This window comes from Crinia signifera, chromosome 1 (genome assembly GCF_055691185.1).
Source record: "Crinia signifera chromosome 1, ASM5569118v1, whole genome shotgun sequence".
NCBI classification, from domain to species: Eukaryota; Metazoa; Chordata; class Amphibia; order Anura; family Myobatrachidae; genus Crinia; species Crinia signifera.
The window spans coordinates 311,647,060-311,791,238 of record NC_139217.1 but is presented as its reverse complement, the minus strand read 5'-3'; the positions used below and the strand labels follow the sequence as shown (position 1 = coordinate 311,791,238).

At 42.4% G+C, this 144,179-nt stretch overlaps 1 protein-coding gene across 9 annotated transcripts; it reads left to right on the top strand.

Moving 5' to 3' along the window:
• The first annotated feature begins 36,142 nt into the window (after positions 1-36,142).
• Positions 36,143-93,391, top strand: TLE1 (TLE family member 1, transcriptional corepressor). 9 transcript variants are annotated; one of them, XM_083186169.1, is made up of 20 exons: positions 36,143-37,033; positions 38,625-38,725; positions 42,869-42,932; positions 43,025-43,069; positions 54,773-54,835; positions 57,834-57,965; positions 65,442-65,646; positions 66,685-66,701; positions 71,471-71,587; positions 74,449-74,502; positions 75,712-75,864; positions 77,764-77,908; positions 79,610-79,803; positions 79,992-80,068; positions 83,108-83,357; positions 85,404-85,651; positions 88,926-89,073; positions 89,446-89,596; positions 92,088-92,164; positions 92,426-93,391. In XM_083186169.1, exons 1-20 carry the CDS (start codon positions 37,010-37,012, stop codon positions 92,531-92,533), a joined length of 2,373 nt encoding a protein of 790 aa, XP_083042295.1. In that variant the 5' UTR covers positions 36,143-37,009; the 3' UTR covers positions 92,534-93,391. The 9 variants fall into 9 exon arrangements, with proteins under 9 accessions (XP_083042295.1, XP_083042294.1, XP_083042298.1 ...); XM_083186168.1 differs by having other exon boundaries at positions 79,607-79,803; XM_083186172.1 differs by having other exon boundaries at positions 36,144-37,033; positions 57,861-57,965.
• Positions 93,392-144,179: the final 50,788 nt, after the last annotated feature.

The following is a 144,179-nucleotide window of genomic DNA, read 5'->3' as shown; positions in this document are numbered from 1 at the left end:
AAATCGGATCGATCGCATCGCATGCGATTTGGTCGCATACGATGCGACCGATCCGATCTGCCGATTTTTCTCCCGATTTTTTTTTTTTTTACACTAGATTTGTTTAAATTGCCCCCCCAAATGTTAATAAGTGTGCTAGACCCCACGATAGACGTGAACCCGAAGCGTGGCGAGCGCAGCGAGCCCGCGAGGGGCGGCGGTGCGCGTCCTCCGACCTTTTCATTCCCCTACTATCCACTAGGGCGTGGAGTGAGAATATAATAGTGTGGCGAGCGCAGCGAGCCACCGAGCCCGAAGCGTGGCGAGCGCAGCGAGCCCCGCGAGGGGACGCGTCTAACTTCACAGGTATACGCGTCCCCTCGCGGGGCTCGCTGCGCTCGCCACGCTTCGGGCTCGGTGGCTCGCTGCGCTCGCCACACTATTATATTCTCACTCCACGCCCTAGTGGATAGTAGGGGAATGAAAAGGTCGGAGGACGCGCACCGCGGCCCCTCGCGGGCTCGCTGCGCTCGCCACGCTTCGGGTTCACGTCTATCGTGGGGTCATGGCGGGCACATAAAAAATGTGAAATGGGTCATATTGGCCCATTTCACCTTTTTTATCATTTTTCCCTATGTGAGATGGACTTAATCAAGTCCATCTCATCTTGTGCCATTATAATGGCACAAGACCGACCGATTTCAATGTTAAAAGATTTTTTAACATTGAAGTCTATGGAAAAATCGGGTCAATCGGTCGGTCGCATCGCGGCCGATTTTAATTGGTCGCGACCGACCGATTGACCCGATTTCTGTCAATCAAATGGAAAAAATTGTAAAAAATCGGCCACATCGTGAGGATCGTGTCCCTTAATTAAGAGCCACGATCACTCACGATTGTGGCCGTTCTAGGAAACAAGTACCAAAGTTTTTATTCGCTTCTTAAAGAACACATATTTTGCACAAGTTTATGGCCTTTTTTTATTACAGCAATTTTACATTACTTGGTAGGAGAAAATTACCATTTGAAATATCTAATTTGCTATGTCTTTAAAGGCTAGAGACAGGAATAACAGTGAATTATTAATCACATTAACAATATTGTATAGTCCTATTGATCTTTAAACAAATACATTTCCATACTTAGGTGAACAGAATATAAGCCCAAACCAAGGGGTTTAGGTAGCCACTTAACAGGCTAATATTTATTCCAAAAACCACTCTGAAATTGTTGGGTTTTTAAATGACTGAATTAAGCTATGAACATTTATTTAGAATTTATCCAACACAATTTTATGTTTCAAAAAATCGTTATTTGTAAACTTTTTCAAATATCAGTTCTAAAGACAATTGATAACCATTATATCAAAGCATCTATAATCAGAGCGACAACTCAATTTTGCATTTCCCTGGTGGCTGCACCTCTGCAGCCACTGGGTATATACTGGGAGACTGGGGTCTACATCATTTATATTTCCCTAGTGGCTGCTCAATCAGCAGTGATCAGATGCTCAGCAGACACATAAGAGGGAATAAAATTGCAAAGGGGCTGGGCGGTCCCTTTGAGACTGGTGGTTGCTGTAAAATTATCTCTCAACAGCCACACAGTAGGAGCTTCTGACTGATCACATCAGAAGTGACTGTGTCAGAGAAAGCCCAACATGTCACGGTGACATTTGACGCAGCCATGACAAGTGGTTAATGAAGTGCAATTTGTCAAATAGTAGATTTTCTGCTAATTAAATTATGATTTTTCAAAGGCAACACCAGAAGCATTAGGATAGAAAATATATATATATATATATATATATATATATATATATATATATATATATATCTGGCAAATCTCACTTGAAACAAACTCCTAATTATTGCTACTCACTAATAATCTACAATCAGAAGGGTTCAGTATCATTAGATGTACATAACTGTAAGTAAATATGTGAATGCTGTTTATGTAAATGTTAACTGGGACAGAGAGAAAGAGAGTTCTGTGTTTCTAAATTGGTTGCACACCAGCTCTTAGGGATAACTGCTATAACCCCTTTAGGCAGAGCCAGATTAGAAACAAGAGACGCCTTTTTTTCCCAGGATCAGAAAAGAAAACGACTTCTCAAGCCCTACAATTTTTTTTTTTTTTGCATTTCCTTGGCCATGGTACAAAATGTTCTTGAACATGGAGCATTTCCAGAACACCTAGTTAGCGACTCATTGCAAACATTTCTTTGTAATGGTTAATGATCCGACTACATTTGTAAGCAAACAGCACCAACATATCTAATCAATGCTGCAAAACTAACAAAATGCTTATAACACATCTGGATGTCATTTTCTGGGTAGATTAAAATGAAAACATATGCGGTTCCTTTTGATCTGAGCTTACACAAAGAAATTGTTGATAAAAAGGCAAACCGGCCAGCCGATGTGTCATTGCTGTGTATTCTGATGACTACTTTTTGAAATTTTCCCAAATTAATTCACTTGGCTTCCAGCAATCTGTAATTTTGCCATATCGTGAGAAACCTCAAAAGATGGTTGTGGGTCTAACTTCACTTGAGGTTTTCACTGTTAAACAATGTGCTACTGATCCTTTTTTTTGTCAGTGTATCGTTAACATTTTCCCTTCCTATTTAAAAATATAACTGAGCTGCAGTGACACTCATTTATTTAATTATCCAGATGGAGATAGTTGCTTTAGAATGTTGAACGCATTCCTTGTAAATAAAAAGTGGCATTATCAAATCAATTAGATTAAAACACAGAAAAACATGTGAGTGCAAACTGCCAAAAACATCGTATTTGCTTCTTTTCTATTTTCTAAACTCGTTAGGTTGATGTTTGATTTTAGAACCAGCCAAAATATTTCCAATGTTTGTTTTAAAAATGGCATTAACAATGATACTATCTTTACTGCAGAATAAGATAATGCAATAAAAGGTCACAGCGTCCTGCATGTTTGTGTGTTTTCGGTTAGTAGAGCGCTGTTAATTAAAATGGTCTCAGGTTTTCAAGGTTTTATGCTCTTTTTTCTTTCTTGTGAAAACTCAGCGGAGCATGAATATATCCTAGTTCTTGGCAAACGTTTTATTTTAATTTCCAAGAATAATGGGAAACTCTGAATGTCATTCCTTCTTCTGGACTGATTTTGAAACTGGACTGGTTTCTAGCATATAAAATGTTTCAACAATAATAAAAATGCTATGTGGTCTGCAGTGGAATTCCCTTGCCCTTCCATTCCCAAAATAAATCCTTGTTGAAGGCTTCTCTAAACAATGATAAGTGCAAAGCACTACAAAAACTCTTCATTTATCACCTGTGAAATGTTTACTGAAACGTCATGTGTGCATTCTAGTAATAAACATTGCTTTTGTAAGGAGATAGCTTAAAATGTTTCCCACTGAAACCCATTTGCTTTAGAATTAGAAACACGTATGCAGTCTAATTTTTTATTTGCCTGAAGGCTGTAAAGTGTATGGGGGAGCAGGAAGGAACAATGGCCTTGCTATTACCTATTATTATCCAATTACAACTGAGTAACCAAATACATTGGGAGATGAAGCCTTTATTAGAGGCTGTTTTGCTGGCTCTGACTAAATAAGATCACAGCGTCCATGTGTGATGAAGCGGAAGTGGAGGTCTGACATTCATTCACTGGCGTGTTCCACGCTTTCATTGGTTTTTTTTCTGTTTTTTTTTTAACTAAGGCAGCCTGTAAATAAATATTGATGAATATGCTATAACATTTCCAGCTGTTGTGCTTTACAAATAATTCCAGATTTTAATATTGTATTTTGTAAAAAGCAAAACAAAAAATACCGCACAAAGCTAAAGGTAGAATATCAATTAAGTAACTAAGGCTTCTGGGTACAGAATACATCCTATGCATCACTTCTAATTATAGAATATATTGCATTTCCCTGCTATGGGCCCCACAGATGAAGCGCAAATCAAGCACTGCAAATAAAACACTTTTTGGTCCAAGGCATAATTTGTGGAATGAGATTATTGAAATAAGAAAGGACATTTTAATGGAGTTATGCTTAAAGGCACACAAACATGTTGCCTCAATTTCAAGCTTCAAGTTGGCTTATGTGGAACCTCAAGCCATACTTTTAAAAAGACACAATTTACACTGTTTTGTTCTACTTTAGCAGAAAAACAACTTGAAATTGCTTAAATCCCTGTGTGCACCTATGCATTTTGTAAATAAGGTTATTTTAGTAGGGTGTAAGTGCAATTTAATAAGTATATGTTCCTTTTTACACTTTTTATTTTTAGTAAACTGCTAAACACTAATAATTATTTGTCAGGAATCACAGTGTGTGGCCGCATCTGTGGCCGTGTCCCGTACCATTGCACTGGTGCGTCTGCGGCGCAGGCCCGCACTATATGTTTCCTTCAGCCACAATCCAGGGCGCGTTGTCTCCTTTGTCCCGTGCCGATTCCATGCTGGCCCATCGCTGTATGGGAGCTGCCATGACACCTGCGGTCAGCTGACAGGCTGAACCAATTGCACTGCTCGCTGACCTGAACTCTGACCTGTAAACCTGATCAAGGTGTACACAGCTACTTCCTGGTTCTGATTGTTGCTGTGGCTTGCAGCCAATCACATCTGAGCAAGGGGGATATAAGCAAGGCTCTCAGCATTCCAAATTGCCTTGAACAACTGTTCTGTTCCCTGTATGCTTGTGTCCAGTGTCAGAGTTCCTAGGCTCCAGGCAATCCTGTGTTCCAGCATTATAACACATGTGACCTGCTGCTGCTCCTCCAGTACTGTTGCTGGTTAACCACCCACCTGCCAGTTTGTGGTTGAGTTGCATACAGCCATCACCAGCAGAGGTCAGGCTCCTAGGCCAACTACCTCTTACTGGCTCCCAGGTGAGCCTTCCACCATTGGCTCCCAGGCCAACCTTTTTGCTACTGTGATAAGTCAGTGACTAACACCATCTGTGTCCTGACTGTTGAAAATCACCTCTGGCTCCCTGGCCATCAACAAGCATCTCTGGCTCCCAGGCCATCAACATCCCTCTCTGGCTCCCAGGCCGTTGACAAGCATCTCCGGCTCCCAGGCTGTCGACATCCTTCTCCAAGTCCCAGGTCATCGACAAACATCTCTGGCTCCCAGGCCATCGACATCCTTCTCCGAATCCCAAGCCGTTGACAAGCATCTCCGGCTCCCAGGTCGTGGACATCCTTCTCCAGCTCCCAGGCCATCCATATCCCTCTCCAACTCCCAAGCCGTTGACAAGCATCTCCGGCTCCCAGGTCATGGACATCCTTCTCCAGCTCGCTGGCCATCGACATCCCTCTCCGACTCCCAGGCTGTAGACAAGCATCTCCAGATCCCAGGCTGTAGACATCCTTTCCAGCTCCCAGGCCATTGACAAGCATCTCTGGCTCCCAGGCTGTCGACATCCCTCTCCAGCTCCCAAGCCTTCGAAAACTGTCACCCGCTCCCAGGCCATCAACACTCACCTCCAAGCCACTGATACTTACCTCCGACTCCCAGGCCATTAGCAACCATCCCCGGATTCCAGGCCAATACCTGCTGTCATCACTGGCTTCCACACCAATGACCGTTAACCCTTTCAGTTTCCAGACTGACAATCATTGAACTCTAAGACTTTCTTAAGACTTCCAGAGGGGCACAGGCCCGCAACATGCTTGTTGGGTGCAGAAAAGTCCAAAGCTCCATGCTGGGCTCCCTGGTGAAAACCATTGAGGAGTTAGACTCCCCTGTTCCTGGTCTACAGAAACCCTTCAGCTGTCCCCTGGTGTCCCAGTGAATGTCCTCACAATACATCGAACAACCTTGTTTCCTGTTTCCAGCACCCTCCACTGGCCCACCCAGGTCACACAGAAAACCCAGGTGCTGACAGTTTGGGTACTTCTTTACTTTCACGGCGCCAGCATGGCGCCGCGCTACTTCCGGGTTACACTCGCCACAAACTAAGTAAAATAAACGAAGTTAACGCCATGCCAACATGGATAGTTCATACCTCCACTATCCATGTTGGCATGGAGTTGATTTTAATTAGTGTGGCGAGCCTAGCGAGCCACCGAGCCCGCAGCGTGGGCGAGCGAAGCGAGCCCCGCAAGGGGACTCTGACGCGCGCCGCCATGCTGGCGCCGTGAAAGTAAAGAAGTACCACAGTTTGTTTAAGACTGATGGACTTGGCTCACGACCAAGTGTGGGGCCCTGCGGGACTCCAAGATGTCACCACTCATATGGAGAATCAAGAAGCAACTCAGCAGAAAGTTCTAGAATACCTCCAGGAGGTATCTACTTGGTTGGACACTATACAGCATCATTCAGGGCATCATTCAGGGCAGCATGTACAGTGTAATGGTTAGCATTACTGCCTCACAGAACTGATGTAATGGGTTCAATTCCCACCATGTCCATAACTGTGTGCAGTTTGTATATTCTCCCCGTGCTTGCATGGGTTTACTCTGGGTTTCCTCCTCCAATCCTAAAATATACTGGTAGGTACAGTAAATTGGCTTCCAACAAAATTAACCCTACAATGACTGTGTGTGCGTGTATCTGTGGTAGGGAATATAGATTGTAAGCTCCACTGGGGCAGGGACTTTAAATATTCTCTGTAAAGCGTTGCAGAATATATGTGTGCTATATAAGAAAATTCTATTGTCTTCTGAGCACCATGGCTTGGTTGGACAGCTTTGTGATGATATGTTGTCTGAGCGGTTATGGTATGCATCATAGATTGTCTCATCATAGACAGTCATATGGTCGACAGTCAAAAGGCCGACGTGGTTATATGGCTGACATGAAAAAGGTTGACATGGTCAAAAGGTCAGCATGGTCAAAATGTCGACATCCAAAGGGTCAACATGGAAAAAGGTCGACATGCGTTTTGAATGTTTTTAGGGTGTCTATGTTGACATAGGACACTGTCTAAGTGTACCACGTCCCCTCGTATGGCTCGCTACACTTGCCATGCTTCTGGCTCAGTGCCTCACTGCGCTCGGCACTATTTTATTCTCCCTAGTGGATGGTAGGGCATGAAATACCGCCTGTTGGCACATGTTGGCTGAAAATTTAGTGAAAAAATGCATGTCAACCTTTTGACCATGTTGACCTTTTGACCATGTCGACCTATTGCCTGTCGACCTTTAAACCCTATCGTCCTTTCCCATGTCGACATTTAGACCATGTCGACCTATTGTGTGTCGACCTTTAAACGTTGTCGACCTTTTGACTGTCAAACTTTTGACCCTGTCGACCTTTTGACTGTTGTCAATTAGTGATCGACCATATGACTGTCTTTCATGAGTCAGTCTATGATCAGTCTGGATACCTACTGTCTGAGCACGTTTTTCCATTAGCATTCTAACATCAGGTTATACGTGGTGCTGAAAGTTGCTCATATCCCACTCACACTAGAAAAATTACAGAAACTGACTCATTTGCTATGAGCTAGGGATGATCTTTTCTTGCACCCTAAAGTTTTTCTGAATGTTCCTCAATATCTGTAATGAAGATAATGGGCCTGATTCTGAATTGTACAAATTTGTTTGCCTCAAGATTTAGCAGTGAACATGCATACCTCTGACATGTGTAATGTGCTTTACTGGGTTTCATCTAGTGGGTACTAGTCTGAAGCTTTGACTAGGGTGAATGGAGACCATGCACCAACCCTGCCAAGAGGAGGCTCCAGGGTTTACCCCCATTGCAGGACCTATAGTATGTGTTGCCTGTGCAGAGAGAGGAGACACACAAGCAGTAGGCACAGCCAGTGGAATGGTGTTGACAATAATGAAAGGTCCCCCTATCTTTATGCTGACAATAGGGGATGGTCCCCCGTGTCTGAAGGCATTATCTAGCCTCAACAGAGAGAACAATTGCCATCTTCAGATGGCGTTTATACTTGAAGCCCCATGAGAATGAGGTCTGAGCGTATTCCTCCACTGTTTCCTCATTATGGGCCAGATGTATCCAGCTTCAAAAAGTGATAAAATGGAGAGTGATTATCAACCAATTAGCTTCTGCCTGCATTTTACAGTGTGGATTTGAAAAATGACAGGTAGGAGCTGATTGGCTGGATGTTTATTTCTCCATTTTATCACTTTGTGAAGCTTGATACCGCTGGCCCTAAGTGATGTTCTTTGGATACTTAATTACTGGAGAAATTCTGTTCCATTAATTAAGTACTGTAGCCGAAGAATGCTGTTCCGAAGAGTAGCTATCTGTGCGATCAAATGAAGTATTCATCACCGCAACTTGCAGAGCGTTGGATACATTATCATCAGGGCCATCCAGCCCAGAGTGATAAATAGACCCCTTAGTGTGTCAGAGGGGAATTAGTGAATTGATAGACTGCATTCATTCATGAAATCGATGCAATAAAGAATACAGTATCTATCCTTATGTATCAATGCCTATTTCCCTATAGATTGTAAGCTTGCGAGCAGGGCCCTCCTACATTTTGACTGTCTGTAAATACCCTGTTTTGTTGTATCACTGTCTGCTATTGTAAAGCGCAACGGAATATGCTGCGCTATATAAGAAACTGTTAATAAATAAATAAATAAATTCATTCATTCACATGGTTGCAGTGTGTAGGGTTCACTTTAAGCAGATTATATTGCAGTACAAAGTCTTTCTGAATATTTCCACTTATCTTCTTAGAAACAACAGAACATCATTATGTATTCTTGGTCTCACTGGTACAAAATGGATGGAGCAATAAACAATTAATGTTCTGAAAGTATATGTACACTTCACTGTTACTAGTGCAGGTCAAGTGTAATCATATTATTATTGTTCATATAATTTATTTATAATCTTGACACTTAAGCCAGAGATGTTCTCAAAACTTTAGTCATCATCATATTGTCTGTGTTATGAATATTATAAAATCTATAACTTTTAAATGAGAAATTGGATGAAGACCAAGGAACATTTTGCATTTTTAACTGTTTGTTCCTACAAAGCACTAGTATTGCTATTCCATTTCATTAACATTATACCCTATGTCTTATTTACAACAGGAAATAGAAAGGTAGATTTTATTATTTTATTGTTGTATATTTATATACTGTAGTATCACCGCATTACGCAGCTCAGGACAGAGCATACTGTATTAGTCATGCACACCAGTAATTATACCATTGGAAATAACAGTCTAATTAACCTGCAAAATTACACACACACACACACACACACACACACACACACACACACACGGGTCCATTTTAGTAAGCAGCCAATTATGTTTTTTGTTTTTCTCTTTAGAGTGGGGGAGGAGTCTATAGTACCCACAGCAAACCTATGTATACAGAGGGAGACTCTCTTCATACTCCAGTTTCTGATTCAAGTCAACAATGGCCGAGCACTGTGAGGCAGCAATGCTAACCATTGTGGTAAGGTGTGTACATATTATGGGGGTTATTCAGACCTGATAGCTGGGCTGATAATTTGCAGAGCCCTGCAATCAGGTAAATGCCATCCAGCTACAGGGAAATCCTGTGCTGTGCAAATTGCTGTGCAAGGCTTACAAAAAGCTTGTGAAAATATCACAGCCCTGCGATTAGCAGTAAATTCATACACAAACCGCTCCCATCTAATGATATTTCCAGTGTGGGCATAGCTCAGGACTTACTTGGCTGTTGTGATAGAAACAAGCTGATTTGGGCCGGAGCTGAGATCACACGACTTCCTTCCATATGCCTGGGCACAGCTGTGCTTTCCCTGTCCCATAACACAGCCGGTTACCATCCCCAAACACCAGCTTTCTGTCAATCAATTTGCTTACAGCCAACAATACAAAAGTAGCAGGATTTTATCGCAGGATGGCCTCGTGCATGCGTGCTACAAGCCATATGCATGTGCGCTGATTTGATAATCATTTGGCCTGCAAATTCGCAGCCATGCGATCAGGTCTGAATAACCCCTTATATTATAATGATAATGATGTTATCATACATATCGTCTAGTTTGTATACACTATATCGTCAAATTTTGCTTATATCTTCAATGACTGCATGTTCAGCAAGGCCGAAGACCTATATTGTTAATGACATTGTTCGGTTTGTATAAGGGGTAAGCAGGAGGGTCCTTGGGGACCAAATGACGTGATTCATTGCTATAATACCAGTATTGCGCAGTGGGGAGCATGGCCACAATGAAGCAATTGCGATGGTCATGCTCCCAACAGAGCCTCCATTCAGTGAGCCCTGTCCTCACCCCAACCAGTATCATAATCCCGCCCCCTGCATCCCCAAGCTGGCTGCCCGCACAGCACAATAAGCTTTCAGGGGATAGATTGTGCTAACAGACTAGTACACCTCATTTCACTCCATACTTTTAGCAGCTTGTGTTGTTTCCTCTTGCTGAAGAACCTGTCCTAGTAGATCATCTTGTTTCAGTGGAAGCATTATCTCAGAAGGTTCCATGACCTGCATATCTATTGTGAAATGAAGAATAATTTGAACCCATGCCTTTTGAAATAGAGAGACCATGAAAGGAAATATTAATTCAGATCCAAAAAATAAAACATATTAGAGGTTTCTAAGGCCTGTGGCCACCTCTTACTACTATGTCCAGCACTGCTTTCTTGAAACGTTTTATTGAAGTAAAACTGGTCTTCAAACTTGCCATTCCTCTAGAAAAATCATTATTGTGATCAATAAGATTTTGACTTTTGGTGTTTCTACTCATCAACCAACTTGAGCTCTCAGTAGTGAAATCTCACTTATTCTCTTCAAGAAAACATTTAATTATTATATAATTTCTACACCCTGTTAAGGAGTAATTCTCTGCTATCAGAGACAGAGTAATTTTTCTGGAATCAGAAGCATTGAACAAGAATTCCAGACAAACAACTCTCGTGCTGCAATTGTCATTTCTGGACTTGCCTGTCAAATTCTGTTATCATCTTAATGCAGTTATGTTCTGCAATTGGAAGGTAGAGACATCATATTACTTCCTCGTAGTTTCAAATGAGCTTGTACTCATAACTCATAACCTATTCCCCCCAGATGTAGCGTCTCTTTGTCGTCCATCCAAGAAATTAAAGCCATGGGATTTTATTAACAATTTCACAATAAATGTCAATGCAGACCTCTTCCGTTAACTACTTGTCTGGCATGGTCACATCAGAAATGCCCACTGGGTGGCTGCCAGAAGATAATTTTCCAGCAGTTGGCAATCACTGAGGGATCTTCTGACCCTCATACACTCACGGTTTTACCCCCAGTGGGTCCTAATCATTGCTGGCCATAGTGGGTAAATAGTTTGACAGCATCCCCCATCCAGAAGTCAATACCTTACTATATAAACATAGCAACTGTGGATCGGACCCCAAAGTGTCCTGATCACTGCTGGCCACAGTCATTTGGTAGTCAAGGGTCACACCCTACCAAATGTTTTCTCTACTGGGCAACGCCACAGCCATGGTAGGCAATCCTTATTTATTTATTATTTATTAACAGTTTCTTATATAGCGCATACATATTCTGCAGCGCTTTACAGATAATATGTGAACATTCACATCCCTGCCCCAGTGGAGCTTACAATCTATATTCCCTACCACACACACAGACATTCTAGGGTTACATTTTTAAGAGCCAATCAGCCTACCAGTTTTTTGGGGGATTGTGGGAGGAAACTGGAGTACCCGGAGTAAACCCACGCATGTACGGGGAGAATATACAAACTCCGCAAACTCTGCACAGTTAGGTCCATGGTGAGAATCAAACCCATGACCTCAGTGCTGTGAGGCAGTAATGCTAACCATTACACCATCCGTACTGTCCCGTACTTCATCCTCATGAACATCCACTCATTACTGGTATCTCTTGGACTGTGAAGTCCTACAAGAAGTAACTTTACAGGTAAGAAAAAGATATAAACTGGGTCTTGAGAGAGAGAGAAAGTCATATCCTGATCCCTGGAACACTGGGGACTGTTGTTGATGACAGAATGGAAGAGTGCAGGGAAGAGTGAAGCAGTAGATTATCCAGTCTGTATACATTCTGTATACTGGATTGGTAATATAGGTAATAATAAGACACCCACCTTACTTGGTGATGGTAATCCAGGATCTGGGTGCACACAGACAATGGCAGGAGCGGATTCAAACTGTATAACAAAATATCCAAATGTACTGTAAAAATGTGGTGATGGCAGAAGGAAAGTTTAGATATGAAACAATAGAGATGAATGCTGCCTCAGAGCTGAAAATGGACAGAGGACACTGGCAAACTTCCATAAATATAAACCACAGCATGGCAGGAGCAGTAAGTGGCCCAGCTACATGGTAAACAGGACTGGATTGTGACAACAAGGCTTGATTGAAGTGAATTCATTTTGAATTATTCCTTGAAGTAGGTAAATTATATTGTTGATATTTTGGCTCCTGCAGGACCTTTGTCAAGACCCCTGTAATGCTAGCTGAAAGATACCAGGTTACCAAAGTCTGCCCTCTGCACTATCTTGCCCCCGCCCCCTCTCACTGTGATTGTTGTCTGCTCATTCAATTCCTCCCCTTCCTGCTCCACCCCCATGGGTCTCTGTTCTGTCTACCAGATCTATTCACAAAGGTGGCGGCACTTGAAGACTTGTAGAAAATGTTTTTATAAAGCCTTTATTGCAATGACGTTTCGGGTGTTACCCTGTCATCAGACTAACTGTGCTAAAGATACATTACAAATATTTATATGGCTCTGTATGCACTTATGCGACCAGGTGCAGCATCGCCAGCTGCCTCCCGGTGTACTCCATCACCATCCAAACAGATAAATTAAAGAATGGTCAATAAACAACAGTACATCAGAGCGGGGATACACAGCATCATGTTATTATAATACATGTTATTGCTATTAATCTTACCTTGATGAGTTTTACTTAACTACCTCATGTTAGTATCCATTCATTATTAATTCATTAATTCTTAGGTATATTATGAACTTAGATGTGCAGGTGAGGCCATAGTTGATGGTGTACTTTTTCCCCGTACAGGGGTGTTTGAACGTATCATCAATAATTAAGGAACTGCATGTTATACATCCCAGGCAATTATAAAAGCCAATTTTTCTAGACAAAAGTGTTAAGCTGATTGTTTTTACGGCCTCATCATATTTATCCAATTGATTTTTCAAATTGGGACCTCAGGAATAACTGGGCATAAGTTTGGTGTTCATAAGTAGAGAAAGGTTGCTGTCTGTACTGATTATTGGCCAGTATTTATTGGCTTTGGTAATAATCTCCTTGCTTTTAACATTGTATTGATTAATGCACCGGATGACTTCAGTAGGCAAAGTGTCCTTTTTGATTGGATGTGTTTGTAGACAGCTCTCTTTAGTAACGTGTAGTACTTTGTTCTTCAAGACTATTAGTTCTCTTCTACTACATTCTCTCTCTGCAAACTTCTTTACCTGTAATTCTAAGTTCATAATTGTCCCTAGATAGTTGGCTCTGATAGTTATTAAAATGTCTAGTTCTTAACAGTTGTGAGTATAGAAATCTAGTACTGTTTCAGGGACTAACAAGGTTCTCTTCCCTTGTGTTCTTTTCCACTTCTCACTTATACAATCATCTCATTCCTTCTACCTGCAATAAAACCTCACCTTTGGGTCCTGCTGGGTACACAAAACGATTTTATGCAAATCATATGCAAATCATATGCAAATTGTGCAAAACGATTTGCATCCGATCCGATCCCAATCCGATCCCATCTGTATTCAGATGAATGGATCTTATACAGATCCTACCTGCAGCAGGTAGGATCAAAATCGGATCCAATTTGGATCCAACCAAACGATATCGACCCAATCTGCATCCAATCGGTCTGATTTGGATCCAGATTGATGGGATTGTGCCCAAATCGTTTTGGTGTGTACCCAGCATTACTCTGAGTCTCATTTACATAAATAAATAGATGGCCTCACCCACTGGGTATTGAATTCTGATTTATAATGTAAAAGGCACGAATATTTACAAATACAAATGAAGTATAGTCATTATTTTGCATGTTTATTGTTTTTGTAATTAAGGGGAAGCATATTTAGTTGCCATCCACAAAAGTTATACAGTAGCCTCTTGCCTTTTACAGATTGTTTTAAGAAATGTTGTAAAGATTATACTTCTGATAAAAGATGAAGATAAACATAAAGATAACATTTTGCTTCTTTCTCACATGAGTCATTATGAAACGTTAGCCAGACAAAACTTGATAATGTAAGTTTCACTTACAAACCACAAACCACTGCTGTTTTATTTCTGCAAAGCTCGATTTGTTTGCGTACAGATTGTGTGTCTTTGTGAAATTATGCATGGCAAAAATGGTAAAAGAGCAGTTAAATATCCAATCAAAGATCTCCCATATTCTTATTGCTGCCTTATAGTCAAGCTTGGAAACAGGTTGACCTTTCTTGAATTTCTTTTGTTAAGTCCTTTGTATGGTGCACTGCATGCATGGAAAAGCTAAGCCATAATTTATATGACATAGATGAAAAACCTTTAGATTTGGGTACCTTCACTGCATGTCGGACCAGCACCCCAACCTTACTGATGTTTTCATACTCTGCTCCCTGTAATTTTGTCTCCCCCATTTTTTTTTAACTATAACCAGGGTAGTGGAGAGCTTGACTGGGCAAAGGTAATTTTCAGGCGGCTTTGCCTTATCATGGGAGGCGTGGCTATGCACCTAAAATACATAAAAAACAGCATTTTTAGCACCTCCCTGGCCACTCTGCCGCCCAGCACACAGCAGCTGGGTTGAGAGGATCTGCTGCAGTTGCTGCTGCCAGGCAATGGAGGATCGGATCTGGGCCCTTCCATCAGACATGGGCCAGGGTAATAAGTACCCCCACCCCCTCTCTCTGTGCCACTGACTATAACTCATTTCCCTCTTGAAATTACTACCCTTGTCTACATTCCCTATTACATCTGCTCTTCCTGTCCCCACCATATCCTGTACCTGTGAAAACAAAGACACTACCACAACAGAAATCTATTATATTTGTTTTGCCTAGTTTCCGGCATCTTGTGATTGTTACATGATTGTTAAACCAGTACCTCAGTCTTAACTGAATCAAAAAAATAAGGGAACATTGGAACTGTCTATATTAACTACTTCACCACCACAATTTGTGTTGGTTGAAGAGCTTTGGATGTGGGAGTGCCTTTGCTTGAAGAATGTGTGTCTAACGAGACCGGCCTTCCAGAAATCTTCCCAGTAAAGTATATGGCCAATCCGCCCCTGGACCTGAATAATTGCCAGGAATTGTTCAGACAGGGCTGTGCAAGTTTTCTGTGGACCCAATTCTGCCTTGTGAAAAGAGAACCACATGTTGTACGTCTCCTTTTTCTAGTGACACAGGCCTGGTGGCTGCATCATTTTCGTGTTAATGTGCTCATTATGCATCTGCTGTAGTGTTACTAATGACAGAGGAAGTTAATGATGATCACTGCCATATCTTTACTCCTACTCTGGTCACATATTCATGTGTATATATATTTGCTCATACCTTAAGGTTCGGTACTTATTTGGCACTTTTATTTAGGCTGCAACATTGCAACCATAGATTTTCACATGAATCGGTTATTGCTGTTTTGATACTTTCTTATTCTGATGATGTCATTTCTGCAATGCACAGCATGCTTCCAGGTAGCTAGCACAGAGCTGTAATGAAATAAGTAAGGCCTTCTGAAAGTGAGACCTGCAATATCATTAGCACACTATGTAAGATCAAAGAGGACAAATGTAGGCAGTGAGATATGAAATCCAGACTTTTTGGTAGAGATTGGAATGGTAATCAGTGAATCCTCTGTAGATTACAGTTTGATTAATTTACAAAGTAAAAACTAATTGACAGTCAGACTAAATAATTATAGCGGTGTGCTGTTGTCCCAAACTGTGTGCCTGGAAAAGTCCAGCTGTTAGCAGTGATAACAAGATACAGTATAGCATGTTACCTATTGCCCTCTGCAGGGACCGTAAGGTCAGAAATGACTGCTTTTGTGTTTATCACTGACACAAGGTTCTGATTCTGGTACAAAAGGGCTGATATCTCTGCTATTTTTAAATATACTGATCACTCATGTGGATACATTATTTTTGCTCTAAAAAAGATAATACATGTTTATTTTTTAGTAAAGTTTAAATAGAAAAAAATTTTTTACAGAAAAGAAAATGAATAATTCCTAAATTTTATGTACTATTTATATACTATTTATTAACAATTATGTACATATTATCATTATATTCGATTGCACTTTACAATTACAAAACATTAATAAAACAAGAGGTACATTTTGGGGGTTATTCTGGTTGCATCGCTCCCCCGTACGTTCGCACGGGAGAACAATGAGCGTCTGGGCATGTGCAGACATTTGGTGCGACTGGGCGCAGCGAACTGCTTGTTTGCTGTCCTGTTTGCACTTAGCAGTGCAGACGGGGACGTGGGGCGGTGGCCATAGGAATGCCAGCATTTCAAGGTCATTCCCATGAAAACACTTGGCGTTCCTATGACGATGACGTGGGTGCGGGGGCAGGGGGGGCAGCTGATGTCAGCGGATTTTAGCTGCCTGTCCGCTTAACAGGGAGCTCACAGATGTGGCGACCATCTAATGATTTCCCGGCACGCAAGCTGCGAATGGATGTTTATGTAAAACATCCATTCGCATGTGTGCGGGGAAACTCGGGGGCGGCCGGTCATGCGGGCAGTGTCTGGTTGTCTTGCAAAGCTGCAAATATCACAAGTTTGCAAGTCAACCAGAATGAGGTCCCATGTTACTAGTTTTTGCATGGTCTCTGCTATTAGTGCACTATTGGAAATGCTCTGGTCCATACAACAGGAAAAAGGACGTTAATACAATATGATGGCAAAAAGCGTGTTGACATTTTTTACCCACATGTGAATAAATACGTACTTGACATTTTAATAATTTGGCCAAATGGAATTGAATGGAATGACATTCTGATGTTAGTGGTAATACTAAGGAGATTATTCTAGACCCCTTGCTTACCTAGATTATGTTTATTGTATAACGTTATTTACTTCGCTATAGCATCTTTTATATTCAGTTTTCTTTTTACTTAATAATGTAAACACTAGAGATGAGCGGGTCCGGATCCCCGAGATCCGACAGATCCGAATATCGGGGATCCGGGTCAGATCCGAGTCAGCTCGGGAGTTCCCGCCTGAATTCCGGACCAATAACGAGGCCGAACGTCATCATCGCACCGGATTCTCGCGGGAGCGGGATCTTATAAAAGACGCATGCGCGCCCGCCATCTTCACTCCAATCTTGGAGAGGGAATAGGGTGGTTGGGAAGCTCCGTGTGCCCTGTGCTGTGCTCTGTGCCATGTGCTCTGTGCTGTGCTCCGTGACCTGCCCTGTGCCCACACTGCCCTGTGCTGTGCTCCGTGCCATGTGCTCCGTGCTGTGCTGTGCTCCGTGACCTGCCCTGTGCCCTCACTGCCCTGTGCTGTGCTCCGTGACCTGCCCTGTGCCCTCACTGCCCTGTGTTGTAGACTTGTATTGAGAGTCAGTGACTGTTTATAGGCCTGAGCCCTGTAGTGTGATTTAACTAACTAGGTGCTGCAGTGCTCACACGCAGGGGCTGCAGTGTCCACTGTCCAGGGGCTGTCCTGTGGCCCGTGCCCTGTTGTGATTTATTTAGCCCTAAGCCCTGTGTTGTGATTTATTTAGCCCTGAACCCTGTGTTTTTTGTGATTTAACTAACTAACTCAGTGCTGCAGTGCTCACACGCAGGGGCTGCAGTGCTGCTGAGTAGTACACTGTGTACAGGGGCTGCAGTAATACAAGGGGCTGTGTCCAGTGTGACGGCCTATATCTTATCCATTGTCCAGTGCCATGAGTCACTCACGACATATATCCTGTGTCCTGTGTGACGACATATCCTGTGTCCAATGTGACGACATATATCCTGTGTCCAGTGTGACGACATATATCCAGTGTCCAGTGTGACGACAATATATCCTGTGTCCAGTGTCACAAGTCACAACATATATCCTGTGTCCAGTGTGACATGTAATGTGTGCCGGCATATACCCTGTGTCCAGCGTGACATATATCCATTGTCCAGTGTGACGACATATATCCAGTGTCCAGTGTGACGACATATATCCAGTGTCCAGTGTGACGACATATATCCATTGTCCAGTGTGACGACATATATCCTGTGTCCAGCGTGACATATATCCATTGTCCAGTGTGACGACATATATCCAGTGTCCAGTGTGACATATATCCATTGTCCAGTGTGACGACATATATCCTGTGTCCAGTGTGACTACATATATCCAGTGTCCAGTGTGACAACATATATCCAGTGTCCAGTGTGATATATATCCTGTGTCCAGTGTGACGACATATATCCTGTGTCCAGTGTGACTACATACATCCAGTGTCCAGTGTGACGACATATATCCAGTGTCCAGTGTGACGACATATATCCAGTGTCCAGTGTGACATATCCTGTGTCCAGTGTGACGACATATATCCAGTGTCCAGTGTGACATATATCCATTGTCCAGTGTGACTACATATATCCTGTGTCCAGTGTGATGACATATATCCAGTGTCCAGTGTGATATATATATCCTGTGTCCAGTGTGACGACATATATCCAGTGTCCAGTGTGACATATATCCATTGACCAGTGTGACTACATATATCCAGTGTCCAGTGTGACATGTAACTATTGTGTGACGGCATATATCCTGTGTCCAGCGAGATGGGTGATTTCTCTCTCCACATCATCCATTATGGATGAAAATATGTCCTCATGGACATCCATGGTGTTATCCATTCCTATCGTACTTCTTTTTTGGATGGGATGTCCCGGATGGATGGCTGGGTGGGAGGGCCCCAGCAAATCTTTTTCTTGCACCTCTTTCTGCATCATTTGTTGGCTGTTTGTAGCGTCCCAATTTTTTACCTCTTTGATGGATGAATGGTGGGGAGATGGGTGATTTCTCTCTCCACATCATCCATTAAGGATTAAAATATGTCCTCATGGACATCCATGGTTTCATCCATTCCTATCGTACTTCTTTTTTTGGATGGGATGTCCTGGATGGATGGCTGGGTGGGAGAGCCCCAGCAAATCTTTTTCTTGCTCTTTTTTCGTCTTTTTTTGGCTCTTTGGACCAATAAATATTTTTTTGGGATATGATGGATGAATGGTGGGGAGAGGAAGTCCAAACAGCTGGGGATGGTCATCCAATTAGACCGAGTGTGCGGCTTCGAGAGGGACACACGTGAAGTTGTGAAGTGGTGAGGGAGGTAAGGGAACACACGCCTAGCCAGTCATATCAAACTAATTAACCTTAGCGGTAAATTGGGTGACAGATGTTGCAGACTGATAGACCTCACAACCTAGATAGGGGTCTATAAGGGTAGACTAGATAGGGATCTCCAAACCAGGGGTCCTAGAGAGGTGGAGGAACTCGGTTATCTGCCACCAATTACCCCCCCCCCTCCACCCATTAGGTGATGGATAAGGAGGCAACTGGTAATGTTTCCAGAGTTCATCAACCTGATCACGACAGATAGGGGTCTTATTAGATTTTAAACTGATCAGAACAGATAAACACTTGCCGCAGATTAGAAGTCAGTCTCTGCACAGACCGGCGGCTGCGCAGGAAACTCATACAGGGGAAATTGGGCCAACTACAGTAAATGAAAACAATTTTGTGAGCTGTTGAAGTGATCAAAATTGACTAGAAATTAGTGGAAACTAATGTTATTGAGCTTAATAACACTTTAGGGGCAAAAACAGGCCCACATTCTGTTATTTTAGCAATTTTTAGCATTTTTCCAAAGAAATCCAGATCCAAAACCAAAACCAAAACCCGCAAGGGTGGTTTTGCCAAAACCAATCCAGATCCAAAACACAAAGGGAGATCCAGATCCAAAACCAAAACCCGAAAAAGTGCCCGCCGCTCATCTCTAGTAAACTTTGTCTGCTACTCACCTGAAATTATCAACAGCAATATCCATATCACTCCCTCTCTCCACTCATCTCCCTTGTTCTTCTTGCATGATCTGTTTACATTTATAAACATCCTCACACCACCAACTCACATCACAAATCATATAAACCACACACCATCTGTTTTCTCTCTTCCTTCTAATGCTTTTAGCAGTAGGGGACATTTCCCTTAAATCTGATCTTCTCTTTGGGGGTTATTCTAATCCACTCTTTCTGACAAAATCCTTCTTAGACGGACAAAACCATGTGCACTGCAGGGGGGGCAGATGTAACATGTGCAGAGAGAATTAGATTTGGGTGAGTTATTTTGTTTCTGTGCAGGGTAAATACTGACTGCTTTATTTTTACACTGCAATATCGATCTCACTTTGAAGTAAAACCCCACCCAAATCTAATTATCTCTGCACAAGTAACATCTGCCCCACCTGCAGTGCACATGGTTTTGCCCATCTAAGAAGGATTTTGTCAGAAAGAGTGGATTAGAATAAGGCCCTTTATCTCATATGTTCCTCATCTTATTTTTCTGCCAGACCAAGAAACCCCAATAACTTTATTAACATCTCCTGTCAGCCCTCATTGCTGCCCCTTTTAAGTGTGCACTCTGGAACTTACATTCAGTGTTAAATACTGTAAACTTTACACGTGCCATGATCTGTTCTTATCCAAACCTGTTGGCTCTCACGGAAACCTGATTCGCTGACACAGACACAGCCAACAGTCATACTCTGAAGTCAGGGAACAAGAGAAGTAGTTGGCATACTTCACTGCACTTTTCATTTTATTCTTCCAGACCCATTTTACCTTTCCATCCTTTGAAGTGTACATCCTTGAAGGAAGAGGCATATCAAGGTATGGTTTATTAAATGATTTTAAAACCGTCTTTAGTCTTTATAGTTTTCAAACACAAACCTCCGTTTTTATTATGCACTTTTATCACAACTGACATGCGGTTAAGAACAAATAGCATGTACTGTACTTTATGGCAAAGCAAAAGTCATGCATAAACTATTCACTTCTGATTAAAACCTAAGCATTGTGTCCTGTTTTATATGGAAGAGCTGGTATCAGAATTGGAGAGGCAAATTGATTGGCATTCCTTGGTAGTGTCTGGGTGGTGTCACTCTACATGGCCTGTGTTGTCAGACTTAGATCTGCTTCCACAGAGCCCATGTTCAGAGGGAGACACTGCACCTGCCATAACAATGACGCAAGTGTCGATAGTGGGTGCGATGGTGCACCGATGGCGACTGTCTGGAACTATCAATTGTGCTAATGAATACAGGGGCACACAGAATTCACATCCCGGCGCTTGCACATCTTTATAGTGCACAATGGAAAGGCTGAAACTAGAATTTGCATATTACCTCACCCACTACTCCAACACTGAGTGCTAGAGCAGACACAACAGCATTTATCTCTGAATCCACTGAAAAACTCATACAACTGTCTATAAGTTTCTCATGATCTGTCATCCTAAAGATTTTTCACACTAATAAATATTTTCAACCTATCTTCAGACAAATCCTTATTCAGAAAACCTTTAGCTCCTATGGTTATTGTTGAGTTTCCAATGTATATGTCAGACCCTGTACTAGCTCAGAAGAACAGTGCTGAGACTTAGGGAAGGTGGGCTGGCATTGGCAGATACCACTACATTCAAGGCCCTAAATCAGCTGCAAGGGTGGTTCTGCCACTGCCTCCTTTAGTAAACTGTCCCATGCTCTTTGCACTAGCCCCAATAACTCTCTCCTACTCAGTTTGTCCATTATGTTCTGCAGATGTATTCATACCCTCCAACTGTACCGAATTTGCCGGTACAGTACCGTTTTTGAACGGTCTGTTCCGGCAAATGAAGATTGTACCAAATGTACCGATTATTTCGGCTTGGCTCCCCCTGGCTCCTGTCAGTCACTGGTGCCCCAACTCCATCCTCCTCCTGACTCCGGCTCCTCCGCTCGGTGTGACACTGTGGTGTGTCGCTCTCCCTTGGCCCAGAGCACTTGTTCCCAAGAGTGCATTGTGGGTCCCATGCCAGCATCATGACATCACGCGCTGGCACCGCAGACCCGGCGCACTCAGGGGAAAGGACTGTCTCAGCCCTCTCTGCATACGCAGTGGTTCTGGGTGCAAAGCTTCTGCCTGAGTCTGAGCTGCTGTGCTCTGCGTGGGGTGTGGTGGCCAGCGCGTGACTCTGGGGAATCGGATCATCGGAGCCTGCCTGAAGAAGCTCGAAGCAGCACTGACTCACTACACTGCAGCAACTATCAAGTTGTAATGGTGAACATGATATTGCAGTCGTGTGTCACATGTAATTCCGATAGCTGGGTCACTTACTGGTTTGTCATATGCCATCTTTCCCAGTGGCCATGCCCCCTTTATGATTGTGTACTGATTTCTTCCCCTCAGATGTTGGAGGGTATGTGTGTTATGTCTAAAACCAAAATAAAAACACACACACACACACACACACACACACACAAACAAACACACTCTAGGACAGGGAAATATTAAAATTTGTGGGGGCTTCATGCCAAGCTTATTTGTGGTTTACATTATCATAAAGGAAGACATTTTTGATAATTTTTTAACTAACCTAATTTAGATCCTATTGACTGCATGGGCAACTACAGGCCAGTATCAAACTTTCCCTCTCTAGCAAAAAGTTTTTGAAAGTGGTTGTAACTTAACACGAAACTCATCTAAGAACCTACGAAATTCATATCCATTCCTGTCGGGATTCTGGAAAAGGACAGAAACAGCCCTGCTGTATGTGCTTTATGATCTACTGGTATCAAGAGGTGAGTATTTAATCTGAATCATTCTAGATCTATGCAGTTTTTGATACCATGAACCATTGGATTCTGATTGAAAATGTACATGGATAAGATTGAACAGTTCTTAGCTGGATAAATAATTTTTCCCTGACAGGTAACTCAAAGTTTTTTCTGGACTATATTTATGGCCAGTGCCACTGCCATGTAGTGTTCCGCTGGATTGTATACTGCAATGCACTCTAAGTCAGTCTCCCAGCAAAATAATTGCACACCCATTCTGTACTTTGCTGTCTGTCTGTAATATGGAAAATATTTTTCAATATTGGCTAAATAGACCTACAAGACCAGATCTGAAGGTACCTGGAGCAACATCCTATCCCTTACTGCAGTGCTCGATTATTGCAGTCGAGCACTGCAGGCCTCCACTCTAGAATCTTTTGAAAAGGCTCCAAACTTTCCTGTTTACTCCAGCATTTCATGACCCAAATACTCTGTTCTCTTTTCTCTTTTTGTGTTGTAAAATGCTAATGTAAAACACTTTAAGTCCTATTAGCAGAAAAATATATTAATAGCAATAATAATAATAATATATTACACATTATGCCAAACAGAAACCCCAGTGCACATATGCCACAGTGCAACCCCCCACACTTGTGAGGTAGTGTTACTTGCCTCACCTAGGCCTTGTTACATCCCATTCAGGGCACCTCACATGCCACTCTGCACATCTTACATGTTCATTATACTATTATTTGGCTCCTCCCATATGTCACAATTGCACTGTCCCTGACTGGAGCAGCTGCCGGGCTCTTTGATGCATAAGATATATCCCAAGGCTTGTGATATCTCGCACATTCCCAGTGAAGCGGGTTAGGAAGAGAGACATGGTGGATCAGTATTAGGCTGATGCACTGAGGAGACCGACAGTCATCGATGAAGGATGGTGTTTTCACTCCCCCACTTGGGAGGACAAAATGTTAATACATCTCGTGTCTAATGCTTCCTGCGTCACCATGAGAAAGAGGCAAAGCAGGAAGAGTTATAACGGAACGATCCATACCAATATATTATATCTGCCCCACTGTTTGCCATAAACAATTGCAAATTAACATTGTACTGTATGTGTGCCAACACATATAGGGGGTCTTTCGGACCTGATTGCTAGCCGATCAGTTATCAAACTGTAGTGTGATGGCACACAGCAAAAATAATAAGGGGGGTGGTAAGCTGCTGATTTCTGGGAGTGTCAGGAAAAATGCAGGCATGCCCAAGTATTTTTAGGGAGGGTGTATGACATCAGCTCCGACCTTGATCAGCCTGTATCTGTCACAGAGTCGTGTAAGGATCAGAGTTACACAAGCTTGCACAGACTGGGAAAAACATTCGATGGTGAGTGAGATGTGAACGGCGTTGCAGCTGGCTGGCAATCTGCGATATTTGTCACTCACAGACTTTCATGGATTTCACTCTGGGCGGTGATTAGATTGCGAACCTCTGCACACTTACAAAGCAGCAATCAGGTCTAAATAACCCCCATTGTACCCACTGTCAGATCAAGCTCACAATGATATTATATGGTGCTTTCATTAACCTATACTGTGGGGGAAATTTAATAGGATGAGAAATACAGAAAGTGAGAGATTTGGTAAGAAATCCCCAGTTTTTTTAAAGAGGCAATCCAGTTTGATTTTGAAGTGTAAATGATTGCCGCGGTACTTGTATACTATCACGGCTCCCATCCCATGCCATCGCATGCCATATGTAGTCGCATACGATGGCATGCGATGCGATGCGATTTTTTCGGGGTTTTTTTGCATTTGATGTAAAATTCGCATGCCATCACATCGCATGCCATGCGATGCCAAGCGATGCGATGGCATGCGATTTTGATCACAAATGCATCCAACTGCATTTAAAATATTAGCAAACATGTTAAATGCACCCCAAATGTCTTTTTTCACACTGTACCACCCCCACTATCAACGCCAACCTGAAGCGTGGCGAGCGCAGCGAGCCCACGAGGGGCGGCTGTACACGTCCTACGACCTTTTGATATCCACGTCGGCGTGGAGTTGAGAATAGAAAGTGTGGTGAGCGCAGCGAGCCACCGAGCCCAAAGCGTGGCGAGCGGACGCGGATACCTTCACAGGTATCTGTGTCCCCTCGCGGGATTCCCAGCTATCCGTCTATAAATCTCCAGTCTTTTTAAAGCGGCAATCATTTACACTTCAAAATCAAACTGGTTTTGCAGCGTAAATGATTGCCGCTTTAAAAATACTGGAGATTTCTTATCGAATCTCTCACTTTCTGATTCTCTCACCCTATTACATTTCCCCCTTTATTTGAAGGAAGGCTGTTGGACAGAAAAAAAGTACTAGCCAATCAGCTCCTAGGCTCCTACATATCATTTTTCAAACACAGCTATTAACAGTTAAGGCCCATACACCAAGTATGAGTGTGTATGGCCCATCGATGAGCGGTGATGCGCGCTTCCGCATCAATGCCGGGAAAGCCATTCATCTTCTTGTATTACCAGCAGATGAGCAGCTTTGTGGATGGCTTTGCATAGCAATATGCAATGCAAAGCCATCTGCCCCCGCTGACAGCACCGGGCAAGGGGAAAGCCACTCAGTGTGTATGCACTGAGCGGCTTTCCCTTCAGTGATGACAGCGGTCATCGCTGTCCAAACAAGCTGGGCATAATCGCCTAGTGTGTATGGACCTTTAGAAGCTGATAGGTTGGTACTTTATCTCTCTATACATTATCACTTTCCAGGGCTTAGTACAGTACTTCTTTTTTCTTGTGTTCATAAATATGTGTGCAAAAATTGGAGGAAATGGATTACATGGAAAAAAGGCAGCATATATGATTAGATCATCATCTGTGTTGATCTTTGTTTAGTTAGCAGGCAATGTGAATGGAAAGGATGTGACCTTGCAGGTCTTGCTAGTAAAAGACACAATGATTTGTGGTAGCTACCATGTTAGAAGTTCAGTCCTTCAATTTTCCAGAAGGATGTGCAGCTCTCAGAAGGCCTGAACCAAAAGGACATAAAAGATTCAGCTGTGTCTGTTTCATGGCCTCTGTTAGGGGGTGATTCAGTACCGCTCGCTAAGCAGTGGCTGTTTGCTACTTAGGCCCTTATTCTGATCGGTGCGGATATTCCCGCTTGCGTACGGCCCGCCGATGTTTATCGTCTGCGCATGTGCAGAGGTCACTCTGCGCATGTGCAGGCGATTTCGCCGCATGGATTCTTTATACGCCGCACAGGGGGCGTAGAGGGGCGTGAGGGGCTACTTATCCTCATTACCCTATGCATACGCCCCGCGTTTCATGGGCGTTCCCATGCAAACGCGGGGCGTATGCATGGTAATGAGGCCGTGACGCGTGGGTACGGGGCGGGCATCTGACATCGCCGGATGTCAGCTGCCCGCCCCCATACAAGATTTCACACGGACAAGTGTCCGTGTGGTCTTGTGTTGCGGGACCTGGTGGAGCGTGCGGCCCTGCATTCGATGTTCGGCGACCATCGAATGCAGGGGCTGCTCCCACCATGGAAGAGGCGTATCCCCGTCCACATTCATGCGGACCGCCACATATCCGCATACGGACGGAGGTGGCGATCCGTATGGAAGGCGGGGATTCGCCAAGACGGACATCACCGCATATTTCTGATCGGGCCGCACCGATCAGAATAAGGGCCTTAGTGAGCAGCTTAACGTCACCTGGGCTAATGCCCCCCCCCTTCCCCTCCCCCATCCCTGCCAACAAATCCCCTCGTCGACCATCAAATGATTTCTCTCCTCTTCGGAAATAAGTCTGAACTGACTTTTATTTCCATTGGTGTCCGACAAAGATGAGGCGGACGCTGATGTCATGTGACGTCAGCCGCCTGCCCCCTGCATTCCCTGGGGAACGTCCAGCATTTTCATGGGGAAGCCTATAAAACACTGGGAATTCCCCTGCTACGGCCCGTTGTCCACCCCGCCCACCCCTTGTGGAGCGAATGGCTTGGTGAGTGTGAAACTCGTTAAAGCAATTCACTCCTGGGGCTTGCACAGGCACAAATACGTGCGTGTGCATGCACAGACCCCCAACCATTGGAATGGTCTTATAGCCAGATCTACCCCATCCTCATAGGCAAACGCACGAGGTGGGGTGTTCTGGTTGGGTACTTGTTTCCTAGCACGGCGCCCAGATTTCCTATGTACAGCACCGTAGGGAAATCGCATTGCATTGCATGGGCCATTATAACGGCATGCGATGCAATGTGATGCAATTTTTTCTATGCTCATTGTACCCACATTAGGTATACAATAATATGATTGTATGTCCCCAAAATAGGTTTAACGCAACCCCCCCCTTATCCACGCCACCCTAAAGCGTGGCGAGCAGCAACGGAACGCGTCCTCCGACCTTTTCATTCCCCCACTATCCACGTCGGTGTGGAGTTGATTTTATAGAGTGTGGCGAGCGCAGCGAGTCACCGAGCCCGAAGCATGGCGAGCTCAGCGAGCGCAGTGAGGGGACGCGGAGTACTTTACATGTATTCCATGTCCCCTCCTGGGGCTCGCTGTGCTCACCACGCTTCGGGGTGGCGTGAGGTGCGTTTAACCTATTTTGGGGACATACAATCATATGTCATGGCATCGCACACCCTATAAAATCACATGCGATCGCATGCGATTTTGCGGCAGATGCGATGCGATGGCCCGGAGCAGAGAGAGCAGTGAATAAATTACATAGGAAAATCGCATTGCATCGCACATCGCATGGCCCTAAAATGGCCCATGCGATGCACTAAGCAAATTGCTTAGTGGGCGCCGTTCTAGGAAACAAGTTGGTTGCCCGGAAACCCCCCTCCTCTTGGCAAGTGCCTTAAATTATGACAACAATAGCACTTGTATATAATATGATCAATAGAACTGCCACCACATCATGTAGTCAGTGGGACAGAACCGAGCTGCTGCACATGCCCAATGGTAGCAGCTGCTTCTACCACATTTACTGTATGTGTGGATCAGTGACCTTAAACATCGCAATGGACAAGATAAATATTGCCAGGAGGAAAAGACAGGAGTTCATCATTAGGCCGATTTGTCCTAGGGACAAGTCAAACCCAATTCTCCTGTGAGCCGCCCGGCAGCTCCCCGGGAGGCTCACATACAATTTGGCACTTGATGTGCCATTTTTTACATGTGATAAATCGCATGCGATTTATCACATGTAAAAAAAACGGGGAGCTGCAGGGTGGTGAGGAGCAGTGTGTGGGGGGGGGGGCGGACAGCGGCGGAGTCGATGAGGAGCAGGCAGGGGGTAGTAGCGGTAATAGGGGCAGGCAGAAGCAGCTCTGAAATGAGTGCCCAGTGGGTGCAGCGGGGGGTGCCGGTGACACGGCAGTGTGGGCGGCAGTGATCACCAGTGTGTGCACTGCTGCGCCACAGCGGGCGGGCAGCGGCGGCTATTACAACTTTAAAATAACGTCAAATGACTGTCCGGCTTTTGATTGGATGAGATAGAGCACTCAGTGGCCTCCTTCCCAGCGGCCGCTGATTGGCTGAGAGTGCTCTATCTCAGCCATTCAGAAGCTGGACAGTCATTTGACATGTTATTTCAAAGTTGTAATAGTCGCCACTGCCTGGCCGCTGCTGCAGTGCACACACTGATGATCACCGCCGCCTGCCCCACTGTCACTGGCACCCCCCGCTGCACCCGCCGGGCACTCATTTCATGCTGCAAGTCCGACCTCCTGATCCGTTCTGATGCGCACGGGACCGCGCATCGGATCAGATCAAATGTCAAACGAATGCAATTTTGGGCCGATTTCACATGATTTATCGGCCCAAGTGCCGAAATTGCGTGGAATCGGCCTAAAATCGCACAGTGTCTGGGGGCTTATATAGTGCAGATTGCAGTGTGAGGGTAGTACATTAGTGTGAGAGAGAGTGCTAGCCTTGGGGTAAGGGAACACGTCAGTGGGAAATAATGCAGGCCACAGGTTGAGGTGAGTTCATCAATGTGATAGAGCACAGGTCGCAGGGTGAGGGAGTGTGTTAGTGTGGTAGAGAGCGTAAGTCTTGGGGTAAGGGAACACATTTATTGCGTTTGAGAGGGTGGGGGGCCCCAGAGATATCAGTGTATGGGGCTCCAAACATTCTGTTGCCGGTCCTGGTCTCTACTCTTGCAAGTCAACTCATGTGGAGGGTGCACCTCCACATGAGTGATTTAGTCTGTAATATATTTATTGATTAACATTATATGCATTTTGGATCTACTATTTGATACATTCATTGAAATTATACTACCTTACATTTACAAGGTGTAACTTGTGCGTGGGTTTTCCACCCATTCCCTTTCCCCATTCTCATAAGTCAAGTAGATGACCTGGAGAGGAAGCAGGATTAAATAATTAAATAATAAGCTTTCAACAAATGGCTGAACAATAATTGAATCGTGACTTTGCCCAATTGGCTGATGCAGGAATAATCTCAGGATCCGTAATATCCCAGAATCAGTTGAGGCTAACCTCCTAGAGGAGTATCTCCTACATCACTTTCATTCACTTGCCCCCTCTATTCCTGATGATATGTTTATATAGGATAGGGCTCATGGAGCTCTTAAACTTCGCCCACATCCTAGCGATGCTCCAAGAGACGTGATCCTCCGCTTTAATTATTTTAAGACAAAAGATAAGGTTTACTCCCAAGCTTGCTGCTCCCCGGATATATCAGATATTTCAAGATCTACAGTATCTCCCCTTACCCAGGCTAAACGCTGTGAAGTGAAGGACATCACTAAAACACTTCACGGTCATAAGATTCACTATTGATGGGGTTTTCCTTTTAGGTGAAGGTGGATGGCAAAATCCTCTTAGCACGTTCTCCAGATCAGGGCTGTCTTTTCAAATGGGCTTAATGGGCACTTGCTCAGGGGCCCCAGCTGTATAGGGGCCCAATTCTGATAGCTGAGGATTCCCTTTTTCCAGGGATACCAGAATTTTGAAAATCGGCCCTGGGGAACTGGAGATATCCAACTTCAAAGCATCAGTCCACATCTGAACTGTTAATTGCAATTCCCAGTAATATTTCTCAGGTTCTCTCTAACTTAATATTCCAGGAGAATATTCCAAAAGCTGGGACTCTCCCCTTTCTGTCGACACTAGCGGTTTGTCTCTATCATACCCACAACCAGAGAGATCAGCCTTCCAGCAGCCGGTCCCTGCTCCAGCTCCAAATGTCTGGTGTACAGTTTTATATTTTTGTCAATGGATTGCTCTGGCTCCTGATCTCTGATCCCCAAGTTCCCAGCACCTCCTGAAAGTTGGGACTCTAAGTTTTTATACTATTGAAGGCTAAGAAATCTATTTCCAGATAATGGCGATATCTGCAGTCAAACAAGCTGCCCTTCCACCGGAAAATGACGAATACTAAGCCCACTGCATTACCCAACCCACTCCTGCATATAAAACACCCCCTACCTCCCTGGAAGTCATTAACAAGGGACCCTTCATTCAGCTCAGTGCCCCCTTCCATACGTTAGTGTTCACCCTCCCACCACCTGTGCAGTAAAGGAGTAATTAGGAGAAGTTACTGCTCCAGGTCCTACATGTTGAATGGAAGATAAAGCACCCCCTGCCATCCGTGGGACATCAACGCTGCACCCCCACCCCTAGGAGGGGAGAATGGGTAAGGGCCCCAGTGCATTGCTTTGCCCAGGGGCCCACACTGCTGTTAAGACAGCCCTGCTCCAGATGAGGCTCTTCACCTACTCACACAGCTACATCTTCTGACACCCCAACCACGAATACAGCTGGATCCACTGACTGTCCAAACTGCCCTTCTTTCCCAAAGAGCCTCCAGGAAGGAATGGCAAACAGTCGGTTCCTGCGCCATCTCACATGCAGTGAAATCAGCCCATCCTAGGCTCTGTATGTCCTTATTTGCTCACTTGGTATGGACAAGAATGGTAAACAGGGGTAATATGACACTGCTTTATGCTTATTGTTATAGTATATTTTAATACCCTGAGCTTATCTAGTATATGCAATGCAACTACTTACTTTGACTTCACCACATACATCTCTACCTATCTTATTTCAGACACTAAACACCTATGGTACACTTTTGGGTTAAAAGATAAATCTCACCAAAACTGAGGCATTAGCTATCAATATCCCCCACCAACCCTAAATCTTCTGCAGCTTAATTTTAAATTTGCATGGTGCTCCTCTAGAATTAAATATTTAGCGGTGTATATAACAAATCATTACAATACACTCTATACAGCTAATTTTCTCCCACTGTTTAAGGTTATTAAACCACTCTCCTCTCGCTGGCAGCGTCTTATTATATCATGGTTAGGAAGAAGTCTCTTTAAAAATGAATGTTTTGCCCCAACTGTTATATCTCTTTCAAACCCACCCCATTCAGGTACCTAAACCTTCTCTACTACAACTACATAAATGGTTTGTCCAATTTGTCTGGAGACTTAAATTCCCTCTTGTTGGCTTTGCAACTCTTCGATGCCCAACCTCTAAAGGAGGAAACGGGTTCCCATACATCAATCTATATTATCAAGGTACCCACCTGAGTCAAGTGATTGCATGGTTTGCAACATCTCACACTCCTAGGTGGGTTTCTATAGAGGCTAACTCAGTGGTGTAAGTTCATCCCAGTTGCCCGGAGGCAAGATACATTTTGGTGCCCCCCTCTCTCCATACCTGATTTAACCAATTGTAAACCCAACAGGTAAATCCAAATATTTAATGTTGAAAAGATCCAGGAGAGCCGCCATTACATTGTTAGATATTATATACATATAGGATGGAGGGTTGGGGGGTTGGGGGCAGGGATTACCTCCATTGGGATGCCGATGTCAGTGTGTGTGTTTCTGTGTGTGTGTGTGTGTGTGTGTGTGGGGGATACAGAGGGATTAGTGAAAGGAGGGTGAGAGGGGCAGGGGTGCTGTGCTGAGGGGCAGTGTTAGTTACTGTACTGACAGTGGGATGAGGCAAGTTGGCCAATTTGGGTGGGAAGGGGTACTACGTAGCTAGCATGATGCGACACAGGGATGGAGGGGGTGACTGGGCTGAAAATGGGAAGAGATAGATGGTGATGGGGGAGGGGCACTGGGCTGGGTACAGGGGATGGTAACACTAACCTGGGGCTAGCCCCTCAGCACTGGATGAAATCACTGCTCTTCAGTCACTGTTTTGCTTTGTTGTCTCTCTGTAGTGGTATGCACTTGCTGTGCCAGCCCTGGCATAGGCTCATGCAGCCAGGGAGTTGGAACTTCCTTACTGCAGAGTTGATCAGCGCTGGGGTGTGGGGGAGTGGCGATCAGCGGCACTTTACAGGTGGAGGCTTATGGACGATTAATGCTGGGAGGGGGGCCCAGCCGAAGAACACTGTAGGGTGGAGTGGTTTATGGAGCCGTGGGAAGTTGAGCCGGACAGCGCTTCAGGGTAGGAGTGGCGGACTTGCAGCCGGACATTGCTGCAGGGTGGTTTGGCAGGCTTGGAGCCAGACAGCGCTGCAGGGTGGGGGTGGTGGACTTGCATTGCTTTGTGCTGCTGCTGTGTGCGTGACTCTGCCACTGCCGCTCGTGCATATCTAATGAGCGGGGACCCGGAGCAGTGCATATGTAATGAGCCGCTCATTAGATATGCATTGGTGGGAACCCGCTCATTATATATCCATAAGCGGTGACCGCAGCACACAATAAGAGGTTCCCATTTGTGTTGGGGCTCTGGCCGGGGTACTTAGTCTGAACCACAGGGGCTGGAAGTCTCCCGCCAGACTCCCTGTTCAGGAGGCAGATGACTCCATTGACTTCGGGAGTTCCGCCACTGGGCTAACTTAACTCACATATCCTCAATGTCCTCTATGTTAGGACTAGATCCCTTGGACAGACCAGGGGCTTCTCGGTTCCATCCCGTGATTGCTTTTATATGTTCAATATGGGACTTTTGCAAATCCCATTTTGATATTACTTCATATTCTTCACTTATTACTCCATTGTGGGACAATATAGCTTTGACTCCAGGTCTTGATACTAGATGTTTTGCTTCTTGGGTGGGCGGGAGTATCAGAGTGGCTTATGACCTCCTTGCTTCTGGTAGATGCACCTCTCTTGATGTCCTACAACTTAATATACAACTTGCAAGTATTTTTACATACATCCAATTACATCATTTGTTTTTTACTCGGTACTAGTTTCCTAGCACGGCGCCCACTATATTAAGTTGTATGACATCGCATCGCATTGCATGCCATATGCCCGCATGCGATGCAATTTTAATTGTATAAGCCCCTATACGATTTTTAATTGTATAAGCACCCTAATGGGTGCTTACAATGTTAAATGCACCCCCACGCCACCCCCACTATCAACGCCAACCCGAAGCGTGGCGAGTGCAGCGGTACGCGTCCTCCGACCTTTTCAGACCCCCACTATCCACATTGGCGTATTACTTTACATGTAATCCGCGTCTGCTCGCCACGCTTCGGGCTCGGTGGCTCACTGCGCTCGCCACACTATATCAAATCAACTCCTTGCCAATGTGGATGGTGGGGGTAAGAAAAGGTCAAAGGATGCATAACACCGCCCCTTGCGGGCTCGCTGCGCTTGCCACGCTTCGGGTTCGCGTTGATAGTGGGGGTGCTTTTAACATTGTGCTTATACAATTAATTATCTTATAGGGGGCACATTTAACATTGAAAACACCCATTAGGGTGCTTTTACAATTTTAAATCGTATACCATTGTATAGGGCATACAATGCCATACAATGCAATGGTATACAATTTTAAATTGTATAACATCGGCTGCCATCGGGTAACATCGCATTGCATCGCATACCATCGTATGCCTTATGGTATGCGATTCGATGGGCGCCGTGCTAGGAAACAAGTACCTTTTACTCTTTACCTATTGCCTTGAATACTAGACCCCTGACCCTGGTTGAATCCCTTAGTTTACACAATCCTTTATGTAATGGGATTATCTCGGACCTATACACCTATCTACTTCTTGCCAAACATCCAAGTACACCAAAACACGAACTCCAATGAACTAGGGACCTGGTAGACCCACCAACCGAGGATTCTTGGTCGATTATATATGAGAGGCTCTCCAAAGCCTCTATATCCTCAGCAATTAAAGACATTGCTTATAAAATCTATTATAGGCATAGGTGTAGGGAGGGCGGAGCACATGCTCCGGGTGCCAAAAGATTACAGGGCACTGGTTCCGTGCAACGTAAACTGTGCCGCGGCTCCCCCTGCCCTGCTCGCCTGCTCCCCTGCCGCTCGTTCCCCCGTCCATTCCCCGCTGTGCCCGGATGAGCTGTGGCGCTGCCCTGTCCGCCGCTATTTTCAACTAAGTCTCCCGCTGGACCGCTACGCTAGCCAATAGGTGTTTGCGGTCCAGCAGCCAATCAGAAGCTGGACAAATAATATATAAAAAAATGTTGCAGAGGTATGTACCCGCCTACTGGTGCATACACACGGATAGATTTGGCAAAAGATCTGTGCGTTCTGGATCAATTGAAACGACCAATCGCTCATATCATTCCGTGTGTATGAACGATATAGATGATGATGCGTGGTGCTACAGCCAGCCTATCAAGAGGCAGGAGGGGTGTGGACAAGTGGCAGCAGAGAGGGAAAGGAGAGTACATAACTCTGCAACATTTTTTTGTATATTATTTGTCAGATTTTGAATACTGTATCCTGATATATAGGTTTGTGTTTTTGTTTATTATGTATATGTTTAAAAAAATTATAAATAAAGATTTAAAAAATATATATTAAAAAATATATATATATATACACACACATACACACACACACTCCTCAAAGAAAGATTATGTTAGAAATGTGGAAACCTGTTATTCAGTAATGAAATAGGTCCCATGACTGCAAATCCCCCTAAAGTAAGCGTAATGCAAATCTTTAACCCATTAGATAAGCTGCCTGGCCTGGGAATCCAAAGGCTCTTTGTACTCTTTTGTTTACATGAGCTTTTACTACAGCACAGAACCTTGGTAATGTCACAAGTTATTGTGATGATAGGATGACAGAAGCGAGACAATCAGTAAATACAGGTCTCTCTCTCTCTCTCTCTCTCTCTCTCTCTCTCTCTCTCTCTCTCACTAATAAGGACAGCAAAAGTGGCCTTGTTTTTAATTTATTATTGCACATAAGGATTGCAGGTTCATGTGAGCAATTATTAATGCTCAAACTGTAGGCGATGAAGGCCCGAAGACTAACAGAAGGTCTATAAGCCAGCAGGAGCATTAATCACTATATTATCCCTAGTTCTGGAGGATTATTACAATTCTAAGCTAAATATGTTTTAATTAGTCTTTAAGTTTATAGTGTTATGTTTTTGCTCAAGTTGGATTTCCCAAGTAATTAATGCTCTCATTTAAACCAGGCAAAGAGCGTTGTATCCATATTTAAAAACACTTAGGTTTATAATTGATGGTAACAACCTCACTGGCGTTCTATATATGCTGATATTAAAAAAAAAAAATCCAAGAGCTAATCATGTTATGCTTATTATACATAAGTCTGCTCTGCGCAATGATCTTCCTATCATTTAAAAGCGCATAAACTATAGGCCACACACCACATTTCCTGTGAGCTTATGGTTAAGTGTAATAGATGTACTGTATGTGTCCTTCAGAGCACTACATCACCACTATTTGGCACAGCATTTAAAGAGTGTATATGCAATTACTTGAATGGACTATAAAAAGGGTACATGCACATTGGTGGGTAATTGCATCTCTTAAAATGTAAGAGCACACACATACTATATATGTATGTATGTATATATATATATATATATATATATATATATATAAATATATATATATATATATATATATATATACTTGTGTGTATATAGTGAATTGTTATTGTGTATACTGTATAGGTATTATACAGCATAACATCACATAGATAATCAATCCATTGAAATTACACTGGTGGGAGAGAAATAGAAAAACTGTATGTAGACGTCTCTCTTTTCATCTATTTATAAGCAGCTAGTAGCATGGATGCCAGCCGCACAGCTACTCCCATAGACACATGAGCATATATTTTAGCATTATAGACCCTCACGCTGCCTGACGCTCTTGGTCCCACGTTACTTTGAGTGACAGCAGCCAGGCAGCTATTGCTCTGTCTCCCGCCCTTCCCTCTCTGCTGCCACTTGTCCACACCCCTCCTGCCTCTTGATTGGCTGGCTGTAGCACCGAGCATCCCGGGTGGAAGGCTTCCACAAAAACGACAAGAGGAGGATGACGATTGGCTGCTGCGGCTAGCAACGTCACGACACCACGTTGGGTCAGCGGCATGGCGATTGGCTCTAACGCTCAGTGCCTAGAATGGCCGGGGCGGGGCCGGGCTCTGGTTAGCTGGAGGAGTGTGAAACCGCGTGTTAATGTAACCAGTTGTGGAGAGACAAGGGCGGCCCGAGACGTCTGTGTCCCGCAAGCGGAGGATCCCGCACAGCCGTTGCCAGCTGCCAGTCTTCGCCGGAGCCCGCGTCCCGTCACAGCCAGCGCCCGTACGGTGCCGGCTACGCCGCTGTGTGCTACGCCGAGTGTTCCGGGAGAAGTTTGCACCGCCCGGCTCCGGTGCTGTGTGTCCGGGGAGGCGGAGGAGGGGCCGCCGGAGCTCAGCGCTGTTATTGTGTCTCCTCTGCCTGTTTGGTTGCCGGCGCCGGCCGCGCAGGATCTGTGTCCCATCTGCCTCGTCTCCCTGGATGTTTAAGGATCGCTCCTGGGGCTGCAGTCACCCAACCCCCACCCGTGTGCGCCCTCCCTCCCTCCGTGCATGAGTCCCCGGGGCCGCCGCTGCTGATGCCCCGTCTGCTGGCTGGCGGAGATCCGCTCTTAGCACCGGGCACACCGCCCCTGTGACCTACCTGCGCCGCATCTCCTGCCCTCGGAACTTACCCGGGAAACTTTGCTGGGGACGTCAGCCCGTTTACAGACCAGCGGGTCCCCGGGGAGCGATCGGGGTGCTGTCTCCTTGTTCTCTGCAGACAAAGGACGCCCAAGAGAGAGGAGGCGGCGGCGGCGGCAGCAGCAGGATGCTGGGCGGCTCAGCATAGTGCCCCCGGCTCCCTGTGCCCCCAGCTGTAGGGGCCCTTCTTTGCACATTGGGGCCCTCACGCTATCGCTGTCACTTGGAGTTTATCAAAGTCGACGAGAATTGAGCTGCAAAGGGCCAAAGCGGCTGCCGGGAGAGCCATGTTTCCCCAGGGCAGACACCCGGTGAGTTGTTACCCGCTGGGGTGACCGATGGAGCCCTCTTGTCATGTTGCCCTTTTCTGTGTACCCTTACGTGTGTGTATGATCTGCCTCGGGGCCGCCGCCTGGCAGGGCCCGCACTGTGTGGCATGCTCACTCCCTGCTGTGGGCACCTCGCTCTCCGGCTGTGCTGATGTCTAGCCCTGGATTCTATTGTGCAGATCAGGCCTGTAGTTGGTGTGAACCGTTCTCTCTTCCAGTCTGTGGGTTAACCTAAATCTCATGCCCACATGTCTGCCATCTGTTCTGTTCTCCAAATTGCTGAGAGGTGGGAGGGGGGGGGGGGCACTAATGTATGCCACATACTACTAATGTATGCCACATACCACCCACCAATTTCCCTCCTTGTTCATATGTTTGGAATACGCTTGGTTTTTAACTTTGATGCCATTTGTTTAATTTGGTGGTTTCTGTGTTGCTGTTTTGTGGTTGCCAATTAGCCCTGAATTCCTGTTTAGCACAAATGCCCAGGGGTTTTGTTCTTTCAGAGGATGAGGAATAAAATGAATAGGCCCTGTCCCCACGTGGGTAGAACACAGCCCCATGTCTGTCTGCTGCCCCCTAGGTAGTTTGTTTAGACGTTATGGCTTCATTCATCTAAACCCTTCTAGGCCATTGTTAAATGAGATAATTGCACAATTTAAAGCACACACTGTTCTATGGTAACGTTACAATATTAATGTGTGCAGTTTTTCTTGCAAAGTGCTTGCAATGTGTGGTTTTTCAATCAATGTCTGAGGAAGTTATAATAGTGGTGAGATTATTATATATTTATTTTTTTATAATTGAAGGAAGATATTTGAATTCACTATTGGATGTTGTGGCTGCTAATTGTGTGTTCTGCTCAAATGTATTCCTCATGTATTCATGTGATGGGTTTCTATTTGACAAGTTTATAATAATGTTTTCCAAGTATTGACTTTTTTTTTTAAATATATATATATTACTTTTTATATATAAGCATTGAAGCTTTACAATGTTGATTTATCAGGATCAATCTTCATAATACATTTACAGTAGTTATACATTCCCAAGGGTACACAGGTTATACGGCTTGTCATATATACATATTTACTCTTTGCTCGTGTAGCCTGTTCCAGAAGTCAAACTTGTCACACAACATTAATCTAATAATCTGTTCCTCCTGAGAGTCATTAGGGGGTGTGTATGCACGGTTTTATGTCACGCAGGTAAGGCCTGGTCATCTCTGTTCTGGAACTTAGTTTATGTATTTTCTTTTCCTTTTTAAAATCTGTATCTGTGAGGTCTGCAGTGGAATTGGAAACAATGTGTGTCACACCTATTCACCCAGAGAACAATATTGGCTGTGTATGTTAGTAATTTATTCATTCTGGTGCTGGATGAGTTAATAGGCATTACTGCTTTGCTTGGCAAGTCAAATGGAAACATTTCTTGGTGGCTTCTATAAGACTGTTGTGGGAATAAGACTGCAGGGTATTATGTCTGCTTTGCCTTCAGTATCTTTCAAGTGGAAGCTGTATTGAAGTTTTTTGTTTTTAATATTTAATTTCAATGCTGTCTTTTGGTCCTCCAGACGCCGCATCAGGCCGCAGGCCAGCCGTTTAAATTCACCATCCCAGAATCCTTGGACCGGATTAAGGAAGAATTTCAGTTTCTGCAAGCTCAGTATCACAGGTGAGCATTTCCAAAAAGCTAGCTGGATTCCCTCCCCCCCCCCACTGTGGTGTACAGTATGTCATTTGTACAGTTCTCTAGTCAATCCACAGTGATATGCTATCAAAGCAAAACTAACTTTTAATGTAGTCTTGGCATTGTAGGCAGTATCTTTTGAAAGTTATTTTGTGCATATCCTGAAACTTCCTAGACAAAAAATGATTTTAGGATTCATCAGCAATACTGTCTGAATGAAGCAAATACCAATATAAGTAATTTGCAAGGTATCGCATGTATGGGTGACCTTATTTGGGTTTATTTTTTCATTCTGAATCTTTCTAGCAAATGTTTCAGTAGTATGATGGAACTCAAGACCTTCCTGTTGTATTGTAGAAATTTAGGCAAACTTCATATTTGCGTTCAAGGCTATTGTGAATTCTGTGCCTTGTATTTTGTTATTGAACAACTTCTACTTTACTTCTTGTAGGTGATAATTTCTTGTTTTATATAGGCCTAATAATGACTCAGAAAAATACAGTACATGACACAATTATCACTTTCAAACATTGATTAGTGTGTACTGCGTTTTTGGACATCTCCAGCAGGTGGTGTTGCTTATCATTTTTCTTCCACATAGTTGTTTCCAGAATGGTTTGTCCCATTCAAATAAACAACCCACCCCCACCCCCACCCTCTTCTGTATGTGTGTGTCTTTTTTTTTGTTTTGTTTTTTTATACCTGCCTGAGAACTGCCAATATTTGCTTTTCATTTTGTAACAAAATCTTGAATTGAAAACACCAGATGAGTCAAAGCTGTTTGCTACTGGAGCCTGCTTAGCAGTAAGAAGGCTTTGTTTAAATAGTAAATTAGTTACCCTCTGTGAAACTGTCAGTTACACACTCGCACTAAAAAGATGAAAGCTGTAGTATGTAGGGGCACCGTTTACAATACATTCAGAGACGTAATCTCTCCTACTCATCCACCCATTCAGATGTGTCTTCGTACACCTAGCACCCATATGCCATGCGGCACAATACAATGACTCATGTGAGCCACGTGGAATGGTGTAATCACTTTAGTGACTATAACTGCACAATAATTCATTTTTAAATATGCACAAAATCACACCACAATGGAACTTTGTGTGGGATGAAAGCTACGGCCACTGCATCTTCTTATACAGCAACGGACTCATTCCTGCACAGATATAGAAGTGTTGTGAAGTGGTTCTATCACATTGTGATTTAAATGCATATTTTAGAAAATAAATGCTCATTGCAAGGCGTGTTGCAAGGGAAAATCTTAGGACCAACGGACCCACTGCTGTTAAAATAGAACCCTTCTCCACTTCGGTCTTCAAAGTTGAATATTTGCTACTATGCCCGGGCCCTCACCCTGGGCTTCCTGCTCACTGTCGGCTCTGCTATTCAGAGATGGACACTAATGCAGGTGCTTTTTATTTTTCCTCACCCACCAGAGAAACTACTATTAATTCCTGATAGTGTGCACATTTGCAGTCCATACACAAGTACTGGAAACCGTGTCCTTTTTGAGTTGATATATGCTACATAGGCTGACTGCAGCAGTAGCAACCTAGTATCCATATTTTGTTGAAGATGGCCATGACACACCTCCATTTTAACAACCACTCCCCGCTAACACAATGTTAACACCTGCAGTCACTTCCTGTCTATCATTTTGCAGAAGCATCCTTATGTGTGCAGTGTGCCGATAATCAGCTATGCCTCCATCTCAGAATGTGGCTAGCAAGGAAGGGCAATATTCTATGCGGATACTTCCGTAGCATTCATTCTTTGCTTACTTCTTCTGTCTTTGGAGTTAGAATACAAAAAACACTCATTTTTATTAAGGTTAAGAATAATAAAAGGTAACAACTGTTTTAAAGAAGTTTTCAATACTAGACAAGTCGTCATGTTTCTAAGTGTGCAAATATGGCACTAAAGGTAGCCACGGACTTGCTGAGGTTTGTTTGCGGCCTTGTCTGTGGTGTGTTGATATCATGACGTCTGTGTTTACAGGCCATTACAACTCCGGGTGCCGCACGGCGTCCCGACAGTCGGAATCCCGACAGGCATTTACCCGACGTCAGGGATACCGACTGTCAAAACAGACAGCCAGGTTCCCGACGGCCGTCGGCTATTTTCCCTCGTGGGGGTCCACGACCCCCATAGAGGGAGAATAGAATAGGTGGGCATGCAGATCCTGCATTAAGGGCCACTCGCAAAGCACATTTTGGTTTGCTAATGGACAAAACCATGTGCACTTCAGGTGAGGCAGGTGTAACGTGTAGAGCAACCAAACACCACAAATTGATATTGAGCGCTGATTGCATATTCTGTACTGCTGCTGGACCTGAAGGGGGATTACCAAACCCCTTAAGTTCAAAAGAGCAAAAAGAAAAGATAGAAACAGCGCTGTACCGAATATATAAAATACATTAAACACATTATTATGGCTAATATAGACAAACAAGACACACAAACACAGAACACAAGAACTCTACCTCAATACTGGTGCTGGTTAGTTTTATGGTTAGGCATGCAATTGCGGACTTTTGCTCATAAACAGAGCCAGTTAGCAGGATTAGTATCTGAGTTCAAGTCCACACAAATATGTGCACATTTATTGTGGTATGCTTATTGTAATCCAGGGGTCATGTGAGCGGCTTGCAGACAGCGGGGAATTTCTCCGACCGTTAGCACTCGTCATATCCGAGAATGATTCGTCAGCTAGATGGTTTGGGCAGCCTTAGTGTCCCCTCAACGCGTTTCTCCGCCTTAGCGTCCCTCATCGGCTTCCTCAGGAGAAGTACTTATGACCGAGTGCTAATGGTTAGAGAAATTCGCCGCTGTCTGCAAGCCGCTCAAATGACCCCTGGATTACAATAAGTATACCACAATAAATGTGCACATATTTGTGGGGACTTGAACTCAGATACTAATCCTGCTAACTGGCTCTGTTTATGAGCAAAAGTCCGCAATTGCATGCCTAACCATAAAACTAACCAGCACTAGTATTGAGGGGGAGTTCTTGTGTTCTGTGTTTGTGTGTCTTGTTTGTCTATATTGGCCATAATAATGTGTTTAATGTATTTTATATAATTTTTATACAGCGCTGTTCCTATCTTTTCTTTTTGGTAACGTGTAGAGTTAGATTTGGGTGAGTTTTTTTGGTTCTGCGCAGGTTAAACACGAACTGCATTTATTTTTACACTGCAATATAGATGTTAGTTTGAAGTACAAACCCCACGACAATCGCACTTTCTCTGCACAGGTTACATCCGTCCCACCTGCAGTGCACATGATTTTGTCCATTAGCAAACCAAATGTGCTTTGCAAGTGACCCTGAATTGGTGCGTTGCATTGGAGTGGTTTAACCTGGGAGCTGCGTTTCCTGGCTAGACAGGATGCAGTTTCCGCACTGTAACAGTGACTAACCCTGATACTAGTTAACGCAGATTTCCGAGGATGGTGCAAGAAGAAATCCTCTAGTTGCAGGTTTTCCTTGCAAGCAATCCAGTAGTTCCAAGCCCTTGAAACTGAAAGGGCGCTAAATCCCTCTGATGAGAATTAAAACCCCACCCACCACAAGATTACTGCGTTCATTCACCTCAAGCTTGCATTAAACCTCATTTTCATAAAAAAAGAGAAATATTAGCCCCCATGTATATATTTCGCAAGACCTATTTCCCTAATTATAAATATGCAGAGCTGGCTTTATTCCCATTATTACACAATAATTCAAGGTCATCTGTGGTACTTTGAAAGCAACCCTTTCAGCTATAAAACTGTTCTGTTCATGTTACCGTAACTGTATCCTGTCACTTGTGGTCATTATGGAACACTGCATGTCACAAGACTGCACCTTAACAGGAGTGACTTCACTAGCCTCTTCAAGAGCCCTCCCACATGTTAACATTGCGATTGTGTACTTAAGCTGCCTTCCTAGTTTGCTCTCTTGTGTACCTTATCAGTAGTAATGGGCACATGAGAAATAATTTAAGAACCCTTGTTTGCTCTGTCTACATCTTTTAGATTTCAGGCTTCAGAAAAAAAAAACTTTTGTTTCCCTTCACAACTGTGTGGCTAAGGGCCATAAAAACAAGCAATACTTGTCTTAATTACAACACTTGTGTTTTTCAGCCTTAAGTTGGAATGTGAAAAACTGTCAAGTGAAAAAACAGAGATGCAGAGGCATTACGTTATGGTATGTACTACTTAATTCCCCCCCCCCCCTTTTTTTATACTGTATTGCTGCGTGTACTTTGTTTTCATAACACTCATTTATTTTCCTTGCAGTATTATGAGATGTCTTATGGACTGAACATTGAAATGCACAAACAGGTAGGTTTAAGGAGACTTTTTTTTTTTTTTACTTTTGTTATTTGGATACATTTAAGAAATGTGGTTGCAGAAGCAAGGGAGAGATGTACTTTAGACTTTGTAAGTGATATGGTGGAGAGGGATAAAGGACTTAATTCAGACTGGATATAAAATCACATTTTCTCAAATGGATAAAACCATAACAACTACAGATGGGTCAAATTTAACATGAGTTAGATCTGGATGAGGTGCGTTTTAAACTGAAATCTAAAGTGCAGTGTAATAATAAAGCAGCCAGTATTTGCCCTGCACAGACACAAAAGAACCCACCCACAAATCAAACTCTCTAACACAGTGGTGCTCAAACTGTGGGTCATGACTCCATGTTGCTGACCATCATGCTGATGACTTTTCTGATCTCAGTCAACAGAAAAATCTATTGAATTGTCTGTTATTTTAGACTCCTCCCATCATTTTGTGCCTCCACAATGCTGCCATGTACAGATGCAGCCCCTGTCATCTTGGCAGGGGCTGGCAATTTTATTGCCAGCTCTCGCCGGTGGACATCCTCTGCCCCAGGGTGCTGCTGACCAGCCGCCGAGAGACTGGGACTCAATTAAACTGGAATGCGCGTGCATCTCACACGCAAGCGCATCCCAGTTTAATTGAGTCCCTGTCTGACGGCGCTTGTCTGTATGTATAAGGCCAGCTCCATCTGTATGTGCTGTCTGCTGACCTGTGATGACCTCCTGCAGTCACTTGCTGGGGTCCTGTAATTATTTTTATTATTTGATGGGGTCCCAGAGCAATATAGTTTGAGAACCCCCACTCTAACAGATTGCATTTGCCCCACCTGCAGCACAACATGGTTTTATCAATTTGAGACCAAATGTGCTGGATTAGGCCCAACTTTCCAACCAGCTCCTAGCATTGATTTTTTTTTTTCTAACAGTCTGTAACATGGCACTTAAATGATGATTGGATGGTACTTTATTCCTCCCCTCTTTATCACTTTTCAAAGCTTAATACATTTTTTATCCTAACAGACAACTGCATATATCTCTTGAATGTGTGGAGAAAAAGGATTCAGTGAGGTTATTTGTAATATGCAGATTAAAATAACAAAAGAACATTAGTCCCTTTGTTTTATAGTGTACAAAACTTTTTTAATCTGTATGAAATCTCGTTCTACTGTAAGACAAACAGAATTTCTATTGGTCGCCTTACAGTCCTTTTGACAAAAGTGTGTTGCTTGCTACAAAAAGTGCGTTATTGTAACTGGTGTATAGCCAATATTTACAAAATTGATTACTTTTAGTTTGGGGGGGAACTATTTGTAAGTTGTAAGTTCTTGATGACTTATATTGTGGACTTTTTGAAAAGGAGATTGTAAACTGATTATCACACTTCTGGTATTTACTTGCAAGAGTTCTGGCTATTTCAGTTTGATGACTCAACTTATTGGTCTTCAGAAACTATCTGTGGTATCAAGTGCATCTTACTGTTAATTTGTGGAAAACTCTGCACACAAATGTTAAAAATAAGTAGTTGGTATTGAAAACTTAAGGTTGAGCCGTGGTCTGTGTGTTCCCATAAAATCTTCACTTATGACCATGTTAATGGTGAATAATAAGTGTATTGAACTGGAACAAGGCACGAAGGGCCTCCGTAAGAGAAGAGAAACTAAATGATTGCTCAACCCAAAGGACCCTCAATTGAGCTTTTATTGTCTGCCAAAGAAAGCCTTAATGGCAGGGTGTGCGTATTCAGCAAATATGCTGACGTGCTCTTTTTCATCAAGATGATGGTACAATAAGTCTTTAAGAAATCGATTGCCTCTTAAAAAAGATTATCATTAGATGAAGTTGCACAGTTGGACACATTTCAAAGTGTAACAATACACTTCTTGCTTGATGTATATGTGCTATTCCGTCTAAAATTCTTGTTTCATTAAATTAAAGAGCATGGCTGACCGATCAGGGCGCAGCAGAGGAATTGATTAGTTCAGGCTTCAGGCCTCGAATAATTTCAAAGACCTTTAGCAAGCAATTGTTAGGAGCTGAAATTCAGTGGGAATTTTCTTAGTACATGTGTGGCAGTAAAATAGACATTAGCATTCACATGCCTGCTGGAAGTGTTTCCAAGAAAGGACTTGTGTGTTGTCACCGATCACGTGGGTCATTGAAGAAATAATTGGTGGTCTTGTGCAGTCTTTCCTCCTGTACACATTGTGCAACACATGACTCTGTGTACTTCATACACTAATTTAAATATTCAACGCATTTGTATGCACAGCGAGATGTTTACATTGCACACCACATCTTTAAAAGTTATTCTTGCCACTAATGGCTGGGGTGTGTTTTTTTTTTTTTTTCTTACCTCTACCCTTCCAAAAATGAAAAAAGAAACAAACAAACGGAATGTTTTTTCTTGGGTTTTAGCCATTAATAATTCTAAGGAGACATTTGGTAGCTAGTAATCATAATTCTTATTAAAAACTGGTGACATGTAGACCCCAGGGTGCAGGCAGGCTCAAATTGATGCTTTTTGCTGACGGATCACCAGCATGGCCTAAGTGCTCATTATGTTGTAGAGAGGGCCTTTGGAGCGCTCATTACGTTTGACAGGAATTCTCTCTAGGGGGAAACTGGGCATTAGCTAGACTCCTGACAGGCTGAAATTATTCCTGCTTTATGGCTTATAACCAAATGGTAGCAAGGAATCATCTAGGGACACAAAAATGTCATTTCTGACAACATCTTTGTTACTGGGAGTTAGGAAGAGGGGGTGGGTGGAATTCCATAGAAGCAGCTTTAACGTTCTTGAGGCCTGTCTGATGTGTGGATGCCGCACATACACTTTGTGAAACACTTTGCAGCACTGTCTGCCTAATCTTGCATAATTCACAGCTAACGATATGTAGGATAAATGTGTGAATTTTTTTTTTTTTTTTTCTGTTTTTCTTACCGGTCTGGAATTTCATGTGTAATACAGGTGCATGATGTGGTATGACATGTACGTTTCTCTCCCCTCCCCACTCCCTCCTTCCCTGCAGCACTATAGAGTGATTGTAACTTCACCATCTGTAATTATCTTGAAACAGGAGCTTTATTGTAGATCTCTCTCCCCTCCCCCCTCCCCTGTGGCAAATAGCCTTAGGGAGATTAATCATCGCTGACCCCATTGAGAAGACCGTAAAATTGTCCATAGTAACAGTACTCCCCATTGTGACAGTTTGGGTGTTTGTTTCTATGGGTGAATTGAAATAATCTTTATGACCTGGCCTGCAGTGAAAGTCTTGCAATGTTAACCCTCCAGCCACCTGTTGATATTTTGTTTCCTGCTGTACAAAATGACTAGTGATAAGTAACTTAATACATTTATAATGTGCAGGATTTTAAGATCAAAGGAACCCACTTTAGTCTTAAGGTGCCCACACACTGTGCAATAGTTGGATGCTTTTGAACTGTTTAGTGCAAAAACGCATCACATGCAGTTCACATCGTGCCACGTCTTTTTGCTAGCGATGCACGCTCCTACATATCGCAAGTCAAAAAAGTATGTTCATGCAGTTCATTTTGTACTAGATCGCATCTAGTTCAAATCGCACGCTGTTTTTGAGTGTATCTCATGCGATTAATAGTAGATGCGAGCTTGTTCAAAATGCATTGAGCACACGTGTGATGGAATGCGGTCAATAGGTCGACCGCTATTGGTCAACAAACCATGAGGACGACCAGGTCAAAATGTCCAAAAAAACAGAGTTCTTTTACACACCTTACTATGCAATTAGACATAGAGTGAGATTATAATAGTGCGCTAGGCACGGTGCCCGAAGCATAGAGAGCAAATTGTTCATGTTGACATAGACGCCAAAAAACTAATACTAATGTCGACTTATCCATGTTGATGAATTGCTTGTCAACATTTTGAGCATGTCAACCTCATGCATGTCAGTCTTTTGCCAGTTGACCTATTGACTGTTGACCCTATGACCCATACCCTGTTTGACAACGAGCAAGGTAGAGACCCCAATAAAGTGCTCTTGTTGGGTAGGGGAAATGCATGTATAACTGGATCACTTTTAAATGTAGCGTAAAATGCACGAGTGTCCAGTCTGTTGCAAGCCTGATCGTTACAGTTTACTACAATTTTTGGGAGGCTTTTTATAGCTGTTCTCTATTTCAGAAATTAAAAAAGTGAGCTATGGGTTTATTGATAAATACAGGCACAATATGGAAGAAATGCATTAGATGGTAGGCCATTGGGATTTTCAGTTAATGGATTAAAGAAAACAAGCCAGTTGCCAATACTGCTTCTTTAGCAGTTTGCAAGGTCAGTGATAATATGGATTTTTAAATTAGAATGACCGACCCATTCATTATATTTGCTGGATCATTTACTTGATGGATATAAAGAAGTTAAATAATTATTATTATTTTTTTTTTTGTTTCTATATTTTTTTGTTACTTGGTCTGCTGCATTATAGAGCGCACTATTTCTGGGAGATTACTGTTTGTACTTGGCTTGGAATAATCATTCAGTATATGTACTTATTTAGTTACGGCACATGTTTCTGTGCATATATATTTTTTTCAATTCATAGACGATACAGAAAACCTGAAGAATTGGTCATTGCTGAGAGGCATTAGTGCTAACCACTTCTTAACCGTGTCTGTCTGTTTTAGAACAGCATTGATTCTTTTGGAATCTGCACTTTTTATTGAAAGTTAATGTTTCACTGCACTTTTGTTTTAAAAATGTTTTTACTGGCCTCTTATTGAGAAGTATTGTCTGGCCACTGTAAGTGAAACTCAGTAATTGTACTGAGTGCTTTTATTTTTTTATTTGGTTCAAATGCATATAGGCCAGGCCTGGTCAAACAGTGGTTCTCTCCATCCCAGCATACCCTACTCGATAGGTGTCCTTATTTGGCTGTAAATTAGTCTAAATGAAGTGAAGATGATGCTTGCAGGATGCCTTGCTTGTCTGTCTGTCATAGTTTTTTTTATTCTTCTATATATTTTAAAGAATTCATGTGACCTTTTTATAACAGTTTTTAAAGTATTAAGCAGATTATTTCTAGGAACAGTAATTCTGTAGATGTAATAGATACTGAACAATGTTTAATTGATAACTATAATGTATGCCGGGAGCTGGTCCAAAGCAAATTAGGATTCAGCGCTTTGTTCTGGTTGAAGGATCATTTGTCGCCTACTTCAGCTGAAACCTAGTGACAATAATGCCTTCTTTTAGTTCCTCTAATTCACTTTTGGGGTCTCATTGGTCAGCACTCGGTATTTGCTATGCTTAAGTCAAGCACTTGAACCACTGTTAGCATATTTTAGCCTATATTTGTGCTTGGTCTGAGTGAAAAAACTTCAGTAGCTGGTAGTAAAGCTGCATTAACATAAGTACAGGTGGCAAAAAATAAAGTTAAATCTAAATATAAATTAAGTGTGCACCCCCTGGTTTGTTGGTTTAGTTGTATTTTTTTGGGGCTAGCAATAGATTCTTACCCAGTAAGAACAGTGTAATGCCTCACAGATTTGTTAGACACTCCAGTTATCTTGTTTCAAACTACAGTTGAAAGTTCTGACATGCTGAAGATGTAAAAGAGCGAAGCTCTTGAGATTTTGACAAGGGTCTTATACTGCCAATTGGCTTTATGTCAGCATCACTTACAGCTGCAAGCGAGCTGGACAGCTATTACCATGTGTGCTCTGGGAGTGTTTTTTTTTTTTTTTTTCCTCTGTACACTATGGGGGTTATTCTGATTCACTCGGAAAGGCACAATCACTCTAATGGACAAAACCATATGCACTGCAGGTGGGGCTGATGTAACATGTGCAGAGTTCAATTTTGGGTGGGGGGCTCTACTTCAAACTGATATCTATATTGCGGTATAAAAATAAAGCAGCCAGTATTTACTCAGCACAGAAACAATAAAACATCCAAATCTAACTCTCTGCACATGTTACATCAGCCCCACCTGCAGTGCATATGGTTTTGTCCATTAGAGAGTGATTGTGCCTTTCTGAGTGAATCATAATGACCCTGTGGATGGATGGATGGATGGGGATAGGTGCAGCAGCACTTGCGGTCTTAAAGCAGTAAAACCACTCGGGGTATTTTGAATTTCAACATTTCTGTTTATTATAACTTTCATCTGGAATCGCACATATTTCTTAACAAAGGTTACAATAAACCAAAACATTGAAATTCAAAATACCCTGAGTGGTCTTACTGTTTTAAGACCGTGATTGCCGCCGCACCTATCATCCTCCTCATATTAAAAAATGTATACAATATACCCTAAACTTGAGGTTTCTGTCCTCCCTGAGCTGGAGACTTCTGTAATTCATTTTGAAAGTATATCCGCATGCCGGGTTGACCATGTTATGGTTTACCACCCTTAGTTAGACATGGAAAGATAGTTGCGGCTGTAATGCTGATCGGGACTTTATACGGATTTTTGAGGGCTGGTCCACTTGGATTATTCTTTAAGTGGACACTGAATTAGAATACAATAGTGTGCTGTGCATAGTGAGGCACAGTGCCTGTAGCATGACGAGCGGACACTGTACACCTATACAGTGTCCTCGGGCACCCCTGTGACATTCAGCACCAAAAAATCCTGAAAGTCCCGTCAACCATGTGTCCATGGTCCCGCCGATCAGCCGCCAGTGTCTAACTAGTGTTAGGGTTTTTTTGACCCGACAGTCGACTTGGACACAGTTTGCAGTGCACCGCATTCCCTCGCTATGCTTCGGGCACGGTGCCTCGCTACGCTCGGCACACTTTTATTCTCCCACCACGCCCTAGTGGATGATAGGTCATGACATACCGCCTATCGGCACATGTCCGCTAAAAAAACTGTGAAAAACCCCATGTCGACCTAGCGCATTTTGATCTAATGCTTGTGTCGACCTAGATCCGTATCCCCCGCTGACTGTCTTTATACGTCTAACTAAGCCGGGTCAACTAATGGTGGTTGAACATACCATGGTCGTTCTAAACACCAGTCAAACTCCCCAATACAGATGGAGCCACCCTCATCTAGACTTCTCTGGGTAGCCATGGCCTATTGTTCTCTGCTGCAATACAATGCGTAGAACAATACAGTAGGGGTTTAGCAGAGTAATCTTATTACTCACTTAATCCTAAACTCCATCTGTATATAGATTGCTTCAAATAATTGCAAAATGTGACACTTTGTTTTGGTTGCTAAAAGTCAAGTGTGGTTGAGTTTTATATAGGCCATACATCTACAGATCGATTGTCAGATTGGGCTGGTTGGAACAAAAATCTGGTAATGGATGAGAGCAAATGACAGTTGACCATTTGCTTTGAAATGCTGGAAAACTGCCCAAAACTGTCAAAATGTATTACCAGGTTTTTGTTCCAACCAGCCCAATCTGACAATCGATCTATAGATGTATGGCCAGTTTTAGATTATATATACTAATAATAATTTCAGACCTTCAGCATTGTAGTTGGGCTGACTTTTTTACCTAACTGAAAATCAGTACATAAAATGAAAGACACAAATCTATGTATAGAGGGCTCAATTTGGAAAGATAATCCTTCTCTGTCCCAAATGCTCTTTGAAAACCATCCTCTGCAGTTTATCATATCCCAGTTAATATGGCAGTAAAGAGGAGATGAATGTGGCTACTTTCCTAAGCCTTTTACTCAGGAGACCTGTAAATTTGATTGGCTGCTACAATTCTTGCAGAATCATTCGATTTTGTGAGCAATAGAGAGATAAGATATCCAATTACCCAAATGATTTGCAGGGTTAGCCAACGTTGTCATGGAGACGTGAGTTGGAACAAATTAAATTTTGAGCAATAAAATAATTTTAAAGCTCATTTGGGATCAGAGAAATTTGGCAGTGGCATATACCTGAATTGATTCTTAGCTTGACATGCTGTTTGACATTGATATACTATAGGGACTCTGGCTTCCAAATCAATCAGATTTTTTCTTTAATGCATTGTTCATGACAAATTTATTATTGCACTTTTATTTCATAGACTTTCATTTGGCTGTTTTCCTGACTTTTTTTTTTTTTTTTCTTTTTGGATTGTGAATAAAATGAATATAAAAAAGATATATATTTATAGAAGTACGTCTATATAGGGTTCCCACTTAAAAACTCTTAAAATGCTGTCTCATATTTCAGCAGGCTTGGTATTAACTGAATTACTTGAAATGGGGGAGAGTCTGCATTGCTGTGTTTTTGTGTGGTTTCTTCTTAACCAATCAATTAATGGATTCCTGGTTTACATAATGAGTGGCAAGCATTTAAGAGCGGCATGGATTTAAAAAGGAAAAATGCTCATCACTGAGAGCATACCCCCCTTTCCATATGTCTGCTGTTAGACAGATGGAGATGAAAATTGCTCTGAGGTCAATAAGCCATTTGCTGCCTTCGATTTTTCTCTCATCCGCCACACAGATTATCTCAAATGATTCAGTAATGACAAAAAGTGCAACATTGACCTTTATTCCTTTGTGGTTTACAATGTTGCATGGTATAAGTGGCAGGAAGTCCATTTTTCTGTCTAGAAGGACTTTTGAGTTATTGAGCTGGGCCTTTTAACCCTATTCCAGTAACACAATACATGTAGCGACTTATGATTTTGTGAAAACTATTAACATTTGTGTAAAATGATGTACAAGGTATTTGTGTTACACTAATATGGCTTGATATTACGTAGTGTTGCAACTTCCGCTGTATCAAATCACGAAAACTAACCTTTTTAAAGCTTTGTTTGGCGTTTTCATTTGTAAGCGCTAAAAGTTGTTTCTATAATGTTTTATTTTTTTTGTTGGGTTAGCGTGCTATTATCGGCTTTTAGTTTTACTTGCAGTATTTGCTGATAAAGGCCCATCTTCATATATTCTTACATTCTAAAATTATATGTAGACTTTATAGTCTGTCTGGGCCATGTAATAGGCGGCCCAGAGCTGCAAGTGGACCTTTGAGCAATTCAATTAGGCTCCTGTTATGTCATTTTTGCTATAGCTATTTTGTTTTGTCTTAAAAATGCATACCAGAGAATAATATATTTGCAGAACTTCTGACCCCTTAAATGTCATGTTGCCTATCCCTACCCTATATCCATGTCACTTATGTGAGTGTTGGAGATGCTATTTCCATGATTTAAGTGTACTGATAGGCATAAATATCCGGAAGATGAAGACCATTTCCTGAGTAATGCCCCATACCCATACGGGGCGAGTTGAGTGTCAGTGCTGAGCGATCGGTCATGCCCATGTTCTCTTCCCCCGAGAACATGGCATGATAGGTTGCTTGGCACACATCACTGGTGACTATATATTTCAATCCTGCTTGAAATATCTAGTTTGGTGATAGCGATGCTGGGGCCATGCAAGCAAATAGCTTAGTGGGTGCTCAACTAACATATAAGTACCAAAACTAAATAAATAAGTGATCATGCAGATCATGATAGATATATCATACAGTGGGCGGGATGTATTAACATACATCTTCGCCCCTCGCCACGCCTCTGCCACAATGCCAGTGCATATGTACTAACCTATTCAGCTGGCATCGCGGTGCAGTGACTGAGGCCCCCCGCGATACCTGTAATGTGTTTTGCGGGGTGGTCTCCATCACTCCTGGGCTCTGAGGCATCCCCGGCATCTCCTCCTCCCCCTTGCAGCTGGAAGGACATTCCCAGAGGTGACATGCTGCTGGGGGAGAAGGAGCTGCACGGAGGACAGGGGAAGGGGGTGCGTGCAGCTGGCGGCGATAGAAGCCCATAGGCTTCTATAGGGTATCGCCACCCAAAGATGGCGATACCCTGCCCGCCGAAGATTGTGCGGCTGGGTCTTAGTAAATTTTAAAAATGCGGTAAACCAGTGGTTTTACTGCATTTTCTTCATAGTACATCCCACCCAGTGACATGTTTAGTTCAACTTATATACTGGCAACATTATTTGTAGCTATAACAGCTGTTATTATACAGTTAGTGTTAATCTTGGTTACATTGTTTGCATTACTATCCTGTATTTATGATTTCAAAGTAACTCCATCTTTTATTGGGCATCCCTAGATTAAGCTTTTAAATTGTCTAATTTGTTTCCTACAATACACTTTCAATCATTAAATAAGTTTGAAGCCAGTGTAGACCCTGCCCATGGAACTAGACGTGAAATAGTTGCTCTCCCTTGCACATTGCTAATAAAACCAAAGTTTAAAGATCTCCTACATTAATTGAATGACAGAAGTTGAACATGATTTATCTTAAGTATCTGTAAATGACAGAAGCAAGCGATTGCATTGTTTTTTTGTCAGTGTACTAAATGTTCATACAGGAGTTAAATTAAAAGTTAAGCACACAAGCTAAGCAATAGGTAGATCATTTCATCCATTGTTTGCCAAGAGCTGCATCCAAAAATACCATATAGGCTTGCCTGAAGCTACCTGCTTCCATTTCAGAATACAGTAAAGGTTCTTCCTGTTTAAATGTTAATGATCCTTAAGATAGGAGGGCAGCTCTTGAACAGAGGACACTGCTTAAAGCTTGTCTTCTGAAAATAAACTCAAGCCATCCTTCAGTTAGCGGCGACCAATGACTGAAGTTGTGTTGCCGCTCTTTGATAGGCTGTACACTTGAGCTTGCTATTAAAAATGAACAGACTCGAGAGACTCGGCATTAAGAACATAAACAATTAAGAGCTCTTGAGATGTTCTAAGAGCTGCCATACAGATTCAAGAGCTTTGCCTGTCATTGTAGGATGTGGTTTATGGTGCCAAAGAAGTTGGACACTTATTACTGTTCTGTCTGCCAGAGCTGCTTTAAGCAGAAGGATTTGGTTTTATTTCTGCTTATCTTGATTTGCAGGGCTGTATATGCACATTTCTTTTGTGCGCTGACCACAAACCACTTTGAATGCAACAAGGAAATACATAATTATTGATGTCCTTGAACTACTTGGGGGATTTTTACATTGATCACATGAGGACATATTTCAAATAAATCTAAAAGCTTATGGGGAATATTTCTATTTCCCTCTGTCATGACTACTGTATACACCTTTTTGTATAGGCTTCTAGAACGTGTTCAGTCTGTTAACATGACCTGCTTGCAATTGGCTACATAACTTTGTCCAAGTATAAAATACTGATATGCTACTGCTCATCGGATATTAACATTGTAATGGTGCCCATACACTAGTAAGATTTCTCTTCAGATCTGGCTGGTTGGAACAAAAACATGGTTATGGATGAGTAACAGTTTGTCAGTTTTCCAGCATTTTCAAGCAAATGGTCAACTGTCATTTGCTCTCATCCATAACCATGTTTTTGTTCCAACCAGACAGATCTGCAGATAAATCTGCGTGTGTATGGCCACCTTAAGTCTTTGTTTATAAATCTTGAATGCTAAAGTGGAAGCGTAGCCTATAGCAAACAAAACGTTTTTGCATATAAATATATATATTTATTTCAGTGTATTTGTCCTATATTGTTCATCCTGAACGATATCACCTGTACCACTAATATCAATGTTACCCAGCTTCAGTTCATATGCCTCCTAAATGACTATTTGCACTGTGTTCAGTGGGCATGGATTAGCTAGTCCATCCATCAAAGTAATCTATGCATTGTGTGATCTTCTGTTTTTATGTAGCAATTTGTTTACATGACTTTTTTTGATTTCTTTTTTTTTTCTTCTCCTCCTGTTACAGACTGAAATTGCCAAGAGACTAAACACAATTTGTGCACAAGTCATCCCATTTCTTTCTCAGGAAGTAAGTAAAAAACTGGCTAGTAACGTGAAATTATGCTACTCCTGTTTGCAAATTTCCTGGCTTTACAATGTTAATTTTATTGCTGTGAAGAACATCTATTCGCGTTATCATGAAGCACACTGCTATTTTAGTTAATGTATTGCAGGGCAATTTCCAAGAATGTCAGTTACTTGCTTAATTTACAAGCTCAAATACTAAATATTAAATAAAAAAAACATTAATTTCCAAAAATACTGTGTACCTATCCCTAACTTCCTAAATGATGGTAGATATAAAACACAAATAGATATGAAAGGACCAATTGGGGTACTCACAAACATGTAAAAGTTCATACAACATTTTGACGTGATGTAACAGAGAGGGAGTCTGGTGTGCCTTTTGCAATGAGACCCTAATTTTAAATGTTCACTGATTTCGGAATTCAAAAATGTCAAGTGTAGTATTTTATTTGGAGCACCTTGCATGTCAGACTTAATAATAGTATATATATATATATATATATATATATATATATATATATATATATATATATATATATATATATATATATATATATATATATATATATATATATATATATATATATATATTTTAAACTAGTGAACCTTTAAATACAAACTGGTCCTAATTCAGCAAGAATTGTGGGTACTTATGTATTAGCTGGACTCCCATGTTAAATGCACCCCATTTTTTCATACCCTTACTATCCAACTACGCATGGTGTTGATTTTATATAGTGTGGCGAGCCACCGTGCCCGAAGCGTGGCGAGCGGACACGGTCTCATAAGAAAACCGGGAGTCCAGATATTACATAAGTACCAAATTGTGGTTTAGCTAATACTACAAAAATGTAAACTCCCAGTTTTACCATGTGGGGCTGGGGAGTTAAAGTGTGAGTGTTCACTGGATGGTAAAGTGCTCACATATTAACAGTAAGGTCCAGACTGTGCCCACAAAATGCTGATGTGAAGCCCCCTGCAACGGTCCATCACTAACCGCCCTTACACTTTCATTGCTCGCGCATACACAATCTAATGGGATTGGCAGTTTCCACACTTCATCATGTGAAGCTGAAACGGGCACCTGTATCCCATAAAACATCACAAGAAACTGACATTTTTGTGATTTAAAACTAAAATTATCTGCAGCAAATTTTGTTTTTGTCCTCTGATTTTGAATATTTTTTTTTTTTTATTTATTTTTAGATCATGTATTAAAAAAGAAATGTATTTCTTCCCAAGTCGTAATTTAATCTGGTATAGCTCAGACAATGTATAGGTCAACTGTCATTAGGTCGACATGCACAGTTTTTTTTTTAATTTTTTTTTGTCAATGTTGACACCTGAGCACATGGACCCCCAATTAGTGGACTGTGTCCCCTCTCATGCTTTGGGCCAGGTGCTTAGCATGCTAAACTGTTCCCAATTGCAGTCCACGGCATTGTAGAAATCTTTGAAAAAGTTGTATTTTTATCTTTGCTTGTTGTCCTTGTGTATGTCAACCTTTTGGTGTTGGCCTATTGTCTGTCAGCCATCTGGATACCATCCAAATGAGCTGAAATCTGGAGTGAGGGTTTTAGTAAAAATGTTTTTTTTTTTTTTTTTTTTGTGGGGTTGTTTAATTTCACACCTCACCTTACTGGTTGCTATTGGTGCCATAAAAGATGTTTTTGTATTTCTTGCTCTAGGATGGTCTAAACAGACATATGTGCTGTTAGACAATTATTCAGGATACATAATTGGTTAAATGTACAGAGCATTTTCTAAATACACTGTTCTTTAAATCTATGTTATTTCATATGTATTTTGGAGAACCATTTTACTCTAGCTGGGAGCAATAAGAATACCTTCTGAATAAAGACGTTTTTATCTCTGTTTTATGAAGGCCAGCTCCTAAAAGGATGGTTTAGCACCTTTTAGCCCACATTGCATAAACATTGTGGGCTGCTAAGTTGTGAAAATAAATAAAAATATATATATAATTTTTTTTTTTTTTGTTGCGCCTTCTTTAATTGTTCCTAAAGCTGGCCACACGCTAGTGCGATTTGGCCTCTTTCTCTGATCAGGTAGAAAATTTGGATGAAGAGGTCAGATCGTATGTGTTTGACATTAGATCTGATCCGATGTGCAGTTCCGTGCGAATCGGATCAGTCAAAAATCGGACCTGCTTGCAAGTCCGAATTCCAACACTAGCGGCCTCCCAGCAGCTGGGAATGGGATCGAATGTGATTTTGCTGCCCGGGAAGGTCCCAGGCAGCTGAAAAGGGATCTGCTGTGACTTCTCTCCTTGAAAAGGTTGCAGTAATGTATGGTGGCCATTTTGCGTTCTACCAGTATGACTCCTTAATTAAAACAGCTGCTTGCTAGCTTTTTTTGTCTATCCTCTTATTTTTATGGTCTGACAGGAAAGCTACAAATTTCCTGAAAAGTCATATTTTATAAACTAGTTTCTGAAAGTATCGTTGGACAACCCCTTCTAAGAAAAAAAAACTGCCCATCCCCCATATACCAGGACACCTTGTTGATGCTGGAAGTAGGCTAGAATGTTTGTTGTGGTGTAGGTTAGATTACATTTTATTCTTTGAATGTCAAGTGTGGTTTAATCAGTGACATAAAATAGACTGTAGTTACTGAAATTTTAAAATACTCTATCTAGTTGGGGGTAGTAGTTACTAATATAGTAAAGTAGTGGACACTAGCAGACATCGGAATGCTTTACATCCAGTAATAGTAGGGAGGATGGGATGGCATGTTTTATTGAGTGGGCTTGTTCAGTGGTGAACAGCTCCCTTTATAAGAACTAAAATACAAACTCCTGCCTCTAAAATTGTTAGTGTTGACATTCATAAATATACATGAAAGGTATTTGAAATACATATAATTCAGCCTGTAAAGCTTCTTTTATATTTCTGAATGTTATTAGCTGCTCTTTTATATAAGGCAATTTGTATTTTTACGCTTTTTCTTTCTTTTTTTTTTTTTTTTTTAAACCTCCGCAGTATTTGAATGTTTCTTTTCACCTACAGCATCAACAACAGGTAGCTCAAGCCGTAGAGCGAGCCAAACAAGTGACAATGGCAGAGCTGAATGCCGTCATCGGGGTACGTGGCCTTCCAGGTCTACCTCATACAGTGTGTATATCCAGATTTATTTACTTGTTTTATCAGTCATGTTATGCATAAGCGTTTTGTGTTGCTGCAAATGTACAGCCAACATAATGTGCTCTCTCATAACGTTGTTGGATTAGTGGAATAGCCTGGCCGGGGGGGGGGGGGGGGGGGGTTTCACTTTAGAAAGTTATACATATAATGTATATTCTTTTTATGATCTTTGGAGGAAAACAGCCGCAAGGCTAGTTTCTCTAGTGTAGATTGGGAATCATATTTACCTTTACCATCTTTGAAGTCTGTGAAGCTCATTATTCTGAAGCACAAGGTATAAATGATGGCCTTGTCATAATACCGCCAGCCTATTCCACTGAAAATGGGAGTTCCATCTATTGCGACTTGATTTGGGAACGATTACCTTGGTCTAAATCCCTTACTTTTAAGTAATCTTGCTGACTAAAGATGTGTATACATTAGCTGACATTTGTAACGATGTTGACAATAATGGCAGGTTCTGAGCATTGGCTTTCTCACTGGACAATTTAAACAATCTATGTCCCGATTTGTGTTCCTTCTGGCTGTCTACTGCCTACTACTGAACAGATTTGTATGTATTATTAACAGCAGTTTACTTGTGGATGTAGCCACTGACCATCTCTTTTGCAAGATTACAGTGTGTAAACACTACATGGTTTGTCTGGGACTTCAAGGTAAATTGTTGATATCACATCGTTCACAAAGTACTCTAATGTGTATGCAGCTTAAGACATTTTGTCGTCTGTAGCTCTATGCAGCCACACCTGATGTTGCTCTATGCAGCCACACCTGATGTTGCCAGTGCATTTGCTTATATTTACCTTGTGGTTAGTTTATATGCTATTGAGTACAGTTGCCATTTTAGTATTTTTGATTATGGCTTGTAGCGCTGCTATATTGTGTTTAATTCATTGCCACATGTTTTCATATTGGGCTAGAATGTAAACTGAAGTATGCACTGTTGCAGGTGTTCAGCGAACAGGTTACTGTGACAACATCATCTGGTCTTGGCTGATTAGTTCAAATGGGGGGGGGGGGCATATAGTTGCTCATGACATTTCTAAATAAAAAAAGCCACATAAAGGGTCTTCTGAGCGATATCTTTTATAATATTGTCAAGTGTGTTCACTCATTAACTCCGGTACTCTTTACCTAGCACGGCGCCCACGATTTTGATCGTGGGCATCGCAGGTAAAAAAATCGCGGGCATTGAATGCACTAAAAATCGCGTGCGACGCGACCGACGCGATGCCCGCGATTTCCCATAGGGAACAACGTTAAATGTCTCAATTGACCCGATTTTCATGTTCAATGCCTCAATTGACCCGATTTTTCCATAGGAAACAATGTTAAATCGCCCACAGAGGCCAAATAGCCACCCTGAAGTGTGAAATGGCCCCCACAATTGTTAACGTCACCCCACGATCAACGTCAACCCGAAGCGTGGCGAGCGCAGCGGTACGCGTCCTACGACCTTTTCATACCCCCACTATCCACGTCGGCGTGGAGTTGAGAATAGAATAGTGTGGCGAGCCACCGAGCCCGAAGCGTGGCGAGCGCACGCGGATACCTTCACAGGTAAACGCGTCCCTTCGCGGGCTTCACAGGTATCCGCGTCCCCGCGCGGGGCTCGCTGCCCTCGCCACTCTTCGGGCTTGCTGCGCTCGCCACACTATTCTATTCTCAACTCCATGCCGACGTGGATAGTGGGGGTATGAAAAGGTCGTAGGACGCGTACCGCCGCCCCTCGCGGGCTCGCTTCGCTCGCCACGCTTCGGGTTGACGTTGATCGTGGGGTGGCGTTAACAATTGTGGGGGCCATTTCACACTTCAGGGTGGCTATTTGGCCTCTGTTGGCCATTTAACATTGTTTCCTATGGAAAAATCGGGTCAATTGAGGCATTGAACAGGAAAATCGGGTCAATTGAGACATTTAACATTGTTCCCTATGGGAAATCGCGGGCATCGCGTTGGTCGCGTCGCACCCGATTTTTTTAGTGCATTCAATGGGCGCCGTGCTAAGTAAAGAGTACCTTAACTCTTGTCTACTGAACTTGCATGTCGGCTATGTAGGCAATGACAGTGGTGATGTCATTGCCTACAAAAGATAATCTTTTGCCTATAGTGTATACATTAAATTTGACCACCCAGGGCTGATATCGTTAACTATATCGGCTGCTGCGAAGATAGTCTTTTGTGTATGGGGGAAAAAGTTTACTTGTTAGATGTAAGACCCCCCCCTCCCCCCTACGATCTTAGTACATGCAGTCAAGATATAGATCACCGATTTTGTAGGTCAGATGGTTTTTGACCTGTCGACACATCTGCACAGTTTTTGAATAGGGCGAATCCTATTTGCTCTAAAAATGGATGGAAACTGATTTTTGGACTGATCAAAAAAAGGCAATAATTGAACAACCCACTTAGGAGCTGATGTGACTGTTCTAAGTTTTATCTCTCCCTGGGGCTTAGTAAATAGGTCCTTAATCATAAAACTTCCATTTAACATTCTGAAAGCGGCAATCCTAGTGGGTATACAATCCCCGCCAGTACTTCCGAGAGGTGAAATAGCAGCGGGCACCTATCCAATGCTGTCTTTTGCGACCCACATTGAAGAGGCAGCTCGAAAGAACGGACCCAACTGAAACCAGTACGGTCCATTTTGCCGAAAACGTCCTGGATTGTCGCGTTCACTGCCGGATTTCGACAATCAACAGGAGTTTTTGCCAACACACCCCCTTTTCGCTGCTCGACAGGCAGAACATTTAATTTCACCTGCCGATAAACTGGCAAGCGGACCGAAAACGAGACAGGGTTCAGACTGTCGGGACGTTCCGACAGTCAGAACCCGGGATTGAATACCCCCAATTGTGGTAAACGTATAAAATAAGAATATAGTATTTCTTCCTAAACGTGAGAAATGTATCTACTTTTATTAACCAGAACAGTTAGTATACTATGGAATTCATGTAAAAGTATTTAGATTTATTTAAATATAAAATCCCTCTCTCAGTAAAATAGTGTAGTTACCAGTCAGTGGTGATGGACATTAATGAATTGGTCCCTTAAGGCGTGCACCACCATTTCTGTTTGTTAAATTCAGTATTGAGTTGATGTTCTCTGAGAGCAGCTTGTCAGTGCTTTCAACAACGTATTTAATTGCCTGACATAATGTGCAGATTTTAGTAGATTTCTATTTTTTTTTTTATTCCATCCATGCCTCCTCCCTTAATCTGTTTATGGGTTAATACTACCTCCCTATGACTGTCAATCACAGGTTTTGTTGCGCAATAATGAATTCATTGAACCATGCATTCCTCCCTCTGTGTGAATTCAATTATTCCCGCCACATCAAGTCTAGAGTGTTTCTATCAGTTTTTGGCCTCCCAGAGCAAGCAGAAAGTAGCCGAAACAAGAAGCTGTCGCTTTTGATTTTATTCATGCGAGCGGCTTGAGCTGATTCAAATTACTCATTTATCAATTTATGTTAATTGCTTGTGAGAAGATGCCCTGCTGGTCTTTATGGTTCCTTCAGACACTTTGTAATGATAATTAGACATGCTGCTGTATGGATTAACAGTGCCATAGTCCAGTGACGTCTGCAGACAATGGGACCAGTTAATCCATCTGTGCTTAAAATTACATCCCAACTGGAGATAGAGGGGGGGGAAAAAAAGACATAAAAACGCGGGAGGATTAGTGCTGATAAAAGAATGAGTCTCAGCTTGAAAACTCTCCTTTCATCAGTTTCTCAATTGCAGATCTGCAGTTGGTTTGTCTGTGGTAAGCCATTGGCAGTCAATTAGGTGAAATAAACTGGGAGGGTGACCTTCATTTCCTTTTAATAGCTTTTTCCTCCCTGAAATGGGAAGCTTCAGTGGATTTTCAGCTTACGTTTTATTCAAGCCGCTTTATTATACTTGACAGCTTAGCCTTGCATAAACATTCCCTCCCCTAACCTTCTTCACTCTACATCCCTCCCCCTAAATGCTGCTTCATTTACATCACCCCCTCCTCGTTCAAATGGCAGGGATGTTTCACATTTGAACTGCTACTGAACCAGATTAAATTAATGTGTATCACACATGCATACTCTGGTTTAATTCTCTTTGCCTGTTAGCATGTATACATTTTTTGAAGTTGGCGGGTTTTACAATTCCGTCTAGTGTGCTTGGTTTGCATGTATATACATTTTTTTTTTCCTTGTGTGATCGATAACTCGCTGCAGCAATACTATAAGTCTTGTCTTCTGTCCTGTTTCAAAGACTCCTGCAAAATCAATGGAGCATAACATTTGGTTGACTAATCGAAGAACCTTTGCTTCCCTTCATTGAAAATGCAGTGTCAACCTGTCTCCCCAAATGGGAGGAGGCATGAGGAGCTTCTGTCTGTCGCTACAAGCAGCAGCTGCATTGAAAGTATGCACTGCCCAAGTTGATAGCAGCTGTCAGTATTGTTGAGCAGGCCGACTTAGTAGGGAGAACAATAGGGAGTAGGGGGGCATGCTCCAAGGGAGCAGCGTCTTTCACACCAAGTAAAGAAATAGTAATTTAACGGTTTAGACACCTATTATGAGAATGAGAGATCACAACTTTTATCATGCAAATGAACCAGACGTAATTCTCCTTCCTCCTGTCATTCATTTTCCCAGCAGCAACCAACTTGTGGCATATATAGATATATGTATAGTATGTATGTGCAAATAGATATATTGAATTACTCTTTGAAGCCTGGAATGTGATTTTTTTTTTTTTTAAGATTGTTGACGTGTGTGTTTCTCACTGCGTGTACATAATGTGATCTGGCAGAGTGCACAGTAAATGGTGTTTATAGGTTTTCTGGCACGGTTTGCTACATATGCTGTGATCTTTTCTTACATAATGTTTTATGATGGTTGAGCATTCTGTCAAAAGTCGGACTGCGAGCTCTGAGCCAGCACTGTCATATTGAGTTGTCTGCCTCCTAACAGGCTCACTTTGCATGAGGTGATTGGCTAAAGGATTAGCAAGATGCTGGTTTATTTCTCTCCTTGGCTGTGGTTGCTAGTCATATCTAGGATTGTAGTGTGTGAAGCTTAAGAGGATAAGGTTAACCTCTTGAGGGCTTACTTGTGTGAGTATCTACTTAATCCTTGTAAAGCCTATAAATAACTAGGTTGCATATATTGTCGTACAGGAAATTTCAATACAACACATGGTGTTATATATGTGTTTGTGGACTGTTTCAGTGCTTTCTGTATTTCTCGGTTTCTTTATCTGAAAGCTTTCATTAGTGTTGCAACTCTTTAATTCGACTGTCATTTCTAGAATTAATCCTAGGCCTATTTTGTGTTCTAGAGTTTGTAATCTGATGGCTGTAGGCTCCAAATCCCAGATTTAGTATGAAATATTCATTGCTGACTGCAGTGACTCTTTGCCACAAATTGGTACAAAATAATTGTACAGTTTATAAAACCTATATTTTGCATCTTCCCGATATCCTGTTGTGCACTGATGCTTTTATCTACTGTGTGAATACTATAATTTATATCTGATCACACCCCCTCCCTCCATCCGTCCTTCCTAGCAGACCCTGTGTGCATTGTGATTGTGGCCTGAAATAGACTGCTTTGTGCAGCTGTGTAGTCAGGGTTGTTTCTTAAGTTTTCCAGCAGCTGCTGTTCTTGCTGTGGTGGGAGGTATGTTCCAAGAGGAGTATTCATTCTAAGGCAGTTATAACAGGTTGTTTGTATTTGCCATAGTACAACGTTTGCTTGTATAAACTTTGCTTTCATTTTGGAACACTTTATTAAGCATATTTTTTTTTCTTTTGACAGCAGTTTTGTTTGTTTATTTGTAAACACTTGTGTATGCAGCAGTAGATGGTTTTGTTGTATAAATTGAACGGTTTCATTATTTTGTATGGCACCATTAGGAAGTGCTTTTGCAGTAGGATATGGTCACTAGATTGAGTTTAAAGAAGGTCGTCCACTGAAAGTCAACAGTTTAGGTAGACACCTGGAATAGGTCGGAAGGTCGACACAATCATTAGGTCGACAATGGGAACAGTCAAAAGATAAACATGAGTTTATTTATTTTTTATTTTTTTAATGGAGCTAACCTGTGCCTACAGATGGTATTTCACACCCTACCATCCACTATGGCGTGGTGGGATAATAGGGTGCCTAGTGTAGCGAGGCATTGTGCCTGAAGCCTGGTGTGTGCAGCGGTACACTTAGACAGTGTCACATTTGTGACAAAAATGTGAAAAACTTGTTGACCTAATGCTTGGGTCGCTCTTCCAACCCTGTCTACCTTAGCCATGTGGCCTAATTCAGGTGTCAACGTTCAGTGGTCAACCCTATGACCCAAACCCGATGCAGTGGTGTGTAATGGTTATATTTCCAGAATAGCCACTGAAATGATAGTTTGAGTACAGCTTGGTAGGATGATTGATATTCTTGTCACTAGTTACAACTCTTAAATGGTTTAAAAACAAAAGCTGATTGGCTGGATCACCATTTCACCTTTTGTATTAAGCGGTTACAAGAATATAATTTGTTAAAGCTCCCCCTTAGTGTGTAGCCACATTTTTCCATGTTTTCGTTTTATTCATAACCAGAATTACACCAGAGCATGCCTCGCCAACTGGTGGTTTTCCAGCTGTTCTGAAACTACACATCCCAGCATACCCTGCAATCGTTATAGTATTCCCTTGTAGCAATACTGTTGCGGGGTCTGCTGGAATGAGTAATTTCACAACAGCTGGATAGCCACGAGTTATCCAGTCTGTAATAGACCAACTTTCATCCATCTAGTTGATTGGATGGAATAAAAATCTGGATTGGAGCAAATTTCATTTGTTCAGTAATTTGCTCCCGAAATCTGGCAACGATCAAAAACTGTCACTCTGATGTTGAACCTGTTGTATTTAAACCATTTGACTGACAATCTGATATGGGAGCATATGACAATCGGCAATTTGCTCACAAGCCCAGGAAAATGGACAAAAACATTCAGTAAAATTGTTTAAAAAAAAAAAAGTGTGTGTATACACACTTACACTTGCTCCCGCTCCCATCCAGATCTAGGTTTTTATTCGATCCTGTTTAGTGCAGGCCTGGGCAAACTGTAGCTCTGCACATACCAGCATGCCTTGACACAGTTTTAGCTTTCCCTATTAGCCATACAATGGTAATGCATGCTGGGGCTTGTAGTTTCACAACAGCAGGAGAGCCACAGGTTGTCCAGGACACGCATGATCTTATGGGGTACTTGGTTGACTGGCACTAAGGTGCTGAAACAAACTCGAAGCTAATCAAATGTCCCCTCTAACTTCTAATCGGTTTCTCAGCTGACTCTGAAATTTATAAAATCTTTAATTTACTTGTGTAGATATATTTCTTTTCATTCTCGTTCCTAATTCAATATTTTTCTTTTTCTTGGATTACCATCTTTACCACACATCTACTACCAACTACTACAGCAGCAGCAGTTACAAGCTCAACATTTGTCCCACAGTCATGGACCACCAGTGCCTCTAACTCCACATCCATCAGGACTTCAACCACCTGGTATGCCACCCCTGGGAAGCAGCGCAGGTCTTCTTGCCCTTTCAAATGCTCTTGGTGGGCAGTCTCACCTCACCTTAAAAGATGACAAGAAACATCATGACACAGACCACCACAGAGGTGAGAGGCATGGCAAGCCGATCTAGGATGTCAGATTTTTTTTTTTTTTTTAAATCCTCCCCAAATATCCAAACTTTTTGTGGCGTATGCGAAGAGTTAAGTGGTTTTGTGAGCTTAAGTATCCTGTGCTCCCAGGCATTTCCTAAAAAACAGTGGCCTGTTTTGGGGCAAATTTAAATACTTTGTCACAAAATTCCTAAAGTGAATTGAATTTATCTAATGTGTAAAAAGGTAGTTTTCTGGATTTGACGTCACTTAATGTCCTCAGGTTGTACATAGTATTGCTATGGATGATCTAAAACTGAAATGTTGCATGCAGTAAGAGCCTTCTCAAAACCACCTTGGAGTTGAATGAAATGATTCCATAGGTCTTACTTTTTAATATTACATTGTATAGAAAAATAAATTTGTCTTTCACAATAAAATCAACCTGCTGGCTAATTTTGTCAAGTATCTGCTGTAAACTCAAATCTGTACAGCATAATTCTAAATTTGTGTCCATTAATGTACTGGCTGCAGATGCACTAAACTTTCATTTTCATTTAAGTCATCTGTTACTACTAGATTAATATATATCAGAATATCCATTAATAAGAGAAAAGGCTAACTGCAGGGTGATCTGCAGCCAGAAGTCCGAAATGGGCCGTTCTACTTAATTCTGGCTGTGAAATTATGTTAATTCATTGTTAAAGGTAATGCAAAGATATATGCTCAAACTAGGTTGCAGCAAAAACTACCACACTATTTGTATGCAATGAAACAAATGGGCACGTTTGCACTTCTTTAACTTATTTTGGTTGGGGCTTTATGCAAATTGTATTTTCTTGTTTTTAAAAGTTGCTGTAACTTGATAATTATTTGTATTAAAAATGTGCAATTTTTTTTATTATGAATGAAAAATAAAATACATTTTAAACCTTTTGAGACTTGTCTTCTAATTTGTCCTCCCTTTTTTTTTTTTTCTTAATTTTTTTTTCTTTGTTCTTGCTCATGTGTCTGAACGGACATGTCTGCATTTCTGGATTTCTTCGTGAGCAGAAAGAGAGCCAGGAACAGTAAGTAACTTCATGCTAACCTTTACAATACGTCCAACCAGCCATATTTTCTTAAATGCTTAACCATGTTGAAATATTATATTGGTGTGACATTCATACAATTTTAATACATAGTTTCTGGTGATACAGTTGATCACTACTTCTAATGTCCCATCCCTCTGAATTATTACACACCTACATATAGGGTGAATATTCAAATTAAAGGCAGTACGACCCATGTGTCAATCATTGGGCAGCATTACAACAATGCTAACCTTTGTGCAACCATGCTTTCCTGTGATTTTAAAATTAAGTTGTGTTTTTTTTTTTTATTGAGTTTTAAAACATCTGCCTTATTTTAAATTTTTTTACTTTTAGAACAAAAAAAATGAAACCGGGTCTGACAATTTATACAAAGTTTGTAGTAACTTATATAACATAACAAAAGGACAAAACAAAGTTTATACATCTCTAGTTTTGTCCCACAAAAGTACCAGCCTTTTATTGAAGTTTTATGTTCCATCAGGGGGCTGCAGCAACGTCTGCCCAGTGCCATTTAGGTATCCTATGTCACTTTCAACTACCTCTGCAGGCTTTCGTTGTAGTGCAGTAGCATAGAAATGCAAATGTTCTGGTTTTATTATACTGGAAGTATTTTTGGATCAATACCCTGTTCTACTAGCTGTTAAAACCATTCACTGCTTCTGTATACTGGATTGTTCAAGTCACATTTTTAGTCCTGTGCAGTGAGCATAAAAAGCTGTGTGCAGAAAGGAATACTAATCTATACTAAAACTATACTTTATTCTTTGGTCAAGGAACGGTATGTTCAGATTTGGTTTTATATAGCCATTTGTGTAAAATAATTGTTTTTGTTAAATTGTACCTCCCTTTAATGTGCTATAAATATATATATTTTTTTAATGCAATTTATAACCATGGAAAACAATTGGCCATAAAGTATAACCACCAGTGGTAGGATTACCAGCGACGATCCACATTTAGTTCACAAAAGTAGGAATGAGGGCACAAACGTTTGTTCTTATTGTAAAGAATAGGTTCAAAGATGGTTTCTCTCCTTGCGTTGAGATAATATTCAATCGGCGTTGAAGCTGCTTTCCCATCCAGTTGAATAAATTGGTGCCACATAAAGGTTGACTAGTACTTCATTGAAAGAACATTGTCTAGCTGGCCCCTTCTCTACTCAATTTTTTTCAATAGGTTTTTGAACTGCTTGCCAAGTGTATTGCTGCTATCTCCTATATGTTTGATCCTTCACAGGTTTCAATCATTGGTACTCTGCGATCAGTGACAGGCGACTTATTCAGTGAAGGGGTATATGATGATGCTAAATGATGAAGTCTTCTGTTAGTGTAGTAAATGTAGGGGCATGCCTGTCTGTTCAATGACCACACCAGCAACTCCTTGTTTGGCGTTGATCTTAATAATTGTACATGAGATTGTCCAAAATGTGATCACCGCTGCCATTAAAACTATTGAATATTGTGTTACATGAATTTAGCAGACCATTGAAATGAGCAGTTTTGATTTCAGCTGCCCCATCAATGTATGAAGTCAACTGAGAGTGTTCAGATAAAAATATGTAGAAGATACATTCAGTTAATAAAAAAAAAATACAAAACCTACATATAAAAAATAAAAGGTCACTAATATTTTCCACATAGTCTTGGTGCTAGCCCCTATTTGTCATCGTTCTTCTAAGCTTAGAAATGAGGCTCCTGGGTGTACGTGAATGCAGCCTATCCATCTGCCCATCTATCTATAGGGATCTAATGATATCTGAAGATCCTACTGTTCGGTATTGCTGCTTTTGAGAAAAATGTAACTGATATGCCTGTAATTTTGGAAAGTTATGTGTTGAGTGTTAGCTATAGAAGGTCCATAAAGTAGTATTCTAATATGCCATAAAAAGCACTAGCACTTGTGTTACATTAAGTAGGGGTAACTCCTGGAGGAGTGAGTTTATTATGCAAATCTCACCATGGTAAACTCATGACTGCCGCACATTAACCCAAACACTCAGGGTTAAATGCCCCAAATCTTTGGGTTACCCTGTGCGTGAAGGCCGAGGGTGTAATTTTTCCCTCAACTTCTTGGGCTGAGCGGAAAAATCTGTAAGTGCACCCTTAAGGCCTTATCGTGTCTGTTTTTTTCTTTTGTTTTTTTTAAACCTTTATAGCAGATTCATTCTGTGCCTAAGGATAAAAAATTAATCCAGATGCAACTGATATGTACCAAATATAGAGTATTATTCTAATGGCGCCTATACATGTAGCGTGTTTTTTTGGTACTTATGAGTTATCCGGGCGCCCGATTTTTTTGATTGTATGCCTTAAGTTAAGGCATACAATCAGATGCGATGCGATACGATATCGCATCGCATGCGACCATCGGATGCGATGACCCGATTTTTCCATAGGAATCAATGTTAAAATGGACAGAGTCCATTTTAACATGGAATTCAATGGGAAAAAGGGGTCCTCTTCATACCCCTACTATCCAAGTGGGCATGGAGTTGGATATAAACCTGTGGCGAGCGTAGCGAGCCACCGAGCCCGAAGCGTGGCGAGGGGACGGTATTCTGTGTCCCCTCGCGGGGCTCGCTACGCTCGCCACGCTTCGGGCTCGGTGGCTCGCTACGCTCGCCACAGGTTTATATCCAACTCCATGCCCACTTGGATAGTAGGGGTATGAAGAGGACCCCTTTTTCCCATTGAATTCCATGTTAAAATGGACTCTGTCCATTTTAACATTGATTCCTATGGAAAAATCGGGTCATCGCATCGCATCCGATGGTCGCATGCGATGCGATGCGATGTGCCCGATCCGACCCGATTTAGAAATCGGGCGCCCGGATAACTCATAAGTACCGTTTTTTTTTTTTTTTTTACTAGATCACTTTGAAAATGCTCATGCATTGCTCCCTATGCAGGGACACAACAATAGTGATGCACGACCCTGCGCTTCGCTATCCCCCGGCGATTAATATCCAGCATGATAAATCTAGTTAATCGCCGTGGTCAGGGCCAGTGTTCTTACAGAGAACACTGACTCGGATAGATCGCTCAGCGGCATATAGCTGTGCAGCGCTGTGTGCTGAGCGATCTGGCATCACTCAGAGTGCTCATTTCCCCACATCGCTATGTGTGTAGGCCCCTTTTAAAAGACACAACTGCTGTATAGGAAGGAGGTAATGTCATTAGCCAGTATTTGGAGAAGGTGGGTACACACCAAAAGATTTCTTTCCAATTTATCTTGTGGGAATACATTTGTTAATATATGGGAGCAAATAACAAACTTATGTTTCAAAATTCTGGAAAATGGACAAAAACTATTGTTCAGATACATTTCTTGAATCAAATTTAGTTAACTAATTTGTCTGAACGACTATGTCTGTTTTCTGTGTTTGTAAGCACATGGTTAATAGTCATTGGTTCCCATATATTGAGACGTCTGTTCCCACCAGACAGATTGGACAGTTAAATCTTTAGGTGTGTATCAATCTTATGACAAATAATCAAGCTCTCTAATAGTTACATTTGTGATGGATTTTAATTTCTTTCCCTAAACTGTACTTGCTTGACGTTACTGGAAATTACCTTGGCGTAAAAAATGCTTTGAAAGCATCTTCTATCATCAAGACTAATAACCTTGATCTCTACTTTGACGAAATAGCGCATATTATAATTTTTAGTTATTTTCAGGATCTATTAAGGCATACTGGGGCAGATGTATTAAGCTTTAACAAGAGATAAATCCAAGGGTGATAAGGAGAGATAAACGTCCAGCCAATCACCCGCTAACTGCCATGTTACAGCCTGTGTTTGAAAAAAGTCAGTAAAGAGCTGATTGGCTGGACGTTTATCTCTCCTTATCACCCTTGCATTTATCTCTTGTTAAGGCTTAATACATCTGCCCCAAAGTATCAATACCGAAGAATGTTAGGAAGATTTCATAAAAAAAAAAAATTTGCATTTCATACTTTGAGCTGAAATTCGCTGGATTAAAATTAAATGCATTTAACAGTGTTTTAAAACTGTAATTTTAATGAGTGTTATTCCTAAAAGATCAAATGCAGATAAAGAGCTCCTTATTGCTTTATGCATGCATAGATGTACAACACAATCTGTAGAAGTATAGTCTATCTTGCGTAGGTACATGCGACGGCTACATGTTATATCACAAAAGTGTTTGTAGTTTTAATTGTATACTAGTGTGTAATATATAGTGGGTTTTCATCCAAGCTTTTTGGACAAGGAATGTCCTTTAATCATTGAGCTTCTGCCCAACCCCCAAGTACCATACAATTTTCAATTAAGATAATTCAGAAAACCCACTTAACCAAGAAGACATGTTTGATGATCTCCTATTAGTTTTCTGACCATTTTATAGGGCTCTAGATTTAAATATTTAAATTCTGGCATGTGTACAGTAAAGGTACATTGGATAGTTCAAAAGACCACCACAAACCATAAAGCACATAGACATTTAAACAATTTAAAATACTTGAGGCATGTATTGGTATTAATCCGCCCAAATTAGTTGTACTTAAATGTATGTGGTTAAAGGTAATTTTGTATAAGCTTTTTTTTTTTTATGGGCAAGGAGAAAGCAGAAAAAGTTGAGGAATCATGAAATAAAGAGATTTGTAGGTGTATTGCTGTTAACTTGTCACCACTTTCTAAGCTTCTGGTGGAGTGCAGAGGTGCGATTTGGAAACTCTACGTATACATTTGTATTAATAAGCGGCTTTTCTGTGTTTATTACAGAGTAATTCTCTGTTGGTTTCTGACAGTCTACGAGCAACAGATAAACGGAGGAATGGACCAGATTATTGTAATGATCTCAAAAAGAGGAAAGTGGATGATAAAGATTCAAGCCACTATGTAAGTTAACAGCTTTGTAACAGCAGTAACTTTGTATATAGATCAAAGGTGGGCAGCATGGTAAGAGCAGAAGAGAGTAGGTTTTGAATGCAAAAGTAATAAGCATCCAGTTTTGTAGAGCGTCTGCCCAAGTGTGGTCTTTTGAAACTTTTAATGCTTTTGCTGTCAGAAAACTCGGCAATCATGAATGGACAAATAAACTTTCATGATTAACATTTCTATTTACTGGAATGCAGTACATTTATGGGTACTTATGTAGTATCTGGGCGCCTGATTTTTTGATTGTATGCCTTAAGTTAAGGCATACAATCAGATGCGATATCGCATCGCATACGACGACCCGATTTTTCCATAGGATTCAATGTTAAAATGGACTGAGTCCATTTTAACATGGAATTCAATGGGAAAAAGGGGTCCTTTTCATATCCCTACTATCCAAGTGGGCATGGAGTTGGATATAAACCTGTGGCGAGCGTAGCGAGCCCCGCGAGGGGACACAGAATACCGTCCCCTTGCGGGGCTCGCCACGCTTCGGGCTCGGTGGCTCGCTACGCTCGCCACAGGTTTATATGCAACTCCTTGCCCACTTGGATAGTAGGGGTATGAAAAGGACCCCTTTTTCCCATTGAATTCTATGTTAAAATGGACTCAGACCATTTTAACATTGAATCCTATGAAAAAATCGGGTCCATCGCATCGCATACGATTTGGTCGCATGCGATGCGATGTGCCCGATCCGACAAGATTTCTAAATCGGGCGCCCAGATACTACATAAGTACCCATTTATGTACTAAACTGTGGGGAAAAAATATACAGTAGTCAGTCATGTGCTTTAGCAGACCTTTAAGACTGGACTCCCTGCTAAGAGGTGGGTTTTAACAGTGAAGGACTGTTTTCTCCAATTAAAAGGAGTAGGAGCCAGCAATAAAATTCAGAAACAGGGAAATTAACCCTTTTTGAGTGCCAAGGGAATTTGTCAAATTAGGTGTGAAAATTGGCAAGCAAACCATTTTATTAATCATAATGACTTGTAATGTTTACCTTTTGTATAGGCAATATAATCTTTTTTTTATTTTATTTTTTTACACTCCTTTTTAGCATATATTTTGCACATTTCCCACAGATGTATGCAAAGGGTTAAACTACTTTATTTATTTGTTTAAAGTTGACCATACATATAGCCTATATTACCTAAGTGGAATAATTGTCATTATGTAATCACATCTGGTTTCTTCATTCTGCTCCGCTATCAACATATCCCAAATATCAATTTGTTATTTTGCTTGTACAATGTACGCCATCATTACATCATTAATCAATAACTGCTTATTTTGTGCATTACTTTTTCCTTCCTATCTACACCCCTCTGAGTACCAACATGGGCAGGGCCTAGCCAGCGTTATTATAGTGGAAAGGATTACTCTGAGAATTTTTACATTTAAAGCCTCATCATGCAATTCAGTCAGCACTTCATTATGGGGCATTACAGAGCATTTGAGTGCTGTAAACAGTGGGCATTTTAATTGGAGAGCAGTGTTCAAGCCCCCATCAATTATTGTGAGATACCACATGTGATGCCTACCAACTAACCCAACAGCTCCCAGGTGACTAGGCCACATACAGTACATAGTCTGCAGTCCTATGTACTGTAGGAGTGCGCCTCACATGTTCTTTTTTTTTTCCCTGCGATTGCATTGCAACCTTTTCCATGCGATCTGTTGCAACAATTTGTCAGAATTGCATGAAACATGCCCATATTGCATTAGAGATCTTTCATTCATGCCCATTTTTTAGGCATCTCTATCTTAATCACAAATTAATATCTAGGTCAGTGGTTCTTAACCTCGGTCCTCGGGACCCCCAGCTGTGCACATTTTCCAGGTCACCTGGCAGGTGCACTCATTCACTGACAAATTTTAAATGATCACAGGTGGAGCGAATTATGTCACGTGAGTCTGTGGAGACCTGTGAAATGTGCACTGTTGGGGGTCCTGAGGACCAAGGTTGAGATCCACTGATCTAGGTACTATAATTTGTCTACATCGCCAGTTGTGATAAGCTTCTGAAAAGTTTGTTCATCTGTTACTAAAATTGAATTACAATTTCCAACAGTGTGCAAGATATATATTTTTTTTTTTTTGTTTTTATGTATATGCAATTCAACATATTTGGCAGTACACTTAAAAGATGTATTCTAGCCCTTTGATAACCCTGTCTCACAAAGCATAGTTATTTCCTGTTTGTCTTTCAGAAAGCCAGACAGTTAACAGTCTTGGTTTTCCGGTTTGAAAAGCATTTCCAGTAGTTTCAAAAACTATTATGCAAGCAACAATAAATACAGTAACAGCAGGGGTCAGATTTCTAGAACCTTTGAAATAATATCTTCAGGATTCATTATTGTCCTATGTGGATTCCAGGGGGGGTCTGCAATGTTTTTGGTGTCGGCTTTCTTCTAGAAAAGGCATGTCCAAACTGTGGCCCTCCCAGCTGTTGTGAAACTACACATCCCAGCATACCTCGCCATAGTTTTAGCATTCCCTAATATCAAAACTGTGGCAAGGCATTATGGGACTTGTAGTTTCACAACAGCTGGAGGGCCATAGTTTAAACATGCCTGTTCTAAAACATCCATATTTCCGTTCAAATTATTCAGATGGTATATTTGAAGTAATGTGGGTAAATTAAAGCTTGATCCTAAAATGTTTCTTTTTAAATTGCAACTTTGAAGTTTTGAAAGTTGTCAACCTTTTATTCCTTTTTGGTTTCATGTCAAATAACTTCCATGATGTAATATTTTATCACATGTATATTATATTCCTATATAGCTACTGGGGTTTTATATTGTGGTGTGTCATTACAGGATAGTGATGGGGACAAAAGCGATGACAACTTGGTTGTAGATGTTTCCAACGAGGTGAGACTTCTTACCAAAATACTTGCTAAGATAGAAGTTCAATTGAAGATGTGATGCTGCCCATAGCCTCCAACAAAAAGGAATGAGTTAATCATTAGCACTGGATATGTTACTGGCATTTAACATAATTCAACAGTCAGAAGTTGTTTAATAATCGCAAATACATTAGGATTAATGAATGTGGGGGAGAAGCTTGAGGCTAGGCAGACTTGGCACCTCTCATCCGAATTACCTTGATATATCTGTGTGTGAGATTTACTGCATTGGTTTAGCTTACTTAAATATTTTATTTATTACATTTCTTATATAGCGCACACATATTCCGCAGCACTTTACAGAGAATATTTGAACATTCACATCAGTCCCTGCCCCAGTGGAGTTTACAGTCTATATTCCCTACCACATGCACACAGACATTCTAGGGTTCATTTTGTTTGGAGCCAATTAGCCTACAAGTCTATTTTTGAATTGTGGGAGGAAACCCACGCAAGTATGGGGAGAATATACTGTACTTATGTATTATCTGGGCTCCCATGTTAAATGCACCCCATTTTTTCATACCCCTACTATCCAACTACGCATGGAGTTGATATTATATAGTGTGGCGAGCGCAGCGAGCCACCGTGCCCGAAGCGTGGTGAGCGCAGCGAGCCCCGCGAGGGGACGCGGTCTCATAAGAAAAACGGGAGCCCAGATATTACATAAGTACCTCATATACAAACTCCACACAGTTAGGGCCTTGGTGGGAATCAAACCCATGACTCGGCACTGTTAGGCAATAATGCTAACCATTACACCATCCATACAGACCACAAGCAACAGGAATGTGGAAGAACACCAGGGATTCCCTTACAATAGGCTTTATTTTTTTTAATAAGATGTCAGTGTTTTGCCTGTAGTCACAACATTTTTTTTTTCTTTGGCTTTAACCATGGTTTAAACCAGCCAACCCTACATTTTTAGTACCTATGTAGCCTTAGTACAACTTGCAGCGTGAAATGCCTGCAAGTGTATGGGCATTCGGAGGAATACTCTCGTCCACAACAATGTATCGGGCAGTAGCTGTGCTGCATAGCCAATGCACTAACTCTGTACATACCTACTGTATATGAGCCTGCTTATTGATTAAATGGTCGATGTAGCACCAAGTGTGTACCCAGCTTAATGCTTATAACCTGTAATAACATAATCTATGTGTATGTCCTAAAGGATCCATCATCACCAAGAGCCAGTCCAGCTCACTCACCTCGTGAAAATGGTATTGATAAGAGCCGGTTAATGAAAAAGGATGCTTCTAGCAGTCCAGCATCTACAGCATCTTCAGGAAGTTCAACATCACTGAAATCAAAAGAAATGAGTTTGGTAAGAAGACTGACGTGTGCATTTTATAATTATGAAAATCTTAAAAATGGGTAAATATACTCTGAAAGTGATACATTTTGTGTAACATTCTGGAAGTACTAATTTTTTTTTTTATTAAGCTTCACTTTTAAAGCCTCATGTAATAGTATAAGAGGCTCCCAAAACCCCAACCAGTCCAGGTTTTATGCCTATCCATGGCCGAGCACAGATGGTTAACTGAAATTGATGTACTAATTGACAAACTCGGCCCAAGTTTTTGTTATCCTAAAAGCCTGGACTGATAGGGTGCCTTGAGGCCTGAGTTTGTGAACCTCTGGTATCGCTAAAAAAGGCGGAATCCTTCTCACCTTTTTGAGGTGAAGTACTGCCAGTGACCACTAGAGACCACTCGACGGACCAAATGACTCCTTAAAGTGAAACCAAAATGATAGGTTTTAAACTTCCTGGATATGGACAAAGGAAGCTGTGAAGACAGAATGGAGGTAGGAGCAGATAGGGACTAAAGGGGTATTCAATCTCCCGCCGCTATTCCCGACGGTGGAAATAGCGACAGAGCCCTATTCAATGCTGTGTTCCCCCAAAAGCATTTAACAGGGATCTCTGCAGAACGTGCCCCACTTCACAAGCAGTCGTGCACGTTATGCCGGGAATTGACTAGCTCCCGGCCGCAGCTCAACTATTCCCGGCCATGCCCCTTTTTTGGCATCGGGCAAATGGGACATTGAATCCCGCCTGCCGATTCAGTGTCGAGCCGGCCAAGAACAGGACAGGGTCATGACTGTCGGGTCAGCCCGACAATTGTGACCCTGCATTGAAAACCCCCTAAGTCATTATTTTGGGCTTTTCACTGGTAAGTTAATGACTGACAACGCTGGCAGATATTGATAGAAAGAAGACCAGCATGTAATTTAAAAAAAGAAAAATGGCACAAGCAATATCGGCTTGGCTTTATAATTAACTGGCACAATGCTAATTGAATGATGTTTTGGAAAATGCTTCAATGTTCTCAAATACACTATATCATAGGTTCTCAAACTCTATCCTTATGCCCTCAAATAGCGCATGGTTTCTAGTTCTCGTCCTATACTTTCAATTGAAATAATGAACTCTGTCTATTGGTCTTTTAAATTGTGTCCATGATAAAATTAATACACCTGTGCACCTGCTAGGTGACCTGGCAAACCTGATCTCTTTGGGGTCCTGAGGACCAAGTTTGAGAACCACTGCACTATATATTTCTTGGTATGTCTGGGATATAAAATGTAGTGCTAGTCTTCTACTTTGTTGTACTTTTCTGTTTGTAAATAGTCTACTTAACATTTTGCACTAAGAATGCTAAAAAGCCAACTCTGTTGGTTTTTCTGTGTATGTGTTGTGTGTGATTTGTATTCGTGTGAGCTCAGCCTGTAAGGCATTTCACTGGAAAAACGACCTACATTGAACATTGAGTTTGGCGCTCATCCTTGAATTAAGTGATGGCAAATTCATGAGACCTTCATTTTCCACAGAGCTTAGTAGGCCAATTGTAAGTGTACTGGATGTAGAGAGATTTTTGTTTTTTGTTGCCAAATAAACCTTAATTTGTCAAGCTCTGTGAAAAGCCCACATTGAGGAAATTATCTGTGGGTTTAGACATTAGTTTGAAACCATCTTTTCTATGCTGCTGTAGCTATAAAAATGTGTAAGTCTTTCTACAGATCTGAGTTTTCAATTTGGCAGATGAATTAAAGGTCAACATTTCTTTCTCACAAGTTAATGCTGTCAACATTGTGTGGATTTATGAAAATTGGCTGAAGCAGTTGGTAGTTGATGCCCAGTATCCCAGCTGCTGTTGTGATAAATTGTGTAATATGGCCTGGATTAAAAATAATACTCATTTAATTTGTTTAATGATACTAGCATGAAAAAGCCAGCACGCCTGTTCTGAAATCAAGCACGCCAACTCCTCGCAGTGATGTTCCGACTCCCGGCACAAGTGCTACGTCAGGTCTGCGCACAGGACTTGGCAAGCCTCCCTCCATGGACCCACTGGTCAACCAAGCTGGTAAGAATGCTTTATTCTTTTGCTGCTCTGTTTACGTTGCATATGTTGTGTACGTTCTACCCTATGAATTTTAAATGTTTTGTGCGTCTCCCATGGAAGAAGCCTGATGAATAACAGATGTTTGCACTCAATTTCTGCAGCTGCACCACTTTCAGTCACTGTTTACACTTGGCTTTATTTTAATTCCAAATACTCCAGTTTTCAGAAAGGCAGACAGAAGATATCCATCTACTTATTCTCAATGTAATGCTGTTCTCAAACCCATAATTCCCAGTTCCAGTTGGTTAATATTTGCTATATGCATACACCAAGTGAACGCAGTGATATTTACTTTCACAGGCAAGTCCTTTCATGTAAATCCTGGAAGAAATCTATTTTCCTTTTGTGAAGGAGCTATTAAAATTCGGGAGTCTGGCCTAGATTTCGATTACTTCCAAATATCTCGGCCTTTTTTATCTTTTTTTTTTGTCTTGTAAACATAGATCAGACTAATGTCACTGTTAGAGGGTGGAGTTCCATTACTATAAAAAATACCGTTCCGTGGAAATCTAGAGTGTCTAGCAACAGATGTTATGCACTCTGCCATAGCAAATTGGTTCTGCAACACAATTTTAGCCCTTTTTAATAATACACTGGTTCATACATTTTAGAATATGCATAAAAGGAAGTGGCTTATCCTAAAGCGTTAATTACCTTTTGGGTATGCAGCTTCAGAGATGTCACTGAGGTCCAATGTACACTTTAATAAAACTAGATGTTTGTATTTTCTTATGTTTAGCAGTGAACATTTAGAGATGTTATATAGTACTGACTATTATCACCCTCTAAGTGTCATTGCTTATAAGTGGAAGTGGGGAACCTCTGTGATCTGGTCAGGTCATGTGGCTAAGCAGTATCCACCTTGGAACTAAAATCTTGATCTGCAAAGCGTTGCTGTGTCAGAGGCATGGTGATAATATTCAGAATTTCATTTTATTCACAAAGCAAAGCAGGCGCTCATCTAAAGATCACTTAGCTGCGACTCTCAAGGCCCGGTGGCTCCTCATGTAGTCCTATGAAGGCTCATCACACCATGTGGTACAAATCTAGCCAATGAACTATCGAGGAGTGGAGCAAAGAAATACGGTCCGATGCGTTAGTCTTCACCATATTATCAATCAGTGCAAGTGTGTAGACCACCTAAAGCACGCCTGGCCAGCCTTTTGGCTCAACAGCTGTTGTGAAACTACATGTCCCAGCATGCATTGTCTCTAGCACTCTCTCTTAAAGCAAAACTGGGGCAAGGCATGCTGGTATTTGTAGTTTGCAACAGCTGGGAGCCACAGGTTGGCTAGGCCTGACCTAAAGCTTTCTGCGGCTTTCGGTAACATTTTTAGATTTTTTTTTTTTTAAGTACATTTAATGGAATGGAAAGAGTTAAATTATTGCTGCTCTGTGCTACTGATGTGAATGATGAACCCTGTATTGTCGTGTCTTTATGCGAGAAGTGTATTACAGGAGTCGGCATTTCACACCATCACCCAGGCATCAGTTTAATGAGAATATTGTAGACGCATAGTGCTGCACGTACAGGCCACAAGTGAGGCTGCATTGCCCTGTTGAGTGACTATTGTTGTTTGTTTGTTTTTCTACTGGTACTTGTAGTTGTGTAATACAAATATGCTTAAATATCCTTTTTATTTCTTTCTTTCATATAAGTAGCTGCTGCTGGATTGAGGACACCACTAGCAGTTCCTGGCCCCTATGCTACTCCCTTTGGAATGGTACCTCATGCTGGTATGAATGGTGAACTAACCAGTCCTGGAGCTGCATATGCAAGTTTACATAATATGTCCCCACAGATGAGCGCCGCTGCTGCAGCGGCTGCTGTTGTGGCATACGGACGATCCCCGATGGTAAGAGCAAAGCTCCATTTAGATTTCCTTTTATTGTAGTACTGATCTTTTTATTGTTTGTACTGCTAATCTAAGATGCTTACTACAGTATGTATTAGTTTTGTAGCTTCTTTCAAGCATATCCCCGTTTTCAGGTTTGGTAGTCCTTTTTGAAAGAACTTTTTCAGTTTTCCTTTCAATTTTTTTAGGTTGGGTTTGATCCTCCACCTCATATGAGAGTGCCTGGAATGCCTCCAAACCTAGCTGGAATCCCTGGGGGAAAGCCGTAAGTACCACTTATTCATGTCTTGTAGCCTAAAGTTTGTTTTATGTAGTTATGCATCAGATTGGCACTGATACCTGCTTTTATCAGGTATCCAACATAGTCCCCGATAAGAACACATGGGATCAGCAAGCAGCAGCGATGTGCAGAGTGATCTGTCACGGTCAGTGTTTTCAATTGAGAGAACACTGGCTGGGGCTAGGTTTATACTGCATTTTGGCATCGAGCAGCCATACACTCAGAGCGACAGTTGCTTCATTTCTAAGCGATCTAGAGCAGGTGTAGCCAACTCCAGTCCTCGAGAGCTACCAACAGTGCATGTTTTTCAGCTCACCTCGCAGGTGCACAGCTGTACTCATTGACCCATTTTAAAAGATCCACAGGTGGAGCTAAATACTTTACTTGTGATTCTGTGTGGAGGACTGGAGTTGGCTTCCACTGATCTAGAGAGTGTGGCCAATAAGACACAGTAACAATGCCATGAAATATCACTATAGTTAAAAACAAAAACCATTAATGTTTAGAATGTAAGCTCTCTTGCTCAGGGCTTTCTAGTCTATTGGTTAGATTTACTAAACAAAGACTTTGACCTCCAAATATAAAAAAATCATTAGTAAATTCAAAACCTTTTTCAATGTGCCCATACAATGAATGAATCGGTGTAAAATATCTGCCAAGATTAGATTTTGAAATAGGTAAAGTGCCCATTTTAATAATAAAATACTGGTAATGGTCTGCAAATCTGCTGAATATTACCATACCGTAACAATCTGCAGCCTCCTTTGGTCAATGAAATCCAACATGTTTGGCAACCCGATTTTACAGATTACAATCCCTTTATGTAAATGCCAGTAACCAGGCCCTGTGACTGTGTGGTGCTATTCTAATTGATAAACCGTTATGCAGCAGAAATTGACTCCTACTTCTGTTTGTATCACACGTCTGGTGTTATGCATTGTGTTAAATTGATTGTTGTACTGACTTATTTTTATGTTTAATTGTATGGTGATTATGACTGTTCTCTACAATGCACTTTCACATAGAATATAATTACATCTCAGTTGTGTGTGGGTGTCATTGACCCTAACATGAATGTAATAAAGCTTTGTCAGGACACAGCCATGCTCTGGTAAAGGCACTGCAGTGATAATTGCTAGCACTGAAGAGGACTTAAATGTCAGTTACATGTTTGTTTGTTTTTTCCCTCCTGTGAAATTTCAAGTGTTATTTGCCTCAGTTTATGTATTGCACTAATTGTTGGGCAATGGTTATTTAACATCTACTCTATGAATAAACTTGTGAGATTATTCAAGAGCAGAGAGTGCCCCAAAACAATCACTAGTCCATGCTTGCTAAAATGCAAAGAATATGTAGACTGAGACACTGATAGTGGTTCTGTTATTGAAATAGTTAAGGTCCATACACACTGAGATTTTGCCCAGTGTGTATGGACAGGATGTGTATGGACAGCTCAGTGTGTATGCATACACACTGAGCTGCTTTCCCCCTCCGACCTTTTCATACCCCCACTATCCACGTCAGCGTGGAGTTGATTTTATATAGTGTGGCGAGCGGAAGCGTAATACGTCTGAAGTAATGCGCGGGGCTCGACACGCTTCGGGCTTGGTGGCTCGCTGCGCTCGCCACACTATAAAACATCAACTCCACGCTGATGTGGATAGTGGGGGTATGAAAAAGACGGAGGACACGTACAGCCGCCCCTCGCGGGCTCGCTGCGCTCGACACGCTACGGGTTCACATTGATCGTGGCGTTAACAATGGGGAGGCATACAATGAAAAATGGGGTCTGGGGGGCATTTTAACGTTGGGGCCAATGTAAAATCGAGTCTCAGGGACCATTTAACATTGGTTCCAATGTAAAAAATCGTGTCGGTCGGGTCAATCGCATCGCATGCAATTGACCCCGATTTTCTGCAACTCGGTTGCATAAAATTAAAATCGGTGGCGCCGTGCTAGGAAACAAGTACCAGTTTTTTCCCCCAGGTCGGACCCGGGTTGCTGGGTAGTGTGATCGCATAACTTGGGTTGAGCAACCTGGGTCCCGTTCACTTCTTTGGAGGAGGCAGCAGCATCATTTTAGTGCTTCCTCCTCCCCCACCTGAAGTGCCGCCCTTCCCCCGCATGACGCCAGCCATCACCTTTCAAGCTTAGTACATCTTGCCCTTTATTTAAATTCGATGAAGGTCAATAAGTGCTAAAATGCTACTTGATTGCAGATATCTTCTAGGATGGTTCTTTAGCTCAAATATAAAAAGAGAAGTAGATATTACTATAAGTGCCACTGGGGTGACTGAATAACCATTGTGTTAAAGTCCTGATCAAATTACATGGCTGTTCACAACTCTTATTACATGCTAAATCTTCTATACCACCACACTACGCTGCCAACTGGACAATATCGCATGCAGCGCAATCTGTATTAATGAAGGCCGGATCAGTGTTGCCTCATTAATTAAATCTTCCTGGTGTGTACCGATTATCTGGCATGGGCCGGGGCAAAGGGAAGGTCTGCTGTGCTGATGTGTAGCCTTGTTCTATTTAATCATAAATTAAAGTTCTTTTTATATACTTTACAAACCATGTCTAAATATATAGGAAGTGCCCCGCAGCTGGGAATAGTGTTTTGGCACTGCTAATTCATAAAGTATAATTAGTATAAACACTTACACCGTAGAGAGGGGGCATCCTTTGCAGGCACTTTAGTTAAAGCTGGATATTCAGAGTCACAAGTTGAAGTATTTCTTACAATAAGTGGATGTGCAGATGTTCTGACTTAGATTGTTTAGCCGTTAGAGGGGGTGTATGACAGGAGAGAAAATACTCCTATATATTAATAGGTTTCTAGTTGTTTTACACGTTTCACGCAAAATCCTAATGAAATGTAATCAATGTTAAGTATTTCTGTTCTGTAAAAACATAGTGAGAAGTTCTGCTGGTTCTTTGAAGGAAGGAAATTTTTGCAATTAATGAGATACTTCAGCTAGAAATTAGGCATTAAATGCATGACTCTTTGTCTTCCAGGGCTTATTCTTTTCATGTTACTGCTGACGGTCAGATGCAGCCTGTCCCTTTCCCTCCTGACGCGCTGATTGGCCCAGGAATCCCTCGGCACGCACGGCAGATAAACACTCTAAATCACGGAGAAGTCGTTTGTGCGGTTACCATCAGCAACCCCACAAGACATGTGTACACCGGTGGGAAGGGTTGTGTCAAAGTCTGGGACATTAGCCAACCTGGCAACAAAAGCCCCGTCTCCCAGCTGGACTGCCTGGTAAGAGAACAGGAACTTGTGTTCGAGGGTCATTTTTTTTTTACTGGGATCTTGAGCCTTAATAGTGATTTTCTTTTATTTATTAAATTAGATTTATTTTTGGTCCGTGTTTGCAACTAATCAGTGACCTAGACTTATGGAAAATAATCTGGTTATTTTTTTGAATAGGGTATGTTTAGTTAATTTATCATTTTATTTACCAGTTCGGGTATTGTATGCATGCTGCTTATGGTCATTTGCCTTGCGTGAAGCTTCACCTGAGTAGTGCTTTGTGTTCCTGTGTAGTAAAAAGCATTCTGTTTCAGTGCATTCATAGTCCTGGTGATCTCCAGAGTGTGTGCATGTTTGCTCTTCTTGTTTGCCAAGTAGGTGGTTGAAAATTGTTAGATGACGGTTGTGAAAAATAATCTTAGAACTTGGCGTTGCTACAGTGTTTGTTTACCCTGGCTTCTACTGCCATACAAAGTCTGCTTTTGTCGTTCATTTCATGGAATGTACCTGTGCAAATACTTATGTTTTTAATAATAGAGCATATTTTTTTTTTTCTGTTTTTAAATATTACTTGAATCCAGTAGAAACTGAAGCCCTTAAAATGTGCTGTGCTCTTTCTGCAATTTATTTGTTTAGAGGCTTTTTGTGTTTCTTCTTGTGTGTTAATACATGTCACTTACACGCTTGTGAACGCATCCATTTTGTGAGCTGCAATAAAACGCAGCTAGTATGCGGAGAACCAGTGGTGTCATTGATGCACTGTCTGACTAAGAATTTAGGTGGCTGAACAGATACCAAATTAATATTAAAGTGCCCAAACATGGTACAATTGTATGCAATTTGGACTAGATCGCATACGTTTTGCAATGCACTGAGATGCAATCTAGTACAAAAAGTCTGTGCAGCACATACTTTTTGAGCTATGAGATGAGATACGCTGTCCTGCACACATCGCACCGAGCAATTGTATAGTGTATGGGCACCTTTATGCCCCCATACCACCCATTTTTACAGGTGATATGATATGTCAACTTTTAAAGCTTCCTTCCATCTGCTTGTGGTGGGTTTTTATTTCCCCCCTCAAAACTTAACATAAAAGGGGAAAAATAAGAATCTTCAGGCCCACTTAGTCTGAGCTTCTTAAGCATACTTATTAGACATTACAGTTGAGGGGTTTTTGTATTCAAGAAATAAAAAATATATCCACGTTTTTTAATTATCCAAGTTTAGTAATTGATTTGGGTGCAATTTAGAATGTATTTAAGGGATCGCTCCTCCTTGCTTTCTCCATGTCAACACATTTTAGTATTACATATGCAAGCAATTTAACAGACAAAACAAACGTGTAAATATTAAAATGCCTAATACATGCTATTGGTTTAAACAAAGTAATTGGTCTCCTGTTTTAAACACAAGATCCAGTCAATTTATAATCCAGCACAATCATTTATATAGCTCTCATTCCCTGCTAGCTTCTAATGTAGTGCTGATGGCTTGTCATGTATGGTTGTCCTATGTGATCTGAAAGGTGGGAGTGGAGTTAAGTTCCCCAGTAGATGTTACATTTGTAGTTTGTGTCTAAGAAGTCCCATACACATGGGGCGATGTGCCGGCGTGTTCGAAGTGATGTAGTAGCACAGATCGCTTAGCACATCTCTCCCTATACACACTATATACTGTAGATCGATGTGTGCAGAATGATCTGTGCAAACTTCAGTGTCTTGTAGATCTTGCTGCGTATGCTCAAGATATGAGCGGGTGCCGTGCGAGACTGTGCACCGCTTTCGCTTGGGGACATACATGGAGTGAACCGTGCTTATTTTCTAAGCGTTCTAGACAGATTGATTAGTGATCTTTATACTTGGAGATTGCATGGAAAATGGGTCTATGCTACTTTAAGTTTCCTCTTTTTTTTTTTTTTTTTCGTTATGAGAAGCACATTGAAATCAATTTGTTGCTATACAGTATTTTGAAGTAATGTTTGTTCTAAGATAGATATTTGTATATATGGCTTCACATCTATCGCTTCTCTGCACCCCTCCCTTATTTTTACAGAACAGAGATAACTATATCCGATCATGCAAATTACTACCTGATGGCTGCACCTTGATTGTCGGAGGGGAAGCCAGCACGTTATCCATATGGGACCTGGCAGCTCCTACCCCACGTATAAAAGCCGAGCTGACATCATCTGCTCCTGCCTGCTATGCTCTGGCTATTAGCCCTGATTCCAAGGTCTGCTTCTCCTGCTGTAGTGATGGCAACATTGCAGTGTGGGACTTACACAATCAGACGCTTGTAAGGTAAACCTTAGCAAATGTATGATCTCATATTGGAAGTAACTTATTTGAGATGTTGTGTGTCAACATAAAAAGGAACGTTACCTAATAAAACAAAGCCACTTACTCTAAAGTACAAGCTGGCCTAATTGAAAGGGCATATTGTATAGCCTTATGAGTTCCCATGAAAATATTTGAACTTTGCGTAATTGATGTACATGTTCTTTCCTCTTCTAGTCTCATGACAGTTGTAATGTGTTTCAGTAGGTTCACTTTCAGGATTTCTGATATGCACAGAAACACCCTCGCACATTTTGTTCTAAAATTTTCTGCTCGGCTGCATGGTTTTTCTTTTTTTATTAGCTTTTCTTTATTCATAAAATGTTACTTTTTATCATTGATTTCACACAGAACAAAGAAAAGAAAATGGCTTCTGTTGCGTTACAATCGCTACCTTTTCACATTTTCTGCCAGCATATTTTGATGATGCTGGCTTAACCATGAATTGTTCTTTAGGTCAAGGTTGTACATATTTCTTCAGATGGCTTTTAACCCTTTGAGTGCTATCTGTGTGGAATGTGCAAAAATACTGCTAAAGATGCCAGTGTTGCACATTTGTTATATAAATAAAAATGTGAAGTTACCCCCCCCCCTATTTAAGTTAAACATTACAGGTTATTATGATGAATAAAAATGTTTGTCACTTTTCACACCTATTTTGACAAATTCTCTTGCCACTCAAAGGGTTAAATAGGCATTTGAAAATATTGGGCCGAACTACTAGGTTGCAGGACAATTACAGTACCCCAAGAAGAGTTTTTCCTTTGGAGAGCTTTTAGCTGTGTTGACTGGATCAGCAGTGGTGGATGCTTGGTGTTTACACGATACAGCAATGTTTTATTTTTCATACTTTGGAATTTCTCGCAGTTCTCTACAACCTATTTCCATGTCTGTTTGAGAAAAAAAAATACTATTCGTACCTATTCACACAGGAGCCAGATTTATCTTAATGCATAGATCTGGATTTGATTGAGGGTAATATTCTATAGCATAGGAATGCTGACACAGTTCTTGGGAACTGACCTTTTGTGTTTTATGTTCCATGACCCTGCCAGTTGGAATATCTTAATACCAGCAGTGAATGCCAAAAGGGTTAAACAAGGCTTAGCATAGATTTTTATTTAATTGCTCTTAGAGCTAGGTTGTATGTAGCTCACATTTTTTGAATCCTATTAGGTTGGCAACCCTACTTGTATAGAAGGCCAGCAAACTATTCTGTCTGGAATAAATCCATGAGGCTTTACAGGCTGTTTGGCAGGCACATGACAGATTTGGGACTCTGATAATTTTCCTCTCAACCTTCAGATGTAATTTTAAATAGGCACAGTCAGTGTCCTTTTGGCATAACCTCCTCTGATTGTTTTATTCCTTCAAAGTGCTATGATCCTGCTAAATGCATTTGCTATTTTTAGTGGGTTTTTATTGTTTGTACAAACCTTTATATACAAAGCTTTTATAGTAGAGTGAAAAAATGTACCCCTGGTTCAGTATGTTTTTATACGAATAGTTGAATGGTTGCATATTTAGGATGATTTCCTTTGCTATGGAGATTGGGAGATTAATGTTAGTTTTAGTTCACATTCTCTTCATCTGCTTCCTTCTTACAAGTGTGGCTGTATTAATGATTTTGCTATTGCCTATGGAAATGGGTTTAGCATGTTATGGCCAACTGGGATAAAGAATTGTCCACTTTCTGTATTGTATTTTTCACACTGCTGTTCTTGATATTAGGTAAAACCTGAATTACATTATACAGCTTTCCCACTGCCTTTTTTTTTTTTTTTTTTTAACATGAATGCACATTAACCCGGTATTTAGGACAGTGGAAAATGAAAAGTCCCGGGATCAAGTTCCGTGTTCTCGACACTGTTTACTAACTGGTTGACACGGCTTACTAACACTTAACGCAATGATTGGATACCAGTTCTTGACTGCCATGAAGTAGCTTCTATATAATCCTATCCATCTTTCCTATTGGTTAAAGAAGAATCCTCACAGATTTAATTGAGCAACCTTGGTTGCTGTTCAAGCTCTAACTGCTTTTCACATTCTGGAACAACTTCTGTGTGTTCTGGAACATTGTTCATGGGTCCTGAAATTATGGCGTTGTCTAGGTCTTAAAAAATGAAAGCATTTTCATGCCATCACACTGCAGCCACCTTGTGTGACTGCTGACATGATTATTTGGTTGTGGAAATTGGTTTGTTATAACAGACAAAATAGGATCCCTGTCACCCAAAAACCTGTTTGTGTTTTGTTTTTTTTACATATTATATGTCCATCGAACATTCTCCTGTAAAGCGTGTGGAAGGGTTTCTTGGTGAATGAGAGCTATTAATGTGAGTTAGCATTAGTTTGTCAGGATTACCATCTATGCTTAGTCTACTCACTCTGGAGTACTTGAACATATTCGCTGAAGCTTGAGAAGCCTTCAGTGACTTTTTTTCTTTTATAAAATACTTTGAAAATGCTTGGGTGATTTTTACGTTCCGTACCTGTGGAAATTTTGGCAGCCTTGCACTCCTAGACTAGTATTGAATCTCCGTTTATAGTACGTTATGGTTCAGAGAATTCCCATTGCCTTATAAATGGCTTTGTTTTGCACTACTTTTTGTACCTTTCCCTAGCAAAATTGACCATTAAATCAGGGTTTCAGGTTTGTTTTAATAGCATGGGATTCACCTATCTTGAAAGGATAAATTAGGCAATTGAGCTTGCTCCCCTTTTACAACACATACTGTGAGTCCATCTGTCAAACTACCAACAGTTAGCCATAATCGGCCAATTGTTTAAACGTACCAGCAAATCTATGATTGCATGGCTTTTAAAAGAACCAGAGTTTTATCAAAATAAATGCAGAAATACAATTCAGTTGCATTATTCTGGGACATCAGGAGAGCTGTGTACACTGAAAAACCATAAAACCTTAATGAACAAGAATAGTGATGTGATTGGGCCAATGTTCTTTAATTATTTTCTGTTGAAGTTCAGGATTTTACAACATATTTACTCTGTTATTTTTGGTATAGGTGGCTCCACAAAATCCTAAGGCATTGGTATACTTTTTCACACTTGACTTATATTTTTATTTTATTTTTGCTAAATAATGACAATGTTAAATCTGTTTGTTACATTTACAAAATACATCACATGCAGGGAAAAGTCCAAAGCTAACAGCAGCGATGTTTACTTAACTTACTGGCAGGAAATCATTATTCAATTTTGTTTGTCTTATCAGGCAATTCCAGGGCCACACAGATGGAGCCAGCTGTATTGATATTTCTAACGATGGTACCAAGCTCTGGACAGGAGGTTTGGACAACACTGTGCGATCTTGGGACCTGCGCGAAGGGCGACAGCTCCAACAACATGACTTTACGTCACAGGTAACTGTTTTGATCACTTAGCACATTTTGTTTGTGAGCTCATGTATTATTTCTCTACCTAGATAAGGTAGAATCATGCTGAGGTTTTTTTTTCTCTTCCCTGGTATGGATTGTAAGCTCCACTGGGGCAGGGACTGATGTTTAAATATTCTCCGTAAAGCGCTGTGGGATGTGTGCCCTATATAAATAACTGGTAAATAAATACCAATTGGAGTTGAGCTTTTCCAAAAATACATTAGGTCAGGCACATTTTTAGGGACAATATTGCATATGGCCAGTTGCAAAGCATTTAGTAGTGTTGCAGCTTGTCCTATTTTAAGTGAAGGTTTATCACTTGTGAACATGCTTTATATTCCATTTTTATGATTCTAGATCTTCTCTCTTGGATACTGCCCAACTGGTGAATGGCTTGCAGTAGGAATGGAGAGCAGTAATGTGGAAGTACTACATGTAAATAAACCAGATAAATATCAGTTGCATCTGCATGAGAGCTGTGTGCTGTCTCTGAAGTTTGCCTACTGTGGTAAGTAAAAGCATCAGAATTCTCATTTGCTACGATGTTCTGACTGTCCCTGTAATTACCGGTAGATTACATATAGTGTTCCTTCTAGGAACGAAATGGGGCAGCATAAGAGGGGCAGACCGCCCACGCTTACGTCACTAAAGGGGGCATGCCTGGGCGTGCATCACAAATGGGGGCGTGCCCGGGCTGACGCGTCACTAAAGGGTGCATTCCTGGGCGTGCATCACAAATGGGGGCATGCCCGGGCCGCTGCATCACTGAAGGGGGCTTGCCCGGCTGTGACTATGTCCCTGAGCTGCCGGGAAAGCGCCGGGCACCGCCATCTTCGGCGGTGCTGGGCTTCACCAGTGCACTCGGGCGGGACAGACAGCAGGCTGTTTTCGCGGGGTGCTGATAGGGGCAGGGCGCATTTTTTCCTTTAAAAATCGGGCAGGGCGCAGCGCCCCACTAAAACAGCCTAGAGGGAACACTAACATAGTTATAAACCACTCTATTCAGTCATATTATTCATTTTTGCACACCTAATAATATATACATTGTTTAATTTTGCCCAGGTAAGTTTTGGTTATGGACTAGGTATTTTCTAGTCAACGTCAGTTACCATTGCTGACACCTCACAGCGCGGCAACGTGTTAATGCCCATTATTTGCATTAGTCTCCTGTAAATGCTCTTCTTACCTTCCTCAGACTGTGGTGGAAAGTTATTTGGTTTCTGGCCTTATGAGCACTTGTATGTGTGACAGGAAGTTAGTTGTATGCTCCAATGGATTAGTGGCTGCTGCTGTGCATAATTAAATTCTCTGTATAGTGCTGCATGTGATTGGCACTCAACAGATATGATTATCTCCTGCTTATTAGCAAGTCATTTGATTTTTGGTATTCTGAAAGCAATATATGTCTACCGATAATGTGAGTAGCAGTGAACTTTCCATTAGGATGGTTTAAATTAACAGGCCGAACCCCAGGTTTAAAACGGAAAACATGATGTGAATTTGAACACTTTTCTAGCTTAGAAACAACATTTTGAAAAAACACTGCGATATCGCATTGACAGGAATGTAGAACTTTCCTTCTGTCACATGGGAGTAAGATCTGAAGATGGAACATGCCATATTTTATTAGCGGAATTGCTTCCTTGTGACAGGAGATTAATATTCCCCCTTTGACATTAGTGTCAGCACATAGGATTTTCAGCACTGGTACTCTTAGTACTTTGATAACAGCCTTGTACACATCAGAAGGATGGCCGAACTAGAACGCTGTGCATACACACTGCATGATGCAGTGGTATTGATGGCACAATGTACTGTACCATTCTGTAAACAGCAGCATGGCATTGTCAACTGTTGCTTGGCAGTGCATTTTTTATTTATAGGCTAACTCTTTGGGATCCTTTCAGAAGTAGATGTCTTACTTCTTGATAGTTTCAATCTTTCTATGGTGCCTCTTATACCCATTAATGAATTCCCATTGATACTATTTTATTTCCTTGTGTTTTTAATAGTCCTTCCTTGTCTATTTTGTTGACTTATTTAGTTTTTGTAAGTTTATTTAAATCCTATACCTTTTTTTCAGTTTCTTCTAATTTTTCTCAATCATTATCTACACTGCAGTTATGGCTTAATGGTGTATTGGGAGCAATCCTCCGATCCCCTGATTGTCGTACTTGAGGACCAGTGATATTAAATGTGTAAAACAAATCCCAATCCCAGCAGGGGTTGCAGAATTGGGACTTAAAACGCTTCCCCAATTCACCGATGAATTAGCGACCATCGCTGGCCGTTGACTGGCGCATCTGGTCTCCAGGGCAGGTGATTGGAGGATCGCCCCTGCAGATGTATGGGCTTGACATAGTATTTGACATACTATTAAGCCAATTGTCATGTTTACTTCTTATGGCGATATTATTGACATATATGGGGTGTTGCTAGAACATATTTGTTTTCTACTACATAGATATTCAGATCCAAAAAAGAACTGTTGTAAATGTTGTTCAAATTCCAACAGACTGTATCTATCTAGTTTCTCCCCCTTACAGAACAACAAAATGTCTATATTACAGTATCTGTGCTGTGCCGCCAAGTTCCTGGCACCAAGCTGTGTTCCAAATCTGTGTTTTTCCAATTGGGCCATAAACTGATTGACATAGCGATCTGCTAACTTGGTTCCCATGGCTGTATATGTCCTGTGCACCAGCACTATACTACTTGTTCTCTATAGGATAGCACCTTCATCTTCTCTAAACTTTTGGTAAAACTATAAACGTATCCATTGAGCAAATACAATCTTCCATGCTTCCTGTTCAGAAGCTGCGCATGAAAGTCCATGACATTTTATAGCCAGTGGACCTATTTCTGACTTCTCCCATGGCTTCTACATCAGAAATGTACACCTCCTATATAGATGTTTTCATAGAAATGATTTAATATCTGACATGACAAAGCCAGTGTTGTATGTTGTTTTTTTACTAATATATTTTTTTGTATAACAGGTAAATGGTTTGTAAGTACAGGGAAAGATAATCTTCTGAATGCGTGGAGAACGCCATATGGAGCCAGTATATTCCAGGTAAGAGCAAAGATGACTTGAAAATTAGAAATATTGGGGCAGATGTATTAAGCCTGGAGAAGAGAGAAAGTGGAGATAACTTGGAAGAGTTAACGCACCAGCCAATCAGCTGTGTTTGAAATATGACAGTTGGGATCTGATTGGCTGGTGCATTATCTCCTTCCACTTTATCTCCAGTTTATCTCTTCACCAGGCTTAATACATCTGCCCCATTGTTTAGTGAGTTCGAGTTCTACATTAATCTCCTCTGTTTTCCCACAGTCCAAAGAATCGTCATCGGTGCTGAGCTGTGACATCTCAGTGGATGATAAATACATTGTTACTGGATCAGGGGACAAGAAGGCTACAGTCTATGAAGTGATTTACTAAAAATGACTGGGATATTACCTTTTTTTAAAGATCATCTGGGCCAAAATCTGCTTGCTTGTGTAGGAGTAGAAAGACTGTTCTATCATAAAGGATGGTCTTTTTTGCCATGGATATTAAACTTTTTTACCTCTGTATAGAGAGTGCAAAAAGACGTTCTGAACCTCCTATACATATGGTACATATGGATATAACTGCCTGGAACAAACTAAAATCAAGAATGGACATCTAATGTCTTAATGTGTCTGCTGAAGAATGTTTGTTTTTTTGTTTTGTCTTATTTTTAATATCTCATACAGAGATCACAAATGTCCTGAACATGGGTAATTTACCAGATTCTTGAAATTCAAACTCCTGTACTTCGTAGAGAAATGCTGTCAATTTTTTTATTTTTGTTGAAGGTCAAGTATTTGTATAAAATGTAAATATATTTGGTTTCCTACAGTAAAGGCTTTAGTACCAACAACCTTTTTTTTTTTGTAATTGTGTCAATATGTAAAATGATGCTCATGGTGTATATATAGGATTTGTAATTACCTAGTTTCTAAGATTGTAGAAAGCTCATCTTCTTTTACTACACTGTGATAGGTATAGTCTAATTGTGTGTGTGTTTTTAAATGGCATCTTCATTGATTTTCAGATCTACTTAGCAGGCTGCATATTGACGACTGTTCCTGTTTCTTAAGCAGTGTTCTGTCTTAATCTGTTACTATAACTTGATCAACTTTACTTGCAGTAGGGTCTTCCTTGTTGAATCCAATATTTGCAGGATACTTGCTTACTGAACCCTGAGAATTTGTGCCGATCCTGAACTTGAACTATCGCTCCTTATGTATATACAATTAAATGTGTTTAAGATTATTACATATGTACCTATTCATATTATTTTCAGATTCATTCTAGATGGGTGTGTTGATTTTAGTGGCACCTCAATTGGGTACTTTTAGGTTGTACAGGTCATGGATTTGGATTTGTGTGGTCTGCTCATTAATCCTCAATATAAGATGTTCTATGATATGTTACCTTTATATAAATTATATGGGTTTTATGTAAATACGGATGTTTGCAGCATACACCCTCTGTTACTATAGTTAAATGTTAATATGCAAATACACATATTAAATTATGCTACTCAATTTAGATTCGTGTAGAAGTGTGCACATAGAAAACTTGGAACCCTAAGCATTATAATAATGGTAACATTGTGGTTTATTTATTTTTTCAGTCTATTTTTTTTTATTATCATTTTATGAGACTGCATTTTATTTTTAGGGTACAGTCACACAACTGATCTATTTATTGAAAGAATCAACTTAAGTAAACTGATTTATTCTTTATTATGTAAGATTTATACATTGAGTTGGGGCAGCCTATGTACCATTGCAGTGTGCTTTATAATTAAAATAAGCTTGTGACTTATTGTAAGCACTAATGATGAATATCACTAATGAATATTTAGTCTGTACAATATAAATCATCTCCTTGGTTTAAACCGCAATTAGCTATTTGAAGTCCATATATAATTATTATTTTTTTTATTATTAATAATATGCAAGAGCTCCCTTTGGGGGGTTCCTGTAGAAAAGCAATAGGTGGCAATCAAGTCTTTTTTCAGTAAATGATCAATTTTCTTCTACAAAATATAAAGGCATATTATGCTGATAGGTGCGACAAGGTTTCAATACCTATTTAGGTCTTTTCATCAGGTCCAAAACATAAAGGTACTTATGAGTTATCCGGGCGCCCGATTTCTAAATCGGGTCGGATCGGGTACATCGCATCGCATGCGACCATCGGATGCGATGCGATGACCCGATTTTTCCATAGGAATCAATGTTAAAATGGACTAAGTCCATTTTAACATGGAATTCAATGGGAAAAAGGGGTCCTTTTCATACCCCTACTATCCAAGTGGGCATGGAGTTGGATATAAACCTGTGGCGAGCGTAGCGAGCCACCGAGCCCGAAGCGTGGCGAGCGGACATAGAATACCGTCCCCTCGCGGGGCTCGCCAAGCTTCGGGCTCGGTGGCTCGCTACGCTCGCCACAGGTTTATATCCAACTCCATGCCCACTTGGATAGTAGGGGTATGAAGAGGACCCCTTTTTCCCATTGAATTCCATGTTAAAATGGACTCCGTCCATTTTAACATTGATTCCTATGGAAAAATCGGGTCATCGCATCCGATGGTCGCATGCGATATCGCATCGCATCTGATTGTATGCCTTAACTTAAGGCATACAATCAAAAAATCGGGCGCCCAGATAACTCATAAGTACCAACATAAATATAATTACATAGTGCATGCACTATTGTTTTGTCTGCACTATGTAATGTATATTTATGTTCTGGACCTGATGAAAAGACCTAAATGGGTATTGAAACATTGTCACACACCTATCTACATAATATGCCTTAAATTTTCTTCTACAAAATATAATCATTTACTGAAAAAAGACTGTAGTGCCGCCTATTGCTTTTCTACAGGGACCCTGCCAGATACCCAAGGGAGCTCTTGCTTATATAGTATACCTACTGGAAGGCACTGCGGCTGTGTTATTTCATCCGGAGTGCCAAACAGACGATAGATAGATAGATACACACTGCTCAAAAAAATAAAGGAAACACTAACATAACAAATCCTAGATCGGAATGAATGAAATATTCTTATTAAATACATTGTTCTTTACATAATTGAATGTACTGACAATAACCCATGGAGGTCTGGATTTGGAGTCCCACTCAAAATTAAAGTGGAAAAACACACTACAGGCTGATCAAACTTTGATGTAATGTCCTTAAAACAAGTCAAAATGAGGCTCAGTAGTGTGTGTGGCCTCCACGTGCCTGTATGACCTCCCTACAATGCCTGGCATCATGACATGATGTGCTCCATTGGATTCAGCTGGGAAACGGGCGGGCCAGTCCATAGCATCGATGCATTTTTCTTGCAGGAACTGCTGACACACTTCAGCCACATGAGGTCTAGCATTGTCTTGCATTAGGAGGATCCCAGTGCTAACTGCACCAGCATATGATCTCCTCTCAGTACCTAATGGCAGTCAGGCTACCTCTGGTGGGCACATGGAGGGCTGTGCAGCACCCCAAAGAAATGCCACCCCACACAATTACTGACCCACTGCCAAACCGGTCATGCTGGAGGATGTTGCAGGCAGCAGAACGTTCTCCTTGTCCTCTCCAGACTCTGTCACATCTGTCGTGCTCAGTGTGAACCTGCAACTTGTTTTTTTGCCCTCCTACGGCCTTCTCCACGTCTCCTGATGTACTGGCCTGTCTCCTGGTAGTGCCTCCATGCTCTGGACACTACGCTGACAGACACAGCAAACGTTCTTGCCACAGCTCGCATTGATGTGCCATCCTGGATGAGCTGCACTAACTGAGCCACTTGTGTGGGTTGCAGACTCCATCTCATGCTACCATTAGAGTGAAAGCACAGCCAGCATTCAAAAGTGACCAAAAAATCAGCCAGAAAGCATAGGAGCTGAGAAGTGGTCTGTGGTCACCACCTGCAGAACAACTCCTTTATTGGAGGTGTCTTGCTAATTGCCTATAATTTCTACCTGTCGTCTATTCCATTTGCACAACAGCATGCAAAATTGATTGTCAATCAGTGTTGCTTTCTAAGCGGACAGTTTGATTTCACCGAAGTGTGATTGACTTAAGGTACCCATAGACGGTCCGTTCCCGGACCGTCCGTTTTGTACTATGCGATGCGCGCTCCCGCGCATCACATAGTACGGTACAAAAAGTATGTGCTGCACATACTTTTTGTACTAGCTAAACATCGTATCGGATCGCATTGCATGCACTAGGCATCCGATCCGATACGATGCATGCTAATTAAGACCCAAACGGATCCGTTTAACGGACCGTGTATGGGCACCATTAGAGTTACATTGTTGTTTAAGTGTTCCCTCTTATTTTTTTGAACTGTGTGTTGTGGTGTAGCACTCACGGCATAATAAGGATGCAATGCAGTCCAATATAATACCAAATCATTGGTATTATATTGGACTACATTGCATCTTTATTATGATGTGAGTGCTACACTTGTGGCGAATATACAGGGCAAGGCTTGGACTTTGTTTTTTGGGGGATATATAAAATATATATAATTTTTATTATATAATGTGTGTGTCTTGGTACTAATCCCTTCCTCACAGCATACATATTATATGCAGGTGCAATTAGAGCTTGCAAAAGTCCATACAGAACCTTTTTGCAGGTGCTGCCCTTAACCACTTCACTGGATAATGTATTTCTTTAATAAAAAATCATGTGATCCGAAATTGCTTATAGATATTTAGTTACGGTTATATTGAATAGTGTATCGCCACTCACTTCCCACCTGGATTGTATCGCCTTGGTGCCTTCCCTAGTATGGACATACTAGTAGAACAGGGCTTTGTATCCGTAAATAAATGACCAGTCTTTCATCTGATTTAACTTTTAAATGTATTAAGAGTTTCATCAGAATCAAAGATACAAACACATAATAACACCTAAATACCGTCCGCCTAAATGCACAGCACCGGTTACTGTGCACTCTGGTGTCGGGTGACATTCCTTTGTACCGACATTTTAACGTCTACCCATGACCAATTTGAATATAAATTACACCTACACAGGATAGGCCGCAAGTGACAATTTTTCCAGCACCAAACTATTACCTTTGCAAATTACCTTATCACACATTTCTGTAGAACTCAGAGTACATATAAAGCTGGAGGCTGATCCCGTGATTTTGGCTTAAAATCAACAGGATTTGAATCCCGGGATTAGTACCCCCGTGCCAATTTTTTACTAAAGTCGGGCAGCGCTGAGTATATACAGTACCTAAGTACTGCCGCTGTTTGGCACAGTGTACTACTCATTACTGTGTTCTGCTGACAGGCATGGCGTCGCCCAGGCTGTGCATTGTGACCCCTGACATCACACTGCGCAGTCAGGTCACTGCCATGCCTGTCAGCAGAGCACAATCTGCCACAAACCTAAACGCCTGGCCTCATGCACGCACGCTGTGCTGCTCCGCTCCCAGACGCCTGACCACTTGTGATGGTCGGGCGTCCTGCTGGCTGTCCGCTCCACTGGCCGTAAGTAACAGGAAAGGGCAGGGAGGATAGAGGGCCTTTATAGTGACATTTGGGGGAGTGGCTCTTTTTTTTTTTTTTAATTAGGGAGGCCGATCCTGGGAGTCCCGGAATTGAGCATTTTTGAGTTCCGAATCCCGGGATTGAAAAAAAATGCCCCGGGATTGGCATCCCTAGGCCATACATCAGAATGATTTGTTTTTGGTACACATCGTGAGGTATTTTGATACGAAGACAATGCGATGCACGGTTCTGCTGGTAGTGAGGTGGCTCTTATGTGCTGCATATCAGTCAGGATGGGCTTTGGTTGTAAGCAGATCACATGTGTTTATCATCTATATAAAATCTGCATTGAATGCAAGTCGTTATATAGGCAATGCTTTTATAGGGCCTATAAATGTAGCGATGGGAGCTTTGTGGTAAGCGATCTAGCATTGCTCAATCTCTCAGCCCACAGCACTGCACATGTGATGTGTGCTAAGCAATCAGTCACTGCCTGTGTTCGCGATAGAGAGAATATGGGTGATGACTAGATAGTTCAAGAATGACTCAGAGGTGGGCACAAAAGCATAAGCATCTGCATTTTTTTTTAATGCAGCTCTTAACCCCTGTGGTGCACACCATTTAACAGATATCAGCATCTGTACCATCATACTTCTGAGAAAATCTGTTTTCTCAAACAAGTTATTGCCAACATGTGGTTTGATGTGGATACTGGGGGGTTACTATGGGGTGATGTGGATAATAGGGGGGTACCTACAATTGTCACCATCGCATCGTGAGGTACAATGTGATGCGATAAGGCCGCAAAAATAGCAGGGAATCAATTATTTAGTAATATTGCATCGCAATACAAGTTTTTGTGTCATAAAATGAATGATGTACAATGCGATAACAGTGGGAAAAATAAGACCTTGGAAAAATAGCAGTGAAGACATTAATTAGTAATATTGCATCGCACGCATAGTATGACACTAAAAGTGGACATGTAATGCGATTTTCTTATGCAGAATAGCCCACTAAGCAAATAGCTTAGTGGGTGCCCAACTAACATATAAGTACCAAATATTTATATATCATTTTTAGATGCAGTGGCCAGATCAATTGACAGGGAGCCATCTGTAACTTTATGCAGATGCTACTCCAAAGAACCTCCCTTCTGTGTATCTTAAGGTGAAAGGTTTTAGATACCCACTAAAAGCTGTAGATGCTAAAATACTATTGGCACATTCTTAGACACCCTCACCAGTGCAGTTAGGTTCTCTGTCAATGTATGACTTCCTATGTGAGAAGTTAAGCATCTGTGTTTGCAAGCCCTTTCACCAACACACCTGTGATGTGCCTATAAGACAGACCATCTCTGTGTGTTCGCTAAGACATTTCCCTGTCTCTGGCCAGGAATACCAACTACAGAGGGGACAATTCAGGTTCACACGCAAAGGCAAATTCACTCTAATGGACAAAATCATGTGCTCTGCAGGTGCAAAATGTGCAGAGAGAGGTAGATTTGGGTGTTATTTTGTTTCTGTGCAGGGTAAAATACTGGATGCTTTATTTTAACACTGCAATATAGATATCAGTTTGAAGTATACCCCACCCAGATGGAACTCTGCACGTTACATCAGCCCCACCTGTCCATTAGAGAGTGAATTTGCCTTTACAAAACCAGAATAACCCCCCAGTGACCACTGTGATGTATGCCTGGCCAGATGACCAAAGCCATAAAGTATCTTCGGACACATAAAGTCTTGAAGTATTGTATTACATGGTGTAATAAAGCAAAAGTTTCATATTCATCCTTAAACTTTGTGAGGTTTGTTTTCTTCATGTGGGAAGATTACCTGATCACAAAAATGAAGACCTTGATATACAGTATATTGGCTGAAATATAAACACATCGACATTTGGTAGTATTTCCGTTTGGTAGTATTTCCGTGCATGCCACTGTAAAGAAAGGGTGCACCAGTGATACCTCCAGCGGTGAACCACTGGCGCACCACCATCTCCCCTGTCGCTGCCCCCCCCCCCCCCAGTTGCCAATCCTCGCCGCTCGGGGAGGTTTAGCTGTGCCCGCTCGTTTGTGTGTTTGAGCATCGGAAAACAGGAATGCTGAGCACTCCCAAGCCCCAGAGGAGCAGGGGCTGCTGAAGGCAGTGACTGCCCCTTCTGTGGTGAGTATTTCTGGGGCAGGACAGTATTGGATGTTAACAATATTGAATTTGGCAATGTTCATGGTGATACTAAGGCACAGAGCTCAGAGGAAAGTTAATGACTTGGATGCGAGGAAGATGATTACTATTTTTGATTGGTTGAGCCATAGAAAATTTATCTATTTCCTTTTCTTAATCATAATTAAATGTATGCCTTCCATGTTGCACATTACTAATAGCCCATACGTTGAGTTCTATTTGATGCACCTCCCTAGCCAGAGGCAACTTCAATTTTTTGACAATTGTGGAACTCTCATATTCCCCGGGAATTTTACCCGGGTTGAATCCAGGTTGCTGGCAGTTCCCACTATAGACAGGAGGCAGCATCAACTCCAGGTGCTGACTCCTTCCCCACCCCCTGATGATGCCCTTCCACTCTGCCTCACCCCTTGATGACATCAGCACCTGGCTTATTGCCGGGTTGCTATGGGGAGCTTCACTTCGCAAATGCTGTGTCTCGCCCTGGATGGCCCCTAGTCCAAATCCTACATGTGACGCAGAATTTGCAATCTGAAAGGGTCAAAATGGCTTGTGGCAACTCCTGGGGGATTTCACATCAATTTAGCCTCACCTGGATATGTCAGGTTTACAATACTCTCTTGAAAGCTGGTAGCAAGTAGCAAGTAGCAAGTAACGTATGTTTGAGTTTCACACAGTTAAAAAAAAAAGATCAGGTTAAGGCTAAAATGCATGCTATGTCAAAGAAGCTTTCTTAAGGAATGGAAAACTTTATTAAAATGCTGACCAAATCTTTCAGATTTGTAAAACGGGCCCGTTTATTTCAGGTTTTTCTTAAAAAAAAAAAATTATATACATAATATATATCATTATTTATATCCCCACTATGTGGTAACAGGCTAAGGCCTTATTAGCACTGCAGACCATAATCCCCATTGATTTGTTAATTTCATTATATAGAGCTTCAGGAATGGCTGAGCACAAATATCTCTTCTGGAGAGATTTTGTCATTTTTAATTTACGCACATTGGCCCTTATTCTGGATGACTCAAAAGGCTGCAAATTCACAGGCTTGCAAGTCCACCAAACCCCGCCCGGCAAATATCCGGCCGTCCACCCTCCCCCCCACGCACATGATGTGAATGGATGTTTAACATAAACATCCATTTGCATGCTGCGGGGAACACCCACATCTTTCGATGGTCGCCGACTATGGAAAGATGTGGAAGGTGCACGCATATATATATAAAGGTGACTTTTAAGACACTTACATATGCATGCACGCTCGGATGAAAATGGGCGGGCAGCTGACATCTGGTGATATCAGCTGCCCAACCCCCGCACCCACGTCACGGCCTCATTACCATATGGGAATGCCCATAAAATGCTGGGCGTTCCCATATGGTATATGGGCTACACGACACCCCTTGCCCTTCTCTTCCCCACGCTTGCCGTGTAGGGTGCGTCTGCACATGTGCAGACACACAACATCAGTTCTCCGTGCGAATAAACCAGAATAACTCCCATTGATTCAATGAATCTATGGGTAATTCCAAGTTGTACATATCTTAGAAAGGTGTAGCAGGGTAGTAAAGGGGCATTTGCATGTAGGCTCAATTTACTGAGGATAAAGTACATAACCAGTGGAATCGATCCACAAGAGACTCAATACCATTTGTGTTACTAGGACTAACTGGCACTAATGGTGAGGTAATTTTTACAGCAGGGAAGACTTTTGCTACTGAACCAGCTGGCCACTGGAGTTGGGATCTTTTCATCTAAACAGCATCTCCCACTAGTGCTAACTAGGGATGCCAATCCCAGGGCCTTTTTTTTTTTAATCCTGAGATTCGGGAATGAAAAATGCTCAATCGCATCCCTAATTAAAAAAAAAAAACGCCCTCGCCCCCAACCAACCGATTGGTAGTTCTGGTGGGTGGTGCGGCCGGGGAGTGGTCCAGAGGTGCCACGCTGAGTGGACAGGCAGGCGGCAGCGCAGAGCTGCATGGCAGTCTAATCCCGAATTCCCGGGATTGGAAACTCCAATCCCAGGATTGAAATCCTCGTGATTTTGGGGCCAAATCCTGGGATCCCACCATTCCCGGGATTGGTCACCCTAGTGCTAACACCTTTTGCATTAAGACTCAGAAACTGGTCTTCTGAATAGTATTCTTTCTTCTACAGCTCAAATCTAAAGCCCCTGACACACTAGCAGACTCCCCGTTGACCACAATATTGGTGTCATACACACTTTCCGATGTTGACTGTGAAGCAAGCCGCTGTCATCACAAAGACCTTCCTTGTCTGAACATGTAGGACGAGGGAGAGCAATATTGTTTACAATATCGCCTATTGTGCATGGGGCTTTAATATTTTTGGTGTCTAATATATAAAGTTATATGCAGTGATAGATTTAACCTAGGGGCTAAGGGCTGCAGCACCCTTATTAAAATCCAACACCTAATGACTGCCTTGAAGTTGTTTACCATTGGAAGCGCTAATCACATGATGAATAGGCTGTCCCAGGAGGAGGTGCCTCTACACCTCTACATGACTCCCTGGTATACCTTTCCATTTCTGCCAATCATCACTGAGCAATTAAACTCCTCTTTTCCCTCTAGATTGCAAGATCTAAAATGTAGGCCTTTACTAGGCTTTGATTTCCCATCTGCATGTTTTATGTCTGTGTAGCATGTTTTATGTATGATGTTTACCCAATGTTTGGCGCAGTGGTGTCTTACAAAGCAATGACCATAATAAGTGCCATTATGGCTACATGGTGTTTAGTAATTTATTTATTGCTTAAGCTAAATACACACCTAAAAATATCTGTTTAGTCTTGTAGGTTGGAATGAAAATCTTGTATTGTATGGGAGTAAATAACAATTGTTTTTTTTTTTCTAAAAAAAGACAGAAAACAGCAAAAAATGGTCATTTGGATAAATTGGTTAAATCAAATGGATTTATCAAATTTTTCTGAAGAACCATGTTTGCCTTTTTTTCCAAGGAGTAAATGCTTCATTGTTATTTGCTTCTATACAACCAGCCAGGTTGGACAGATATATTTAGGTGTATACCCATCTAAATAGGTAATAGGTTATTGTCGCTTCTTCAAAAAATATAAAATAAAAAACAAATACATTTTCTGTAAGAATGACACAAATGTAATATCAAAAGTCTATTATAGTTTTTTTTTAAATGCTAATGTAAAGAAATAGACTAATACTCTGCTCTACACAGTTATTTTGTCATCAGAGGGTTAAGAATTACTAACACGATTCATGCCAAACCAAGGATAGCTTGAGAGATCATTTTAGCAGTCGAAATTCATCAAAAATTAAATCCATCTGCTCATTTCACACTCTTTGTTACACTTCCCTGAAGAAATTCACTGTGGGCTGCTCCATTACTTTAGAAACTGGATGTAATTATGATAAGCTAATAACTCATATTTTCTGGTTAACTGCATTGTGCTCTTTTGGAGAACTACCAAGGTGTTTTTTTCCTTCTAACATCTCAGTAGCTTCATATTTAGGACTACTAATCATTCTTTCCAATGAGGTTGAAGACAAACATATGCCACAGAGAACATCACTTTGCAAAAACAAACTATATTGAGAATACATTTTTATAAAAAAAAGAAGTAATTCATATATATAACCACAGGAAACTCGGCACACCAACTTCAATGTTTAATTCACCTGGTGCCAACAATTTCCAAAAATCACGGCCATATAAATCCTCGACATGTGGCACCATACTATGGGCCTTATTCTGATCGGAGCGGCCAAACGTGCGTACGTTCGCTAATAACGTACGCTATCCGCACGCGGCCGTTGGGGTTAAGTCCACCCACAACTCAGCCGCATACGTACGGCCAGAAACAACGTCGAAGGGGAGTGGCGTACAAATGTGCGTACGCCAACGTACACGGACGGGCCAGCCCTTACACTCCGACAACTGGCGTACAATTGAGCGTACACCACCGTTTACGGACGTCTCTCGTCCGTCTTCCCACCGACTTCTTGCGGCTATCTGAGCGTACGCCAGCTTGCACGGACGGGTCCCTATAGTTTTTAATAGAAAAGTCAGCTTATGTCACCGCTCGTGAGAGTGAGCGTACGTCCGTGTACGCTGACATACCCTTCACATATATGGACCTGCAAATCTTGCCTTTCAACTATAATTATGAAAATTAATTAATTGATTGAATTAATTAATGTGCAAAATAGTGGGCATGGGCTTAAAACATTGCTGAAACATCCTTTGTAGGTGTTAGATGTGGTTTATGTTATTGTATCATAAATACAAAACCTATGTTTGTATTAGAGTGAACACGTTGACACATGTCGACTTGTGTCGATTGAGTGTGCTACTGTGTAAAGTCTATGAAAGCACGTAGTGAATGTGTCTAACTGTTTAACAAATACCTACCTTAGCATATATAAGCAGGTCTTAAAAAGATTCTTACCTTAAATTAAACAAACCTTTAAATGTAGAGAAGTATGGAAAGATAAGCTTCCAATGTGTTTGAGTGCTGTGTGTGGCTTGCAGGTAGTGAAATCATGGTTTGGACTTAATAGACTGCAGCATTGGTTATTACATTCAGGTGTATGTGTTTGGTAGTAAGCAGCGTAAATTAGCAAACCCAGGCCCACGCTGGCATGCGGTATCTGTAGGGGTGGTTTGAGATGGCGGTTGGCGGCCGCCTGTTTTGTGTCCGAAATGAACGGTGCTGTAGGCGATCGTGCGGTAGTAGCACCGCTCATTTTTGGTGCACACCCCCGTGTACGCCCATATTTACGCCCATTTTCCCTCATTATTTCGGCCGCTCCCCTCATCACGCCCCTATGCCGCCCCCAATGCCCGTACACTCGCGTATAGGTTTTTTCGCACGTAGAGACCCGTCCGTAAGCGTTGTGGAGTGGTCGCGCCTGCGCATTAGCGAATGTACGCATGCGCAGATCATAAAAAACACCGGGACGTCCGCGTACGGCCCGGCCGCTCCAACCAGAATAAGGCCCTATATACCGTATAACAAATGATGCTGTATACTGAAGTATACGGTAGGTCAATGTTTCAATGTTATTCACATTTTCATAAGGAATACATACAATTAGCTAACACATACCTTACATAATCACCAACAGTGTCAATTATGCTTCCGTTCGCGGAATCTCTTGCCCTGCCCGAAAATCACATACTGCAACGGCCTCAACATGTGCACACATCAACGGGACCAGGTGATCTGTCAGTGTAACAAACTGAACATCACCTAGCAAACATAGCGGGTTATTCTGATTCACTTGGAAAGGCACAATCACTCTCTAATGAACAAACCATGTGCACTGCAGGTGGGGCTGATGTAACATGTGCAGAGAGAGTTAGATTTGGGTGTTTTATTGTTTCTGTGCAGGGTCAATGCTGGCTGCTTTATTTTTACACTGCAATATAGATATCAGTGTGAAGTACAGCCCCACCCAAATCTAACTCTCTTTGCACATGTTACATCAGCCCCACCTGCAGTGCATATTGTTTTGTCCATTAGAGAGTGATTGTGCCTTTCCGAGTGAATCAGAATAACCCCCACAGTAAGGGATATGGGGGCAGATGTATGATCCGTCGTTATGGGGGAGAAGGGGTATCAGCGCACGTTATGTGCACTGATACCGCTTCTCCCCCATGTATGACGGCGCCAGGATGCGGTAATGGACAGGGGCGCTATGCGCCCCTGTCCATATCGGCGCTGCTATCAAAATGATAGCAGGCCGAATGTATGAACGGTCAGCATCGCTGACCGTTCCGCACGAAGCCGGGTTTGGCTTCGCCAGCATCAGGCTGGCGAAGCCCTATCTAAACAGCAGGGACAGCGCTGTCCCTGCTGTCAGCTGTGGGCTGCGCTGGGGATCTCGCGTGAACAGCGAGATCCCGCGCATGCCCAGTGCTGCCGGCCGGGGGACAGGAGATAGCGCATCAGTATTAACTGATGCGCTATCTTCAGAAAGGGACATCGCCGAAGGGGGGAGTTAACGCTCCCCCGCTTCGGCAGACAAGATGTTAATACATCTTGTCGATGTCCCTTCCTGCTTCGCCTCACTATTGAGGCGAAGCAGGAAGTATCATAGCGGCGCGATAAGCGCTGCTATGATACATCTGCCCCATGGTCACTAGGTCTACAGCGGGAAACGGTCATCTTTCAGACCAGACTTAGGTTGACAGTCATTAGGTCGACTGTCCCCAAGGTCGACAGGGTTAAAGGTTGACATGGCTCAAGGTCGACATGACTTAAGGTCGACGTGGGCCAATGTCGACATGGTTTTAGGTCGACAGTCATTAGGTCGACATGAGTTTTTCACTGTTTTTTGAGCCGACATGTGCCGACAGGCGGTATTTCATGCCCTACCATCCAATAGGGCATGGTGGGAGAATAAAATAGTGTGCCGAGCGCAGCGAGGCACCGTGCCCGAAGCATTGCGAGCGATGCGAGGGGCTGCAGTTCAACTCCAACTGTGTCCATGTTGACTGTGTCGACATTCGGGTGAAAAACTCATGTCGACCTAATGACTGTCCTATCATCCACTAGGGCAGTGGTAGCCAACCCTAGCCCTCGAGAGCTACCAACAGTTCACATTTTCCAGACAACCTAGCTGCTGCACAGCTGCACTCATTAATCACTGACACATTTTAAAAGATACACAGATGGAGCTAATTAGCTCACTTGTGATTCTGTGAGGAGACCTGCAAAACATGCACTGTTGGTAGCTCTCGAGGACTAGGGCTGGCTACCCCAGCACTAGGGTTTGGTGGGAGAAAAAATAGTGTGCCGAGCTTAGCGAGGCACCATGACCGAAGCATGGCGAGCACACCCGGTGCTACGTTTCAGTGTCCATGTCGACTGTGTCGAAATACGGGACAAAAAATTTGAAAAACACCATGTCGACCTATTGACTGTTGACCTTCCCCATGTCGACCTAATTCCCATGTCAACCTAATTACCATGTCAACCTACAGTCATGTCAACCTTAATGCATGTCGACCTAATGGTGTCCACCATCTTGCTATCTACCCAATGATCCCAACCCCAAAGTAAACAAAAGTACGCACATACACCGACACTGCATATAGAGGCAATAGAAATAATATATCATATACAAAAATGATAATGCTAATTAGATCTTATAATGCATCTTCCTGGTTATCTATAACCATAATATAAGTCAATAAAAAGTAATACAGAAGCAATAATTAACAGCAATATTGACAGAGCACATATAGAACAATTTAAAAACAACTTAGACCTAAGTGATCATTCAGACTATGGGATGCTAAGGTGTTAAAATGTAATATCCAACCAGACTGGCACTGCAATAACTTTCTTCCATGTTCCCCTCACCATCGAATCGTAGAGACAACATGGGCAAATTCAAGGAAATGCCTGGCTACAGGATGATCACTGAAGCCAGTGTTGATGGCAGATCTAATCGCAGAGCGATGTGCTGACATTCTTACTTTAAACATCAGCTCCATTTTTGTTAATATATGACGTGCTGCAAGGGCATACAGTCTGTTAGACTGATCTGATATCATGTGATTTGCCAGTATGTGGATGTTGAAATATTGCCCTTTAGAAGGTACCCACAAGTGGTACATCCACATCCAAAACATCCCAAGTTTGGTTTAAAAAAAAATAGTGTAGGTTTTTTAATTACTTATTCGCTGACATCGGTTTTTACCAATAGTAATTTTTGCCTTACTTGTAACACAATAACAGAATGGTCTTGAGATCTTTGAGAACTAAATCTTTGTCTGTAGTAATCAAGGGCCAGTGTTTTTTGGGAACTTTCTTGATGTTGCTACTATGTGTATTATAGGAGTGACCCATGGGAGTATCGGAGATGATCTTTATTCTTATTGGTGGCAAGCAATGCTTTTCTCTCAAGTGGCAATGCTTTCTTTTTGGCTTGGTCAAGCACCCAAGGCTGCACCTGAATTATTATGCAAATCATCCATTCGCTGCCCTGCAGGAGATCACGGCATGTTAGGGGGCTGCGGGCGGGCGTGTGGATGGCATCTGGGGGACTCACAAGGCTGTGAAATTTGCAGAGTAAGGTCCCATATGCAAAAATTGTGACAAGGTTCATACACACGGAGACTCTGATGAAGACTCTGTTCTTTATTTTTCAGATGCAGGTCACAGTTTATCAGAATTCCAAAGGCCAGCGTGGTTACAAGCAGTATTATATAGGCAATCCCAGCATAGCAGACTCTTGCAAGGGCTCCAATGGTCCCTACCAAAGTCCACACCCCGGCCTATCGCTTGGACGGCTAATCCACCATCAAGAGCAAGCTGTCTCTGCCCTGGAAACCCAAGTGATGCTACTGCAACAAACCCTGGTCTGGATCCTCCACATTACTTTAATTTGGAGAGATGCTATATATATATATATATATATATATATATATATATATATATATATATATAATACTCTTGCTCCAGCAGGAATTTAAACAGCAATGTTTCGATATTTATTCGTCATCAGGCTTAAACATACAATGAATATGCTCACTTTATATCCTCAAACCAAAGTGTGCCAGCTGTGCTATGGTGTCGAAGGCGGGAGATTGACATAGAATATGCACGCCACCAGCACGCACAGCACCCTTGCGACATGCATTAACAATGCGATGCAGTGTCACCTAAACCAGTGCCAGGCGATGACGTAACGGACCCGTCCAGATCAATGCCGCCAGCACCAAAGAGACAGACATGTGACATATATATATACATAAAAATAAAAATGGTACTTGTGTATTAGCAGGTAGCCCAATTAGCATACATTTGCAGGACTAGGGTAAGCTACGCTGTCTGCGTAGCCCAACGGCTGCCTAGCGTAATTAGCTTAGTGACTCCGCGGCAGCCCAATGGCTGCCTAGTGCAGTTAGCGTAGTGACACCGCGGCAGCCTGACTCTGTCCCCGGCGTCCATGGCTCTTTCCCTGGAGTCCATGGCTCTATCCCTGGAGTCCATGCCAAGCACCTCTCACACAGTGCCGGTAACCGTCAGATCCCCAGCGCTGGTGGACGCCGGTGGAGAGGTGCTTCAGCTGTCTGAGACGCAGGTGCGTCTCAAACGCTCCTGTGTCTCAGTAATTATTAGCACGTGTGCCTCATGCATAAAGGGGGTTTGCTGGCGCAAGTGCATCCTATGCACAATAAAGGAGGCATTTTCAAACCGCCACTATCCACACCAGACCGAAGTGTAGTGAGCCCCGCTAGGGGACGCATTACGCGTCCTTCTGACCTGTTCATACCCCCACTATCCACGTCAGCGTGGAGTTGTTTTTATAAAGTGTGGTGAGCACAGCGAGCCACTGAGCCTGAAGTGTGGTGAGTGCAGCGAGACCCGCGAGGGGATGCAAAACATATGTGAAGTAATCCGTGTCCACTCGCAGGACTCGCTGCGCTCGCCACACTTCAGGCTTTATATAATCAACTCCATGCTGACGTGGATAGTGGGGGTATGGCCAGGTCGGAAGGACGCATAAAGCATCCTGCCACGCTTCGGGCTGGCGTGGATAGAGGGGGTGTTTCAGGAACACATTCATACCTGCCATATCATACATCTGAGACAGTAATGACGACATGTGTTAACTTGTAACTGGATTTTAGTTAATAATAAAGGAGAAAAGATCACATGAATAAATAAAGCATACCAGTGTCAGAAATGCTAAACAGCAAACCGGGAACCATTGTGCCGCATGCAGGCTCACCTTCTTATGGCACATTTTGATATGGCAGCGCCACCTTGACTCCTTCATGCTGAGGCGCATTGAGTGTCCATTTATGCAACTTTTAGTCTGTGGCAGCAAATGGTGCTGTTGGAAGAATAACACTGCACCCTCTGTCTTTGGCAAGCTGAACATTGTCACAGGTTCTGCAGCTATTAAACTGTCACTTCACCTTCAGCTATGACAGGGACACTGACTAACTGACTACGCTGATTCTGACAGATGCTGGCGGGAACACTGTGCTAGTTCTGACTAACTGCGATGGCTCTGACTGACTACGCTAACTACGCTGGCCGCGGGAACACTACGCTGATTCTGACAGCTACGCTAACTACGTACCGGGCGCCCGGCTAATACACAAGTACCATAAAAATGTTGGATGAAGGAAAGTAAATGACAGAAAACACTCAACAATTCATCAGTATACTATGATGCGTATAATAACAAAAAATAAAAAGTTCACAAAGAATAACCACTGGCAAAATACAGTTATAATAGGTATTAATCAATATAATAGAAAAGCATGAAGACCTAGGTGATCATTTAGACCAGGGGTCCTCAAACTATTTGCTCTGGGTCCCCATCAGACAATAAAAATAATTACAGGACCCCAGCAAGTTACTGCAGAAGGTCATTACATCACATGTGTAGTCAGCAGACAGCACATACATGGCAGCATTGTGGAGGCACAAAATTATGTGAGGAGTGTAAGATAACAGACAATCCAAACGATTTTTCAGACTCCTTAAATCACTGACTGAGATTAGAAAAGTCATCAGCCTTATGGTCAGCAACAAGGAGTCGCGACCCTATGCTGAGAAGGCCGGGACCCATTTTGGGGTCAGGACCCACAGTTTGAGAACCGCTGATTTAAACCATGTGGAACCATTGTTTTTAACTGGTGAATCCAACACGATTAACATTGTAAAAGGGCTAATATTTTATTGCCACCCTGAAGTTTGAGCGGTACATGATCAATGATCACATAGCGAAAATTAGCCATATTATGACCAGCCTGGGCAAAATGTCGAGCAACAGGCTGGTCAATGGTGCCAGACAGTAGGACAGCACGTATAGCGTACGATAACCAGCCATTCATTCCCTAAGAGTATGGTCAGACTTGCCAACGTAATGCAAGCCACGGGGACATGAAATCAGATATACGATAAAGCGGGTAGTGCATGTAACCCGATGGTGACAAAAACTGTCACCCACTGCAAGGCTCTTGCAGGTGGTACAGTTTGGACCACCCAATTAAAGAGATTTTTTACCACGCATATAGCAAGGAATAATGGTGGTATTAGCCATGCCAAGATCCTTATCAGTTCTCAAGAATGGCCAATGTCACCTAGCTATGTATCTGATAGGGCCATTAGCAGTATTAAAGTGGTTAACCCATGGCATCTTCTTACATACCCGTGTAGCGGTCTTAGTATTGAGTGTTAGCAAGGTGGCCATAGGGATGGCAAGTGCTTTATTCTTAGCTTTAATCAGTACATTTATATCATAGCCACGAATCAGAAAGTTCCTAATCATAATGTCAATTTGACTCGAGGCATCATTCTGACTACTACAGATACGACATTCTCGGATAAATTGGGAAAAAGGGAGTCCAAACTTCAAGGGTTTGGGGTGAAAACTAGCAGCATGCAATATAGTGTTATGGTCAGTGACCTTCCTGTATAATGAAGTAGAAATACAGCCAGCATCAAGGCTGACAGCAACATCCAAAAAGTTAACCCTATTATGGTCAATAACAAAACACAGCTTAAGTGGGGATGCCGGCACGTTATGTTTATCAATGAAGACAGTGCTCGTCCAAATCCAAAATATATCGTCTATGTATCTGGCATACAAATAAATCATGCCAGATACATAGAGATAAGTGAAAAAGATGTCACACTCAGCAATGAACATAAAGGCATTAGCATATGATGGGGCCATATTGGACCCCATCGCACAACCTGATCACTGTATGAAAAACCGCCCATCATGTATGAAATAATTTTGGGTGAGAAGGATTTCCAAAAGATCACAAAATAAATCCACCAAAGGACCAGTTTACAGTGTATTAGCACTGATCAATTGACGTACAGCTTGAATTCCAGCCTTATTTGGAATTACCGTATAAAGGCTGAAAACATCAATACTGCAGAGATAACTATCAACAGGAATATCATGTATGGCCTGTAGTTTATTAATGAATGATGTGATATCCAAAAAATACTTAGGGTGTTGTACTATACAAGGCTGCAGCAGGGCATCCATAAAGACAGAACAGTTTTGAAAAAGAGAATTATAAGCAGCTATAAATGATCTGCCAGGAGGGAGGTGGCGCGCTTGTGTATTTTAGGTAAGGTCTACATGCATGACCGGTGTGACCGGCCATGCAGGGACCAATGCATCACTTAATTCCTTACAGATTAGAAACTCCTGTACAGCCTGTTTTAACTTGTGGCTAAGAACAGCAGAAATAGCGGCAGTTTGATCATGCTGAAGCTGTTGATGAACATCAGCGTCAACCAACTGGCGCTCAATTTCAAGTTTGTAAGATGACAAATCCTGAATCACCACAGCTCCAATTTTGTCAGCGGGGTGGATGATGATATCAGGATATATATATATATATATATAGCCCTCTGACGAAGTCTTCGTGACGAAACGCGTAGGGGCGTGGCCTGGCACCGATCGTGAGTAAGAGTGTAACCACTCCAACAAAGACCGCTGTGTCTGATACATGCTAACTTAGCCGCGGTTGTCTTAAACCGCTGCAAATGGTACGTGATTTATGACCTGTACCTGCACGTGGCTTTTAAAGAATAAAATAATTTTATATCTTTGATACACGCACTATGGAGCGCTTCCTTTTTTCCTCCTAGATTCTCCAAAGCTTTAGTCACCAATCCAAGTGACTGTGGGGAGCTGCCGATCACAGAACTGTGGTCTGAGTGCATTTGATTGTTATCACCTGGGGCCAGAAGAAGTTCCTTATAGAAAAAGAGCTAAGGACTTGCGCACTATTGTTCTTTCTTTTTTTGTTATTTATTTATATATATATATATATATATATATATATATATATATATATATATATATATATATACACACACACACACACAGACAATTCCCCTAGGGGAAAAACACCACTCACCATGCTTGAAGATAATGTCATCCGTATTCAAGATCCAGCTGTTTAGGTAAATGAGAGCCTGACGATGTTTTGGTCCCTGAGGACCTTACTCAAGGCAGCAAAAATTTCAGCAAATAAATCCAAGTGTTAAAGTAACAAGGTAAATAAGTGGGGGAACTGGGGAGTTCCCCACTTATTTACCTTGTTACATTGAAACAGCCATTTTTCTTATATGTGCAGCAAGCCATGACCTGGTTTCATTCATAGTTGGGTGCATGTCTACCGGATGTAAAAAGCCCTTCAAATTCCATCCCCCATTGATGCTAAGTGCGTGCATGCACACAGCACTGATGATATCCAGGCCTGGTGCACAGTGACAGTCTGGAGAGACACTTTAGAGGTGAGAATAAGTGGTTAGTTACCTGGATCGTGACTTATTTTCTCTTCACCAAGCTCTCTTTACTAGGCTGCATGCAGAGGATGTGGGTACAGGGGACTGCCTGAAAAATAGTCTCACACACACCTTACAAGAGTAGGCAAGTATGTAATGGGGACTGTGGTCTTTAGCACTAATTAGTCTTCTACAGGAGATTTATGTGAAATCTATTACATTTGGCTGCTAACAACAATTCATAAAATCATGTGTAAACTACTTACTACACTATTTTATGAAATAAAATGCTACAAATAGGCCCCTTAATCGGAATGAAACCCTTTACTTATGTCCCTCATGTATGGAAGTTAAACCACAGGACTACAATCAATGGGAGCTTTGTATACATTTATTTACCTTTGCTAACATCATGTAATCACAAATAAAATATCTATCTATTCATCCAAAGCAATACAAAAAATATAGCAGTTAGAATGGATAAGTGTAGAAATCCATAACTAAAGAAATGCATAAACAAAATGACAACTACAGCCTCCATCTGCACTTGCCTTCTTCTAGGTCTTCTTTAGCTGCACATACTCTACTCTCCTGGGCTCTCCAAGAAGTTGGTGTTCAAGCCTTCTTCTTTCCTACAACTAAGGGGAGCACCCAGGCCACCCTTCTGCTGCTGCTGCTGAGTCCTGCCTTCATGGCTCACTTAGGGAAGGAGGGGAGTATTGGCATTTTGTTCACCACACCACTATTAAGGCTTGGCTCTGTCTCTCTGTGCTGTGGAAGAATGGATAAAGTAGCATTGCAGAGGAGGAGAGTAAAAGGGGTGGAGCCAGAGATGCTCTAACTGAATCTGGCCATACATCTGGAAGATTTAATTTCAATTAGTTAACCAGTTGGCTGGTTGGAAGGATAATATACCAGTGTGTGGGAGCAAACAATAATCAGAGGTTTGGTCCCACATGGTTGAAAAGTATCCAAAAATGTTCTGTACAACTAGTTGGGGAAAAAATAATTGTTCAGGAGAACTTTTCCAAAAATGAATCATAAGAAGAAGACAATGACCAACAGTGTCTGCCTATTTTTGTCACTATCCTTCCGCCCATCTTTGCTGGTCTGTCCATGTCAGTGCAAGATCCCCGTGATCAGTGATGGTCATTCAGGATCACTGTCAGCAATGCCAGTGGTGTGGGAGCTAGGAGGAGGATCAGAAGCAGCTGAGACAGTCCATGACTGCTTGGCTGACTCTGTCACCCTGGTATCAATAACAGAGGCAGATATGATGCTGGCAGCAGAGCTGGGGTCCTTTCACAGTCTGGCCCACATGACAGAACTTACTACTGAAGCAGAACTACAGAACTTACTACTGAAGCAGCATGGACACAGCAGTCAGGAAGTCTTTCCCTCAGGTGACGCAGGCACAGAGAAAGGAGCATAGTACATTGCGGCAGGCCACAAAAACCTCCTCTCCTTATAATACATCTCCAGGTTACTCAAAGGAGTGGAACCAGCATGGCGGGCAGCTACCAATAATGGCAGCATCTGCTACTCTCGCACTGACAGTCTGAGCTCTGCTTAGGTACAGACACTGTACACTCTGGGTTATCCTGTGCCCAGCTGGTTGGCCTTATTTGGTTGCCAGTAAACTCAGCAGCCAAATAACAATGACTTTACCATTGGAAAATATGAGTCCTCAGAACTGGTCAGCTATGTAAAGTTGCCAAGTTCTTAGGCCTAAAAAGGTGTGAGGCTTGATTCACTATCAGTCCAATAGCCGTGGGTCATCAATAATGAATCGTAGGAACAACAATTAATATTATTTTTTAAACAAATTGGGATACTTTAAACAATAGCACATGTATAGGACTGAAAATGTAACTGTATGTTCTAAGTTTGAATAAAACCGTTGATTAACCTTTCATTGCATATATACATACCTTTAAGGGAATATGTACAAATGACCTGCAGTTGGGATTTCTGGCAGTCAGATTCTGGTATCCCAATAGACGGAATACCAAAAGACAACAGTATTTCAGTAAGTATGCTTACCTTCCCAGCACCCCCTCCCAGCAGCCTAACCTTCCCTTTCAGAAGTCTAGCCCTCCGGCACTTGCAGGCTATCCCTAACACCTCCTTCTAAGTGCCTAACTCTAACCCTTCCTCCCTGCAACCTAACCCTACTCTCCCTCCCCCCATGCAGCCTAACCCTAAGTCCCCCCCTAATGCTTAAATCTAAACCCCCCCCCCCCACACACACACACACACACACACACTGCAGCCTAACCCTAAGTCCCCCTTATTGCTTAAACCTACCTCCCTGGCCTAACACTAACCTGTCCTGCATACTTACAATCAGGATGCAACCAGTCAGAATACAGCATCCTTATCATTGTCAGGATTCCGGTTCCGGCCTTCTGGACATAAGACATGATGCTGGCATCAGTATCCTAAAAGAAAGTAATGGATTGACCTTTGCGCGTGTTGCTGCCTATGGACTTTGTACAGTTGTATGAATCACCTTTCATACACAAACAAATATAGAAAACAAAAAGATACTGACAATTCCTTGGCACTGACAACTATTTCTCTTTTGTTCTCACAAGGTTGTACCCAAAAACAAAAAAAGAAAACAATAGTGCAATACAGTCTATGTAATTGGACATATAATATTCAGGAGCTGTTCAGAAATGATAGGACTCATACCCCTTAAGTTGGTCTACTTTTCAAGGTAGACATAAATTGCTTATTGGGGAGCGGTAACGTCACCACCAGGTCTTAAGTGTCTCCGATTCAAGATGTAATATGTAAATTAAGGAGTTGGTTAGTGAAATACCGCTTTTTATTTAGACAAACATTTACATTTAAAACAAAGGTATGTATCAGCTGACTCAGTATCCTGACTAGCAGCACCCTGACAGCCAGGATGTTAACCTCATCCCCCTTTATGTGTGTGTTTGTGTATCTGTATTTAAATCTTTATTAAAATATAGAACTGGCTAAAGTAGAGTACATTACCTGCTTAACTGACATGCAGTTTTTATAGTGCTCCTGCTCCCTTGCTAGTTGTATATTCTATTATAGCTTATTACCTCACTTAGAAAATTGTTGTTAATTGGCGTGCAGATTTTAGGAAATTGCATCTCGTGGTTTTGAAAATCTGCACAATAGCTTTATACTGACTAACCCATTGCAAATAAAACAGAAGGAAATACAAATCATTGGTTCAAAGTCTATAATTTTCATATAAAATGACATGCAGTTTAAAGAGTTTTATAGACATTGTTAAAAATCCTTACATTTTTGGATTACATTTATGCTGTGTACACATGGTAAAATATGACATTCGATTTTGACTCGAATTGGGTATCGCATACACATCTAATTGAGATAGAACGTGTTTTTAAGCTTTCTATCCTGATGTGATGCCGATGCGCGTTCAGCTGAAATCGAAAAGCCAAATAGACAGGGCAGCAATTACTAAATAGTGCAGATTGAATGTAGATAGTATGAATTGTATGTAAATAGCACATGAGTTAGCAAAGATTGCATAGCAATCAAATCTTTTAAAGGAATCTCACCGTGTGTACACAGCGTTAGGGGTAAGTTTACTAAGATGGGAGTTCTATTTCAGATGGGATGTTGCTATAGGCAACCAAACAGATTCTTTCTATTATATTCAAGAAGGTGCTAAATAAATAAGAAGTAAATTCTGATTGGTTGCCCATAGCAACATCCCGTTTTAAATAAATGTATCCCTTAATGTATATTTAAATACGTATTATTTATATACTCTCATGTTTTTAATGTTTGTCTCCAGACCAGGGTTTGTTCTTAGTGTCAGAACAAAGGGAGGTTCTGTTAGACATTGATTTTATTGACATTTACAGTATGCCAACTCTACAGTGATGGCTCCTATTTACATGGGTGCCACAACATTTTTAGGTGGGCAACATATAATTTCATTTTGGCACCCCCCAAATTTCTGAATGACAGCTCTGAACCTATTGGTCACATCAACTTCCTGACACACACACACACACACACACACACACACACACACACAAGGGGTTGCTGCTAGGTGGGTGGGGCGACAAAGGATGAATAGAGAGCTGAGGGGGAAGAGCAAAGGAACACATGAAGTGGGAGGTGAAAAGGATGCAGGACTGGTTCCAGAGGAGGCACCAGCCCACAGTAACTAGCCACATCCTTTAGGGCAGGGGTGGGGAACCTCAGGCCCGGGGGCCGTATGCGGCCCCTGTAGCCGGTCTGAGTGGCCCACCAACCCGCCCGGTGGCTTTGCCATAAGTCAAGTACAGGGGAATTCTCGTGAGAGGATGGTAGTTCTTGTGAGATCCCTCTTAATCAACAGCATCCGGAGACTGTCCTATTCAGTAGCAGCCGCCGGAGTGTAGGATGGCTGCATCAGGACAATTTGTAAGAGAAATTTTTACATATGGCCCCCAAAGGATTTTTTCCCCATACAAACGGCCCTTGGCACAAAAAAGGTTCCCCACCCCTGCTTTAGGGGTTGGAGATAGGTGCATGGGGGAGAAGAGTCCTGGAAGCGGTGGAGAAGGGCTGTGGCGATGGAGGTGGTTGATCAGCCAGAAAGAGTATCATTTCCATTCTGACACTGTTCTCTAATGGTAACCCCAATACGCCAGTACACTGACTTGCACCTCTCAAATATTTGCCCCCCTTATTCTGATACCTCTGCTTATCTACTAACTTAGGTCATGGTTCTCTCTCAATTCCCAGGCCACCTGGAACCTCCTCATTTTACAGACCAACTGTCCTTAATAATGAAATTCAGAGAAAAAAACACATCTGGATTCTTTCAACAAACCTTTCTTTCTCCTTCAAGTGCGCCACACACATGACAGTCTTTTCTTTCTTTCAAAATACTTGTCCAATTCCTGTCTCAGTGGCAGCACGCCCCACTATTAAATTAAGTGAACATTAAACAAAGGGGTCTGTAACACATAGAACCATTCTTCACCTGTGCGATTGGAAAAAAGCCTTCTATACGTTCTTTCAAGACACATTTAACTGAAGGATTATTTTCCTGTGACAGAATTTCAAAAAGTGGTATACACCATAATGAAGTAAGTTATGATATTAAGGACATTTTCGGATTACAGTGAGTTTGCCACTATATTTAAAGAGGCAATCAGTTCTAGCATTGGTCAGTAATAGTAAAACGTATTACATTTATCTGTAGAAGAGAGTGGTTGGAGACCCAAACCACTGACATACTGTATGTAAAATTATAAACTTTTGCAGAACTGTTTTTTTTCAACTCCAGTAGATACTATACTGTAGATTGCATCATTTAATAAGGGCAAAATGTAATAGGGTGTCAGAATCAAAAAAAGAGAGTTTTTGAAAGAGTTTTCCCCTTTTTTTAAAGCTGCAATTGAAAAAAACAGGATGATTTTGCCATGTAATTGATTGCGGCTTTAAAAAAATCTCATAAACCCTGTACACATGCATACATTTTTCCCGATTTTCAATTCGATTTTGCTTATAGAAGCAAAATAAAATTGAATCCTAAACAAAATCGAATGGTTTTGGTGTCACTTTCGATCTGCATTCGTTTCGATGCGTGCTCCCATTTTAAAAAAATCGAAAAGAAAAATCTACTGTGCAGCCAAGAAAATATTGAATATCTAGTAAATCGAATGTGTACAATGTACCATGATGTATATCGAATTTGATATCGAATTCGATATCTAATGCAAAAGTACAGATCTAATGCCAAATCGAATAGGAGGATCTGATGCCAGATCTAATAGAAAATTGAATCTAAATCTGTGTACACACGCTTCAATTTGCTTTAGATTTGATGTTCGATTCAATTTTCCATTAGAGCTGGCATTAGATCTGTACTTTTGCATTAGATATCGAATTTAATATATTACACATGTTACATTGTACACATTCAATTTAATAGATCCAATTCGATATTTCCTTGGCTGCACAGTAGATTTTTCTGTTCGATTTTGTGAAAACGGGAGCGCGCATTGAATCAAATGCAGATCGAAAGTGACGCAAAAACCATTCAAATTGATGCATGTGTACAGGGCTTCACATCGAATCAAATGCAAATCAATGTGTGTGTATACGGGCCTTTACTTTATGATACTCACACCCTTTTACATTTGGCCCCAAGACTTTAACTCTATGGAATTGAGTTACTTTCTTCCCATTCATTATAGAGTGTATAATTATGGTACTTGTTTCCTAGCACGGCGCCACGATTTTGATTGTATCCATCGGGTCGGAAAAATTGGGTCGACGCGATTGACCCGATTTTAACATTGGAATCAATGTAAAATGGTCCCTGAGACCCGATTTTACATTGATTTCAATGTAAAAAGCCCCAAAACCCCCCATTTTAATACCAAACCCCCCCTCATGTTTCAAATGCCCCCCCCACCATTGTTAACGCCACCCCACTATTGACGCCAACCCGAAGCGTGGCGAGCGCAGCGAGCCCACGAGGGGCGGCGGTAGGCGTCCTCCGACCTTTACATACCCCTACTATCCACGTCGGCGTGGAGTTGATTTTATATAGTGTGGTGAGCGCAGTGAGCCACCGAGCCCGAAGTGTGGTGAGCGGACGCAGATACCTTCACAGGAATCCGCGTCCCTTCGCAGGCTTCACAGGTATCCGCGTGCGCTCGCCTCGCTGCGCTCTCCACACTTTATAAAATCAACTCCAAGCCGACGTGGATAGTAGGGGTATGAAAAGGTCGGAGGATGCGTACCGTTGCCCCTCGCGGGCTCTCTGCGCTCGCCATGCTTCGGGTTGGCGTCACTAGTGGAGTGGCGTTAACAATGGGGGGGGGGCGATGAGGAGGCGTGTCCACGGCAGGACGTGAGTAAGGGCGCGAGTTCGAGCTCCCCTGTGTCTGCAGCTGCTTATGGAGCCTTCCCCTATGCGCGGCTGAGCCTCCCTGAATACAAGTAACCCAGCCCGGGGAACATTGTCTTCACCGCCCCTGAGTCCCATGGAGAAATCTTACCCGTAGTGTGCCTGGAGGCAAGTGACTGCTGGGAGATCGGTGAAGTGCGCTGAGGTCCGAGAGAGACTCCGGCACCGGTGGTTAGTGGACGTGGGGACCGGTAGTGACGGAACGCTCCCCTCCAGCCCCCCGGCTTCCTGTTAGCCCGGGCGTGGGTGAGTGACGCGTGCCGGGCAATACAGCAATACAGCACAGACGGAGCACAGACGGAGTTCCAGGAGCGTCTGGCGGGAGAAAGAGGGCTACCACGCCGCAACACAGCGCAATACAGCGCAGTCCCAGCAGCCGGAGGGTAACGGGTGTAGAGAGCCGGAATACTCCCTCCCCCTCCGCCATCTCCTGATAGCCCGGGCACGGGTGCGAGAAGTGGCCGGGTGACACAGCCCTTGACCCGGCAAGCTGATGGGCAAACGGTTAAGGCGCTAAGACACCCAATACAGCACCTGCAGGATAAAGCAGGTGGGAAAGAAGTCAGCAGTTTACTTCACCGCTAAGGTACTTAGCTGGATATCCCTTGCCTTATATACATTTATCTGTGAGACGGCTGGAGAAGGTAAAGCAAAATATCGTTTTTTCTATTGCACTGACTGCTTATATAAAAAGTCGTATACTTCATAAAGTGGACTGCTGTGTAGCGCCAGGTGGGAATTCTATCAGTCCCTGGTCGCTGTAGGTAGCAAGGTGAAATATCTGGGCCTTGCACCAAATCTAATTGTGTTGGTGTTTATTGGAGTCATCTGTGGGGCATGTGCAGGTAGCTCTCCTGCAAAATTGTGACTGTAACACCTGAAGATGGGGAAAACGGGACAAAGTGCTGTGGCTACACGGCTAGAGAAATATGCCAGACAGCAAGCAGGCAGTAGCTCACAAACCAGTACCCCCCTCACCACTCCTGTGAAAGAGAGCAAAACCCAGCAGCCCCCAGAGGTGACTCTGCAACAGGTGCTGGAGGCCATTAACACCTGTGAGTCTCGTCTCTTAGAACAAATTAATAAAGTGCAAAGTGATATCATGCTCCTAAGGAATGATGCACAAAAAATTCGTGAGAGAGTCACGGAGGTGGAAACCAGAATAGGGGCATTGGAAGACACGGTTGCGCCTTTGCTGTCTCAAGTTAAAACCCTAACCTGACAAATGTCTGATATGTGCCATAAAATGTCCGATATTGAAGGCAGACTTAGGCGCAACAATGTGCGCTTCATTGGGTTCGAAGAAAAAGCAGAGGGGAATGCCCCAGAGAAATTTCTGGAGGGATGGCTGCTACAAAATTTTGGGGACAAGGCCTTTTCGGCACAATTCGCAATAGAAAGAGCGCACCGGATCCCAGGTCGGCCGTCTCCCCCAGGGGGTCCCCCACGTACCCTGATAGCAAAACTCCTGCACTTTAAAGACCGGGACTCAGTCCTTAGGATGGCGAAGGACAAAGTAGACCTCAAATTTAACGGCAGGAAGATCTCAACATATCCAGATTTCCCTATTGAAGTGCAAAAAGATCGAGCCAAGTTCAGAGACATTAAAATCCGCCTCAGAGAACTTGATCTTAAATATTCCATGTTATATCCATCAAAACTTCGGTTCATTGCGGACGGTGCTACAAAGTTTTTCTTTTACCCAGAAGAGGCAGCGCAGTGGCTAGATAGCACATATCCGGGTAGAAAACAAGTATCATCAAACGTGACCAGATAGAATAACTGTTGGGGCTTTATGTATATTTTCCTGGAGGCAAATATTGTATGAAATAATGTCTGATACACATGCCTAAATATCGATATATGTGTTAGTGAATGGCTGGGGAACTTGGGTCGGGGGGAGGGGTGGGCGAGGAAAAGTAATGAAAATGGTATAATTCTAAGCAGGAAAACAGGCATGGGGGGGCAAGAGCGGGCCTCGATGGTGGCCATTAGTTTATTGCCTCTGGTGTCACAATAACGGTATAAGGTGGTGGGTTTTGGGGATAGGTATGCCTAAGGGGATAGGTTATACAGGGAGGGGGGGGTATGTGTATGTGTAAGTGTATGTCTATGTATGTTCCTGGAGTGTCCACGCCCGGACCAAGGCCCCTAAAGGATCCTATGAATCTCCACATGCCTAAAAAGTATCAGATGATTCCTTATAGGCTTGAAAATAATGTATTTATGTTTATGAAACACTTATGCTGGGAAAAAGAAAAACACCTCTAGGGTCCCCTACCTCCCGAAAAATGGATATACATGAATCAAATTATTATGAAGAAAGCGTTGGTATTTGAATGCAGAAGGGTGAAGATTGATACAGGGGGAAGATATATATTTTTGGAATGTAGCATAGAACAAACTCGTATATGTATACTCGCTGTGTATATCCCCCCCCCCCCCCCTTTCTCTTATGAAGTGGTAAAAGTGGCTGTTGAGTTCGTGGCACAGTACCCTGATAATATGGTAATATGCTTAGGAGATTTCAATAAAGTACTGGCACCCAGATTAGACAGGTGGAATAGATCGGAGGAAGAGATATCCAGGGAGGGAAATAGATTTGCAGAGTTTATGAGGGAGGTGGGATGGAGGGATCCATGGCGGCTTAGAAACCCAGAGCTTCAACAATTTTCATGTTACTCTTCTGCGCATAAAGCATTTTCTAGAATAGATATGGTCATGGTCTCTGATGGACTTCTTAATAAAATTACCCACGTTGAATATAAACCCCGAGGGATTTCAGATCACTCCCCCCTTGTTATCCAACTGGACCTGGATATCCCTGTAGGTTTCCGGTATTGGAAACTTCAGCCATACTGGCTGGCTCAGATGGGAGCACAGGAAGAGCTGGAAAGAACGATAGAAGATTTTATGTTGGATAACAAGGGCTCAACTCAAGCAGGGTATGTTTGGGATGCCTGTAAAGCCTTTATACGAGGGGTCTTTATAAAAAAAAAAATCGCTTTTTTGAAAAAAAACACATAGAGCTAGGGTACTATAACTCAAGGGAAGGATGACAGCACTAGAAAATGTTTTTCTTGTAAGTAAAGCTGATGAGGCCAGGTCCGAATGGTTGAGGGCACAAAATGAATGGCTGGAGTATCTGCAAGAAATAGCCTGCCGCAAAATGGCAATTGGGGCTCATAAATGGTACTCGGAAGCCGATCGGGCGGGGAAATTTATGTCCTACCTAATCAAGCAGGATAAGCCCTCTAATATCATTCCCATAATTAGGAATGAATCCGGTGTAACACTGACAGAAACCCCTAAAATAGTAGCAGAATTTGTGGCATATTTCAAAGAAATTTATCGATCTAAATTACGTTGTAGTGATGGAGAAATAGAGGAGTATTTGGGTAAAATTGATCTGCCACAGTTGTCCCCAGAAGCAAGGGAATATTTGGATTTACCAATAGCCCAGGAGGAAGTGGATTTAGCGATAAAAACACTTAAGGGTAGTAAAGCGCCCGGGCTCGATGGGATCCCTGGAGAAGTGTACCAGAAGTATATAAAAATATTAGGACCCCGAGGCTCCATCTGACATCAGACCAACACACAGCCGGAGGCAATCTGCTCCCTGCCGACCCCCGCACCTCTACTGCCAACGGAGCCACAGGGGACAGAATCAAAGCCACCTGGGAAGTGAGATCTCCCTACATCCCTGCCTTCTCAGTGGGTAAGTCCTCCTTTACTGTGAGGATTGCTACCATCCAGCTCACCCCACAAAATTATCTGCTAAGGCAGCCCTCCTCTCCCTCACTCCCCTGTCTGCTTCAATCACAAAGTGATTGAACCCAACACAAGACAGTCATATTCCACTAAACAAGCCACTTACTCCGCTATAGGGCGCTCTGCTCCAGATAATAGCAACTCTACATCCCCACACTCTCCTAACCCTGGGTATACCATTGCAGGGATTCTGACCCTAGCACGTCTGTGCTGAAAAAAAAAAAAAAAAAACAACAACCTATATTCACCCACAACTCCTTCCTCGGACCAATAGTCTATTTATCTATCATCAAACTCTTCTGGGTTTGCTACTTGCTTATACATCCTAACCCTAAGCTAGTCATCAACGTAAAAATGTTCTAACCCATACCAGACTCTGGGAGGAGGGAGAGATTTCTTTTCTCTTGATGCTCTTTCTACTTTGCTAAATCCCTCCGAAACTCCGAGCCACCATATATTTGATTGCTATATCACTCTTCTTCAGTTCAAGAGATCCACCTATATACCAAGGGCTGCTATCCCCTGCGACTCTACCATGTCGCAAAAACACCGCAAAAGCTCAAATAACGCAAAACCAAACATCCTACGAGCTTGGGAGAAAGCCAGCACCCTCCCTAAACAATCTCCCTCCACTGAAATTACATCTGATTCCGAAGATACTCCCAACCCTGATATGTCGCTCACTGCGAAAGATATTGTAGCAATAGTTACAAAAACCATACAAGCAGAAATGAGAACAGTTCTAACTGAGTTCAAATCGGAGATAGCTGAACTAGGCTCTCGCACCGACATGCTGGAGCAAAAAGTAGATGAGGTTTGTAACTACCAAACTGTCGTCGAACAGATCACTGAAATCAGATCTGAGTTTGAAGCCTTTAAAGATCACCTGGAGGATCTTGAAAACAGGAACAGGAGAAACAATATTCGGATCCGCAATGTTCCTGAGACGGTCACAAACGACACTTTACAACCTTACTTAGAAACACTCTTCCCACAACTGGTCCCCAGCATCCCCAAACCGGAACTCCTTTTGGACCGAGCTCATCGCGCCTTGAGGGCAAAACCTCAGCACTCTCAAGCCCCTCGGGACATAATACTAAGATTTCACTACTACAGCACCAAAGAGCGCATCATGGCAGCTGTTCGCGGCTCACCCTCTATCACCTATGCGGAATCCCAACTACAAATTTTTCAAGATCTGTCTCCATCGACCCTGAAGAAAAGAAGAGATATGGTCAACATAACGAAAGCCCTCCGAAACCACTCTATTAGATACAGATGGGGGTTCCCTTTCCAATTGATCATCACTAAAGACGGCATCGCCCACAATATCAAGACTCCCCTACAAGGCTTTGAGCTGCTTCAAAAATTTGGCATCATCGATACCATCCCGGACTCTATTCAAACATCAACATCACCGATTCAGCCCTATACTCCAGCACCCACCTCAGAATGGAGGAAAGCCTAAAAGATACCACCGGGTGACTCTTATCTGTTATCATTGTCTACGTTTCGGTCATTCTCTGCTTTACGATAAGTATATTATGCCACTCTTATAAGAGAGCTAACGGTTAATAATTTTTTTTTCTCTTTATATACTTTTTATACGTGTATACTATACTCTAACACCTTGATATGATACTTATGCTTGAATATGCCTTGAACGTAGATCTTTCCTATCTATAATTACTGTGGATTACCTCAGAAAAACGTAAATGTTCATGTTTCTCTAACATTGTTTCATTCAATCTTTATTGCACTGTCTCACATCCACATTCCTTACTTCACCCCATAGCCCCCCAAATTATATACCTTCCCATCACTTCAATTCCTCTCCCACCTGACTACACGCTGAGCATCTTCTTTTTCTGTAATATTATCTCTCCTTCTCACTCCCTTGTCACTCTACCAAATGCAACACACATGTTATTCTCTCCTACTTGCCCCCAGCCACGCCCCCCCTACCGGGTTTTGCCATCGTGGCAGTAGCCCACTCAAACTTGAGCCTCTCCCCCTCTTTGGGAGAGCTCTCTACCAACCTCTTGTCCTCCCACTTCCCTCTCAAACCTGCATCCCATATCTTCCTCCTACTTTTAGCTCAATTGAACTTGTCGGTGTTCGCTTCTCTTATGTCATCTCCTCTCTACACTACGACCCTCCATGACCCTAAAAATCCTATCCCTTAATGTCAATGGCCTCAATTCACCCACAAAAAGAGCTATGACCATACAGTTCCTGAACAGGCGCAACCCCGATATTATTATGTTACAGGAAACCCACCTCAAACCTCCCCACCCATCAATCTCCTCTAAAAAATTTCCTCAAATCTATTACTCTTCTATGTCTTCCAAACAAAGAGGCACGGCCATTCTGCTCCATCGAGACGTCCCCAATTACTATCAATAACTCCATTGCAGATGACAAAGGCAGATTTATCATACTTTCGGGTGTATTGGACCAAACTCCTATTATACTTGCCTCGGTGTACGCCCCCAACAAGCAACAAAGCTCTTTATACTCCACCTTTTTTTCCCACTTAGCACAACTCCCTCCATGCCTCACTATAATAGGAGGAGACTTCAATGCTACACTTCAACCGTCATTAGATAGATCTCACTCTAATTCAGCTTTACCCAACCATGCTAGATTGTCAAAACGCCTTCTCACGCATTTAGCGCGGAATAACCTATATGACACTTGGCGCGTGCTCTACCCTTCAGCAAAGGGCTTCACCCATTTCTCTCCCCCTCACAACCTCCATACTCGAATTGATTATATTTTCACCGATCGTACTACATCTCAGGATCTAACAGAAGCTCAAATTATCCCAATCTCCTGGTCAGATCACTTGGCCATAGAACTCACGATCCAAACCTCTCAACGCCCCCCTCAATCGCAACAATGGCATATTAACGACTCTCTTCTCCTCAAACCTGATATCCTCTCTGACCTTAACTCATCCCTCACTGAATATTACGCTTTAAACAATTTCCCGGACACCCCCCCAGCCATACTCTGGGAAGCACATAAGGCTACCATCAGGGGCAAATTAATTGGCCTGGCAATTGCACACCGTAAAGCCACCCGCAAACGCATACAAGAACTAGAGACCACCCTCTCAACCCTCACCCAATTACACCAACAATTTACTAAACAACGCACGTACCTAAAAATTCTCTCAGTTAAAGGCCAGCTTAATCAACTCCTTTCAACCAAAGCCGCCCAAGCATTACTTTGGGCAAAACAGAAATTTTATGAAAAATCTAACAAAGCTGATTCCTTACTAGCTAACCAACTCAAAGCCAAACGCACCAAAAACAGAATCCTCTCCTTAAAATGTTTAGATGGTTCCATCACATATAACTCTAGCATGATGGCATCTCAATTCCGCTCTTTTTATGAAAACCTTTATAACCTCGCAACACCTGACTCATCCACACTTGCTGACCTGGAGGCCGTAAACAACTATCTTACCTCAGGCCATCTCCCTAAACTCACCCCAAACCAAATAGAGGCCCTCAACGTCCCTATCACTCCAGACGAAATCCTCGGTGCCATCAAAACACTCCGTCGATCGGCTGCTCCCGGCCCTGATGGCTTCACCAATCTCTACTATAAAAAACTCGCCCAACCCCTAGTTCCCATGCTTACTATCTTCTTTAACTCCCTCTTACAAGGTCACCCAATGGACGTGGCCACCACCAGAGCTAATATAATCGTTATCCCTAAACCCGAAAGAGACCCGACCGATATGGGCAATTATCGTCCGATCTCTTTATTAAACTCAGACCTCAAGCTCTTTGCTAAAGTCTTGGCTAACCGCCTAGCCCCCCTTCTTTCATCGTTAGTCCACCCAGATCAAGTCGGATTTATCCCAAATCGCCAAGCATCAGACAATACCAGACGTCTTATCGATCTCATCTATCTAGCCAATAAGCGATCTGTGTCGGCAGTGGTGGTGGCCCTTGATGCCGAAAAGGCTTTTGATAGGGTGGCCTGGCCCTTCATTCGCAACACCCTTGCCCACATGGGATTTAAAGGCCCGTTTTTAGATGGTATATTGGCCCTATATAATAACCCCTCGGCCACCGTGTTGTTAAATGGTCTGAAATCGCCCCCGTTTGAAATTAAAAATGGCACACGCCAAGGATGCCCCCTCTCTCCTCTCTTATTCGCCCTAATTATGGAACCCCTTGCTGCCCGAATCCGCATTAACCCCAACATTAATGGCATCACATCAGGCCCACTAGATCATAAAATTGATCTATATGCAGATGATGTTATATTGACCCTCACCAACCCTTCTGCCTCGCTCTCTTCGCTCTTCTCTGAAATCCAACTCTATAGTAAATTCTCTAACTATAAAATAAACACCTCCAAATCCGAAGCCCTAGACATTAACATAACACCATCAGAGCTTGCCACCCTTCAATCAAAATTTCCACTCCGATGGCAACCTAATAAAATTAAATATCTGGGAATTTACCTGACCAAGTCATATACAGACCTCTATGCAGCCAACTTCCCCAGACTCCTGGCCTCGATCAAAGCAGACCTCTCTACATGGAACCCACAGTTCATATCTTGGACAGGACGCATGGCCGCGATCAAAATGATGATCCTGCCGCGCCTCCTATATCTCTGGCAAACTATCCCCATACATATCCCCACTAAAACACTGAAACACCTCCAAAGAGACATCAATACCTTCATCTGGGCAGGAAAGAAACCCAGAGTTAAAATACGTCTTTTGCAAAAACCACACACCACAGGAGGCCTTGGTTTAGCAGACCTTATTAAATACTACCGAGCTGTCCATATTGCCCCATCTATTCTCTGGCATGCCCCCCCCCCATCAGAGAATTTGGACCTCTATCGAAACCTCTTCCATTTCATTTTACTCTCTATACACCCTATTATGGGTCCCTCCATCTCATCGCCCCACACCCTATTCACTTCTGCCCACAACCCGTCATACTCTACGCGTTTGGGATCTCAGTGTCAAACTCTACAATCTACGCTCACACCACCCGTCTTTAAACCCTCTATGGAATAACCCAATTTTTATCCCTGGGCTAGACAATGATATCTTCAAGTTATGGACTAAACACAACATACTTTTCCCTGCTGATATTGCACCTACGCCACTCTTTCCTGACTTTGAATCTCTCCAATCTAGATATTCCCTCCCAAACTCGATCTTCTATCAATACCTACAACTACGACACTTCTGTAAATCTCTCCCCCAGGCAGCCCCATCTCTTAAATGGTCGCCTCTTGAATCACTATGCAGACAACCCCACATTACAAAGAAACTAATTTCGATGATATATCAAATTCTCATTGCCTTTAACCAACCACAAAAAGAAAAACATGAAACTACATGGGAAACCGACTTAGGGGAGGAGCTCAGCCCTGAAACGTGGTCCAAAATCAAACTCGCTATTTCGAAGAGCTCCATCTCTACGAGAATAAAAGAAAATGCATACAAAATTTACTACCGTTGGTACATGGTCCCCGTTAGACTTCACACTATTTACCCATCTTCCTCTGACCGATGTTGGAGACTCTGCGGCCAAAGGGGAACTTTCCTGCATATTTGGTGGAGCTGTCCGATTATCCAACCCTTCTGGACCGAGGTCCACAAACTAATCAAGTCAATCTTGAATGTGCAATTGCCCCCCTCCCCCTCTTACTCTCTGTTAATGAGACCAATTCCCCACACCTTACCTGCTGATCAAAAACTGATTAATCACATCCTCAATACAGCTAAATGCATGATAGCCAAAGGGTGGAAAAATCAATCACCCCCAGCTAAAACTGCCCTGATTAACGCTATCTGGGCCACATACAGGATAGAAAAAATTACCTCCTTCTTGAACGATACCTCTCCCATCTTCATCAAAACCTGGTCCCCTTGGACCTCCCACTTTCAGACTGAGGCCCCATTGACATATATTTAACTCCCCATTTCTTCCCAAACCACTTCAAAGACCACCGACACTTTCAAAACCTTCTTTATTCCCCCCCAACTAATCCTAACCTCCCCCTTCCCATCCTCTCCTGTCCAAATTAATATTCCCTCCTTTCACTCATCCTTCGCCCAGACCGAAATACCCAATACCACACGCTGTCATCCCTTGATCTAACAAATGTTTTTGACTTTCTATATGCTCCTCCAGGCTCATCGTCTCTTAACTTCGACTAGCTCATGTCTTAGGGAGCAAATCTCTTTGGTCTGTTATAAATGTTAATTGTACTGATTGTTAAACTTGAAAAACCCAATAAAAATTTTTTTTCAAAAAAAAAAAAAATATTAGGACCCCAATTACTGGAGGTTTTTCAGGACATGGTAGCAGAAGGAACAATCCCCCCCTCAATGTCAGAGGCAACAATAATTATGATCCCTAAGGGTGGTAAAGATCTAGCAAGGGTTGATTATTTTAGACCAATATCGCTCATAACAACAGATGCAAAAATATATGCGAAGATCCTCGCGAACAGATTGAGCCGGGTGATCAGCCAGATTATCCATCCCGATCAGACAGGTTTTATGGCGGGTAAATCCACCATGATCAATTTGCGTAGGGTCTTCACATATATTCAATGCATAGAGCAGAAGAAACTGGACGCAGTGATAGCCTCTTTCGATGCGCAGAAAGCGTTTGATTCTGTGGAGTGGAAGTTTTTATGGGGGGCAATGAAAGCATTCGGGATTGGTGAAGGGTTTATTAATCTGGTCTCCCGGTTATATCAGAATCCAAGTGCCCGGATGTCAATTAATGGATATACATCCCCCCCCTTTTTGTTAACCAGAGGTACACGGCAGGGGTGTCCTTTATCCCCTCTGCTGTTTGCAGTGGCGATGGAACCCCTGGCGTGTATGCTGAGATATGCCCTGGAGGGGAGAGATCTGGAAGGGGGTACTGGAAATAATCTGGTATCATTGTATGCGGATGATCTTTTGGTAGGGCTGGTGAATCCTCAGGAAAATCTTCCAGTAGTAACTGAGATTATACGAGGGTATGGGGAATACTCAGGACTAAGTATGAATTGGACAAAATCCCACCTCCAGCAAATAAGTAACAATAGTAACAGTGTATCTTATGATAACACTCAGTTGCAGAAAGTGGCTAAGTTCAAATATTTAGGGATCTGGGTTGCTAGGGCGCCACGAGATTTCATTCAGGATAATATTGTGCCTTTTATGGAAGAATTAAGAGCTAAATGTAGATGTTGGACTAGGCTCCCAATTTCCCAAATGGGGCGAGTTAATCTAGTAAAAATGGTTATCTTACCTAAATACACATACATAATTCAACAGTCTCCAGTGTATATAAGTGACGACTACTTTAGGAAAATAAACAGCCTGGTTTCATCACTAATATGGCGGGATAAGAGGCCTAGAGTCAGGCTGGAAGTTCTCTGCAGGGATGGAGACAAAGGGGGGCTTGCCCTGCCGGATTTCAGGACATACTATATGGCCGCACAATCTGTCCATCTGTGTTCTTGGATCCGGCATGAGGAAACATCTTTGGAATTGTTACACCTTTTTGAAACTGTGGACCCGGAGTCGACACCCCTGCAGAGACTGATGGCGAAGGGTCTCCCCCGTAAACTTCCACCAATTATTGTACAGGCTGTTAAAGTTTGGAAATGGGTTAGTAAAACTTGCAATGCGGAGGGACTAGATCCAGACATGCCAGTGTTCTCGTTACAGACAGTCAAGGCTATTAAAGAACAACAAGGGGGGAGGATATGGAGTGTCTACGGGATAGCAACAATGGGACAGCTATACCATGAGGGAATTTTGAAATCCTTTGACCAGTTGCAAATTGAATATGAGATCCCAAGAGAAATGTTCTTTAGGTTCCTTCAACTACGGAGTGCCCTGAATCAATTTAGTGGGGGAGAACGGGTGTGTATTGAGGAGTCTCCATGTAAAAAATTTATTAAACAATTGGGACAGGGCAAGCGACTATCCAGACTGTATAATATCCTACACTCATATGCTCAAATTGAGGAACTGGGGTCGATACATGCAAAATGGGTGGAGGATATGCCACAGTTGGAGGAGCTAAGCTGGAAAGGGGCCTTATCCGTTCATAAAGCAGCTACTAATTCAATAAGGGTACAGCAGATACAGTTCAATATTCTGCATCGGATATATATTACCCCAGTGAAGTTAAAAAGATTTAATGGGACAAAATCTGATAAATGCCCCAAATGTGGAGAAGGTGAGGCTGCATTCTGGTACCTACTCTGGAGGTGTCAGGTGGTGGCCAGATTTTGGGATAAGGTAATCCAAATTATGGTCCAGTTGGGAATCCATAGAAGCCAACTAAATGAAGTGAATGTACTGTTAGGGGTTTGGAGGGAGGGCGTTATGTCATGTGATATGATGCAATTGGCTAGGAACCTATCCGCCCTAGCAAAAGTAATCTTGGCAAGATATTGGATGGCAGCTAAAGGCCCAGAGGTGGCAGAATGGTTGAACCTAGTAAACTCCACACATGACCATGAAAAATATATATACGCATCTCGGGGGAACCCACAGAAATTAAAAAATATATGGGGGTACTGGCAAAGATCAATCTATTACAAGGTGACGAAAGGCAATTAAGTATAAGAAGGATGAATGGGGGCAGAGTATGCTACTAGGAGGCGGGGGAGGGAAGGGAGAGGGTAAAAGGCAAGTAATATATAATAATAATAATAGAGTTAGAATCACGATGTGTGCAAACACTATATCGTTTTGACTAAATAAGTGTGGAGTGTAAATAATTTAAAGCACTGTATGTGCTCATGATACGAGAGATACATTGTATAGAATTTCACAAAAAGAAATTTAGAGAGTATATTCACAGAGGGAGTGTAGGGAGTGGGGGGGGGGTGGGCGAGGGTGGGAAGGGTAAGGGGGGGGAGGGTAGGGAGGGACGGTTGCATCGGTTTACATAGTATATATAATACACGTGGGTTAGATGTAATATTTTACAGAATAATGTCGGTTACACTAGGGGATGATATATGCCTATTTCCGTCTGTTTTTTTTGCCTTCTCCTCCCCTATGAAATAATGGGCAGATCTTTGCACAGTATATTATGTTGAATAGGGAATCATAGAAAGGTAATGAGAAAGAAGGGAAAAGGAAAGGATAAAAGTTAAAGAAGGGTTGGATGGGGAATTATGGGATACCGGGTGGGGGTAGGGTTGGGAGGGAGGAAACACAGGAACATGTATGTTATGTAATGTTTTGTAATGTAATGTTGTGTCGATAAAAAAAAAAATAATTATACAGGTATGTGAAATTTTAATGGAAAGTTATGATATTTTGTATATGTTGAATGTCGGAAAATACAAATAAAGACTTAATAAAAAAAAAAAAAAAACAATGGGGGGGGGGCACTAAACATACTTTTTAACCATATTCAATGTGAAATGGGCCATATTGACCCATTTCACATTGTCACCTATGTAAAATCGGTTTTACCGCGTTGATCGCATCGCGGGCCATTATAATGGCCCGCGATCGACGCGATCAACCCGATTTTCACTTTAAAAAGAATTTTACATTGTTCCCTATGGGAAAATCGCATTGAACGCGTCGGTCGCATCGCGGCCCTTTATTAGGGGCCGCGATGGACGCGATCAACCCGATTTTGTCTTTCACCGGCAAATTAGCTGGTGATTGACACAAAATCGGGTCCATCGCGTTGATTGTATGCCTTAAATGCCTTAAACTTAAGGCATACAATCAACGAGATGGGCGCCGTGCTAGGAAATAAGTACCAAAATTATTTAAGAGATCATGTTCTATTACCAAATAAGATTTTATTCCTCAGTTATCTGCAAGAGCAGATAGTCCAAGAACAACCATCCACCAGGAAGAGTAGGTTGGCTTAGACAATGTTTACAGTTCTGCCTCACACACAGGGGTCAAGGGTTTGTTTCTCAGCCATGGCCATAACTGTATGGGGTTTGAACTGTATATTCTCCCTGTGCTTGGGTTTCCTTTGGATACTGCAGTTTCCTTGTACACTCCAAAAACATACAGGTCTTCTAATTGGCTCCTGAAAAAAAAATAAAAAGTATGTATGTATATGTGTGCATTTTCATGTGTGTAAGGAAGACTAGATGATCCAAGAAGTACTTCTCTGCCATCAAATTATATATTTCTATGATAATTGATTCAGGTACTCTATTAGCTGTAGCTGAGATTAGCAAAATGGTTGGCAGAATGAGGTGGAAATCAGATTTTATTACAGGGCACACTATTTAGCTTACAGAGGGCCAGATGTACTAAGCTTGAAAACATGATAAAATGGGGAGTAATATGACAGCCAATCAGCTTCCAACTGCCATGCTACAAGCTGTGTTTGAACGTTTGGAGCTGATTGGTTGGTGGATTATCACTTTCCATTTATCACTTTTCAAGGCTTAGTACAGTTTTCCCAGGAGATGATAAAAATCAGCGTGTTTACTTTGGTTAGCGTTGTTTTTTAAATCCATCCCTCATTGTTGCTGTATGCTTTAATTACCTCTTGCTGTGCACTTCTGTCTACATGTGTATGGTAAAATACTGCATTTAATTCATATCAGTACAGTAACCGAGGAACTGAGGGAAGCATAAAAGAACAGATCAGTTATATTGTTTCAAGATTGTCAGGCAGACGCTCAATAAACTACTGAGGGAATTAGAGAGAAAACATAAGCACACAAAGTCCCATTCATGCTCATTCACTGGATCAGTGACATTGGTAATCATGCGTGCCATTTCCTCTATTTACACACTTTACTAGCGCAGTACTGGTAGAATATGACTAATGCTGAAAATCATCAGTTATGCTAAACTTAGCCTTACATGATCTCAAAGTACTCATTCAGTATTATTGTCTTATTCATTATTTAAAACACAGAGGGGGTTATTTACTAACAAAGTTCAAAACTGAAAATATATAGCAGCTGTAGCAACCAATGTGTGACTGATTGCTATATATTACTGCACTGTCTTTTGCAGGTTGCTAATAAATAACCCTCACAATGGGAGGCATGTGTTGCACAGTAAATATGCCTTTGTCATTGAAGCTAAAAATGGAAGGACAGTCTCAACAGAGGCTAACATTCCTTTTTTGCTTCATGTACACGTATTTGTCTTAAAGTAGAACCCCCTGGAGAGATTTATAATGTAATGTGGGAACCTTTGCCAATGCTGGTCTTAAGGACATCTTGCTCTTAAATAAACCCTGTGCCTTTGTAAGTACCAAACTCTGTAGACTGCGCACATATTTTTATGAAACAGCACAGGGCTGCCCTTAACAGCATTGTAGGCCACGAGCAAAACAATGCATTTGGGCCCCCTCCACACCCATTCATGGGAAAAAATGTACCCCCACCAAAAAAAACAAAAAACAAAAAAAACACGTCCCTCTTGCAGTCCTGTGCCATCCCTTGACTTGCTTCCATCAAGTGCATGGCTGTCAGCACTTTGATTGTATAGCTCCAGCCATCCACCAATCAGCATGCTGACAGCCTTTCATTGTCTGGCTACAGGCTGAAAGCAGGAAGAAAATGCTGACTGGTCACTCTGTTTGTGTGTGTGAGTCACAATCAGAGTGACCAGGCAACATTCTCTACTGCATCCCAACAGAGACGGCCCTATGCATAGGCAGACTAGGCAAATGCCTAGGGCAGGGGTGGCCAACCGGTCAGAGGTAAAGAGCCGAAAAATATCAGTCGTCAAGCCAAAGAGCCAACATCATGCGCGCGCCGAAGGCGCACGCGCCAAAAAGGGGCGTGATCGGGTGAGTGGTCAGGGGCGTGGTAATATGACACAAGGAGAGTGGCCACGTGACAAAACTTTATGCCCCCAGTGCCAGATATGCCCACCACAGTGCCAAACATCACATGCCCCCCACAGTGCCAAACATCACATGCCCCCCACAGTGCCAAACATCACATGCCCCCCACAGTGCCAAGCATCACATGCCCCCCACAGTGCCAAACATCACATGCCCCCCACAGTGCCTAACATCACATGCCCCTCAAAGTGCCAAACATATGCCCCCCACAGTGCCAAACATCATATGCCCCCACAGTTAGTAAGCTGGGCCCTCCAGCACAGGTGTTGCCCACAGTGCAACACCTATGCTGGAGGGCCCAGCTTCCTAACTAAAGGGCCCACCTAGAGGACCAGGAGGACCCAACAAACAAATGAGCAATGGGCCAAGAGGGCCCGACTAATGCGCACACAGGCCAGAAGGGCCTGAATTTGCCCACGGGCCTAGTGCCCGACACCCGGTGGTCTAGGGTGGATGGAGGGTAGGAGGCCAAAGGCCCCTACCTGGTGTTGGGAGAGGCCGCTGGGGGGAGCTTCGTCAGCTTTTTTGCTTCCCACCCCCGCTGGCCTCTCCGGGAGCCATCTTCTTTTTTCTTGCAGAAGGCGCCGGAGATCTTCTGTCTTGATCCCGGCGTCTTCTGGCCTCTTCAGCGGCGCCGGAACTCTTCTCCCCGCCGCCGTCTTCTGCGCCATCCTCCTGCGGCTTCTCGCATCTTCAGGAGCGCTCCTGCGCTCCGCCGGCGTGGAGAAGACTTTTCGCCCTCCCGCTGGCGTCTGATGTCAGACGCCGGGGGCAGGGCGGAAACGGCGCGGCGAGCGCTGATTGGCTCGCCGCGGCCGTTTCCTATTGGCCGCCGATGCAGCGTTTTGAATTTGGCAGCCGAATTGGCGCCAAATTCAAAACCCCGCTTTGCAGACGGGAGGCTGGAGCCGCAATTTACAGCGTGGCGAGCCGCATGCGGCTCGCGAGCCGCGGGTTGGCCACCGCTGGCCTAGGGCATTTGGAATGCCTAGGGGCACCAGCAGCTTCTGCTGATTTAAATGATATGCAGCATGCCTATATTGTGTGTGTGAGTGAGGCTTCATCTGCATATGAAATAGTGTATTCATGCAAATCACTGTAAGCATTTACATAGCATTCCGTATGCAGGTACAGCCACAGTCGCACACAGAATATAGGCATGCCGCATATCATTTTAATCAGCAGAAGCTCCTTGTGTGTCCTGGTCACATAACAATGCAAATAAGATTAATTTTCAGCAAAAAAGGCACCCAACATTAGCAGAACTGGCCAGGAGCTGCATGGCATATTAAGGCAAGATGTATGAGGAAACAAAGCAGAGGCAGAGGTCACAGTGCTAGCGGCTGTGCGAGTGCTGTCTGTGGGTGGGTTGGTTGTGCAATAGTGTTCGGCATATGTGTAAGGGGCATTATGTGTGTCATGTATAAATGCATTAATAATGTGCTACATATGTGTAATGGGCATTATGTGTGTCATGTGTATAAAGGCATTAATAATGTGCAACATATGTGTAAGGGGCATTATATGTGTCATTATGTGTATGAAGGGCATTAATAAAGGTTGGCATAATGTGTAAGGGGCATTATGCCTATAAGGACATTAATAATGTGTGTCATGTGTAAGGGGCATTACTGTGTGGTATTATCAGGGGTGCCAAGAGAAAGGTGTAGGGGGTACAAATTACCCAGGCCAAAGTCTGATGGAAGGGCGCAGTGGGGGCCGCAGGTCCCCTCCCCTTAAGTGACAGCAGCAGCTGCAGCTCTTCTCCACTGCCCAGCACACATGGCTTTGTGCTGGGTTGCAGTGTGGCCATGGAGGTGCTTAAAATACAATATTTTATCAGGATTTCTTTCTAAGGGTGTAATATGAATAATGTGAGGAGTAATGTATATAAGGTAAAGTGGTACTACTGTGTGATGTAACATGAATAAGGGACACCATTGCATGATATAATGTGAATAAAGTTGCACTACTGTGTGGCAGAATTTGAATTGGGGGTACTATTATGAGGCCATGCCCCTTTGCAGCAAGAACACACCCCTGTTTGGGCCATGCACCAAATGTGTAGTGCATATATGTTTCTATTTAAAATATTGCGGGAAAGGGGAGCAGGGTCAAAGGCAGAACTAGTGGCGCTGCTAGGGGGCCCCAGCCAAAATCTTGCCTAGGGCATCTTTTAGGCTAGGGCCGGCTCTGCATCCCAAGAAGCTCAGGAGGCAGATGTACAGAACACAATCTGGACCAGCTTGAAGCCCACTTGTACCCCAGACACTGCAAGTACCTACTCTTGCTATGCCCTAAGAGAAATATACTATGCAGGTTACACTATGTACGAGTGCAAATTACCATTATCCTAACTGACATTTTCCTTGTCACCTGTGTGAAGGTGCCCATACACGGTGCAATGATTGCACCCGTTATGGACTGGATCGCAAAAGGCTAAAGACTGGTTTCTAATGAGCATAAATGACTGATAGGAGATTGGCAGATGCACTAAGCCCCGGAGAGTGGTAAAGGGGGGAGAGATAAGGTACCAGCCAATCAGCTCCTTGTATTTTTCAAGCACAGATTCTACCATGGAAGTTAGAACTTAATCTCAACTTTCTCTTTCTCCAATTCTTAGTACATCTGGCACTATTACATCTGCCCACACAGTGATCCCCCCCCCCCCCCACTAATAACTTATATTCACCAAAGATGAAATAGCAGTATATTAAAGATAGATAGGTACCTTCAAAGGTATTATAATGTAACATAACAACATATATCATCATTTTAATCTATATTCAATCTATATTCATCATTTCAATGCGTCATCATTACATCAACAGCAGTACATAAGGCTTATGTTTCTGATAATAGCTTTTCCAAGTCTATTTTGAAAAATAACTTTTGCATAGGAGGAGATTTCTATATGTCTATGTTCCAACTGGGAATTTGAAGAAGTATATTTTGTAATTTGTAGAGATTGGCACTTGTCCCATGCTGAACAATGGTAGAACGTGGTGCAAGCTGCAAACAGAGTACTTAAGATAAAATGATTTCTTGCTGTGGTAAACAGATATCTGAATAAAAAAAGATGTCCTTTAGTAAAACGTGCTTTGCTCCTATTTGCGTTTGAAACAGCCATGCTTTGATGAATGTTTAAGTGAATCAATGCAGTCTATCAATTCTCTATAAACAATTGGCAGAACTGAGGCAAAAAGCCAAATTTATATTGTCACTTTTGGATTTTTCAAAGATTTGCTAATAAACAAATGAGGGCTTATTGGCCCTGATAATGAAGCATCTGGTTTGGTGGAAGTTGCTGTGGTGGAGTCCTGCTGCTTCTATAGGAAGCAGCAGGACTCCAGACAGCAATACCATCTGAGGATGTCATAGGTTCTCACAGGCAAATTCTGAAAACATTCAGTTTTGGGCATTTTCTGAAAATTACGTAGCCATGTAGGAGCCCTACTAATAAATTGGCACATTTAAAATAAAACATGTTTAAACTGACAATCTGCATGTGTGACAAGTCCATTAATGTTAGAGAATATGCACAATACAACTTAGAAGTTTATGCCAATTGGTCTGTAGAGCATTATAAATATAATTTTGGCTTTTTTATGGTTTGTTGATATGGGCATATTGCATATGTATAGGCTTACCATACTATTCCCTTAAACTGGGACACTAATACCCCTTTCACACTGCACAAATAACCCGGTTCCGACCCAGGTTATTGCTGGATTGACCTGGGTCACTGTACGGTGTGAAAAGAAAATTTGGAAAATACCAGGTCCAGCAACTCGGCAATCCAACCCGGGTAAAAAGAAGCGTTCTCCCCAGTTCGGAACTGGATTTCTGGGCAGTGTGAACGGGTAACCCAGGTCGAGCAACCCGGGTCCCATTCACTTCTATCACCTAAGTGCTGCCTCCTCCTTTGCCCCCGCCCCAACCCATGAATGATGTCAGCGACTCGGCAATAAGCTGGTCGCTGAGAGCCGCATTTACTGCAAATACCAGGTCGCTCCCGGGAAGGACCCGTGTCCAAATCCCGGGTACGACCCGGCAATTGCGGTCTGAAAGCAGTATACCATATATACTCGAGTATAAATCGACCCGAATATAAGACGAGGCACCTAATTTTACCACAACTGTACAGGGCATAGGCAGGGCAGCCGAGAGGGGGGGGGGAGTAGGTACTAATTACCCGGGCCCAGGCTTGCTGGAGGGGCCCCTGGTCTGACCCCTCCCTTCCCCCTCCGTCCTTTCAGGGAGCAACGGCAGCACACACTTCTACAGCATGTGCTGTGCTGACAGCAGGCTCAGCATGAGTGTCTCACTGAAAGCGTGAGAGGTCATGCTGAGCCTGCTGTTAGCACAGCACATGCTGTAGGTGTGTGCTGCTGCTGAGATTACAGTATTTAGAGTTTTCTTCCACCCTCCTCTAAACATTTTGGGGGCGTGGCCTAAGCGCGGGAGGTGCCCACACCCCAGCACTTAGGCCATGCCCCCATAATTTTACCAGGGCCCGGTATTCCTCTCGGCTGCCCTGGGCATAGGGCATAGGGGCACACTGACACACACACTGTGCAGGGTCTATGGGCACACTGACACACACTGTAAAGGGTCTAGGGGAACACTGACACACACACTGTACAGGGCATAGGGGCACACTGACACACACACACACACACTTTACAGGGTATAGAGACATACTGGTGTACACATAGCAAGTGAGTCTCACTCACTGGACCTGCATTGTCATATTCACACTTTTGCCCTGTCTCCGCTCACTTGCTTCGACAGGCATGAGAGAGTGTGCCGCTGCAGTGGTACACACAGCCCTTCACTTCCGGGTTCCACCTGTGTGTCACCTCAGCGAAGCGCCGACGGCCGCGTCACAGCACGGCTTCACTTCTGCATCAGTGCCGCGCTGGGTCCCCTCCTCCCGCATCACTGATTCTCCTGCAGCCGTGCCAGTCCCCTCCTCCACAGCAGTGCTGGTCACTTGAGTATAAGCTTAGGGGGGCTTTTTCAGCATAAAAAATGTGCTGAAAAAAGTCGGCTTATACTCGAGTAATTAATTACATAGGTTCTGTGGCTCACTGACTTCAAGTCTGCATTTCACTTGGTTTTAATCACTGAGCGTACCAGTTTACCAAGGGGTGGTATGGTAAGCCTACATACTGAAGTATTACCATGTTATGTAACACTATAGTAAACTAAAAACGAAACCACATTGAGTAAATATAGATAATTTTAAATATAGTCATATATAATTTTTAATGCAGTGACATTTATGTATGTATTTTTTGCAACACCCAATCTAAATGATTTATCGTGTATTTATTATTTAACAGTTTATTATATAGCGCAGCAAATTCTGTTGTGCTTTACAGTTGTAAACAGTGATACAACAAACTGAGTATTTACAGACAGTTAAAAGAGTAGGAGGGTAAATGAGTGAAAGATGAACAAAACAGCTATGTAATCATTATTTCAACTGAATAAATGGCTTCTTGGTGTCCATGAATACTTCAATCTAAACAGAGAGAAGTATGGTCCTGTAGTGCATTCTACAAAAGTAATAAATATAACATTTCTTCTTTTTTCATTATAATGCCAAGTAAGACTTTGTAACTGCAGGATGCCATGCTGTTTAATAATAAATGACCAACAGGCCGCAGCATTGGTAAGATGCAGGGGGTTCCACTCTTCCACCAAGAAACAAAAGAGCATTAATTAAGCATCATGTCTGAGTATCATGAATTTATATAGAAATGATGTGTATTAAACACAAACAGAGAAAAATTGAGTAAACAAGTACTAGTCCTCATGGCTGGCACAAAGCAATAGTGATTGGATGTGTTATCTTGTGAGGTACACACACACACACACACACATATATATATATATATATATATATATATATATATATATATGCAAGATAAGCCGGCACTCCTGTACTCGAATGATCAGTACATACACCTGGTGCCTTCCCTAGGCGTGATCCTAGCCAGGATCCGCATAATTACTTCCATTGATCAGGACTGATGACGAGAATTAATCTCGAAATGTAGATCTTCAAACCTGTGTGGTTTCTAGTCATTTCATTGAAAATCATCTGAGTGCCGCCCAATCCATGGAAGTATATGTACATATATATATAATTTTCCAAATAAGGAGGCACTCGGAGACTGTATAATCGAGCAAAATGTCTGTATTGAGGGTTAAGTACTTTCGAGAGCGAACTCCCGTCCTCAGAACCACCTACAGCAAGGTTACAATGCAGCAGGTACATTTAAATACCCACATGCTTACCTGTCTTCAGCGTCTCCCACACGCCGCGCGTCCATCCTCCCAGAAGCCTCCTCAGTAACTTCCGGTTACAACTACAGCGTTGCCATGGTCGCAACTGTGTGCATTCCATAGGCATCAGCTGTGCGTTCCACCGCCTCGAGCAGCCGGTCAGGTTGGGCAGGAAATGGATGTCCGCTGCTTAGGCATGGAGTGAGACCTTTGGAGAGGCAGCATCTGTGGATACAATAAAAGCATACAGAATTTCAATATTGATATGTTTTAAACAAATGACATAATAAACATACATACAAAGAAATACATGCAACAAAATAAAAAAAAAATACAGTAACAAGACATACAAAAAGCTGGAATACATAATTAACTCCATCAACTGAGACTATTCCAATTTATCTTGTCATTGAGACCACCTGGTTTGATGGTCCCCAAGTGCAAGATCCATTGGGATTCCCGAATAAGGAGAGCCTTGGCCCTATCGCCACCGCGATTGGACAAAGGGACATGATCTATCATGAAATATTTTAGATCATCCAGGAAATGACCAGCTTCCTTAAAGTGTCGAGACACCGGCTGGTCAATGTCTTTGCCCCTCTCTGTCATGCTAATGGAGGATCGGTGGGCCCCCATTCTCTCTTTAAATTTGCGGGTAGTTTGACCCACATAGTATACGTGGCACGGACATGTGACCATGTATACCACATGGGTCGAATTGCAGGTAAGTACATGGCGGATATCATAAGTTTTGTTCACATGGGGGTGTCTAAAAGACTTACCCACCACCATGAACTTACATGTCACACAATTGCTACATTTGTAGCATCCAGAGGGTTTCCTAGCTACATTGGGTACCATAACATTAGAATTTGACACGTCAGCGTGAACTAGTCTGTCCCGCAAGTTCCTACCCCTCCTATATGCTAGAAGGGGTTTGACCCCAGCTAGCACAGGCAAATCTTTGTCTGTGCATACAATGGGCCAGAGAGCTTTCATGGCCCTGCCCAAGATTGGGCTGGCCGTCGTGAAGTTACTGACAAAAGGGATAGTGTTGGATGGATCCCTAATTTTCGGCTCAAAGAATTCCTGTCTGCTTTTTAACAGGACTTGTTCTTTTTGGTGTTTAAGCAAGTTAATGTCGTACCCCCTATCTACAAAACGAGAAATCATTTTATCCAGCTCCCCTGGGATGGCATCCTGCTGGTTAGTAATGTGGGCCACCCTAACCATTTGTGATAGCGGGAGACCCCGCTTGAGGGCTGGGGGGTGATGACTAGTGGCACATAGCAACGTGTTCCGATCCGTTTCCTTGCAAAACACACTAGTAATACAGTTTTGCTCCATCAGAGGTGAGGGGGGCGGGGGCTCTAAGGGCTGGGAATACTCCCTGCTCCCCCTATATAAAAATAATAATGATAATAGGACACCACAGGGTGCTCCTCCTGCATAATACCAGGACACCACATGCTGCTCCCCCTGCATAATAACAGGACACCACAGGCTGCTCATCTTGCATAATAACAGGACACCACAGGCTGCTCATCCTGCATAATAACAGGAGGACAACACAGGCTGCTCCCCTGTATAAAAAGAACAGAACACCCCAGGCTGCTCCCCATTTATAATAACAGGAGGACACTACAAGCTGAGTGATGGCAGCCGGATCGCCAACCTCCAGCCCCCATAAGCGAATGGGCATGCACAAGATGTTTGTGCTTCCCCTTCCATAGGAGCTCCCCCTCAGTCCCCACCATTTCCCCGCAACCCCCCCCCCTAACCCTGCTGTCTTCCTAAAGAAGAGACGGGCAAGTTTCCCGACCCCACCGCCAATAAACTGGGACGCATGTGCGTGTGAGACGATCGCACGTTCCAGTCAGATGGAGCGTCTCTCCACCGGCGATAGCCAGTGGGGACATTCTGGCGATCCTTGGCACTGAACGAGAGGCGCTCCATCTGTATGGTATCAGACTCTGATCTAGAAAAAAGTGCAGTCAAGGTCAGTTTGTATGATTATCACACACAATGTCAGCAGATCTCAGCTGTGGGTCCCAGTGCGAACACACTGCCTTTGGCTTTCAACATCACTCAATTGGCATTTATGCAGTGGTCCCTAAACCCATATTCAGAAGGTTTTCATTCTGTATCACTTCAGTGTTGTCACTCTGACCAGTATTTGTCATTCAGCAGACCAGCGGCACTTT

What these genes read in the sequence shown, in the direction of transcription:
- TLE1 (XM_083186168.1), top strand. Translation starts at nt 37,010, where the DNA reads ATGTTTCCCCAGGGCAGACACCCG. An exon ending in TTCCCCAGGGCAGACACCCG is followed by an intron (nt 37,034 to 38,624) that starts GTGAGTTGTTAC and finishes TTGGTCCTCCAG; the next exon opens with ACGCCGCATCAGGCCGCAGG. An exon ending in AATCAAAAGAAATGAGTTTG is followed by an intron (nt 75,865 to 77,763) that starts GTAAGAAGACTG and finishes TAATGATACTAG; the next exon opens with CATGAAAAAGCCAGCACGCC.